General features: G+C 51.9%; 5 protein-coding genes across 6 annotated transcripts; 1 reads left to right on the forward strand and 4 right to left on the reverse strand.

The window, feature by feature from the left end:
- Window positions 1-24,298: 24,298 nt before the first annotated feature.
- Socs1 (suppressor of cytokine signaling 1) lies at window positions 24,299-26,017 on the reverse strand. Its single transcript, XM_052759468.1, has 2 exons — window positions 25,912-26,017; window positions 24,299-25,407 (listed from the first exon to the last, which is right to left on the reverse strand). Exon 2 carries the CDS (start codon window positions 25,355-25,357, stop codon window positions 24,719-24,721), a length of 639 nt encoding a protein of 212 aa, XP_052615428.1. The 5' UTR covers window positions 25,358-25,407; window positions 25,912-26,017; the 3' UTR covers window positions 24,299-24,718.
- Window positions 26,018-27,254: 1,237 nt separating this feature from the next.
- Window positions 27,255-72,688, forward strand: Rmi2 (RecQ mediated genome instability 2). Of its 2 annotated transcripts, none has more exons than XR_008222618.1 (2): window positions 27,255-27,364; window positions 70,433-70,545. XR_008222618.1 is itself a non-coding variant. In XM_052759470.1 (2 exons), exons 1-2 carry the CDS (start codon window positions 64,103-64,105, stop codon window positions 70,579-70,581), a joined length of 450 nt encoding a protein of 149 aa, XP_052615430.1. In that variant the 5' UTR covers window positions 63,599-64,102; the 3' UTR covers window positions 70,582-72,688. The 2 variants fall into 2 exon arrangements, 1 of the variants encoding a protein (XP_052615430.1); XM_052759470.1 differs by lacking the exon at window positions 27,255-27,364 and adding an exon at window positions 63,599-64,403 and having other exon boundaries at window positions 70,433-72,688.
- Window positions 28,985-29,363, reverse strand: Tnp2 (transition protein 2). The gene has a single exon (XM_052759472.1). The coding sequence runs from the start codon at window positions 29,347-29,349 to the stop codon at window positions 28,996-28,998; it is 354 nt and encodes a 117-aa protein (XP_052615432.1). The 5' UTR covers window positions 29,350-29,363; the 3' UTR covers window positions 28,985-28,995.
- Window positions 31,050-31,392, reverse strand: Prm3 (protamine 3). Its single transcript, XM_052759473.1, has one exon. It carries the CDS (start codon window positions 31,375-31,377, stop codon window positions 31,051-31,053), a length of 327 nt encoding a protein of 108 aa, XP_052615433.1. The 5' UTR covers window positions 31,378-31,392; the 3' UTR covers window position 31,050.
- Prm2 (protamine 2) lies at window positions 31,906-36,966 on the reverse strand. Its single transcript, XM_052759471.1, has one exon. It carries the CDS (start codon window positions 32,343-32,345, stop codon window positions 31,917-31,919), a length of 429 nt encoding a protein of 142 aa, XP_052615431.1. The 5' UTR covers window positions 32,346-36,966; the 3' UTR covers window positions 31,906-31,916.
- Window positions 72,689-141,448: the final 68,760 nt, after the last annotated feature.

Here is a 141,448-nt window from a genome sequence, read left to right on the forward strand (position 1 = left end):
CAGGAAGCCCTCCCAGCTTGCTAGTCCAGTCATATACTCTAGGCTCCCTCAGTCATGACTTGTACCATGCTGGCTGTCCACACCCTTTGGTGCCTATCTTTCCCATGAACTAGGGCTCTTTGGAGAACTGGAGCAATAAAGGAGGTGGGATTGTCACTGGACACTGGCTGTCTTGGAACTAGCTGGTCTCAGACTCACAAAGATCTGCCTGCCTCTGCCTCCCAAGTGCTGGGATTAAAGGCGTGCGCCACCACCTCCCAGCATCAATAACTTTTTGTTGTTGTTGTTGTTGTGTGGATCTTTTTTTAATTTTTTTTTTTTTATTTTGCAATACAATTCAGTTCTACATATCAGCCACGGATTCCCTTCTTCTCCCCCCTCCCGCCCCCCTCACCTTCCCCCCAGCCCACCTCCCATTCCCACCTCCTCCAGGGCAAAGCCTCCCCCGAGGACTGAGATCAACCTGGTAGACTCAGTCCAGGCAGGTCCAGTCCCCTCCTCCCAGGCTGAGCCAAGCGATCCTGCATAGGCCCCAGGTTTCAAACAGCCAACTCATGCAATGAGCACTTTTTTAGAAAGAGAAGAGTAGGGGGCTGGGCTAGAGTGGAGGGAGGAAGGGAAGGAAAAGGGTTCCTTGAGATGCTGGGGTGGGAAGGTGCACGGAGTTTGCAGGGGGCTGGGAAACAAAAAATGAAATACAAGGACACAGCTGACCTGCCAGCCCAGAAGTCCCCCAGGAGGGCCCCAGGGTGACAAGCTGGTTGAGTGAAGGGGAAACCCTGGCCAGGAATCAGAAGTTGATAGAGGCCAAGCCCAAGGTTCATCCCCTCCTTCATCCCAGATAGCACTAGGGTCCCTAAACCCATCTCTCAGATGGGAAGGAGCATCTGGGGTGTCCTAGAGGCCACTTCAGAGGCCAGAGCTTGGAACACAGATGTCCATAAGGGATTGATTTTCTTTATGCAAATCACACTGTGGAAGCCAACTGCAGCCCCGGACTCCAGGGGTGAAGCGTCAACTCCCGATCTCCTAGTACTGTTTCCTTAATTTCCTTCTCTGGGAAGGTTGTTCAGGACATCCTGGGGATGTCCCCTTCATAATCCAGCTGCTGCTGGGGACAGCCCTGCTGGGAACTGAGCTCCAGAGGGAGGCAGACAGATCTGCACAGAAGTGATCTCATTTTGACCTTGACTGTGAAGCCAAGCCCTGCTACACGAGGACCCAGAAAATCCTGGGCAGCAAGGGGAGAAGGGATGATTCCACTGGGGGAGTGGGCTTTGTGGGACTGTAAGGGAGGGGCCACATCCCCTGTCCCCAGCTACAGTGCCATTCCTGTGGCACTACCTTTCACATGTGTGAGCATCGCAGTGCCTGGACAGGCCGTGGAGTTAGCAGCTCAGACCCTTCTTGGCTGAGATGCTTTCTGAGCCTTTGGCTGCTCCTCCACACCCCTGAGGCAGGGCCTATCTGATTTCTCAGACTGGGTCTTCCTGCATCCTCCAGAACTCACAAAGCACACAAGGAGCCATCAGTGTGCAGGTGCCCAGGATGGCTATCAGTCAGTGGCACTCTGGGATGGAGGGTCCCCACACAAAACTGAGGCCTGATTATCCCTCTGAAGTCTGATCATGCCTGTGTCCCATCCCATGCTCAGTCCTTGCGGCCTCAGCCTGTGTCCACACTGCCTCGTCTCTCACCTGGACCATCCTAAGAGCAGCCTCCGACCTGGCCTCCTAGTTCCTGCTCTCCTTCCCCACATCTCCTTGATTATGTGCTTCTAGCCCTGACCCCAGGACTTCCACATGCTATCCCTTCACCCTGGAGGAACCATCGGTTCCCTACCAACTTGGGAGTATGGCCCTAGCTCCCCCAGATTCTCCGCTGCACTCTGATCCATTGTCTTGTTTACATCATCACCTTAAACAAGATCTGCGTTTCAAACTGTGGTGCACTGCTTCCTGCGATCCTGGCACCTGCCTTGGCGCTTAGGTGCTGGAGGAGCCACTGAGGCGGACATCAGATCCAGTGCTCTCAGGAGCTGTGCTGTGGACAGTGGTTGTGTGGCCATGGGGGAAGTGGGGAAGAGATGCCCACTGTTCTGGTGAGAGATGCTAGCAGCTGTGGGAGGGGTGGGGAGAGAGAGTGCTTCCAGCTGTGGTCAGTGCTCAGTGGTGTCCCAGCTTCCTTAGTGACCACCCTCCCCACCCCCACCCCCGCCCTTATCAGTCCTCTCAGGGAACTTTCTGGGGCAGTAGTAGGTACCTGCAAGGCTTTGTCAGTGCTCACCTGTGGGCATCTGGAACCAGCTTTGCCTGTAACCGCCTCTGGCCCCCGGGGAGAATGATGGTCCTGGCAATTGTGCCTACAGAATGGACATAAAAACTCCAGCCAGCTTGACCCTGAGCAGAACCCCTGGGTGATCCACCATCATGTCCCAGTACTGAGGCCCTCATCTAAAGTCAGCTTCTGAAGAAGCCATGATGGGAGCAGATGGTGACTGATGGGCTTGGAGACAGGGGAGATGGAAGAGTACCTCCTGAGCCAGAGTTTTGTGCAAGAGCAACTGGTCCCTAATTGAGGCAGCCTGCACAGGACCATGAACAGGCAGGTACTGGTGCAGTTTCCATAGTAACAAGTTCCTATGCTGACTTCACATAGCCAGCGATATACTGGGTGGAGGCGGGGCTGGACTCAGGTGTAGTTTTCCATCTTCAGCAAGACCCATTTCAGCATCCCCCCACCATCCTCCCGACATCCCTTCTCCAGCATCCCCCATCCCTCCAGCATCCCCCCAATACCTCCCACCATCCCCCCACCATCCTCCCAACATTCCTCCTCCAGCATCCCCCCAATACCTCCCACCATCCCTCTCAGCATCTAATTCCAGCATCCCTCCCAGCCTGGGCCAGGCCTGGCCTGCACTTTCCTGGGTGGGGCTCAGCACAGCTGAGGTCTGGACATCTGCACAGGACAAAGGGGCCAGATGGGACCTTCTTGTCAACTGCCTCCCCACAGGACAGGTTGTCCTAGAGAGTATGAGTCAGAAGCAAAGACCCCTCTCTGGCAACACAGGGTTACCTCCCTAGGGGTCCTCACAGTGACCCTTCTTCCAGTCTCTGCTGGGATCCCTGGCAACATGAAATCGTCTTGGCTGAGAGGACATGCCTTACTGGACAAATTGGAGGCAATGGCGAGGAGGGACCTCACCATGACACAGAGCCAGCCTGGCTTCCTGACACCCTTTCTGTCCTACCAAGTCAATTCCTGGGCTTCCCACAGAGGAAGTCCCCAATACTCCCCTACTCTCCCAGCATTCCACAGTCAGTCACTCAAATGCCCTTCCTGGGACAGGAGGGTGAGAGAGCTGAGTGAGTGCCAGAGCACTAGGACCCTCCCTCACCCCCTGATGATTCCTCGGGGATGAGGGTGGCACTGGATCAGGTGGGGCAGCCTGGGGACTCTAGGGCCTGGAAAAGGCTGTGCCCCCTTCCTCTAGGGACACATAGCATCCCTGTACTAACTATGCCCTTTGTTCAGATAAAGGAACATTACCTCAGCGAGGTTAAGGGACCTACTTGATCACACAGCTAGACAGAAATGGGGCTCTGGGACTCCTCTGTGCCTATCCATCCTTTCTTTTCTGTTCTTTGTGAACTCTGGCTACACATGCCCCCTGCCTGAGAGGACCTTCTGGCCGCTTGGGAATGACTGGGCAGTGAGCAGTCCCAGCTGCTGTTTGTGGAACCCTGCCGAATTGTGTCAAGAACTTGGTTTGTTTTTCTTTATTCACTTGACATTTAGTTCATCTTTTTAAAAGATGGTTCCCAGCCAGGCATAATGGAGCACGCCTATAATCCCAGCACTTGGGAGCACTTGAGAGGCCAGAGCAGCAGGGCTTCAAGGGTGTACAGCTACAGTCTGGGGAGACCCTATCGAGAAAAAGAAGAAGTGGAGGGGAGAAGGCAGAGGAGGAGGCGGAGGCTCAGTGGATAAAACACTTGCCATGTAAGCATAAGGACCAGAGTTCAGATCCCCAGAACCCATATTATTTGGCCTAGCCTCGGAAGACCCGTCTTCACTATGTGCTTTATTTATTTTTTAATAGGATCTCACTATGTAGCCCAGGTTAGCCTTCAACTCATACTCATCTTCCCTCAGTCTTCTGGCTGCTGCAAATACTGGCATTAGCCATATTCTTTTAACTCCACAGACATGTGGGAGAGAGTTAGGAGGTGGCCATGGTTGGTCAGCCGGTGATGGTGCGCCTCCCCACACCTGGCTGCCTGTCTCTGCTCACTGCTCTTCAGAATGGCTCGGTGTCCAGGTTCATAGGCTGACCTTGTCCTGACTGCCTGGCCTGTGGAGCACTGTGGTCTACCCATCACCCCATCAGGTGGTCCCTGGCCAAGTCCTGTTCCCTCCCAGCTGGTAAGCGTCATTTCCAGTAGTCTCTAGCAGAGTGAGTGGCTGTCCTGGACACTGCCTGGAAGGCACAGCCAAGCAGTGGCCCACATCCCCTCCGCCTTGCATTTGAATGGCCTTCACTAGCTGCTTTCACTGCTGTGATGGAATATCTGACAAGAGCAATTTAGGGAAGGAACGTTCATTTGGGCTTACAGTTTGGGGCCCAGCCCACCATGGCGCTGCATCTGCAGTCAGGAAGCAGAGAGGAGTGCATGCTGGTGCTCAGCACACTTCCTGCTTTTGCAGTTCAGGACCCCAGCTCATGCAATGGTGCTGCCCAGGCCCAGGGTGGTCTTTCTATCCTTACAGACACCAGATCTATGCTTCCAGAATGTTCCTAAGTCCAGCCAGTTAGAAGAATATCACAGCAGTGACCCCGTGTGACATCTGAGGCTGGTCCTGAAAAGGCCACACAGATCTGCCTTGTTTGTGTGTGTGTGTGTGTGTGTGTGTGTGTGTGTGTGTGTGTGTGTGTGAAAGGACAATTCAAAGGAGTCAGTTCTCTCTTTCTGTCACATGGGCCCCAGGAATCGAACTCAGGCATCAGGTTTGACAGCAACCTCCTTCCTTCTGGGCCGTCTCACCGGGTCCCTGCCTTGTACTCCACACTTGTTCTTTGGAGTCCCACATGTGCTGTCAGCTGTGAAGTGACTCTCTCAGGGCTGCCATACTCAGAGGAGGTTTCAGAATAGCAGAGAAGTTCCCTGGTAATACAAGCCAATCGCATGAATGAAGAGCCCTCCAGACACTTCAGAGCCACCCCCAACTGGGACTTTAGGTCTCATGGACCAGAATCCAATTATAAGAGGCTGGAGCAAAGGACATGACCATTTCTCACTGGCATCAAGCACTGACTCTTCACCTTAGCTCATTTCATCCTTCAAAGATCCCTCAGCGCAGATAATGTCAGCCCTGTGCTCCATTCTGTTTTTATTTTGGAGACAGGGTCTTGCTCTGTAGTCCAAGTTGTTCTCAAACTCACAGCCCTCTTGCCTCAGCCTCTTGAGTGTTGGGATTATAGATGTGCACACTGTACAGGGTTCCATTGATGTTTACAACGGAGGTTAAAGCTCAGAGAGGTTCAGCAACTTGCACAGAGCTTCCCAGCTGATTTGGGTCTTCAAGCTTCTGAGAAGTACCTTGCTATGTCAGTCTCAACTGTAGGAATTTCTGAGAGCCTGGGTTCTCTGAGGGTAATTTTTGACCAAAAGGAAAAAAAAAGCAAATAAAAAACACCAGCGGTTTTGGCAAGAATGAGTATGGAGAGTCTCCAACTCTCCATTCTTGCTGGCAGTTGTGTTCACTGAAGATCCTGACTGGCCACGTTTTCTCCGCAGCCCCTCTGGTGAAAAACCAGGGCTCTACCCTTCAGCAAGAGAACCAGTTTCTAAGCATAGATTCCTGACACTGGCTTCCTGCTGGTCTCCCCTGCTGGTGAGAGGTGGTATTGCAACTCAGCTCTAGTAGACAAGAGACCAAGATCCAGCACAGTGGAACTGGGCAAGGTTCACCATGCTTAACCTGCAGCCTCAGGAGACATGTGAGCCGAGTCTGAGTTCCTGCCCTGCCACAAGTCAGTCACGGTCCACGGTGTGTTGAAGACAGTAGAGACCACTGCAGACATTTCAGTAGAGGACAAGCCTACAGCCTGAGGAGGTTGCCAAACAGGAGCATGAGCAGAGAGCCACCCCGCTCTGAGCCAGTGTTGCCAGAGCACAGGGGCCTTGGTTACCTAACAGGCATGGAAAGAGCAATGGGACTTTCTCACTGCATCTGGTGTCACAGAAAGGTCCCCACTGTTGCTCAGTGGCTACCTGGAACAGAAAAGGAGAGAAACCCCACTTTTCCCACCCCAAGCGTTTTACCACGCCCCCATCACCTCAGACTTGTGGCAATCCTCCTGTCTCCCCTGGGGCTACATGGATGAGTTTGTCACTATAATGCAAAGACGCCACAGCAGCTTCCGACATAGGGACTAGAATGAGAAGAGCCAGCAGCAGCCGGTGTGGTCCGGGACACCCTCCCTGTCTGAGCTCAGTAAACACTCTGTGATCACTTTAGAAACTGGCTAAAGGTGGTGACTCACCTGTAATCCCACTCTGAGGGAGGCTGAGTGGGAGATAGCTCAAGACCAGTCTGAGCTGCAGAAAAGTCTTGGAGATGGGATGTAGCTCAGTGGTACAGTACTTGCCCAGCATGCACAAAGCTCTGAGTTCAATTCCCAGCACCACACAAGCCAGGTGTGGTGGTGCACACCTGTAAACTCGGCACTTAGGAGTGAGGCAGGAGGATAGGAGCTCCAGGTCATCCTCAGTTGCATAGGAAGTTTGGGGCCAGCCTGAGCTACATGAGATAGTGGGTGTGTGTGGCGGGGGCGGGGGGGGAGAGAGAGAGAGAGAGAGAGAGAGATCTGCCTCTCCCCACTTTCACCCCCCAAATAGAAAGTAAAAGGGGGACCTTGGTAGTACCCAGCATGTGGGGAAATGAGGCTAGGTAAGCGTCAACATTAATGAGCTCTGAAATTAGGCTGACCATGCTAAATGCCATTGAACTGTGTTGGCTTTTGTTTTATATATATATATATATATTGCCCTGCAATCTTCTCAGGTAATTGAAAGTGTGGCTCAGTAGCAGGGGCTTGCCTGGCATGTGCAAGGCCCTGAGTTCTATCCCCAGCACCAGAAATGAAAGAGGGGAAGAAGGAGAGGTGAAAAAGGGGAGGAGTGGGAAGGGGAGGAAGAAATTGATGGCAAAATCAAAACTCAGAGTGCCCACAATGTACCCAAGTGGGAGGGGCCCATTTTCCAGATAACACAGGTGAGGAAGCCAAGGTACAGAGTGGCAGTGACCTGTCCAAAATGGCACAGCCTGTGGCTGGGCTGCAAGCCACCAGCCGGCAGTGGCAGGCAGAGTTCCTGGAAAGCAAGCGGGTGGAGTTCCTCCTAGAGATCAGAGCAGCTTGGGCAAGATCCCCTGGTCAAGGTCCCCACCCTGGTGGAGGGAACACCCCCGGCGGGGGCGGGACGTGTCGGCCCTGAACACTGGGTTCTCTTGTAGGTTTGGTACAACCTGTCCTTTGAGTTTCCTGTCGCCTCCCCTTGTTCCCCTCGCCCAGCCCTGGATGAGCTGGTCTTGCATCCCCAAAGGCAGGCATGGGGGCATCCTGAGGGCGCCTGAGTGGAAAGACTGGCAATGTTTACAAAATCAATCCCCTCCTTGTATACTTTTTTTTTAATTAAACAAGGTGGTACACAGAGCAATAAAAGTTAAGACACAAGGGAGCAGCTGCAGGGATACCTATCTCTGGAAGGGGCTCCCCTGCCACCTCCCTCCCTCCTCCTCCTCCTCCTCCTCCCCCTCCTCCTCCTCCTCCTCCTCCCCCCCTTCTCTGCTTTGCTCTCTTCCTCCCTCCTTTTTCTTTTTCTTCCCCTCTCCCTCCCTTCTTCCTCCCCCTTTTTTTCCTTTTCTATCCCCGTTTCTGCAAACATTTACTGCACACCTGCTGTGTGCCAGGCACTTTTCTGAGCCCCCAAACACAGCATGCACTGAAAAGGCCCTGCTTATATTCTAAAGGGGCACCCACATCTGCTCCTGTGAGGGGTGGGCTCCCACGTCTGCTCCTGTGAGGGGTGGGCTCCCACGTCTGCTCCTGTGAGGGGTGGGCACCCACGTCTGCTCCTGTGAGGGGTGGGCACCCACGTCTGCTCCTGTGAGGGGTGGGCACCCACGTCTGCTCCTGTGAGGGGTGGGCTCCCACGTCTGCTCCTGTGAGGGGTGGGCACCCACGTCTGCTCCTGTGAGGGGTGGGCTCCCACGTCTGCTCCTGTGAGGGGTGGGCACCCACGTCTGCTCCTGTGAGGGGTGGGCTCCCACATCTGCTCCTGTGAGGGGTGGGCACCCACGTCTGCTCCTGTGAGGGGTGGGCTCCCACGTCTGCTCCTGTGAGGGGTGGGCACCCACGTCTGCTCCTGTGAGGGGTAGGCGGCTTCTTTGTGGTCCAGGCTGTTTCACAGGCTGCTGAGAATGGACAGCCCATCTATCCATCTTGTCACTAGAGAGATGCCTCTCTCTCAGGCAGCCCCCAGCCTGACTCCTTCCCAGCAGTATAGCCGCCACCCAGGCCACCAGGCAGTGGAATCCACCCTGGGTCCCTTTCCCTGGGGAGCAGGCATCCACCTCCAGGTCCCGTCCCCTGAGTTCTCTTTCTGCAGCCTCTCTGCTGTCACCTCCCTCCCACTGTCACCCACAGCTATTCTGGGCCTCAGGTCCCTTTCACTTTCTGCTCTGCTCTTCCTGCTCGGTGGTTCCCCGCCCTCCTCTGCTCCTCCAGCCCCCTCCCTGCTGGCCCCAGGTTCTGCGTGTACCCCTGTCCCCGCTGGCCCCAGTGCCTGTTAGAAACCGCTCAGGGAGACAGCTGCAGAGTACAGTGAGATCTGGGTTTGAATCCCCCCATGCGTGCCTGGCCATGGGACCCTGACCCACCTTGAAACCCCAAATCTGTCTGTACCACCTGGTGGGGCTATGGAGGCCGGAGGCTCCTCTGCAGACTCCCTGGGACCCTCCAGGATTTATGCATTAGCTCAAGTCTCAGCACATAGTAGGAACACAGCACACGCATGCACGCGCACGTGCTCACACACACACGCTCCATGGGTTGGGGCACTAAGGAAAAAGAACAACATCCCTGGGGAAGTCACTGAGCCACCCCTGGGTAGGATGACCTTGGCCAAGTCCCTTCCCTCCCTGTGCCTTAGTTTCCCTATGAAACACCTGTACTAAAGAAGAGTGTCCCTGCCAGGCAGTGGTGGCACACACCTTTGATCCCAGCACTTGGGAGGCAGAGGCAGAGCTCCAAGTTCAAGGCCAGCCTGGTGTACATAGTGAATTCTAGGACAGCCAGGACTTCACAGAGAAACCCTGAGTAGTCTAGAGTGGCCTCAGCTGAGAAGCTTCATCCAGCTGCATATGGCTTTGTGTTTCACAGAGGCTGTCTCTGGCTGGTTCTTGTGGTACTTGTGGCTCCAAGAGGGCAGGTAGGAGCCACAAACCCCTTAAAGACTAGGCAGGATTCACTAGTCCTCAACCAGTTGGACAGAGTAGCAACATTCAGGGATAGGACACAGATTCAACAACTGTGTCCCCGCCTCCTGTCTTCTTTGGGGACAGAATCACACTATGAAACTATGGCCTAAAACTTATGTTCCTTCTGCTCCAGTTTCCTGGAAGCTGGGACTAGAGTTGTGTGCCGCCACACCTGTGGACTACAGCTGTGTGCCGCCACACCTGTGGACTACAGCTGTGTGCCGCCACACCTGTGGTCTACAGCTGTGTGCCGCCACACCTGTGGACTACAGCTGTGTGCCGCCACACCTGTGGTCTACAGCTGTGTGCCGCCACACCTGTGGACTACAGCTGTGTGCCGCCACACCTGTGGTCTACAGCTGTGTGTCGCCACACCTGTGGACTACAGCTGTGTGCCGCCACACCTGTGGTCTACAGCTGTGTGCCGCCACACCTGTGAACTACAGCTGTGTGCCGCCACACCTGTGGACTACAGCTGTGTGCCACCACGTGGGCCTGTGGACTACAGCTGTGTGCCGCCACACCTGTGGACTACAGCTGTGTGCCACCACGTGGGCCTGTGGACTACACTTGTGTGCCGCCACACCTGTGGACTACAGCTGTGTGCCGCCACACCTGTGGTCTACAGCTGTGTGCCGCCACACCTGTGGTCTACAGCTGTGTGCCACCACGTGGGCCTGTGGACTACACTTGTGTACTGCCACACCTGACATTTTCCTGCCTTTTCTCTCATTTCCCTCTTTTCCTTCTCTGGGATCTTTCCAGTTGTGTCTTCCCAGGCTTCTGCTGTAATGATTGCTTCAGCAATCCTCTTCCTTGTCCTTTTTCTCTCTCTGAGGCTTCCTTTTTCCAAACATCTGGTCTTGTTTTGTGGATACAATGTCTCCTGTTTCTTTAAAGACTTTGCTTCCTTAAAGATTTCTTACTCCCTACATGGACACAGGTTTTTTGGTTTTTTTCACAGAATTTACTTACTTAATGCACAGGGTGCACACTGGTGTCACAGCACATGTGTGCAGGTCAGAGACATAGCTTTCCTCCCACCATGCAAATCCTGGGGGTCTATCTCAGAACTGGTCCACCCTCTGCCCAGCCGGCCATCCCCCTGTCCCAAGCCTCAGGTAGTTTATGTATTTGGTATACTTGGGGACTAAAGATGTAGCTCAGTTGGTAGTGCTTGCCTATTATGCACAAGACTCTGGATTCCATCCCAGTACTACATAAACCGGGCATGGTGGCACATGCCCGAAATCCCAGTACCGATAAGTGGAGGCAGGAGGGTCAGGAGTTCAAGGCCATCCTAAGCTAGTATATTTGAAGCCAGCTTGGGCTACATGAGACCTTGTCTCAAAAAAAAAAAAAAGTGTATTTGTTAAGGGTCCTGGTGGAGACTGGGAGTGCTGATAGCCTCCTGAGTTATCCCTGGGTATCCTTGTGATGACAGGAGGTGTAGCACACAGTGCTACAGGCAGGCCTGCTTTGCCATCAAAGCACCTATGATGTACCAGGCACAGAAATTAAACCAGAATTCTGCCCCCAGGAAACACAAGGCCACAGCAGGAGCTATTTGTCACCCATGCCACATTGGGGCATGAGAGCAGATCTAGTACCAAGTCCACAGGGGATGCTGCCCAGGCCTCTACAAGGCACAGGACACTCCCCTGCCCAGGAAAAGCCCTGGTTTAAGAGGCCATACTCTGGAATGACCTCCTGGGAAGGAGTAGAGAGTCCCCAGTTCTTGGCACCCTCAGTGTGTCAGGGGCAGCAGGAAGACCTTGTCCCGGCGGCCCCGTAGCCATGGTACTGCTGTTTAGGGAGTTGAAGCTGAGGCGGCCATGCAGGGTGTTATGGGAGTTGAAGGCACGCCTCCCTCTTCAGCCTCTTGGGGAAGGCAGGGGTGGCAGCAGTTGCCTAGGCTCCAGCCTGCCTGACGTGGGTCCCTACCAAGCCGTGTGACGAGACCAGGCCACAAGAAAGAGGTTTCAACAAGCGTTATCGCTTCCTGGAACTCAGCCTCTGAGACTTCCCCGAAGAAGACCGGCTGTGCCTGGCGGGTGGGCAGGCTGAGCGCCCCAGGGACCACGCTGTCCCCTTCCTCCTCTGCTGCCCCCAATCTCATCTCAGTACCTGGAAATGCAGCACCCTCCTACTCTGTGCCCCAAGGGATGCCAGCAATGGCTCCAAAGGCCAGGGTAGGTACCAGTCCAGGACCTTTTCCCTCTACCCATGGAATGCTTAGGCCTGGCTGAGCCAAGGCAACACCCCTATGTGTCTAGATGCCCACCTTTACCTCTGGAACTCTGAACAAGTGCTCAGGGTATTCAACAACTAGATGTGCATAGATTGGTCTCAGTGTTACTGACAGAGAAATGGGCCTATCTCCCAAACATTCCATCTGGCCCACCAGAATGTTGGCACCCCTACAAGCGGCATCCCCAGACAGGCCGTGCTTTCAAGTTCTGTCTGGCAGAGGTAGGACAGCTCAAAACTGCAGGTCCAGGGTTTCATTATCTCTGGGTGGCTATGATGGCTCTAGAATAAGTCACTTCCTGACTCCCCAGTTAGCAGATACCTGGGTTAGTCTGACTCTCCTCCAAGGCAAAAAGCTGCCGGCCCTGTAGTGGGCTTCCTTAACCAGCTCTAGGAAGAAAAGACTCATCATGTGGCCCAGAAGGCTTCTGAAGAATCAAATAAGGCTCTGTGAAGTGCTTGGCACAGTACCTCATATGAGAAGGTCCATAAAGATCAGGCCCGTGCTCAGGTGTGGTAGTTCAGACCTGCAACCCCAGCTCGGAGCAGCTGAGGGAGGACTGTGCATTCCAGCTGACTGAGCCCTTCCAGACCCTCTGAGTCCACAGCTTCCACTGACTGAACCCTTCCAGCCTCCCCTGCCTGAGGCTTAGTCAGCGTTCGTATGAAGTGCCCTAAAACTAACCTATTTTTTTTAAAGGGGGAGGGGTAATTATAATAATAATGTGGAAATTTTTTCCAATGAGAACAAACTACATTATGTAAACAACCATGACCCAGGAACGGTGAGGCAGGAGGATCAGGAATTCCAAGCCCAACTGAGCTCCATAGTTATTCAAATTCAAAACAAAAGCCAATCTGCAAACAACAGTGGAAACAAGATAAAGCAAACCCAGCGGAGCCTGGTGATGTGAGTGTGCCAGTCCAGCTGCTCCAGAGCCTGAAGCAATTCAAAGCTTGGGCTACACAGAGAGAGTTCAAGGCCAGCCTGGGCAATTTAGTGAAAACCTTATTTCAAAATTAAAAAAAAAAAAAAAAAAAAAAAAAAAAGCGGTCTGGGGCTGTCACTAAGCGGCAGCCTTTGTGTAGTGTGTACCAGGCTCGGTCCCACCCAGCACCTAAAACAATGAGGGTTCCATGAAGACCCATGTCAGGTGGGCAAAACCAGAACCTGTGTTCCAGATCCTCTCTGCCGCAGACAGCTGGGCGGGCAGGCGGCAGAGACTTAAGCTCCTGCCATAGGGACCTGGGCTTTTCTAGACAGAGGCCGCTTGCCTGGCTTCCTCGAATGAAACCGGACTCCATTTCCTGCCTTGGCCCTCATTCCCGCCAGGCCTGACTGCCATCCCTACTGCTCTGTGAATGGATTCCACAGGCTTGGAAGAGACAGAAACATCACTGAGACTAACATAACAGAGGAAATGACGAACGAACGAGACAGGGATATCATGGGGCTGACAGGCTCTGCTGGATCCGAGAACCCACACAACGCATGCTCCCCAATAGAGGGAAGATTGCTGTTAGAATTCTCAGCAGGACTGAGGATCGTGGCTCAGTACTGTGCCCTCTCAGCATGCATGACACCTGAGTTTCATCCCTAGCAGTACCTAAACACAGCATGGTAGAATGAGTAGTCCCAGCACTCTGGGAGTAGAGACACAGAGGATCAAGGTCATCCTTGGCCACAAAGAGAGTTCAATGCCAGCCTGGACTATGTAAAACCCAGTCTCAACAAAACAAAGTGAAACAAACACGTGAAGAAAGTGCCAGGGAGATCTCTCATTAGTCCGCCTGGGTGAGATGTCTACTCTGAACTGGGGCATGAGGAACTTTGATTGACCACGTCTGGCCATGTCCACCTGAGGCGCAGCGCTTAACAGCTGTGGCTCCATTCGGGACCATGATAGCACACATGGCAGGCTATCCTGAGTGCTGGGTGATGGCACAGCACTGGAGCCTCGGTTCCTGCTGTCCTTGCCACTTCCTAGAGACACAGGGCAGAGACGGTAAGACCAGGTTGGTACTCTTGGGAAGGAGGGGGTACTTTCAAATTCAGCAACCCCAGCTCTGCCTGTGGGCTTGTCTGGGCCTTATTTCCCCTCCCAAGAGTGTGTTCCCTGGGGATGTTGACAAAGATGTAAATGTCCCAGGTGGGAGAGTCATAACCAAGACCCAGGGTTCAGCTTGGGCCCCCCATAGGAAAAGCTGGACATATATGCTCCTCTGAGCCCCTGGCCCTGCACTCACAGAAAGAGAAAGAGGCCAGCTTCTAAGAGCCACCTGAAATGGGGAGAGAGCACATGGTTCTGTTTCCAGCTCTCACATCCCTCCATCTTTTCTGATGCTGTCCCCTCTGCCCAAGATGCTCTCTCTAAAGAGGTGAGCTTGCCAGCAGACTCTGCTGCCCCATGTCTCCCAAGCTTCCCACACTTCCTAGTGCCTTACGGGGGCCGGACCTGGCGATTCCCAATCCATTTCCTTCCTGCCAAGCCTGCGAATGGCTCAGACCCCAGTGACTGGCACACGGGGCTCAGAGTAGACGTTTGCAGGATGGATGTTTGACCTCCAAGCTTGCTGAGGACTACCCTACTCCAACAGCAGCCCCTGGCTCTCTTTGCTGGCACCAAGATAGCTGCCAGGGAAGGGACTGAGCTGGGGAGGAAGTCCAGACTACCACTGCAAGCACGGGCAGCTGATTTCTAAGAAACCAGCCGAGGGACAGGAAGGTCTAGGCAAGGCTCTCAGGGTGGTTTTGCTTTCAGTTTTCAGAGGTCAGAACCGAATAGGTGCCCAGACTTCTTGATGAGAAGAAGCACAGCGGGCCCTGCTTTATGGGTCCAAGGCTGCAACCAACAGATGCTTCTGGACCTGGAGCCTACAAGTCTCTGATGGCTGCCACACAGCCCAGAGTCAGGCACTGGAGAAAGTATCTTAGGGACTGTGGACTGACTGTCACCATTAGGTCCCTTATCTGGTTGCCCTTTATTTTATCTATGCCCAGGATCATTAGCTCACTCCTTCATTTATTCATGCCCGTGGCCCTCCTGACAGCCCATACTCCTCCCCCCAACGTCCTGTGCCCTCCTGATAGCCTGTAACCCCCCACACACACACGTCCTGTGCCCTCCTGACAGCCTGGACCCCCCCACACGTCCTGTGCCCTCCTGACAGCCTGGACCCTGCCCCACACACACACGTCCTGTGCCCTCCTGACAGCCTGGACCCCCCCCCACATGTCCTGTGCCCTCCTGACAGCCTGGACCCTGCCCCCCACACACATGTCCTGTGCCCTCCTGACAGCCTGGACCCCCCACACACGTCCTGTGCCCTCCTGACAGCCTGGACCCCCCCACACGTCCTGTGCCCTCCTGACAGCCTGGACCCCCCCCACACGTCCTGTGCCCTCCTGACAGCCTGGCCCCCCCACACGTCCTGTGCCCTCCTGACAGCCTGGACCCCCCACACACACAACCTGTGGCCCTCCTGACAGCCTGGACCCCCCCACACGTCCTGTGCCCTCCTGACAGCCTGGACCCCCCCACACGTCCTGTGCCCTCCTGACAGCCTGGACCCCCCCACACGTCCTGTGCCCTCCTGACAGCCTGGACCCTGCCCCACACACACACGTCCTGTGCCCTCCTGACAGCCTGGACCCCCCCACACACACAACCTGTGGCCCTCCTGACAGCCTGGACCCCCCCACACGTCCTGTGCCTTCCTGACAGCCTGGACCCCCACTCCATGCACATCAATTTTTTCTTCTTCCACTCTCTACTTCCCTTTCCTCCTTGTTTTTCCTTCTCCTCTTCCCTGTTTCTCCAACATTTCCTGCTTCCTCTCCTGTATTCTCCATCCTTCCTCCCTCTCTGGTCCCCTTGCCTCTCCTTCTTTTGTTTCCCACCCACACACTTCTCCAACTTCCCCACCTCTTCTTGGTTCTGAACTTCACAAACTTCATTGCTCGGAAGAGACAATTTTTGTATGTTTATTTTTTGAGATAGGGTCTCATGTAGCCCAGGCTGGCATCAAATTTATGCAGTAGCAGAGGATGATCTTAGTGGTGCACACCTTTTGTCCCGCACTCAGAAGGCAGAAGCAGGCGGATCTCTGTGAGTTCGAGGCCAGCCTGGTCTACAGAGTGAGTTCCAGGACAGCCAGGGCTACACAGTGAAGTCCTCTTTTAAAACAAACAACTTCGGATCTTCCTGCCTTTCCCTCCCAAATGCTGGCTTACAGGTGTATACCACCATGCTCCATTTATGTGATGCTGCTAGGAAAACCCCCAGGCAATAAGAGAGAGTGCATCTCAGGTTCAAGGTGATGTTTCCCTGCACTACACATTGAAATAAGCATTTAATCAGTAAGGGAACATCTGTGCATCTTATACCTCACATAGCACCTGATCTTGGGGGTGTCAGTGTCTTCTTTATCTATACACCCCAGTTCATCCCCGCCCCTCTCTCCATTTCCATTTCTATCCTCAGTTTAACCCTTCTCCTAAATCCCATGCGGAGTTCTCACTCTATTTCCAGAGGACTTTCTTTGTACCGGGTATACTTCTAAGCCCTTTACAGATATCAATGCTGGTGTCTCCCCAACCATCCCACACTTAGCTAGGGAAACTGAGGTACAGAGCTTAAGTAAGCATGTTTATCAAGTAAAGTGGAAAGAGACATCCTCTGAGAGCTCACAACTGTCTACAGAGAGCCAGGCAAGCCTGGTGGTGACTGGAGCAAGGAGACCAGGATGAGAATGACGGGGGCAGGGGTGGAGGAGGGGACTAGACCGGACATGGGGGCCGGATTGGAAAGATCCTGCTTGGGCACCTGGCAGTCACTGCTGGAGTGCTGTGGGGTCAGGTCTCTGGGTTGCAATGTTCTGTCTACTTTAGACTTGCTGTAGAACATGGAGAGCGCCTGGCCTCTCCCAGCTTCATTGTCCTCATCTGTAAAATGGACAATAACCATACCTACCAGGTAGGGCTGGGTCAGGAAAACAGCTGGCAGCATTTATGCACAACGCGTGTGTGGCAGGAGGTGATGCATCTCACCAGGTCTTTGTGCTCAGTCCTCTGTTTCCCACGTCACTGGGCCTCCGTCCTCAGTCCTCTGGCCCCATCCCCCATCCCATGGCTTGCCCGCAGTGGAGGGGTCTGCCTTAACGTTCCCTGTCACCCTCTGTCCCATACACCACCCATCTGGCTGGGATTCCTCTCAGCCTCCAGACCTAAAGACTTCCATTTTGAACCACCTTCTGAAAACTGTGGTCGTTCCTGTCACCAGGCTGGTGGGGAAGGGACTCGGCCAAGGTGAGACAGTCAGATGGTTCCCAGGCTGCGTTTCATTTTCAGTGGTCCATGCGAGAGGTGAGGAAGAAAGGTCCTGAGCTATTGAGCATGTATTCTGCACCACGATGTTCCTAGGTGCTTCTGTAGCCCCTTTGCTTTGTAAGCTTGACATGATCTCATCTTGTCTCAAGGTAAATAGCTACTGTTTACTTGGCTTTATCCTACTTCAAGAATCCTCAGACTTCTTATTCTCTCTCTCTCTCTCTCTCTCTCTCTCTCTCTCTCTCTCTCTCTCTCTCTCTCTCTCTCCTGTGTGTGTGTGTACATGCACATGTGTGAGTGCGTATGCATGCATACACCAGTGCAGAGGCCAGTGTGACATCAGATGTCACATCAGTCACTCTCATCTGAGTTTTGGAGACAGGGTCTCTCATTGAGCCTGAATGCCACTGACGGACTGAACAGTGGACCAGTGAGCCCCTGGGGTCCTCCTGCCTCTGTCTCCCCCCACTGGGATGACAGACACCTCCACCATTGTGTGTGGGTGCTGGAGATCCAAACTCCAGACGTCAGGCTTACCCAGCAAGCACTTTACCCCGAGCCAGCTCTGCAGCCACGTTTCCTGTTGTCACTGGAGGTTTTCTGCTCAACTCAGGCAGTGAGTCCATTGTGTCTGAAACACCCCTCTAGGTGGATGTGGAGGGTGGAGGGTACGCTTGTAATCCCAGCACTTGGATAGGGAGGCAGGAAGACCAGGACTTCAGACCAGCCTGAGCTGTAGAGTCATTTCAAGGACAGTCTGTGTTACTTGAGACCATGTCTCAAAAAACAAAACAAACAGAACAACCCTACATCTCTGACACTTGTTAGTATGCACCTTGCTTCTTCGCTTCTTCACTGTGAAGCATGTAAAGTCCTCAGCCTCTCACAGCCTCAGCATCTAGTGGAATGCCAGGCAGAGCTGGGTCAAGACAATGGCTGGCAGCATTCACTCCATGTCTTACACAGACAGCAGAGCCAACTGTCTCAGCAGAACTTACAACACTGCCCATTAGTGACTCTGGCCTTCCACACACGCCATGATCTAGTTCCCTTGATATAACATTTCCTTAAGGCAACGACAGGAACCTCATCAGGCTAGGGCTGGCTCAGTGGGTGAGGTACTTGCCACGCAAACGTCAAGCCCCGAGTTTGAATCCCTAGTACTGACAAAAGCACCCATCTGTAACTCCAGCCCCGGACGTAAGAGACAGGTGGATCTCCGGACCCCGACGCCCAGACAGTCTAGTGGAAACAGTGAGTTCCAAATTCAGTGAGAGATTGAGGGAGAGTGATTGAAGAAGTGATTGCATGCAGGCAAATGTGCGCGCACGCACAACACACACACACATACATGCGCATAACTGAGTAATAGAATGACTAGGACTTGGATAGATATTGCCACATACACAAGGAGAACCGGAGGATGCATGATTAGCTTAGAACTTCACATGAAGGAATGGGAGAGAAGCAGGGCTGCAGAGTTGGACCTAACCCGGGTGTGACGCTGGGGTCCGAGCTCTGATGATTAGATCTGTTCCACACTGCTCTTCTGAGGGTGGTGTGGAACACCATGCTCAGATGACTTAGGACAATGCCATGTGACAGCAAGCCAGGAGGCCAGGACGGGACCTGGTTAGGGCAGCTGGCACGAGGCACAGTGATGATTAGAGCTCCTGGATTTGGGGCTTCGAGGAGTTTGCTTTTAAATTGCTCAATGCCCGTGACCTCTGTAAGCCAGGGCAGAGGACATATGCTAATTGAGCCTGATCCTGGTTTTATGAATGAGACCACTACAGCCCGTCAGTCAACAAAGCCAGATCTCAAAGCCTGGGTCCTGGCTCTCTCTGCCCCTCTATGCTGTCTCCTGAAGTGGAGCGTCACTGGGTAGGGGCCTTTTGCGGCTGAGTCGCCCAGGCCCCACCCACTCTTCTCCTTCACCCTAGTCCAGCTGCACTCAACTGTAGGAGAGAGTGTACGGCTCGCCCACAGGTCCATGCAGGTTCCCGGGTAGGGCCAACTTTTCGTGTCAGCTTCCAGGCTCCACCCTCACAGACTGCCTCATGCTTCCTGGGTTCTGGCTCACCATCATCTGCACCTATGGGTCCTCTCCAGCCCACCAGGGTCCATTCTGGCAGCTCTCCCAGGCTTGACTCTGACAGTCTTGCAGGTAAGCCTGTGTTGGCTTCCTGGGCCTGCACTGTGGGAAGAGTCAGGCTAGGGGGATAGGGTCTCTGGGCTTTGGCTGGCCTGCGGACATATAAACCCTCAGCCCTATTACCTGTAGTGAGTAGGATCATGATCTTAGCATCGGAAGCCTCTAGGCCCAAAGGCCAGCCCTGCTGTCCACCCACCAAAACGGGGCCATTCCTCAGCCTTTTTGAACCTGTTTCTTCACAACAGAAGCTGGTCAAGCCTAGTACCTGGTAGGTAACAATAAACAGTGCTAACCTAAAATAGGAAAGGCCAGGTATGGTGGCACACACTGGTAATCTCAGAACCCAAGGGGCTGAGGCAGGAGAATTATGAGTTCAAGGTCATCATCCTCTGCTATAGAGCAAACACTTTCAGGTGTCTTTTTATTTAACATTGTCTGGGAGGCTAGTAGCTTACCTCATTTGCGGGTGAGAAGGGTTTGTGACCTGTTACATGGCTGGGGGAGGTGTTGTGGAATATTACTTTAACTATGTAAAGATGTAGAGCAAGTTCCAGGACAGCCAAGGCTACAGAAAAACCCTGTCTCAAAAACCTAAATACATACATACATACATACATACATACATACATACATACATGAGGGTTAGCGACTGGAGAGAGGGCTCAGTGGTTAAAAGGTTAAAAGCCAGTATTGCTCTTACAAAGGACCCACGTGCTGGTCAGTTTTTGTCAACTTGACACAGAGTCACTTGGGAAGGAATCTTACTTGAAGAATGGCCTCCATCAGATTAGCCTGCGGGTGTATCTGTGGGGGCATTTTCTTGATTAATGATTGATATGGAAGGGCCCCCACCCACTGTGCCAACTCCTGGGCAGGTGGTCCTGAGTTATATACATATAGGAAAACTGAGCAAGGCCGTAAGCAGTACCCCTCCATTTTCTCCCTCCAAATTCTTGATTGAGTTCTTGGCCTGATTTCACTCAGTGATGCACTCAGGATTAAATAAATCCTTTCCTCCTCCAAGTTGCTTTTGGTCAATGTTTTATCACAGCAACAGAGAAAAGCCCAGGACAACCTGAGTTCGATTCCCAGTACCCACATCAAGTGCTCACAGCCATTTGCAATCTAACTCCAGGGGATCGGAGACCCTCCTTTGACCTCCAGGACACTGTTACTCATATGCACATACACATAATTAAAAATAAAAATAAATATTCTAAAGGGAGTGTGGACAGGAGATGGCTGGTTATCATCACTCTGACCTGGTGTGGCCTCCAGACGTACCCACTCTAGGCCTTGGAAGGAGTCAAGCAGGCTGCATACACAGGCCCCCATTCACTCCACAAGGGACCACTGGTGCAGGGAGCCAAGCAGAGCTGAGCACAGCCCAGTAAGTGCGGTGACATCATCAGCCGGCAGCCACTGGCTGAAACAGGATTTGCCTGGACCAATGCTTTCCTTAGCCACCTACCACAGCTGGCACCTACCAGCTACACCTTAACAACTACAACAAAAAAACCCACAATGGCCCGGAAGCAGGAGCTGGTGAGTATTGGGCCAAAGCTAGGCAATGACCCCCTAAAGGCCTCGGGTCTTCAAGCCTGTGGACTTCAGCCCATAGGGGCTCGCATAACAGGTATGGAGCTGCTGGCCCATGCTGTGGTGCAAAGGCAGGACAGGATGGGAGATGTACCAGCATCCCACAGTCACTTGTGTGCCTGAGACCTGTGGTTCCCGTAAGAGTTGTGGCTTAGGTCCCAGTTCCAAGTTCAAGGTGCCACGTTGGGCACTGCTGTTCCTGTGTGATTTGCTTTGGTGAAAATAGTACTCCTTTGAGGAACCTTGAAGCTCCCCCAGAATCAGGCTGAGCCCCCCTTCCTTGTTATTCTAGACACTTTCAGGGTGATGTCTTCTGGAGGCCTGGCCAGCTGCTGCCCAGGGGTGTGGAGCAGTCATGCAAGTGTCCCAGGTCACAACTACCTGTCAGTCCCACCCACCCTCCTTCCTGGTCCCCAACGGGCTTTCCTAAGTTGGGTCCCACCGTGCTCAGGTGAGCATTGCTTCAAGGATCCCCTTACTGTGTCCTGGGATTCTGTTCAGACCCAGGTGCCAAACAGACTCACTCTTGGGGTTTTGAGAGAGGCCTGCCAAAACTGGCCTGTGTTGGGCTTGGCCTTCTGCTTCCCCTTGCTGTTAGCTTTTTGGAGCAGATGTCTGACCAGGAGTGACCCTAACAGGCAGGAAGCCCAAACCTGTGCTATCAGTACTAGCTACCTCAGGCCCTCTCTACCCAAAGGCCAGAGGACCTGGTCCCAACAGAGGGTGTGTCCAGGCTCCCAATGCAGTCCTTACTGAGACCTGGGCCCTGCACAGCACAATACGGCCTTCCCTCTGGGGGAATTATGTGGTGAGCAGAACCAGGTTCTGCTGCGGGGCGTTTGCACTTGCCCATTATGCCTTTTCCCCATCTCTCCTGGTCAGTTCAGATCTGTCACTCCAAGGACTCTTGGATGACCTCCCTGACATCTTCCAGTGCCACTCACCGCCAGCCACTGTTAGTTTTCCTCCGAGCACTGCCTCTTCTGGCAGTATCATTCCTTTCTATTTTTCTGGCACTCTCCATGAGAACAGAGCCCAGAAGCCCTCTCCCATTCATTTCTTAGAAGAGCATCTGAATCGGGTAGTGTTTACTGTTTCTCAGTATATAGCCCAGGCTGGTCCTGCCCTCTCAATCCTCCCAGACTCCACTTAGTGTTTATTATCTGGACCTCCCAACATCCTCCATTGAGCACCTACACACCATGGTTCTGTGCTAAGTGCTTTATGTTGGACACTCCACAGAAGAGGCTTGCCTGTCCATTTCATGACCAACTCCTAGGGTCGAAGAGAGCTCACAGGATGAGGGGAGGCCCAGGAATGCATTTTCACGGGTTTCCTCCCTCTTCTTTCCCTCCCCATCTCTTAAGAAACTCAGCTGAGTGGTGGTGCAGGCAGGAGGTACAGAGGCAGCACTTGGGAGGCAGAGGCAGGTGGATTTCTGAGTTTGAGGCCAGCCTCATCTACAGCGTGAGTTCCAGGCAGCTAGGGCTACACAGAGAAACCCTGTCTCCAAGAAAAACAAAAAGAGAGAGGAGGGGGCAGGGGGAAGAAACCCATCTTTCTGAAAACAGGACAGGCCTGCCACTCCAAGGCCTGGCCGCCACTCTACACCTTCCTACACTTCTCTGAACCCTTTCTTCCGTCTCAGTAAAACAAGGACCACAGCTGCCAGCTGTGTTGGCTTTTAGGGTGGCCTCACACCTGTGTGTGTGCGTGTGTGCACGCCTATGCAATCAGCCCCACACTCCACTGGCCCCCTACTTGGTCCCCTCTCACTTTTCATTCTTGTGCACTGACGTGAGCACCTGCTGAATCATGAGGCTGAGGTTTGAGGGCCAGATAGAGAATCTGCACCCCAGGGAAGCCACAGGGCGACAGACACACAGACACTGGAGTGCAGCTCCCAGGGGCTTTTACGTCACCTTTTGTATGTCAGGATGGATTTTTTTTTTTAAATGACTCATAAAGGGAAGAAGGGGCCAGCTCCAGGGAGTGTGCGGGACGGGAGCTTTATTCCTAGCTGTTCTGCCTCAGGCTTTTACAAAGCAGTGGGTCAGTGATTTAGACTTCTGTGGTGAACACAGAACTTGTCACCTTTTTTCAGACCAGGAAATCCCCCTGGCATGCTATAAAACTACCTGCCAATTCAACCTATGCTTGAAGGAGGGCCTGCCAACAGTACCATGGTACCAATCAAAAGGCCCAGGTGATCCGTGCCAGTGTGGGAGCTCTTCCTGCCTTCTGGCCTATTTCCCAGGGGTAGGGGTTTGACTCCCAGGCAGGTCCGAGTATTAAGCAGGGTCTTCCCAGCTAGTCCTCCCGCCCCCACCCCCACCCCCAGCTCTAACTAAAGGGTCTGCAAGGTGTCTCTAGTATTGTCACTTAGTCTCGCCCTCATTAATTTATACAGCAGGGGCAGGGCTAAAAAAAAAAAGAAGAAACAGAGGGCAAAACAAACCCCACCTCCCTGAAGGACTGGCCACCCTGGGCCTGGAGGACTCTGGACCTTCTAAAAGCATGTCCCCCTACAGGAATCATGACAACTCCTGAAGATGAAGTGGGACATGTTTAGCACCAAACTCTGCCGTGACTCAGTCCACCAGTTCCTAGCCAGCCCATCTGCCTCAAAGCCAGTGTCCCGGGTCCTTTCTGGTGCCCCACAAGTGTCCTGAAACAGCCCTTCCACCTGGACTCCCGCCACCACCACGGCCTTACAGAGTTGGGTCTTTCAGAGGCCCAGAGAGGCAAAGGGAATTGCCCCAGCCACCAGCAGCACCAGGGCCCCTGCCACCACAGACCACAAAGCAGCGCTCTGGCTCCAAAAAAGTACACAAGGCAGAGAAGGGTGGGAAGCGACAGCCAGGCCAGCATGGCTCATCATCCCCTCTGAAATACTTGATGGCTTGCAGAACCTGCCACTCCTTCCAAAAACTCGGTGAGCCCTGGCCGCTCTGCCCCACCCTCTTCCTGGAAGTAGTTGTGGTCAGAGAAGCACAGAAGTTTCCTCTCTGTCATCCATTTCAAACTGATGCTGGTGGACAGTCAAAAGGGCCCACCTCGCCACCAGGAGTGGCCTGGCACCAATTACCTGTCCCTCGGTGTTCTCCTCTGTACACTGGAGACAAGGCAGTACTAAGTGTCAGGGGCTGTCCCTGTAGGATTCGCTCAAGCAGGGGTAGGAGAACCAGGCTCAGATACCCAGGAGAGCTCGGACTGGAGCCGCCATCTTTCCAGACACACACCAAAACTAGCCTGACAGTTTGGTCCCCAGCGCTGGGAGGAGCTGTGCTGCCCAACCCCCCAGCATCCCCAACCACTTCAAGAAAAATCTGCATTACCACCACCACCATCCCCTCCCGCGCGCCCCCCGTCCCCCGTCCCCAACCCAGGACGTTTAGCCAAAGCATACGCTCTAGAAATCTTTTTTCTTTAAAAAAAAAACTTTCATAATAAAGTTTATTACCTAAACTGGCTGTAAAAATATAAAATAGGGTATTCTGCACAGCAGAAAAATGAAGCCAGAGACCCTCCCCCACCCCTGGTTTGTGCAAAGATACTGGGAATATGTAAACATGGAGAGGTAGGAGTGGAGTTCAGGTCCTGGCCCCAGACACAAGCTGCTACAACCAGAAGACCCGGAGGGAGCACCAGTAGGGGAGGCCCCCCCGAGAGGCGGGATGGGGTCTCCGGCCAGAAGCCGGAGGCACCTCGCCCTTCACACCCACTCCCTCCGACCCAGGCGGGGAGGGCTCCCACGTGGTTCCAGGAAAATAATAATAATAATTAATAAGAAATAATAAGGCGCCCCCACTTAATGCTGCGGGCACGGCGGCGGCCGGTCAGATCTGGAAGGGGAAGGAACTCAGGTAGTCACGGAGTACCGGGTTAAGAGGGATGCGCGCCAGGTTCTCGCGACCCACGGCGGCCACGATGCGCTGGCGACACAGCTCCTGCAGCGGCCGCACGCGGCGCTGGCGCAGCGGGGCCCCCAACATGCGGCGCGGCGCCGCCACGTAGTGCTCCAGCAGCTCGAAGAGGCAGTCGAAGGTCTCGCGGCTGCCGTCCAGGTGGAAGCGGCCGGCCTGGAAGTGCACGCGGATGCTCGTGGGGCCCGAAGCCATCTTCACGCTGAGTGCGAAGAAGCAGTTCCGTTGGCGACTGTCGCGCACCAGGAAGGTGCCCACGGGCTCGGCACGCAGCCGCTCGTGCGCCCCGTGCACGCTCAGGGGTCCCCAGTAGAAGCCGCAGGCGTCCAAGAGCGCGCTGGTCCGCGTGATTCGTCGGTAATCGGAGTGGGAGCGGAACGTGCGGAAGTGAGTGTCGCCAGGGGCCGGAGCCGGGACCGCAGGGCAGGGCCGCGGACGCGCGGGGGCCGCCGGCGAGGACGAAGACGAGGATGAGGAGGACTCTGGCCGCCGTCGGGGCTCTGCTGCCGGGGAGATCGCATTGTCAGCTGCCACCTGGTTGCGTGCTACCATCCTATACGAGGGGCCAGCCGTAGGGGTGGGCCATAGCGTCCGGGGCTGCGCTGATGGGGGAGACAGAGGCAGTGAGCCGGGCGTCCGGGTGGCGCTGGCCGGCAAGCGAACCCCAAGGAGCCAGGGCGGAACGCGGAATCCGCCCGGAGCCTCTGAGCCTCGGTGGGCTCATCTGCGAAGTAGGCCGTTCCCGTACGTGGAACCCTTCCAGGCTGGCTGTGGAGCCCAGCCTCCCCGCGCGCGTGGAGAAGGGGGCGTGGAGAGGGGCCCGACTCCCCGCCGTCCCCGCTGGTGGCTCGCCGCCCAGCGGCTGCCGCCTGCTGGCCACGCCGGGGATTGGAACCCAGGCGGGATATCGGGGCTCAGGGCCGGAGAAGAGGCGCAGCCGACACCCCGCACGCGCCGGGGCCCGCCTGGGCGAGCCGGTGGGGCGGGAGGGCGCCAGAGGCGTGGCATCCACGACCCCACCACGCAGTCGGCGAGGCCAGTCCTTTTGGGCTCTGCTCCCCTTACTCCCATGCCCTCCCGCCTCCTCCTCCGCCGCCCCGGCTCACCTGGCGGCGGGACGCGGGGCGCCGCGGCTGGGGTCTCCGGGGCGGCTGTCGCGCATGCTCCGGAGCCGGGAGCCGTGCAGCTGCCACGGCTGCAGCTCACTCTAATGCTGCCCGCCCCTGCATCAGGCTCTTAAAACTGGCAGAGGCCCCGCCCACCGGTCCCGCCCACCGCCGCTTTCCGTTTCTCTTTCGGGCCAGTCTTTCGGGTCCGCTCTCTGGCCTCTTGCGGCTCTCTCTGGAGAGAAGATGCTGATCCTGTCCCTAGGCTCGGTCTTGTCTCGCACCTGCTTGATTGGGACCTCGGCGTCCTGGGGTTCTGGCTCCTCCCGGAATCTTCTGGTCGGTGTCTGGGATGGCCACCTTACGACCGCTCTTTTGCTCTTGCCACCTTCGCCCCACATCCCTGCAGCCGGCCGGGTGGGATGCTCACGCGGCGCTGACACGCCTCCTCCCCTCCTGGTGTCTGCGTCCTCCTGGTCAGGGCTCCGCCTCGCCTGGAGCCTGCGCCCCCCTAAGAAGCTCCTTCCTGCCAGGGTCCTTCCCGCCCAGGACCCGGAGGCCTTGGCAGTCTTGGCCCATCTTGGAGTCTGGCTAGGCAGTCCTGGAGCCCGGCGGGGCCGCCGCCCTCCCCTGGAGCCTCGGAGCCGGGCGCGCGGGCCCCTCCCGTCGGCCACCCGGCCTGGCCTTGGCTTGGGCTTCCCAGGAAGCGGTGGCCTGACCGCAGAGGCTTCAAAGGAAGCCTAAGGCAGTGCGGGAGGGGCGCCCCCGCTCCCGGCCGAGTTCCTCGGAAACCGGGTGGGGTTGGGCTGGGTCCCCAGTGGCCTGGACTCACTCTTCTTGCACTCCTACTACGTGGGCAGCTGGAGAAACTGAGGCCCGGGGCGGGGCTATGATTCACAATGGCTGGGCACCTCCAAACGAACCCAGTACGAAAAAAAAATGAGGCTTTCTCAGCTGTAACCCCAAAACTCTGCCTCCCCACCCTCACAGACGGCCTCAAAGCTCCAGCAAGCATCTGCCTGCACAAGGGCTCCCGTGCTCCGTGTACACCTTGGGCTTGGGATCGAGGCGGTCAGACCTATCATTAGGACACTGTGCGGTTTCGTGATTCAGATTGTCCTGGAAGGCCAGAAGTAGGTGCCTGGCTGGTGGCGATGTTTATGAATGAAGGCGGGTGAGGAGGTTCGCGTGCAAACTTCTGTGTTTCGCGGTGACGCACACTGCCCTCTACAGGCTTCTCTCAGATTGCTGCCAGTCGGCTCGTCTGAAGCTCTGCACTGGCCAGATCTTCCTGGTCTCCCTTTCTCAGTATCCCCAGACTGTGCCCAGAGCTCCACTTTTCCTCCTAAGTTGTGTCCTTGTCTTGAGCTCCTTGGTAGTGGTCACTGACGTCTATGGAGGGATGGGAAAGAAGATGCTGAGCGGTGCTGACCAGGGTCGGTCCACATCCTTGGTGAGTGATGGGGGTAATATAGTGGGTAAAGGCTGGGCTTAGGCCCAGGTTCTCCTCCAGCTAAGCCTCTTCTAGCCCATGTCCTTGGGCATGTGATTGCATTGCCTCTCTCAGCTCTACGTATGTGTCCATTGCCCCGGTTACAAACTACTCCATCTGAGAGTGCCTTCAGGAGATGTGTTGGCCACAGGCACATGACCTTGTCCTTTGCGTTTCTTTTATTATTGAGATAGTGTCTCATATAGCCAGGATGGCCTTGAACTGGTCCTGCCTTTATTTCCCAAAACCTGGGATTACAGGCAGGCATTACCATGCTTGGTTTATGCAGTGCTGGGAACTAAACACAGGGCCTTGTGCATGCTGGGCAAGCACTCTAAAATTAATTCCATCCCTGTGTTCCTTTTAGACACCCCAGCCAGGGAGTAGAGCATGCAAAGGGAAAACGGTGCGCACAGGAGGGCTGGCACCGCGGTGGTGGGGAGGTGGCGAGGCTCCTGCAGGTCTCCCTGCCAGGCTCCTGCAGGCCTCTGCACAACCCCCACGTGTCCCTCACCCCTGCACTGCTTGCTTGCTATCCATCCTTGGAGAACATGCTTTCCTGGTCTGCAGGGGGTACCAGTGGTGCAGACTGCCACACTTCGGATGGCCATTGTCTCGCTGCATCCTTAAGCTTGGGGAGGCTCCAGGGTCCAGCAAACGAGCCCTCCATCTTTCCTGCTGTGTCTCCCAGCCCTCTGAGTCTCAGTTTCCCTTGTACCCTGACACGGTGCAAAGTGCAAAGTCTCTGGATGCAGACAACTCAGTTTCAGTTTCTAAAAAGTTGTGAATTCAAATCAAAATGAAACCAAATCCAGAAGGAAAGAGAAATGTGCTGAGTAACATAGGATCATAGGTGTGCAGAACTCGGGGCTTTGGAGCTTCTGTTTGCCAATATGGGTCACCTCTGTCACAATGATAGAGGCCACCTTTCTCTAGCTGTGGGGGTGGGGAGGAGAAACCATTTCTTGGTTTCTCTTTCCAGCTTTGACAATGTTGTGCTGGGAAACGCTGCCCCTAGTCAGTGTATGTGATATTGAAAGCTGTTTGCCCAACACTCCTTGGCGGGGAAGGGAGGGAGGGCAGGGAAGAGTAGCCAGTGCAAAGCCCTGTTGTAGGCAAGTTCACTGGGGCCACTAGTGACCAGGAAATGGGCTGTTGAAGCAACACACACAGGAAGTCAGGATAACTTTCAGGATCAGTGCTTCCTTGGGAACAAGCCCTGAGCTCTCAGTGCAGCTTGTGCCACGGGCACAAGCAATAACCATTGTTGGATAGAGATACTTTAGAACAGACTCAAGGAACAGACTCAAGGATAATCTTCCAGGGTACACGCTTTAATCAATGTTGCATAGAAATTGCTGCAGTGACATGTTCCTGTAAGATCAGAGTCCTCCCAACATTCACCTAGTGATGGCTATCTCCGTTTGGGATCAGATGGACACAGGAACAACCTGGAGTGTCTCACTTGTGTCTTCTCCCTAAGACAGGAATGGGAAAGAGGCCTTTAATACTAGCATCCTATCAACTCTCTCCATCCAGAGCCAATGCTTGTCGTTCAGCCAGCCAGCTGCCCTTCTGGGCAGCCTTGCCCTTCAAGGAGACCCCACTGGGCAGGTACCTGAGCTACACCTCTTAGCTCGGTGTGTCCGCTTCCGCCTCCTCACCACCTTTCTCTTGTTCACCTTCCCTTCCAAGGTCTTCCTGTTCTTGGAACAGCTGCCGCGGTGGCTGGACCTTGGAGTTGAGTGTCGGGAGTGCATGGCTTGTTTGGAGTGCCTCGGTGGTGGCCTGGGGTTCGGGCTGGAACTGGAGCTCGGGTGGCTTGCCTGGCTGCAGCTCCGGCAGTGATGGCTGCAGTTGCACTGGTTACAGGTGTGATCTTGGGACCGAGAGGAGCTGTGGGGGTGGGAATGGGTGGTGGAAAGGCTCTGCGTCTTGGTGTCCATGGGAGGCCACACTTGGAGGGGCAGAGACCTCCTCCTCCTCCTCCTCTTTTTCCAGCAGGCCCAGCTTTGGGGAGTCCCCACAGCCCCTGGTTATATAGCTGGGCCAATTATGATGGCACAGGCCACAGAGGGTGACAGGTATGGCAAAGCTCTGCCCCTCACCCTCTTCCCAGGGTGGGGCAACTTTCAGGGCCCTGTGGGTCAGATTGTGCTGAGGCCACATCTGCTCCCTGTGTTCACGTCTGCATGGTCCAGCTTCGCAATGGGGACGATAGTCGTTGCACCCACCCCACAGTGACATTGGGAATTTTAATTTAGATCATGAGGTTAGGTGAGGAACAGTCTGCAGTCAGTGCTTCAAGGCCTCTGGCAGCTGCAGGATTCTCTTCCTTTTTGCCTGGCCTACCATAACAGCTGTAGCCAGTGGGTGGACAGTGGTGTGCCCTGGATTAGGTAGCAGAGTGACTAGGGGTTGGAATGGGCCCACCTCCCCAGCAGCCTTCCCAGGTGAGAGGTTGAGGGTCAGGTTCAAAGTCTAGTTTGCACTGAAGTCTAATCTTGGATATGCCATGGGGCTCCCTCAGTCTGAAACCAGCCCTTCCTTCCATTCCTTTGAGCTGGGATGCCAGCCCTTGGATCCTGGGAGCCTCCCAGTAGGACTCAGTGTTCAGTCTCTGCTCCAGCCCCTAGCCTGATGATGCTGGTGTGCTCTTCCCAGTCTTCAGTCACTTTTCTAGAGCCACCTGTGATCCCTGCAGCTCTGGCTCTGAGGCACTATCTACCCTCTTGCCCACATGGCCCTGCCCAAGCTTCTGTGCACTACACTACCTCTCATGGCCAGCACTTACTGGCAAGGGCCTGTGTGTGTGTGTGTGTGTGTGTGTGTGTGTGTGTGTGTGTGTGTGTGTACAGGCCACACTACACATGGAGTTCAGAGGACAACTCTCAGGTTAAGTTCCTTTAACCACTAAGCCGTTTAACTCATCTTTTAGACAGTCTTAGTGAGCTGGCCCTGAAGATGACTCCACCTCCCAAGTGCTGGGATTTAAGGCATATGCGCCTTGAGTTGATTTCTTAATAAACATGCCAGACGGCCCATTGTGAAAACTGCCTGGTTTACTGAGCCCTGCCTACTCTGCTCATCCTTTTCAACCAGCTTTGCCTGGGAGCATCCCAGTGACCGCAGTTAGCAGGCTGGATGGTAGCTTGCCCCTCCCAGATCTGCGTCCACATGGAGCCTACCAATAGGTATTGGAAAGTGTATGGAAGCTAAGAATCACGGACTGTGCCGGACCAGAATTTCTGGAGCAGTGGCTAGTGCAGAGAGCCTGGTTCTGTATGATACATCCGGACCCAGGCTCTGTGCTCATCCTCAGCATCCTCAGTTCATCTGAGTCTGTAATCTCAGCGTTCAGAGGATGAAGCAGAAGGATAGCCCCCTCATCTAGCCCACTTAGTGCTACATAGAGCCTGCCTCGCTTTGACCCCGACAGCAAAATGAGGGCTCTACAGAGGCATCCAGCCAGGCTTCCACAATGGAGCTCCTCACCCTGGGTGGCTGTTCTCCGGGCATGCTCATGCAACACATACATATGAAGGGAAAGAGGGAAACCAGGAGAGTTCCTTGGAGACTCTTTATTTTCTGAATGTCCTCTTTGGAGTGGCGATGGGCATCCATCACTGGGCAGGCCTCAGGGTGGGTCAGGGGTGTGTCTGCTTGGGCTCAGGGCTCGGCTGGGCCACGGCGTCGTCCTCAGTGCTCTCCTGCTTCTCGGGCTCCATCAGCAGCAGTTTGCCTTTTACTGGGATCTGCTCCTCCTCCTCCTCTTCATCCTCCTCTTCCTCGTCATCCTCCTCCTCCTCTTCCTCTTCCTCCTCCTCTTCCTCCTCACCCTCTGACGACAGGGAGAAGTTGTCTTGACTCACACAGGCCACGAGCTTCTTCATGGAGGACTCGTGGCCACGGCTATGACCCGTGTTCTGGGCCGTGCCATGGCTGGTGCTGAGCTTGGCACAGCGGGAACCCATCACCCAGTCCTGTCTCTCTGGACTAGGAGGGAGGCAGCTTGGGCAGTAAGAGACTGTGAGGCTGGTGGGCGTGGCACTGACCTCACAAACAGGTTCCAAGGTACCGCCCTCCCCCACCCTGGAATCTGGAGCTTAGCTGACATTTTCCAGGAACAATGCATTGGCTCAGATGGCTCTCTGGAGAGGGCAGGGATGGGAGCTGATGGTTATCCCTTCCCCCATGACTAAACTTCTCTCCCTGTTCAGAGTGCTGTTCTGTTGGTGTAACCTGAACCATGAAAGGACTAGGAATGGTCCCTATGTGGCATTCACGAAAAGCAGACAGCAGCCAATGAGTCTCGTGTCAAGCTTTATTTGGCAGGTGGCTTTGCTCATTACTCAGATCTCATGGCTCCTTGGCAGCTCAGGGCTCAGACATCAACGTGGAATGGTGGCGTGGCCTCGCGTGACGTTGTTTGGGCAGGTGACTATTCGTTGGGCAGGTGACTTCCTTGGCTCCAGGCAGGATGGATGGGCCTGGGGAGGCTTAATGGCGCCTCCTACACCTCCTGCACCTGCATCTCCTCCTCCTTCGGGATCTTCTGCAGCCTTTGGGAAAGAAAGTTCTGGTTTGCTGGGCTACCTGGGAGGCAGCAGGGTTTGAATGGGGGCACTCCTACCTTGTTGGGCAGCTGCACAGGTGGCCAAGGTTCTGGGGTTCTGTGGTGCTTACCTCTGCGATGCCGCCTTCTGTGGCGGCAGGAGCGTCTCCTTCGCCTCCTGCATGACCGGCGCCTCCTGTGGATCCGGTATAGCCTCCTACGCGAGCAGCGCCGGTGTCTGTGGTGGTGGTGACCCCTGTGTGTCCTCCCATAGTCGTCCACGCGCTCGGGGCTTAGCTCTTGCCCCTGCTCCTCTTCTCCTCCATGTTCTTGCCCAGGCCCCTGGTGTGGACGCTCACTGGGGCTCCTCATTCGGTAGCGAACCATAGTGCTAGGAGATCAGGAGTCTCTGAGCCGAGGCTGCAGCTGACCTGGATGGGAGGAGGAGGACGAAAGCCTCACCACCTGCTCTTGGTGGTGATGATGGTCTGGTGTGAGGGGCTTTCTGGGGCTCATATATAAAGGGGAGCCCCACTGTGACCTGGCGGCCCACCCCTGATTGTTCCCACCCTGCCCAGTCCCCTCTGTGAGGGCACCACAGGCCGGGTTTGTAGCACTGGCTCGTAGTCAGTCACAAGAAGATTAATATGAGAGGGTCTCAGGGTGACCTTGAACTTTGCTCCCGGTCCCTTTGCCCTGCTGCATGGTGTGTGTCACGGTTGCAGAGCAGTGCCAGGCAAGCCACTGAATCCCCTCCCAGCCCCAGTCCGTGCCCTCATCCTGCCGAGCCGTGGGAAAAGCTTCCCACCTCCATGTGAGCTAAGGACAGTGTGACTGAAACGGCTTCTCCCGTAGGGGATAGAGTCTGGGTTGCTCAAGGACATGCTTCTCTCCAAAGCCGGTTTGAGTTTTTTGCTTGTTTTCTGTGTAACTCTGTCCTGGGACTTGCTCTATAGAGCAGGCTAGCCAGATCTTGCCTGCCTCTGCCCCATGTGCTGGCCTTAAAGGAGTCCTTTCTTTCCTAGGGCATACTTGAAACATTGTAACCCAACAGGAAAAAAATAAAACTTGTGCTTTTTACAACATGGTACCTTGATCTGCGTCCCCATCATGGAGTATATTGACGCAGTCCCTCAGGGAATCAAGTCCTGAGTTGTATTGTGTGCCTGGCATACACAAGGTCTTGGGGTCCTACCACAAAAACCAAAGGGTGATGACAACACTCAGGGTCCACTGCTGGCCTAGAAGGCCGAGCCTGTGGAGGCCCTGGAAGGTGAAGACTGGCATCTGCGCTGCTTTGCAGCAATCACCAATGGTTATCTGACCTCTTCATTCACACAAGGTGGCCCAGAGGATGGGGTCAGCAGAGGGCCAACCTTAAATTGACCCCATGGGCTTACCCGAGAAGGGATTGGTGATGGGACATTCACACAGATCCACTGGACTTTCTTGTTCAGCTATAGCCAGTTCCTGCCTGGCTTTCCGACAGTCTGTGTATGACTGGGGCCCATGATGAGGCCCTCAGACACATGTCTTCCCTAAGCCTTTCTGGGGAGGGATCTCGATGAGAATCTGTTATTGACAGGTCTGGAGCCCCTCACATGTCACTCACATCCCCCTTACCCACACTCACCCACCCTTCCCAGAACCCAAGAATCTAGAGGCGTGAGTGGGATGAGTTTAACATTTATTGACAGGTGGCATTGTTCCTTAGCAGGCTCCTGTTTTTCACTGGACGGTGGCATTTTTCAAGATGTGGCGAGAGGCTCTTGAAGTCTGGTAAATTTTTCAGGCAGGAGTTTTGATGGACTTGCTATTTTGTGCATCTAGTATCTTTTACACCTCAGGGTGTATCTGCGGCGGCGGCAGCACCCTAGGAAGGCAAGAAAGATGGTGAAGGGGGTGGATATATCAGGCTATGCCCAATCCCTGGACACCCCCCCCCCGACCCAGTCCAGCACAGCCCCCCTGCTCACTTTGCCTCCTCCGCCGGCAGCATCGCCTCCTCCGTCTGCGACATCTCCGCCTGCGGCGGCGGCATCTGCTCCTGCTTTTGCTGCGGCAGCATCGGTATCTGGCCATGGTGCTGGCTTGGCCGGGAGCTGGCTCAGAGCAGGGGGCACCACCTGGGTCGAGCCAGCCAACCTGTGAGCAGGTGGAATTTTGCGGGCTGTGGATGGAGAGCCCGCACCTTCTTCCTCTTATAGACACAAGGGGCCCCTGGGGATTATGAAGTCAAAGAGTGCCAGGACCTCACAGACCATGACCAGGGAGGACCTGTACCATGTCCAAATATGGGCATGAGAGGGGTGGGCAGCATTTTGGCATCAGCAGTTGCCTGTGTCATAGTCAAGAAGGATGGCATCCTCTTGAGCGTTCAGTCATTCATTCAACTTAGGTGCCAGTGAGCACCTGCCACACACGCCTGCTTCTGGGCTAGGCCCTGAGAGATAATCCGAGGCCAGGCAGGTGGGTGAAACAGCCATGCAAAATTGAAACTGTCAGAAAACACACATCTTCAGACTGCCCAGAGGATATTTGCTGAGGGAACTTGACCTTGTGAAAGTTAGCGGAATACCCAGTGGGGCACTGACAAGTGAATCCAGAGGGTCTCAGAGCTGCAGGAGGATCAGCTCCAGTGAGAACACTGGGGCGCTGTCAGGTGCATCAGCTAGGCACGTGGGTGCAGGCCAGCTTTTGGACATTACTAGACAGGAGATGAGTGTGGGTGATGCTGCTGGACCCTGCTTCCCAAAGGTCACTTCCTGTTCTGATTGCACCTTGGTTGCTGCACAGCCCAAGGGGGAAGCTGAAAGGCAGTTGGACAAGAAGCGGAGGGAGGGAGGCCCAGTAGGTGAGGGAGGCAGCAATGTGGAATCGACTGAGATGGAATGTGACCTGCTTCATGCCCCTGTGAACTTTAGGCTTGGCATCTGGTCACAGAAAAAGGGGCATGGAATGAGAGAGAGGCTCTGTTGTATTTTCTGTAGGAAGCCGGAGGCCATCAGTGTCCTGGCTCTAGGGGCACACTGCGGGGGGTGGGGGGGCAGAGGAGTGATGGGCATGCTCTCGCCAGCTGTTTCTAGGCGTCTCTGTCTAAAGATGCAGAGAAGCCTGAAAGGGAGCAGTGAGCAGGTGGATGAGGATGTGAACAAGTAGCCCGATATGGGGAAAGCCTCAGAGCCACCCCCACCCTCCTCTGTCATCAAGTTCTTCTCTTTGTTCTCAGAGTTGCCTCACCATCCAAGAACAGGGTTTCCCACATGACTTCAGAGCTCAAGCCTAAGAGAGAATGAGGCTCTAAGGAAGGGGTAGGTGCTCTCCAGAGAGAGGAGAGAGCTCGGGTTCCCCACCTCCAACCCACAGGTGTCACTAAAGGCTGCAGTGGGTGGAATAGAGTAGGCTAGGGTCAGTGTTCACTGATTCCTTCTCCATTAGCTTGGGTTTCTATGCAGGGCCCATACTTAGAGGGTAGACATTGTGTTTCCCTACCTCAGGATATCATGCCTTCACCAGCTGTTGAAACCCTCCACACTGGAGATCCCCCTCCCCCTCCCTGGCCTTGCCGTCAACCTACTCATTTTTTTTTGAAGATTTATTTATTATGTATACAGTGTTCTGCCTACATGCCAGAAGAAGGCACCAGATCGAATTATAGATGGTTGTGAGCCACCATGTGGTTGCTGGGAATTGAACTCAGGACTTGTGGACGAGCAGCCAGTACTCTTAACCTCTGAGCCATCTCTCCAGCCCGACTTACTCATTTTTTGTCAGAGTGGATTCGTGAGTACTTTAGACTTTGCTGCTTTTCTTGTTGCTGCATCAGCATGCCTAACAGAAGCAACTTCAGGGACGAAAGGTGCTTATTGTCATAGTCTAAGGATGAAGGGTGCTTATTGTCATAGTCTAGGGATGAAGGGTGCTTAATGTCATAACCCCGGGTTTTCAACCCACGACGGCAGGGGAGGCTTGGCACCTGGGGTGGTTCTGTCTGCAGGAGTGCTCGTAGTGTGGTGTGATGGTTGGTACTGTCAATTTGACAGGACCTAGAATCACTTAGGAGACAGATCTTTGAGCCTTTCTGTGTGGGTATTCCTAGATTCAGTTAACTGACCTAGGAAGACCCATTCTGAATGTGGGCAGCCCTGTCCCTTGGACTAGAGTCCTGGGCTGAGCACCAGCAGTCATCTTTCTCTGCTTCCTGGCTGCAGTTGTCATGTGAACAGCCGCCTCGCCCACCATGATGGACTGCACTCTCCTTACTAGGAGCCAAACAGCCTCTCCCTTGAGAAATTTTGTCACAGTGTTGACATAGACAACTGAACATGTGGCTTTTTCATCTCCTCATGGATTGGGAAGCAGAGACCTTTAGACCAGAATTGGAGGTGGGCTAACCTCCAAAGGTCGTCCTGTGTCTACCAGCTAGGGTGTGTATCGAAAGGTTCCATAACCTCTCAAGTCAGGGGACCAACTGCTCACACACATAACTTCTGTCACCTCATATTCAGATTTTAGCGATCACAACCTGCTTTTGGACCCTCCTAGCTCTTCCAGACTCATCTTGTATTTCCTGGTCTGGACCAAGAACCACCACATCTCCAAGCAGCTCCCTCAGGGTGGCATTAGAAACCAAGACATGGGCACAGGGTGCTCAACTGTGGGCCGCTGCTGCTTACACACCCTCTTAACGGTGAATCTCTGTGTGTGCCCCATGGCTATAAATTTTTCTAGATACATGAAAGTGTGTGTAATTATTTCCATATGTAACTTGGATGGTTCATTGTGACTGGAACCCTGACTGCATTGAGATACAAAAAATGTGTGTATGAGGGAGTTCTCAGAGCAGATTAGAACCAGAGGGGGCCCCCCCCCCCCGACATGATGAATAGTTCAGCTGTCAATATCAACCCATCAAAATCGGGACTGTGGAAGATGGAGCTTGGTTAGAGGAAGTGGTTCACAGGGGTGGGTCCTTTCAACTACATGCTGCCCTGGTCCCTTTCCTGTATTCCCAACCCCTCAGCTTCCTATTTCGGGGGGGTGGGGTGGGGTGGGGGGACATGTTGTATAGGATTTCACATAACTCTGCTACCATGATGTTCTGCCCAAGCCCATGAGACTGGTGACTATAGTAATGACTCTGTGGACCCCCAAATGCTGAAGTGACAGGCGTGGGCCACCAAGTCACTCATCCATTGTGACTTAAATAAAGCTTTTTTGCAGGAGAGCACCATCCCTGTTTCTTTCCTTGGAGCTGAGACACTGCAGGAAGACTTTTCCTTCAGCATGGGGCTAGAACACAGGTCTCTGCTGGCAAAGGGCTCTGCCACAGAGATACAGGCCGGCCTTTTTTTCTCCTTTACTTTATTCCTTCCTTCCTCCTCTTTTTACCATGAATATTAATTCCTGCTGTTTCCAAGTTCACCTCCCGGTGGTTACATATGTATCTTCAGCAGCACTAGCACCCCCAATGATGAAATGTTGCGGGGTGCTGGAGTTTGAAGCCTGGCATTATGCCCTATGTATCACACACACACTAGCTGTATTTACTGGGAGGGGCCAGGGGAGAGGAGAGAGAGGGAAGAGAAAATGTGACTTATGTGAACCTATGTGAAGGAGAAGGAGGAGATGACAGTCTCTATGGCAGTCTCAGTGCTTGGGGCTTCTTCCATGGTTGCTGTGCATTCCTTACATGGATAATTGTAACTACAGAGGCCAGGTCAGGAGCCATCTTCCCGGGGCCTGCAACCTGTGCACAGCACCTACCCTCCCAACCCTTGAACTCTTGGCCCTCCTCCCTCCATGTGGTGATTTGAATGTAAATGGCCTCCGTAATCCCAAAGGGAGTGGCACTATTAGGAGGTGTGGCCTTATGGATTTAGGTGTGGTCTTCTTGGAGGAAATGTGTCACTGTGGAGGCTGGCTTTGAGGTCTCATATATGCTCAAGATACTGCCCAGTGTTACACACCACTTCTTGTTGCCTGCAAGATGTAGGACTCTCAGCTGCTTCTCCAGCACCATGTCTGCTGCCATGTCCCACCATGATGGTAATGGACTGAACCTCTGAAACTGTAAACCACCCCAACTAAATGTTGTCCTTTATAAGAGTTGCCATGGTCATGGTGTCTCTTCACAGCAATAAAAATTCTAAGACACTCCACTTCCCCAGTGCTGGGGTTACAGGCATGTACAACCACAACAGATGTTTAAATTTGCCTTTTAACTGATACAAACATAAAGCCAGTGCATATCAATAGGGAACCATATAATGGTCCCGTGTGTGCTTACTGTAACATTTAAACCACAGTAAAGCTATCATTTCCCTCAAACACCCATCATATCTTTTTGTGTATGTGTATGTGTGCCATGTTTGCATGTGGTCAGGTTCCTGTGTGTGAGAGCATGTGTATGTACTTGTGTGAGTACATGTGTGTGTACCTGCAAAGCCAGAGGTCAACGTTGAATACTGTTCCTTAGGAACCATCTACCTTGGGGTTTTTTTTTTGTTTTTTTTTGGTTTTTTTTTTTTTTTTTTTTTTTTTTTTTTTGCCATCTCCCCAACTCTTGTCATTTCTTTATGGTGGAAACATTTGCTCTTCTTCCTTGTGGGCGTTTGAGGGCATGGAGTTTAAGAATAAGGAAAGAACCAACCAGAAGTGTGGGTGACACACACATTCAGTCCAGCACTCAAGAGACAGGAAGATCTCTGTGACTTCCATGCCAGCCAGAGCTACATAATCAGGCTACATAGACCCTGTCTCAAAAAGGAAAAGAGAAAACAAACCAAGCATAGTGGCTAGTGCTTATAATGCCAACACTGAAGGCTGAGGCAGCAGGATTGCCATGAATTCAAGGGCAGCCTAGCCTACACAGTGAGACCCCTGTCAATCAAAGCAGGGGCTCGGGGGTGGCTCGGTGGGTAAAGTTTTTGCTTTGCAAGTATGAGGATCAGAACTTGGACCTTCAGGACAGGAAAACTTAACATTTTAAGAAGCAGGTGCAGTTGGCTAAGCAATGTGGTAGAGAGGGGTCAAGGGGCCATGAAGGAACCCACTGCCCTGGATCTTGATGTGAGTGATAAAATAGCCAGAAAGCTGGCAGGTAGTTCCTGTGTGTTCCTCAAGGACGAGCGAGCCAGGCTCTGCGGCCCCACACACCCACAGGTCCCATAAGGCACTCTTCTGACAGGAAAGAGAAACTCAGTGGCCAGCTGGGGTTCATTTGCACTTTCCCTGCCCGCCCTCCCGCCCAGTGTCTGCTTTGTGGTTGGCTGTTGCAGCTAGCTGCTCTAAGGGAAAGAGGCCAGCAGCAGTTTCCAGTCAGCCCTCTGCACAAGTGTACAGTGTTCTGCACCCCAGGATGGCTGCAGAGTCTGGGGAAACCCAGGACAGCCGCAGAGCTGAGGGAACACCACACAGTACCCACAGCCCCAGCAGCAAATCGCTTCATACCCAGGCAAAGAAGATGTTCCTTCCAGCAACAGCCTGCTGCAGGAACTCAATGTGAGCCAGGGCCTCAGTTTCTCCGTCTGCAAAAGGGTGCTAAAGCCCTTTTCTTGCACTACAGTAATACAAACATCTGTGCTGGGATATCAGAACAAGAATGCAGAAATACGAATGGCTTAAGAGAAACTATTGTTCTGGATTAAAATAGAAGAAAGCAAGCCAAACCCTGCCCAATATGCTCATCTGAGAAGAGAGGGAAGCTGGGCTGAATGCACACTGCATCTCCTGTTGCCATCCAGATTGGGATACAGGAAGGAGGGTGAACACAAGACACACGGTCTTTGTCCTGCAGGTCACAACATGTGTGAGTAGTCTCTTTGCAGTTAAAGCAAAACAAAAAAAAGCAGTGAGAGCTAAAATCTCTGAAACCATCTAGAGTGGCACTTCCCAAGCACCCATGAGGAGGTCTTTCTGCAACACCCGTGAGGACAGGTCCCCGGGCCCAGGCACAGGGTTGTATGTTTAGGAGCTGTGAAAAGAGGGAGGCGAAGCTTGTCTCCCACACCTCTACTGTTCAGGAAAAAGTTTAGGATTGGTGTCATCATCCCCAGTCCAAGGAGAGTGCTCTAAGCTCAGCCCTTTCTGACTCGGTGGGTCAGAGTGACACTCATCCCCAAGACCTGGAAATGCTCATGTTAGATGGACCAACTGAGGCTGGCAGAGATAAACAGCTATGGACTTAGGGAGAACGGCTACAATTCCCTGTACCTAGAGATGTGACAAGCCCTGAGGGAGAAGTTTTGACAGATGAACACAAGTTTCTCCAAGACAAGGGCCAACTATGCCCTCAGCTGCAAACTCCAGAGTCAGAGAGCATAGAGGCAGAGAGGAAGAGGTAGAGCCAGACAGGCAAGCTTGTCCGAGGTTCCGTTGCCTCATCCAGCAGGGTGAGCAGTGCTAACTTTGCAAGCTTCATGGAAGGGTAGAAAGCAACAGAGCGGGCTGGCAGGTATACAGAAGGCAGGGGACAGTGGCCATGCAGGGTGCCACCTTTCTGTCTCAGCTTTGCTGGGTACAGGACTTGGTCTCTCTTTGATGCATCTAATTGACACTCTGGGGCTGTGGAAATTACTCAGGCAGCAAAGTATTCACTTCCTCAGTATGAGGACCTGAGTCTAATCCCAGAACCCACATAAAAAGCCAGGTGTAGTGGCACACCTATAATCCCAGCACTAGGGACAGGAGGATGCCTAGGACTTGCTGGCCTACTCCATGGCCCCAGGTTCAGATCCTGTGTCAAAAACTGATGTGGAAAATGATTAAGGAAGAAACCAGATGTCTGACCCCACACTCACGTGTACACATACCGTAAATAAAAATTCACATTCCACAGATACTTATTGAGTGCTTCTGATGTGTCAGGCACCAGGCAGGGGCTCCCTGCCTCAGTTTCCTCATCTGTCAAGAGACCATAGTGATGGTCCTTGCTTTATAGGAGTTGATGTTGACATGCTGATCAGGGAGACAAGGAACACAGGCATAGCCTGGCCTGCCAGGTAGGTTTTGAAACTCTTTTCTCAGATGGGCCATACTCTCCCAGTCCTGAGCTTTGTTGTGGAATTTTAAGATGTGTTACATTCATTTATGATGTAGAATATTTGCTTAATGATGCAAAGATGTGTTGCATTCTTTTATGTTGCATTTGTTTAACTCTGTGAAGCTGTGTTACTGTGCCTGCCTAAAACACTTGATGGTCTAATAAAGAGCTGAACGGCCAATAGCTAGGTGGAGAAAGGATAAATGGGGCTGCCAGGCAAAGAGGATAAATAGGAGGAGAAATCTAGGGAAAGAAGGAGGGAGAAGGGGGAAGAGGACACCAGGAGCCAGCCACACAGCCACACAGCCACACAGCCAATCATGGAGTAAGAAGTAAAGAAAGATAAAAAGCCCAGAGGCAAAATGTAGTTAAAGAGAAATGGGACAATTTAAGTTAGAAAAGCTGGCTAGAGAAGTCAAGCTAAAGCCAGGCATTTATAAGTAAGAATAAGTCTCTATGTATTTATTAGGGAGCTGGATAAAGAGTAAAAAAAAGCCAACTACACAGCGTCTGGTCCTCTGTGGTGCTGTGCCCACCCAGTCCACAGTGTGTCTATCAAGCCCGCTGGTGAAGTTAGCTGTGACAGGGTTTTACTAGGTCATAAGTCTCCTCTTCTTGGAAGGGAAGTTCTAGAAACTAATCGCCAGCAAACAGTGGCCCTCTAAGGACGAACCTTCCCATCCTCGATCACCTTGATCACATTGCCTCTGAAGCATGCTTCTTCTACTTTTTTCCAAGATGAGGACTAGAGCCCACAGATTCTGCAGATACTGTCCAGTAGTCTGTAGGCAGGGCAAAGTGGCCACGCCAAGTTAGACACACTTGTGGAATTCCCAAACCATGAATCACCCATACTTGCAGCCCAGAGAAGCCAAAAGATTTTTTCAAGGACATGTAGCAATTGATTTAAAATCATGGGGTGTTTAATATTCCCACAAATCAATAAAAAATGCCAGCAAGGTCTCCAGTGGATACAAAGCCATGACTGTATCCTATTCAAGTCCTGGGACTGTGGTAACAAATGTTTGGTGAAGACACCAAACTGTGTGTCTTCTCTTATGGTTCAAAACCAAGGTTTCTGTCACTCTCGGGGTTTGGGCCTTTCTGAAGCCCCTGGGCAGAGTCCCTTGCCGGGCTGTCCAATTCTGGGTGCTGCTGCAGGCTTGGGGCTCTCAGCTTGCATCTGCCTCGCTCTCGTGTCCACCTCAGCTTCCAGCAGCCCTCTCTGGCCACTTGGGGTGGAGTTGGAGCTTAATCCAGAATAGTGCCTTAATGGGGGTGTGGTGGTGCACACCTTTGGTTCCAGCACTCCGGAGGCAGAGGCAGGCAGCCCTCAAAGAGCTCGAAGCCAGTCTGCTCTACATAATGATTTCTAGGACAGCCAGAGCTGTCTAGAGAGAGCCTGTCTAGGAAAAAAAATCCACAGCCTATCACATCTGTACATACCCTGCCTCCCCCCATATAAGGTCACCGTCAGAATGTTGGGGGCCAGAACACTGACCGATCTTTGGGGTCCCACTACATGTGGGATGCAGATAAATAATAAAGGAACCAGAGGAAGCTGTCAGAGGGGCAGCCAGGTGTTAGCCATGGCGCAGCTGTAGCGTGTGGCCGCTCATGGTGCACATCCACAGGTATGCCATCTATAAAACCCTCAGGTTTGGGGAGACACTGGAGCGCCCCAGTTTTGCGGGTATCTCAATAAACACTGGCAGGCTAAGGACTCTGCTGTGGCTCTTGGAGTCTCCTGTGTTCGACAAGCAACCAAAGCTGCGATCCGGTGGCTTCAGCCTTCCTCCTTCCTTCTTTGGCCTGGTGTGCCTCCACCCCCACCCTTGCACCTCTAGACAGTACTTTGTAAATGTGCTATGTGCACCCCCCCACCCCCACCCACCCCCCATTCCCCACCTGGGCTCTTTCAGTCCCTGGAGTCTAAATCCTGTACTGCCTCAGGGCCTCTGCATAGGCTGTTCCCTCTTTCTCACCTTAATGAAGGTCTCTTTTTATCCACTGAGACCTTGGTGGAAGGCGATGAGCCTGTCCTACAAGCTCAGGCATTGCCACTGTGACACCCACTCACAGTCCTTCCCTCAGCATCTGTTTGCTGCCACCTCCGCGTGCCACCCCAGAGGGGCCCTGAGGAGCCTTCCAGTGTGCGCTCCTCATTGTTCTCCCACAGGCTCAGGGCCCAGCGGCAGCTTTCATGGAATCCCCAGAGCTGGAAGGAAACCATGGTCCCCTCAAAACCATCTTCCTGGGAACAGGGTCCCATGCTGTCCATGTAGATTCTCAGGGAGGCTCACATGGCTGTAGGAGCAGGAGGCCTCGCTGTGTTTGAAGCCGCACTGAAGAGCCCGGCATGACGGCACACACAGAGGCTGAGGCTAGCCTGGGCTGTAGAGACCTTGTCTCCAAAAACCAACCAACCGGGGGTGGCGATGAAAATGGCGCAAGCCCTGCTTCTTCCCCACTTTGCCCTCATTTTAACCTTCATGTCATGGAGTATCTGGGGACCCTAAGCAACAAAAGACAAGAGCTTAGGACTGCTCCCACGGTGCCAGGCATCCAGCAGGGCTCCACGAATGCTTCTGGAAAGTCAGATCCCACCTCAGCTGTCTGTGGGTCCCTGGACTTCAGGGGTTCAGTATCAGCCAGGAGTGATAGCACACACCTTTAATCCCAGCACTCCGGAGGCAGAGGCGGCAGGTGGATCTCTGTGAGTTCGAGACCAGCTTGGTCTACAAAGCAAGTCCCAGGACAGCCAGGTCTACACAGAGAAGCCCTGTCTCGGAAAACCAACAAATCAAAACAAAAAAGAAAGAGGTGTAGTGTCTACCGCCCTCGACCGGAGGAGTGACAGCATGGGAGAGTGTCACCTGGAAGTCAGTGCAGAGCTGGCTCCCTTTCCTGGCTCCCCAGACACGTGATGGAATGTCATCCAACAATAAAAAGGAACGAAGTCCCAGGTCTGTGCGAATGCCATGCTGGTGAATCTGAAGAACATTCCAGCAAAGCCAGCAGAGTGAATGTTCCTGTTTAAAGGAAAGGGACAATCTTGAGGGATGACAGATGGGAAGGCGGTGATTCTGTATAGGCACGGGGTGTCTTTTAGGGGTCATGGAATGTTCTAGAGTTGACTGTGATGCTGGTCACACAGTTCTATACATAGGCTAGGAACTTTTGGTGTGTTGTAGGTGGGGTCACTGGGCACATGTGCACCTACACACATGTGTAAAAATCAAAGATTGATCTCCTGTGTCTTCTATCACCCCACCTTATTTTTGAGACAAGGGCCTGTGACTGAATCTGGAGTTCACCGATTGGCTGGGTGGACTGATGGATTATATGGACCTACATTTGGCTTTTTACATGAGGGCTAGGGATCCAAATTCAGATCCTCAAGTGCTTTTCCAACTGAGCCATCTCATCTCCCCAGACTCTATTTTTTTGTATTTTGTTTTTGAGACAGGGTCTCATGTAGCCTAGGCCAGCCTTGAACTTGCTATGTAACGGATTATGACCTTGAACTTGGGACCTCCTGCTTCCATATCCTGAATGCAAGGATTTCAAACTTGTGCCACCATCCTCAGTTTGTGCAGTACTGGGGATCAAACCCAGGGCTTTGTGCATGCTAGGCAAGCACTCTGCCAGCTGAGCTCCATCCCCAGCCCCTAGAAACCCTTTGGGACAAAGTATGCGTCACATAGATTATAGCTCAATGACTGTGTGAAGAAAAAACAAATCCCCAGCTTTCCTAGCTCCAAGGAGCTGCAAGGAACAAAGAGGACCTGCCCAGACCAATATGCTTCCTGGTGGCCACTGGCCCCTTCCCCTCCCTTGGTAAAACACGGCCCCCTGGGACCACCTCAGCCACGAAGCCTGAGATGGTGGCAGGAGGGGCTGCAGAGTGCTGAAGTGCAAGGTCTCCTGCAAGAGCAGTGTGCTCTGATGATACCGTGGGGCATCTCCACTGCTCCTTGTGAACTGTGAAGCTTTGCGAACCCTCTGTCCAGACCTCGTGCTGGGGTCTTGGTGTCACTAACCCCGGGGACATGGGTTACACCAAGTGAGCGGCTGTCGGAAACCAGCTCTACATACGTGTTAGGGAGAAGCAAGGCAGAGAGAAACGACCTGTGTGAAGGGGTAAGAGGCCCTGCCCAACTGGACTCTGGAACCCATGCCGTACGCCTGTGGGAACAGAGGAAGCCTTCACATCTTGGTGTCTTCTGGGGACTTGGGAGAGGCTGGGGGTTCAGCCATACTCCCAGAGAATGGCTGCTTGGAGACTCAGCTTTCTGAGTCTGGGGTATTGTGTGCTTGGGGCTACTCCCGAGGGAGTCTGTGATGGTGACAATAGTGACAGTTGACACTGACTCAGGTTCTCTGTGCCAGGCCCCGCTGCATGCCCAGTGTCCACACATCCTCTCACCAGCCCTTAGGAGGGCCCTGAGCTCCTGCACATATCCAGAGGCTGTGAATCAGGATGGGGGCAGCACTCACGGAAGGACACAGCTATTCTTTAATCCTGTCTGGCCCGATGTTCTGCAGGCCCCATTCCTTGTCACATTTGTGGGTGACATAATGGACTAAAATGATGGTGTTTGTCACTGTGCTGTGGAGAACAGCTAAAAGGTGAGGGAGCTGTCACTAGTACATACATAAAGTGCTACACGAATGCACAGTGGCCCCAATGTGACTAGTGCCACTAAAAACGAGGCTCCAAAAGTCAGAGGTGGTGGTGCACACCTGTGATTCCAGCACCTGGGAGGTAGAGGCAGGAGGATTGGGAGTTCAAGGCCAGCCTGAACTATCTGAGACCCCTGTCTAAAACAAAAACATAAAGACAACTTGGAGGCTCTGAACTTTGTTCATCCCTTGTCCCACATGAGAACGCAGCTGAAAGACGCCATCTGTAACTCAGAAAGTAGAAACCTCAATATACACTGGATCTGCCAGCACCTTGATCTTGGCCTTCTCAGTTTCCATAACTATGAGAAATAAACCTCTGTTGTCTATAAACTACCCTGCCTGTGGCACTTGGTTATAGTGCCTGAACAAAGAATATAATTCAGCTCTGGGGGAAGAAAGGGATTGTGGCACAGGTGAGCCTTGAAGACTTTGTGTTAAATGAAATAAGCCAGGCAAAAAAAACATGACTTACTATATAACTCAACTTATATGTCTATGTACTTAGTAAAAACAGGAGTACAGAATGAGAAAGTGGAGTGGGGGTTGCCTGAGGCTGGGGGCAGGAACAGGTGAGTTACTTTTGATGGACTTAGTGTTTCATTTTCACAAGATGAAGCATTCTGGAAACTGTTCACAGCAACATGAATGCCTTAATCTGCTGAGAATGGCTAATGAGAAATCTTATGTATTTCACTGTCATTAAGATTCTCTTAGTGACGGGTGGGATGGGATGGTGGTGCACACCTTTAATCCCAGCACTCGGGAGAGAGAGGCAGGTGGTTTTCTGAGTTTGAGGTTAGCCTGGTCTACAGAGTGAGTTCCAGGAGAGCCAGGCCTATACAGAGAGAAACACTGTCTCAAAAAAACAAAAACAAAACCAAAAGAGTCAATGAATAGGATGTGGCACAATGCCCCAAGTCCATTCCTTGAATGGACTGACGCATGCGCACACTCTCATGACTCCTAGATCAGACTCTCCCGCCAGAGAGAGTGCTTGCCTGCTATCACACGTGGTAGAACTAGAACCATGGAGTGAGTGACTCCTCGTGTGGTTCCTTCCTCTGACAAGCCAGCTGCGTGCTTCCTCCTGTTGATGGCAGTGGTTGGGATCCAGCTTCTCACCACCATGCAGCTTCTCTGTGTGCAGGATCACTGTTGGCTTGTCTTTCCTGCTGGGGTCTGTTCCCACATTGGAGCTTTTGGGAACAGCACTTACAAGATTAACTTGTGCATTTCTATTCCACACTGTGCTACCAGGAGAAAAATGGAGGCGCAGTATGAAGTGTAGGTCTGGGTGGCTTGCAGTCCCTGCTACTGAGGAGGCTGAGGCAAGTGGGTTGCTTGAAACAACACATCAGAGACCAGACTGAGTGTCACAGCGAGACCCTAGCTCAAAACAGGAAGAATGAACAAACAGGCTGGGGCTGACCTCAGTGGGAGTAGTCAAAGTAGGAACCGAAGCAGAACAATGAAGGAACAGTTTACTGACTGATGATCGGCCACCTGCCTAGAGATGGCATTGCCCACAGTGGGCTGGCCCCTACATCAATTAGCAATCAAGAAAACGCCCCCACAGACATGCCCACAGGCCAATCTGATGGAGGCAATTCCTCAATTGAGGTTCTCTCTTCCAAGTGTGCCACACTGGCAACCAAATTAGCCATCTAATTGGAAAACACGTGGCTCTCTTTGTCTTTAGATACCTTAGAAAGGGGGACTCAAGGCTGAAGACTACACATCTGTTCGCTATGAGTACCTTTTAGTCTCTAAAATGCCCCATCCAAACAGGGAATGCTGCTTGCTACCTCCATTGCCATGTAGATGCTTATTTGTTTGTTTGTTGAGACAGGGTGCCTTGTGACCCAGGCCACCCTGGAACTCACTATGTAGCTGAAGATGACCTTAAACGTATGACCCTTCTGCCTCCACCTTCTGGTGGAATAAAAGTCTTTCCCAGTCAGCTTGTTTAGAATGTGCTAGATGACAGGCGTGGAGCTTGAAAGAGATTTGGAAACTCAGATTCCACTTCATACCTCCTGGGGGGTGGGCAAGATGTGCTCTCAGGACAATGTATTTTCACTGGATTCCCCAAGGGATGTGAAACCTAAGGCTTGTTAGAGCCATTGCCCAGAGCAAGGTAGTAACCATAGGATGGCCACAAACTGGCCACTCTCTAGATGTGCCCCTCACACTCAGTATTCCACTGCCTGTTGCCTGCAGGTCTTGGCCTGAAGTAAAGCTCAAGTCTAGCTGGACAGCATTTTAATCCTGGGACTGGACTTGCAGGGAAATCAGCCGGCCTCTTCCCAGGGCTTCAAAGCTGCCAGCCAGTCCTTCTTGAATTTCACTTTCTGTTTCCTGGAAAGGCCTGGCCTTCCCTGTATCAGGCTCCACCCGGGTCCCACCACCCAGGCACCTACAGCACATGGTGCCCTGTCCCAGGCTATCAGATAAGAAATGCCCCTTTTAGGTGTCAAGGTCAAAATTATACACACACAGCCCTACCACTGGAAGGCAGCCAAGTTCCAAGTGACTCAGCACAGCCATGTTGTGGTGGTGAACAGCTGGAAACAACTGTACGCCCAGTGTGGTGGGGTGAAATTGAACATCAGTGCACCCATACCACAACCCACAAGGCTGATGATGGCACCCTGCAGAGGAGAGCAAGGTCTGGTCTGATGTAGCCGATATTCTTATTCCTCCCCTCAGTGGGACGTGCCATCCTGTGCCAGCAGGTACACTGCACTCCTTCAGAATGGCCCCTGAAACTGAACACTGAACTGTCTTCAGGAGCCCTGCAACCTGGAGCAGGTAGGAAGGCTTCTAGCCTGTGGTTTCTGCTGAAGCCTGCACAGATGTGAGGGTTGAGTGTTTGTTTATTTTTTGTTTGATGCTCTGAGAGTCATGATATAGTCAAGGAGTTTCTGGTCCTCCTGCCTCCACCTCCCAGAGGGTAGGCCTACAAGCATGCGTTATCACACCAGGTTTACATGGAGTTGGGCTTGGACCCAAGGCTTTGTGCTAGCAACCACTTTACCATGCAAGCCACAACCTCAGTCCCCATCACTGGTTCCAGAAAAGTCAGCAAAACAGTGGCTTTAATCTTGGGTTAGCTTCCTGGGGCGTGGCCTGTGGTACCCATGGTCAGAGAATTGAGTTGGGTAACAGCAAGTTTGAGGCCAGTCTGGACTATAACACTCTGCCTTGCTGGGTGGTGTTGCATGCCTTTAATCCCAGCACTAGGGAGGCAGAGTCAGGCCAGCCTGGTCTACAGAGTCAGTTCCAGGACAGCCAGGGCTACAACAGAGAAACCCTATCTGCACAAACATAGGGATGTTGAGTCTGGATTCCTATGTCCCATGTAAAATGCCCAGCTCAATGACATATATCCATAATTCCATCACCGGGGAGGCAGAAAGAGGTGGATCCCTGGGACTCACGAGCCAACCAGCCCAACCTACTTGGTGAATTTGAGGTTCCACGAGAGACCTTGTCTTAAAAAAACACAGTGGAGGGGCTGGAGAGATGGGTCAGCGGTTAAGAGCACTGGCTGCTCTTCCAGAGGACCTGGGTTTGATTCTCAGCACCCACATGACAGCTCACAGCTGTCTGTAACTCCAGTTCCAGGGGTTCTGACACTCACACAGACAGACATGTATACATCATGCAGGTAAAACATCAATGCACACAAAATGAAAATAAATAAATCATTCAAAAACAAAGCAAAAACAAACAAACAAACAAACAAACAAACACCAAAAGGAAAGCACAGTGGAGGAAGAGCCGCCAGCGCCTGTGGGCCAGGACCTGTCAGTAAAACGGAATAACTCCAACGGTCAGGTCTAACACACTGCCCGGTACTGTTCCAGGAATTTATAAACTTGATACACGGTAAGCCCTGTCTCAACACCCAAAGAAAACAAGCCCTCTAGCTGAATCCATAAATTAATGTTCTTCTGTGTGTAGGTTATACCTCCATAAAAGAGTCTCCACACAGGCAGACAGATTGTTTTTTCCTTTGGGGGCTGATATTGGATCAGGCAACTGAAGAATATAAAGTAAGGGAAATGGAAAGCCCAGTTCGAGAGCGTCTGGAGATGAACCTGATGGTTTGTGGGGCATCCAGGCACAGTGCCCCCTGTCTCGCTGGTGCATCCCGCTGAGGGACCAGCTGGAAGGCCCTGCATCTGAGCACCCCGCCCCTCGCAGAGAATGTGGTCCCCATGGTGGCCTGGAAACAAAGCCACCCACTTCGTTGCTTAGGGCTGTGGGGGAGGATGAAATTGCTCTTCCCAGAAGAGGGATTAGGCTTCAAAGGGAACAGGCAGGGGCAGGTCCCTGCAGTTGCTGTATCACAACAATGGGACACCCTCCTCTGGTTCAGCACAACCATCTCTCCTTCCTGTGCAGTGAGTGACCCTGCTCTTCACTACCTTGCTAGCCACTGACGGCTTTTTTTCCCACTTATGCTCTCACCCTGGTCCTAAAGGGCCATGCAACTGAGTGACACTGACCATGTATAGCCTAGCATGGCCTGGTGCTCTTTATGTAGCCTAGGTAGGCTGGCCTCAAACTAGCTATCCTCCTGCTTCAGCTTCTCAACACTATGTGCCTGTAGAACCCATATGTGAAGTCTGATTGGCTCCTACTTGATTTTGTAAAAAGCCAGCAGAGAGCTGGATGCAGCTCAGTTAGTAGAATGCTTGCCTAGCATCCTAAGGTCCTAAATTCCATTCCCAGAATCTCATAAACCCGGCACACACTGGTAATCCCAGCAATTGGGAGGTGGAGGCAACAGGATCAAAAATTCAAGGTCATCATCAGCTACACGATGAGTTTCTTTTTCTTTCTTTCTTTCTTTCTTCCTCTCTTTCTTTCTTTCTCTCTTTCTTTCTTTCTTTCTTTCTTTCTCTCTTTCTTTCTTCCTTCCTTCTTTCTTCCTTCTTTCCTTTCTTTCTTTGTTTTTTTCTTTTTTGGTTTTTTGAGACAAGGTTTCTCTATGTAGCCTTGGAGCCTGTCTGGAACTTCCTCTGAAGGAAGACCAAGCTGGCCTCGAACTCACAGAGATCCACCTGCCTCTGCCTCCCGAGTGCTGGGATTAAAGGCATGCGCCACCACTGCCCGGCTAACACAATGAGTTTCAAGCCAGCCAGGGTTACACAGAGATACCCTGTCTTGAACAAAACAAAACAAACAAACAGAAAACAAAACAATGGAATTCCAACAGTTGGGCTTTATACACTGCCTGGTGCTGTTCCAGGGACTTATAAACTTGCTGAAATAGGTATCCAAGGCCACTCGACTTCCACTGCAGATGCAGGATTTAAGCTAGGGATGGCTCCCTCGCCTACATTTTGTGTCTGAGGCCAGTGGTTCCCAAGCTCCATCAATGTCACCCAGAGAGACTGTCTAGGGCTCTGAGTGCGTTCCTGGCAGGTTCCAGGAAAGCCTTCAAGAGCCCTGCCCTTGGCTCTCGTATGCCCTTGTCTTTAGCTGTGTAAAAACCTCACTTGCTTTTCCCTCTAAAGGTGTGGTTAGGAATCAGTCTGGGAGCCCCACATGGGACACTGATGAGGAGCCGGAATTGGAGCTGTGTCCCATCTCAGGGCCAGGAATCCTTCTGACCTCCTCTATCTCTGGGACACCAAGGAGGCCCCTGGAGCGATTCCTGGGACAGTACCTACTTCCTCTATGATAGCATTTACTGAGTGTGAGACAGGGTCTTATTCTGCAGCCCAGGCTGCCCTTTAACCCTCTATACAGCTCAGGCCTTGAACTTCAGCAACCCTCCTGCCTTAGCTGTAGCCTGGAATTGCAGGCGTGAGCCACCGTGTCTGAACCATGCCTGACATGTGTTTGTGAAACAGTTATTGGTCACCGTCTAGGTTCTAGGCAGCTCCTGCCTGATGTCTCGTGTGAACTCCTTTTCTTCTCTGGGTGTCATGTGTGGTTGTGTGAAGCTGCAGTTGCAGGTGGCTGTAAGCTGGGGACTGAGCTTAGGTCTGCTGCAAGTGCTCCGGACCCAAGCCATCCCTCCAGTCCTCTGTTTTATTTCAGTGTGAGGACTGTTACACCCTCCTCCTTCAACGAGGGAGAAGATGGGGAATAGACTCGTGGGGATCAAGGTTTGCCAGCTCGGGTCTTGTCAAGGACATCCATTTCAGAAACAGGTGGGACAGAATGCTCCTCCGGGCACTGCCCCAACTCCAGGAGCATTGGCTAAAAATTGCAGGCATCCTCCGTCCTCCCTGCAAATCCTCCTGAGAACCTGTGGCTGAACCTTATTTGGAAGCAGGGAGGCTAAACAGAAGAGTCAAGAACCCCCAAATAAGAACATTCTGGATTTAGCACTGATTCTACATCCAGAGGAGCATGGGCATTGTAAAAAGCCAGACACAGCCCTGCATTTCCCAGGCCGGCCCATTCCTATGGCCGAGGCTGCAGGCTTGTTCTTGGTTTGGTGAAGGAAACAGAGTCAGTGGGCCATCCTGAGCAAGTCTCCTCCACAGCCTCACCTCAGCCCCCACCACACAGCTACTGAACCTGTTTATTAGCCCTGATTGCCAGTTGGGACCCCTACAGGCCCCACAGGGAATGTAAGGAGCCCACACCTGCCTGGAACAATAGCAGGCAGATCCTGTCTGGCCCGGAACCCCTCTATAGTCATATCTGCCCAAGATGAGTGACCTCAGACAGACCCCTCCCCTGGGGCTAGGTTTCCTCTCCCGGGGTTTGGTGGCGTTCACAAGGTCCTGCCTGTAGACACAGCAGCTCAGGCTGTTAGACATGGTTTTCATTTCCTTTAACCATGTTTTTACTAAGCATCTATTATGTGCCTGACTGGCTGCCCGGCCCCTGTTAAGGGAAGAGGGGTATTGTGAGTAACATGGTGGTGAATTTAGTGTCAGGAAGCTGAGGTCCACAGAGGTTAAGACCTGTGCGGCTGGCACCAAGTTAACCCACAATCCCCGTGGCCCAACCCTCTTTAGAGCGCGTTGCTGCAGACTTCTGGTGGGTAGGGTGGGTGAACACGCTGTCTGAGGGCAGGTGGTTTAGGGTGGGATGGGACACAGGCAGAGGTGCTGAAGAACCGGAATGGTTGCCCTAGGTGGCAGCTAGGGGCAGAGCAAGCGACTCTCCTGTAGCCAAATGAGTGTGTGTGTGTGTGTCCATGAGGTCAGGGAGCCCAGCAATGGGGGCCACTAGTCTGGTCCTCACTTGTTTGCTAGTGTGTGTTCACACTGACTTCCTGTAGATACAACTTGAGTATCAGGAGCTGGGAGTGTGTGGACCTGAGACCAGGGACAGCAAGCCATGTGCAAGAAGAAGAGCCTTTGGGGCTGAGTATGTGCCTATGTGTTTGATGTGTGCCTGTATATGTGCATGCATGCATGTATGCATTTTGATATGTACAAGGTACACATTCGGGTCTGCTTGTGTATGTATCCATGTGTTGGTGCATGTTCACGCACATGTGTGCCTGTAGTATGTACCTGTGTGTCCATATGTACATGTTAGTATGTGCAGTGTATGTGTGCACATATTTAGGTCTATCTGTGTATGTGTCTATGTGCTAGTGCATGCTCATGCATATATGTGCCTTTGTGTATGTTCACATTTGCCTATATGTGCAATACATGCATGTATGCATGCAGAACTGCTGAGTAGCTGCTTGTATGTATTTGTGTGCATACATGCGTGTGTGCAAGTTCACTTGAAGGTATCCCTTTCATTTGATTTGGTGCAGAGGTCTCAGTTCCTGTAAGTCACCCTGCTCTTGTTCCCAGCAGAGCCTGCATCACAGCGGTGAGGGTGCCTCACCACAGTCGGGCCGTTCTGCCCGTGGCTTCCCCTTCTCCAGAGACCAGCCACACATGCAGAGGATGCACGTGATGATGGGACACCTGGCCTCAGCACCTGTGGCATGAAGCCAGCCACAGGCACCCAAGGGAGGTCATGCACTATCAGAGCTGGCAAAGGCAGGGGTGCTTGGGAAATGTGGGGCTCCTTTCTCCCAGAACCCTGGGAGGAGAAGGTCTTGCTTCCTCTTATTTCCAGTGGAACCTGCAGCTTTGTGGCTGCTGGGCAAGCACTCTGCCACAGAAGTGAGTTCCCAGCCCTTTTGATTTTAAGATAAGGTCTTGCTGTGTAGCCTATGCTGGCCTGGAACTTAATATCTTCCTGCTTCGGCCTCTTAAGTTGCTTCCAGGCTTCAAGTATCTGCCACCACACCTGATTTCTGTTGTGTTTTGAACAAGACCCCAGCCTCTCCCTGAACCCTCCAAGGTTGCCATGGCCCAGATGGCCAGCAGGGTTCACATAGGAACCTGCTTCAAGGCTATGTGTGGGCCTGGGCCTCAGGTCTCTCTCAGCGACAGCAATGTCTCTGAAGTGAACAGGAACAGTTGCGTGCATGTAGCCATTCCTATATAGAACCATTCCGCAGAGGGAGAGACTGAGTCCCATGTGGACACTCAGAGTCCTAGCTGGGAACTGGCTAGGCTAGATTCAACACATCTGCCCTGGCTTTAGGGCAGCCCCTTATCCAAATGCAGCCCTTTTGACCCCTCACTGCTTGAGGGAAGAGCAAAGGTCCTGAGGTAGGAGGAACCGCATACCCAAAGGTACCAAGGTCTCCACATGTTGGGAGCATGGGAAAGGTGCTGGGGTCTTTGGAACAGCATGAGGCCAGGGTGGAAAGGAAAACTGAGATAGGAATAAAACACTCTCTGAGCTTCTTGAGGGGAACAGGGAGAGGAAGGAGAATCCTGGCGGATACTCTCACTGTTCTCAGCTCCGTCAAGAGCACCTGTGTAGACCGGTTGCCAGGCCCCCAACTTTGGCCCTGTCTCTCCAGCACCCCTCACTGGGTGGGGTGCCTGTGGTCTGGTTCACGCCCTGTGCCAGGCTGCTCTAAGCCTGCTCCATCTCCCATCCATCTGCCTCTCTCTCACCTACATCTTTTCTCCACACTACAGCCAGGCCGTGTGCCAAGAAGGAAAATCCCATCATGCCCCAGCCCACCTCCAGACAACATCTGTTTAGGTTGTGTTGGGAACAACATCCAATTTTCTTCCAGTGGCCTCAAGTTCACCCAACCTGGACCAGCTAGCCTCTACAGCTGGCCCCTTCTTCAACTCTGCACCTGGCACCCCTCCTCAGGGTCTTGCATTTGCTGTTCCCTCTGGAGCTCCAGTCAACAGACCGCCAGTTCCTTCTCCAGATCTCAGCTGAGGGATGCGCCGTCTGCCCCTCCTGGCTCATTTCTTCTCCTGCATGCACTGGTCAGGTTTAGCTCTGTCTTTGCCCCTCAGCAGACTCTGTCCTAAGCCAGGTTCCTTGTTAGCTTAATTTACCACTGCATCCCAGTGCCCAGAGAAAGCAGCCCCCCCCCCCCCCCACACACACACACACACTGTGAAATGCAGGGTGGCATGGCTCAGTGCTAACTCCTGCACATGTCAGGTTCTTTCCTCACTGGTCCAAGGGCTCAAGACCGGACCCTACTGGACCCCAGCCCTCTCCAGCTCCCTGTCTTGGTAGCTGATGGTTGCTGGGGCTGATACTATGCTTGGCCCTTTGCAGCTGGGCCTTTGCTCACAGGTCCCTAGGGAAGGCTAGCCTGCCAGCCCAGCCTCAGGTTCATGTAAATTCTTAGTCCCACAGCTGCAGCATCTGGGTTCAGCCTTTTAAAAAGAAAGTCTCCAACATCACACTTGCTGGGTCCACTCAAGATCACAAGTCCTTGGTCCTACCAGCTCCTGGCTGGGGTAGCACGCCCCCTCTAATCCTGCGGTGGGGTCCTTTCCTTCTTCCACCAAAGCCGCTATCCAGGAGACTTTGGAAACTTCCTACTGCTTTGGAACTTCAGCCTCCAATGGTCATTTTGTTTACCTCTGACTCCTGGCTGGACTCTATCCCAAAGCCACTTACAAAAATTCCCCTGCTGCCCTGGGGAGGCCCTTTCCAAGCCTCGTCTTTGCATTTGCTGTTTCTTTTCTCCCTTTTTGTTGTTGTTGTTTGTTTTTCTGTGTTATGTGTATGTTTTGGGGGGTGTGGTGTGCACATGTATGTGGAGACCAGAGATCAAAGTTGGTTGTATTCCCCAATTTAAGATTTATTTATTATGTACATAAGTACTCTATTTGCATGTATGCTTACAGGGCAGAAGAGGACAACAGTTCCCGTTACAGATGGTAGTGAGCCACCATGTGGTTGCTGGGAATTGAACTCAGGTCCTCTGGAAGAGTGGCCAGTGCTCTTAACCTCTGAGCCATCTCTCCAGCCCAACACCACTTTATTTTTTGAGGCAGGGTTTCTCACTGGCTTGGGGATTATTTGCCTAGACTAGACATCCAGTGAGCACCAGGATCCTCGGGTTTCTGCCTTCCTAGCACTGGGAAGACAGACATGAGAAGAAGAGATTCAAACTCAGTCCTCATCCAACTGAGCTGTCTCTCAACCCCCCCCCCCTTCTTCCTCGGGACAGGAGGCTGTCTTCTTCTCACTTTCTCGGAAGTGTCTTTTTGTTTCATTTTGTTTTTCAAGACAGGGTTTCTCTGTGTAGCCCTGGCTATCCTGGAACTCACTCTGTATACCAGGCTGACCTAGAACTCAGAGATCAGCTTGTCTCTGCCTCTCTAGTGCTGGGACTAAAGGCATGCACCCCCACACCCAGCTGCAGAGGTGTCTTCTTGTCTGCGCATGGGCAGACAATGTCAGTCTCAATTTTCTGGGACAGTTTCACTTTCCCAGAATCAGGGTCATTACCAGAAAGGGGGTGCTGTTACAGTTTTAATAGACTGGCCTCAGTTTCTTGTTTATTCCTGGAGGAAAATTTCACAGAAAGGTCATATCAGTGTCCCAGGGCACAAGGAGTCCCACACCAGACTCCACTTTTAGCATGGACAGTTTGTGTTCTTGAACATGTGCTGTCCTGATGACCGCTGTGGCAGAAGAAAACCTGCTTACCAAACCCTCTAAGCCCTGACCAACTGTGGGTTATGGTTAGTGCCTTCCTCAAACACGCTGGGAGGCAGAACCCCAGTGTTGGAGGTGGGTGAGCCCTACTAACCCTGTGGTCTTGGGCAGGTTCCTTAACCTCTCGGTCCTGGGCTCTCTCTGTAAGGCACTCTTAGTGCTCAGTGATCCAAGAATGCTACTTTTAATTTCAACTTGAAACGTTACTATTATTGTTATTATTTATGTATGGATGTTCATGGACCTGTTTTCACATGTGTGCACATGTGTGTGCAGGTGTGTGTACACATATGTGAGTGCATGTGGAAGCCAGAGTCCAATGTCTGGTTCTTTCTCTATCCCTCTCTACCTTATTTTCTTTACTTTCAAAAAAAGGTTTATTCTTATTAGGTTTAATTATGTGTAAGGTGTGTGTGCCTTTGGGTATGTACAGGGAGTGCAGGTGCCCGAGGAGTCCAGAAGCACTGGATTCCCTTGAGCTGGAGTATCAGATGGTTGTGAGCTGCCTGATATGGGTACTGGGACCTGAACGTCTGTGTGTGTGTGTGTGTGTGTGTGTGTGTGTGTGTGTGTGTGCGCGCGCGCGCGCAGGCCTGTTTATTTTTGTTTTGAGACGGGGTCTCACTCATGCGGCCCAGGCTGGCCTCCAGCTCACCGTGTAACCCAGACCAGCCTTGAACCCCTCCCTCACTTTCATTTCCCAAGTGCTGGGATTACAGGGATGCGACACCACCTGTGGCTCAGTTCCGTGAATTTTTAAACTTTTTTACTGATTCATTTATTTGTTTTTGTCTGTGCGGGGGTGGGGATGCTTACGTCACAGCATGTGTGTAGAGGTCAGAGGGTAACTGTGGAGTTGGTTTCTCCTTCCTCTTCCCACAGGTTCTGGGGAGGAAACTCAGGCTGCTAGGCTTCCCTAGCAGGGCCCCTTTACCTGCGGAGCTCCTGACAGACCAGTACTATGCATTTCCATACAGTTTGCTAAGTCTTCCGTACCCCTGCTTCCCTCCCCTGCCTTTTGTAGTCACGCGTTCCCCTCCCCTCACTAGGCAACTCGTCTTTCCTGTTTGTACTTCTGGTTCTTTCAGGATATCAGATAAATGGAATCCCGTAGCATGTGACATTGAGCCTGGTGATTGGCACCTGAGTTTATCCAGGTCTCCGTGTGTCTCGCTCCCTCCTGGTTGGTGCTGTGAATGAACCAGAGTTGTTTCTCTAATGACTCCTCTGGAAAGAGGTGTCAGGGTGTCTTCAGCTGAGCCATGGACCACTGTCAACATCTGTACAGGGTTTTGATGCTGCTGTTCTGGTCTTCCTTTCTCCCTCATTCCTTGACACAGGGTCTTACTCTGCAGTTCAGGCTAGCCTGGAATTCTTTACGTAGCCCAGGTTGATCTCAAACTTGAAGCAATCCTCCTGTTTTAGCCTCCTAAGGATCATAGGAGTGAGCCACCAGACCCAGCTTCCATGGAATTTTTGTTGTTATTGTTGTTTGAGGCAAGTCTCATATAGCCCAGGTTGGCTTTGATCTTTGATCTACATACCCTATAGCTGCAGACTCTCCCCATCTCCCCCAGCTGCCAGTCCTTCCTCACCCCGCTTACCAGTCTACAAGAGTCTGTGCTGCACTTCTGCAAAGTGGCGAACATCTGTCTGTGCAGCCGCCACACATACCTGAGGCATTCCATCAACTAACAGCCAAGATGTGTTATTCATAAAAACCATGTAAAACAAAAACAGTTCCGTGGAATTCTTTCCTGTTGACAGTTGGGGGCATTGGGTCAGAGTCAGAGCTGGCCGCAGTTGGTTGGCCTTAGGTTAGGCATCCTACCCCTGACCTGTAGGACTGATGGCTGAAAGTCACCTAAGAGCCCTGTTCCGGGTGAGCATAGGCCAGTGGAGGCTCTGGCCAGCTGTGAGTCTCAGGCAGGCTACGTCACCTGTCTCAGCCTCAGTTTCTTCATTTCTGAAATGGACTCCAGGAAAACACCTACTTCTGGTTGTCTTGAGGAGGAACTGAGCACACAGTACCTGGGGTGGCATTGGGACACATGAGACGGCGGCTACAGCTGTCATGAACAGCTGTGCAGCTGCCCTTCTAGAATATATCTCTCTTCTTAGGACAGTTCCTTCAGGCAGGAACAATCACACACACACACACACACACACACACACACACACACACACACACACACACACCTGACCGATGTGCCTGGGAGTTGGTAAGTAGGGTGAGTGTGAGGCCAAGGCCACCACTGCTCCCTGTTCACCTTTGTCCTCCGTGGAACAGGTGGCAGGAAAGCCCCCTTCCAAAGGGCTTTGTTTGTGCTGGGAAGTGTGGGAAGGGGAGCTTGGGGTGTAGGAGTGCAGGTCAACAGCACCCCATGGAGAAGAGGCTCACCCAGCGTGTGTCTACAAGCCAATGCCAGCTGGGACTCGGTAAAGCAATGCTCACAGGTCCTGGGACCGGCCATGCTTAGCATACAACCCTTGCAACCAGAAGAGCTCAGAGGCCGCACACCAGTCACTCACTGCCTTGCTCAAGTGAGCAGCAGCACACCTTCAGCAACCTGGGTTTACAGTCAAACTTAGTTTACAGTTTTCAACGCCAACAGGTTTTTGTTTTTTGCTTTTTAAAGATTTATTTTTATGGCCAGGTGGTGATGGCCCATGCCTTTAATCCCAGCACTCAGGAGGCAGAGGCAGGCAAATCTCTGAACTTGAGACCATCCTGGTATACAGAGTGAGTTCCTGGACAGCCAGGGATATAAACAGGGAAACCCTGACTTGAAAAACTGGAAAAAAGAGAAAAGAAGAAAGAAGGAAAAGAAAAAGAAAATTTTATTTTTATTATTTTTAATTATTAATATGTGTGTGTGCATTGGCAGGTGTCTGCCTAGGCCAGAAGCATCAAGTCCCCCTCGAGCTGGGTTTACATGAGTTCTAGGAACTGAATTCAGGTCTACAGCAAGAGCAATAAATACTCTTACCTGATAGTCATCTCTCTATCAGGAGGCTAAACATGATCTGAGGAGAAGGCTCAGTCCACAGAGTGCTTCGTGTGCAAGCACGAGGACCTCAGTTCAACCCCAGAAGCCATGGGAAAGAGTTTGGAATGGTGGGGGGAGGTGGAGACAGACCGCCAGGGAGGTGGAGACAGGACGGGGGTGGGAGTGGGGGTGGGGGTGGGTTGGGGGGGTGGAGAGAGGCTGGGGAGGTGGAGACAGGCCGGGGAGGTGGAGACAGGCCGGGGGTGGGGGGGGGGGGTGGGGGTGGGGTGGGGGGTGGGTGAGTGGGGGTGGGTGGGGGGGTGGGGGGTGGGGGGATGGGGGTGGGTTGGGGGAGTGGGGGTGGGTTGGGGGGGTGGAGAGAGGCTGGGGGTGGGGGTGGAGTGGGGGGGTGGGGGGGTGGAGGGGGTGGGGGAGTGGGGGGGTGGAGACAGGCCGGGGGTGGGGGTGGGGGTGGGGGTGGGGTGGGGGGGTGGAGAGAGGCTGGGGAGGTGGAGACAGGCCGGGGGTGGGGGTGGGGGGGGGTGGGGAGGGGGGTGGGGGGGGGGGTGGAGAGAGGCTGGGGAGGTGGAGACAGGCCAGGGAGGTGGAGACAGGCGGTCCCAGAGCTTGCTAGCACAGCCTACTTGGAGAGTTCCCGGCCAGTGAGGGACCTTGTCTGAAAAACAAGCAAACAAATAACAACAACAACAACAGCCAAGGTGAGCAGCTCTTGAGAACTGACACAGGAGGTTCACCTCTGGCCTTCACACACACACACACACACACACACACACACACACACACACACACACACACACACGGGCACACACAGTAGAGAGGGTGATCAGGACAGGACACCAAACACCTGTGACCTCCCCATGTAGGAACATCCTCATCATGTTCACATACTCTCATGTGCACACGCACACACCCATACATACAAACATGTACATGAACCACACACACATACAAGTCTGTGTGAAAAGAGAGATGGGATCCCATAGGCCCGGCCTCCAGTGTCCCAACTCCTCCATTTCTCGTGCATCCCAGCCATTTTGAAACCCTGGCAGCTTCCTAAACACTTGCTTACCTGGCTCCTTCCGAGCCAGGCACACAGCTCCTCCTGTGTGGAATGCTCATTCTCTGGGAGTGTAAATCACTCTCAGAACATGTTCAGACTTGGGCTTGGGGAAATTCCTCTGTCAGCAGTCTTGTGGTAGAGTGTTGGGGAGGCACCAGGAGGCCATAGAATGGTGGGGGATTCCCAGGAGCCTCTGCTTCACCCAGCTGCTTTCCCACCACTTTCTCACCCAGGAAAGGCCAGCAGGGACTCTGGGCATGGAAGGATAGGGCTCTCTTGGTTTTCCTGGCTCCTGGCTAAGTCCAGCAACCAGTTCCTCTCCAGCATGATGGAAACATAGAGGTGGTAGAGATGGACACCCCTGAGCAAGGCACAGAGCCTCGGAGGACCTCAGCTTCCTTGCCAGTGGAGAACGGCCTTTCCAGGGCCCAAGGGCCTGTGTGGTACTCCCTTCAGAGTCCCAAGGGCTGGGCCTGACTCACTGCTTCAAATTATTTTAAATTATATCTTATTTATTCTCTCTCTCCCTCTCTCTCTCTCTCTCTCATACACACACACACACACACACACACACACACACACACACACACACACACATTCTGAGTTCAAGGCCAGCCTGGTCTACAGAGCAAGTTCCAGGACAGCCAGGACTACACAGAGAAACCCTGTCTCAAAACAAACAAATAAACAAACAAACAAAAAGCAAAAAACTCTGTAAGTTAACACACTCAGAAATCAACAATAGAATGTTGAATGTGTCTTTCAGTGATTTCTTACTCTAGAGTTCCTTTTCTAGTTCTCCACAGTGTGTATTCCTTTCATGAGTGATACGGTAACATAGAGTTAATTTGGGGGCAGGTAGTATAACAGCCATGGCTGTCCTGGAACTCACTCTATAGACCAGGCTGGCCTCGAACTCACAAAGATCTGCCTGCCTCTGCCTCGTGAGGCCTGGGATTAAAGGCGTGTGCCACCACTGCCCATCTCTTCTTTCAACTTTTAAATTACTTTATTGAATGAAAATAAGGACATGGCCATTCCTAAATATAGTTGAGGTTTTATTGTAGATATGAGGGAAAGAACAGCCAGAGGCATCTGGAGCAGCCCAGACTAAACATGGCCAGCAGAATAGACTGGGTCATGGGGGGAGAAAGGTGAGAGAGGGAGAGAGAAGGGGAGCCATAGACTAAGAGACCATGAGGTCTTGTTGTAAGGATTCAGTCCTTAATTACATCATCAGCCTGCGATGGCGTCCCAGCCTAAAAAGCGGGTGGGCCCTCTGTGCATCCCTCTCTTTCCTTTCCCTTCCTTCCTTCCTTCCTTCCTTCCTTCCTTCCTTCCTTCCTTCCTTCCTTCCTTCCTTCCTTCCTCCCTTCCTCCCGTCTGTCCTCTCTCCCTCTCTCCCCTCTCTCCTTCCATCAGCCCCTCTCTCCCCTCTCCCCCCCCCCCCCCAGTAAAGCTCTAAAAAAGGTAACCATGGCTTGTGACTCTCCTCCAGCACTCTCCTCCATTGGCATGGCCACTGTGGGCAGCGCTGTTTAACCAACACTTGTAGCCAAAATGACTGAGTTATACAGGGATCTGAAGCTCGGGGAAGGAGGCCCAGCCCTGGGCTGGAGAGGAAGAAGGTGAGGGGCAAGGTGAGAAGTGCTGGGAGCCACAGGTACTGAGTGATGCAGGGACAGCTGGGCAGCATCCACTGATACGTTAATAGGAACTTCAGTTAGCCATTTGTCCTAGGTTTCCTTGAGACCTAACATTTATATGTTATTAAAATGCAACAAAAACAGTATCGGAAGGGAAAGTCTGGCCAGACGACCCTGGGATCACAGGGTAGGGGTGAGAACAGACTCCCAAAAGCTGTTCCGACCACCACACATGTGGTGGCATGTAAACCCCCCAAGAATAAGGAAATGTAACTTTCCAAAAATCAAATAAAAAAGAAAGGGCAGTTTGGTTGTCCTCATTGTCTTTCTGAGAGTTACTTCCAGTTTTTTTTTTAATTTCCTGTTATGCGATTAGTTGTGTCTATTTATAGGAAACAGTGTGATATTTTGATAACTGTATATGTTGTATAATGATCACATGGGGTAATTGGTATACCTGCCACCTACTATGTATATCATTTCCTGATCAGTTGTGACCACTCACAAGCTTGGGCTTTCGTTTCAGTGTTCAGTATTGCTGACCTCAGAATACTAAACTGCAAGAAGACATAGGGATAAATTAGTCACTTTACAGGTGACATACACATGCCGAATTTTGTTTATGTCTTTAAAGATATTTTACATTTTACTGAGTGTACTGGGGTGCATGTGTGCCCCTGTGCACTTACAAAAGTCAGGGAACCATTTGGAGGAGTTAATTCTCTCTTTCTATCATGTGGGTCTTGGGAATAGAACTCTGGTCATCAGATTTGGTGGCAAGTGACTTTACCTGCTGAGCCGTCTGACCAGGTTGAAAGAGGAAGTTCTTGGGCATTGAATATAGGGCCTCTTGGGTGCTAGGTAAAAACTCTCCTATAGAGCTATATCCCCAACTGAAAGAGGAAATTATTTAATTTATTTATTTATTATGGTTTGGAGACAGGGCTCTTGTATCACAGGTTGGCCTCCAACTCACTATGTAGCTAAGGATGACCTTGACTCATCCTCCAGCCCACCTCCTGAGTGCTAGGGTTACAGATGTGAACCACCACAGCTTGTTTTGAAAAAGGATTTTTTAAATCGTTGGACTCAAGTATGTATATTTATTTTCTTTTGAAAGGTTTGTCCTGATAAAACTCTTATGATAATTTCAGGAGTGTACTCTATATAGTCTGAGTACAGGATGCTTGACAAGAAATGTCCTGCCAAAGTTACCAGCACATAGTCAGCGTTATCTGTGAGGCATGGAAAAGTACAAACAAACCTGCACATGAATCATGCTTTAAAGTATCCCTCTGGAACTTTCTCTCCTGTGAGTAGATGTGATCCCCATCCGAACGGTCCAGGATCTGTTTGCATTTCTGCTTTTCGTGTGGCAATGCATTGCTAAGGGCGCACATTTTGTTTCTGTTGTTATTTCAGGTATTATTGAGCACGTCTTATTTTTTAGTAAACTGCACCGGAGATATATGGTTTAAATGGTTGCTCTTCCCCTTATTTCCCTGCTTTCGTTTGTTTTTCCTCTTTAATTCAATTTAACCCATTCATTTTTAGCGTCGGGCAGGTACTCACAGTACACATGCGCACTCCTGGCGCGGCGAGCCCGCCCCCAACCCTGGCCATTGGCTGTTCAGGCCGGAGCGCACTTGATTGGTCGCCGCGTGCCAAGCCCCCGCTGCCCGTCAGAGTTGGCGGGAAAGTGGCGGAGGCGCAGCATGGCGGCGGCGGCGGCAGAGTCGCCGTCCTCGGGTGGCCCCGGGGCCGTGCGGTTGCCGCGGTCGCCACCACTCAAGGTGCTGGCAGCGCAGCTGCGGCGCCACGCGGAGGGAGGCCCGGGCGCGTGGCGGCTGTCGCGGGCGGCGGTGGGCCGCGCGCCGCTGGAGCTGGCGGCCGTGTGGATGCAGGGCACCGTGCTGGCGGCGGAAGGCGGCCAGGCGCGGCTCCGTGACCCGAGCGGGCCCTTCTCCGTGCGCGGCCTGGAGCGCGTACCGCGGGGCCGGCCTTGCCTGCTCCCAGGTAACCAGGGCCAGACCGGTTCTGCAGGGGGCTGTCCTTCCCGGGGGCGGGGCGGTCCCACCTCCAGGCGTTCGTCCTCCTTCCTGTCCCAACCCCTGTCAGGTGACTCCCATACCTATCGGATGACTTCAACACCTGCCACCACGTTCAAAGATGTAGGTTCCAATCTGGCCCGGTGGCCCACAACCGTCATCCCAGTAGTAGGAGACTGAGGCAGGAGGATGGCAAAGTTCAAAGCCTTTCTGAGCTACAAAGTGAGTTTAAGGCCAACCTAGGCAACACAGTGAGAGCTTGTCCCAGAACAAAGAGTAAAGAGGGCCTGGGATGGGACTCCGTGGTAGAGCACTTCCTAGCATTGATGAGGCCTTGGGTTCAACCCAGGCTGCAAAAATAGTAAACAAATAAATCAATGAAAATACCTCTGGGTTCTCGAGCTTTGGGCTTCTCTGTCACGAGTTCTCTCCCCATAGATGTTTTTCAGTTTCCCCATGTGCTTTGAGAAATAATGTCTTGGGAAATGTGTGCGTGTCCTTTTCTGTTTTGAGGCAGGGTCACATGTCGTCTAGACTGGCCTCAAATTCCTTGTGTAGTTGAGGGTGATCTTGAACTCCTGAACTTCCCACTTCCATCTCCAGAGTGCTAGGATTACAGGCATATGCCACCACACCTGGTTCATGTGGTGCTGGGGGTCACACCCAGGCCTTTGTGCGTGTTAGCGGAGCAACCTCCCAACTGAGCCATATATCAGCCCCACGTCTGCATATTTTTAATGTTCCAAGAAAAATGGGACATTTATCTGGAAAGCCACTGTTACCAGAAGGGCTGGGGACGCTCTTCTCTACCTTTCCTACTGAGAACACCATAGCTGTAGTTCCTAATTCGTAACCAGCTGTTGCTCACACGCGAGGAAGCATCATCACATTTATCTAGGGGTTTGTTGAAGCCCATCCCCTCAGGTTTTCCGAGTCTTAAGACTTGTTTCTCATTTGCTCCAAGGAGCTGCTAATATTGCTGGGTTTGAGGCCACCCTCTGAACCACTACAGTACTTGGTCTGTGGTCCTGCAGCTTGACCCTAGCATCTGGTCTCATGTCTGACATCTAGGTGTCCTGAGAACCAGATGGCCTAAGAGATAGGCATTGGGATACCTGGAGTCTCATCTCACTGACAAGGATGTCACGTGAACATATCATACATGGGGCTGCAGCTGTGACCCAGATAGACGAGGCCTGCCTCTACTTGACTTTGGAGGTTTCTGAAGGAAGCATTTGGATTCACCAAGCCTACCTTTCCATGGCTTCCTTCTCTGTGAAGTCAAGCCAGACTCTCTAAGAACGCTTCCTGTTCAGATCAGAGAGTGTGGGGCTCTGTCTAGAGACAGACTAGGTCAGGGGTCTGACCTGGGCTGTTTTGAACTCAGATTTAGGTTACCTTTTCTTCTCTCTCTCTCTCTCTCTCTCTCTCTCTCTCTCTCTCTCTCTCTCTCTCTCTCTCTCTCCTCTCTCCTCTCTCCAGTCTTACTCTAATTTAGGACTAGCAAACTCAAATGGACTGTAAACTAAAAGCAGTTTTACACACACACACAGACACACACACACACACACACACACACACACAGACGCAAAGCTAGGAATCAGGCTCAGTGCCTTACCACTGAGCTCTGTCTCCAGACCCAGCTTTTACTTTTTAAAACTTTTTGTTTGTTTTGTTTTGTTTGTGGCACATTTCTCTGTGTAGCCCTGGTTGTCTCACTCTGTAGACCAGGCTAGCTTCAAACTCAGAGATCCGCCTACCTCTACCTCCTGAGTGCTGGGATTAAAGGCATGTACCACCATGTGTTAATCCCACTGATGGAGAAAAAGACCACTACCACAATTCAAAGCCAAATTTGAAAGAAGCTTTAATTAAATACTGGCCAGGTGGATGGACTCCGGCCAGGACCATCTTCAGGCTTCCAGAAGATGGCCCTGAGTCATGGTTAACTTAAGTATTTCCCATCAGGTCCAATCAGGGGCCAGCATATATCCTGACACATTTCCTGCCTGTCAACCTCTTGCCCATGTGTGATCAAGCACATCCAGTACAGATGGGTCACACAGACTTGGGGAGTGAAAACCTGGGGCTTGTTGTCTCCATACACAACAGGAACTCTTTGTCCTTGGGCAAGGGACTTGTAGATCAGAGGCGTTTTTGTTTCATGGATATATTAATTAAAACTTAAAGTGTAACTTTGGCTGTCACATATGCGTGGCTCTTTAAAACTATTTTGATTACATCTTACTTATTCTGAGTAAGGTTATATGTGTGCATGTGGGTGTGCCATAATACTCAGGTGGAGACCAGAAGACAGTTTGAAGTCGGTTCTCTCCTTCCACCATGTGGGTCCCAGGGACTGAACTCAGAGTGCCAGCCTTGGCAGCAGACACTGGCCCAGGTTTCACTATCGTTTGTTTTGTTTTGAAACAGGGTCTCGCTATGTAGCCTTGGGTGGCCTGGAGCTCACTATGTAGATCAGGATAGTCTTGAACTCAGAGATCCTCTCGCCTGTGCCTCCTGAGCCCTGGGATTAAAGGCATGTGCCTGATACCTGGCTTGTGTTTTACCTTTTGATCACAATGTGAGAAAAGGATATGCAGTTCAGAATCAACATCTGCAAGTGAAGTTGTATTAAAGTGAAATGTATTTGTAATTTACAAAAGATTAGGGTCACTGTTTCACTGTAATGACATAGTCCAGGAGTTGTGACAGAGATGACCCACAAAAGCCTGATTTATATAGTCTGGTCCTTTACAGAAAAAGTTGACTGCCCTATGCCATAGCTTTGGCTTTGCTCGAATTCCATGGTGTTTGGTGTCCCTAGCCTAGGCAATGTCCCTTGAGGTCAGCCAGTGTCTCAAGCCTGGCACCCAGCAGATGTCCCTGTGTTGGACTGAGCCTGCTTGCCTCACCTTCTAGCCTGTATGCCCAGGGGAAGGGCTCATCCTCTTTCCTCTTCCTCATTAATTATCTCACCAGGGACCAGGGAAGTAAACAGGCCACTAAAACACAGGGTACCAGTGTAGATGCACACCTAGGGCGTGTGTCCAGGGGTGGCAACTCCTCTTTCTTCCATTTGAGTGGTGCTCACGGTATCTGCCTCGGTGTTTGTGAAGTAGAAAAGTCCCTACAAAAGCATGCCATGTGTTAACCTCTGCTAACCTCAGGAGACCTCCAGCTGCAGAGCATAGACAGACTTCTGTCCATCTGGCTCGTTGGTTCATCTGGTATTTATTTGGGGCCAGTTGATACAGAACTAGGCACAGAAGAAGGATACATGTTCAAGGCTCAAGGGGGGTCAGGAAAGCCCTGAGAACTGCATTGTAGTTATCTGTAGGGACTAGCCCTCTTGGGTTTCTGGGACTTAAGATGTTCAGTGTCAGGATTGGGACAGTCTGTGTCTGTAAAGTAGTGGATTGTCAACTCCTTTGAACAGCTGTGCAAAGGCCAGAAGGCATGGAACAGGGCCCCATAGGACAGCAAAGGCCAGGAGGCAGGGAACAGGGCCCCATAGGACAGCAAAGGCCAGGAGGCATGGAACAGGGCCCCAGGGGCAGCAAAGGCCAGGAGGCAGGGAACAGGGCCCCATAGGACAGCAAAGGCCAGGAGGCATGGAACAGGGCCCCAGGGGCAGCAAAGGCCAGGAGGCAGGGAGCAGGGCCCCATAGGACAGCAAAGGCCAGGAGGCAGGGAACAGGGCCCCATAGGACAGCAAAGGCCAGGAGGCATGGAACAGGGCCCCAGGGGCAGCAAAGGCCAGGAGGCAGGGAGCAGGGCCCCAGGGGGCAAAAAGGCCAGGAGGAGGGAACAGGGCCCCATAGGACAGCAAAGGCCAGGAGGCAGGGAACAGGGCCCCATAGAACAGCAAAGGCCAGGAGGCAGGGAACAGGGCCCCATAGGACAGCAAAGGCCAGGAGGCATGGAACAGGGCCCCAGGGGCAGCAAAGGCCAGGAGGCAGGGAACAGGGCCCCATAGGACAGCAAAGGCCAGGAGGCAGGGAACAGGGCCCCATAGGACAGCAAAGGCCAGGAGGCATGGAACAGGACCCCAGGGGGCAGCAAAGGCCAGGAGGCATGGAACAGGGCCCCAGGGAGCAGCAAAGGCCAGGAGGAGGGAACAGGGCCCCAGGGGGCAGCAAAGGCCAGGAGGCAGGGAACAGGGCCCAAGGGGGCAGCTCTGAAAGGCTGCAGTTTGGGAAGGACCTGTCCACACTAAATGACCTTGATGCCTGCTGGTTTTCGGTTGCCTGGCCCCTGCCCTGCCTGTAGGGCATCCGGCAGTTTCTCTCCAGGCTCTGAAGATACAGTGAAGTTAGGAACTCTGCCCCCTAGTCCTCATTCTGCAGATGGTGTGTTGCTTACCTTGCTGTGATGGGGAGGCTCTTGGGCAGGGGCGCTGTCAGTGGTTGGGAGGACACAGGCCAGAGCTGCTGCAGTAGCCCATACAGGAGAAGGCTAAGGCTTGATCTTGGGCAGGGTCCAGTGGGGAAGAAATGGAGGATATCACAGACCTGGAGAGGGGTACGGGTGCATGGGCTCAGCACTGGCCCCTGGGTGTTGTGGAATGTCTTCTGTCTCCAGGTTCCACAGAGCAGGTCTGTTGGCCTCACCTGGTTTTCCGCCTTGTAATTCTAAGGGTTTTGTCTTCATCACCAGTTGGGGCCATGTACAAAGGACAGCCAGTATGGGACCTTGAGTTAGAGCCAGAGATCCTTCTGTGGACCCTGTCAGGGAAAACATGGGAGGGATGGGCAGCCTCAGGGTTTGGCTTGTGTGCAAACTCATCCTTGCTGGTGGAAACCGGGCATGCAGGGGGCTGGCTGCATGCCTTTCCGGCTGTGACAAGGGACTTTTTACACAATTGCATTTTGTGTGGTTTATGACTAGCCAAGTTGCGCTTTCAAGGAGAGGCACTTCCCTCAGGGAATGGGAAGTTGTGGTTAATAATATGTCAGATCATCCAGTGGCAGCCTGTTCTGTTGGTTTCCCTGTGTGTGCCCAGTGTGGCTTGGGATAAAGCTGGGGATGGCAGGGATTGGAACAACAGCGCAGTGTGCTGTGGGTGGTTGAGAGGAGGGCTGTGCTGATGCCTGGCCTAACTCTTTTGGGCAATGTGGAGGGACAATTGGATTTACATTTTGGCCGTCAGGAAGTGGCTTTGCAGGAGTACCCGTCTTGCTAACAGAGACTAGTCACTCACTCTGGCATTGAGCAATGAACAAGACTGAGAGCAAAGCTTGAGTTTTCACCCCTGCCTGGGGCGGTGTGTCTAATTATAACTCAGTGGGATCCAGAGTTGCTGGCGTTCCAGGGACATGACTGCTGAGTGAGCCTGCCTATTGTGTCCAGCATATGAAAAGCAGATGCCGATAAGATGCAGATGTCATCCTCCAGGTTAAGCACTGATCTCATTGTTCATACATGTATCTGTTTTGGTCCCTGACTGCCTTTGTTTTGGTATCTACTGTCAGGATTGTGTGCATGTTCTTGTGTGGGGGTGTGCTCACACATGCCTGTGTGTGTAGAGGCAGATGTACATCAAGAGTCTCCCTTGATTGCCCTCACCTTATTTTTTGAGACAGGGTCTCTTACAGAACCAGGAGCTCTCTGACTGGGTTAGGGTGGTTGGGCATAGAGCCCCAAGGATCCTCCTGTCTCCATTTTCTTAACACTGATCACATATGCGTACACCCTGTCGTGCAAAACATGGATGCTGGAGGTCTGAACTCAGGTCCTCTAGCTTGCATGGCAAACCCTTTACCAGCCAGGCCCTCCCCCAGCTCCTCTTCCTCTTATTTTGCAGGGCTAAAGATCAAACCTAGGACCTAGTGCATGCTAGGCTGAGCTTGGCCTCTGAACTGCGGCCCCCAAGCCCTAGCTAATCTTTTTGTCTCCATTGTCCTTCTCTGATCAAGGCCCTGAAGTCGGGTCTTTGTGGGCTGTCCCCACCTGCCTTGTTAGTATGAACATCACGTCCTTTTCTTCTCTTCCCAGGAAAGTATGTGATGGTGATGGGTGTGGTTCAGGCCCTTAGTCCTGAGCCCTGCCTACAGGCTGTGAAGATGATGGATCTTTCTGACAATCCTGTCCACGAGAGCATGTGGGAACTGGAGGTGGAAGATTTACACAGAAACATCCCTTAGAGCTGGGCCTCTGAGAGCAGCTTTCCCTGGAAGTACTTTACCACCGTGTGGGTCTGGGACATCGAAAGTTTCATGACGAGATTTGCCTTGGTGGAGCCAGACGTCTGGACCCTGGGAGCTGGAGCTTCCGTTAACTCCGCCTCCTCTCTGCCCAGGCCTTTGGCTGCTTGTGGATGAGAAGCAGATGCTCTGGGCTTTTCCCCCGTTAGTCATTTATGTTCGTTTTTCTCTCTCTAAAGCACATGGAAATCTCATGTTGCCGTTTCCTGATTTGGCGAGTGATAACACTTTCTGCTTTAAGATGCAAAATCTAAGTTTCAGTTATTGCCAGTGGGATAAAGTGCAGTTAGGAGGACAGAACGACATTGTGGCCTGTCTCCCCTTCCCTAGCTGCTGGGTGCCAGCAAGCAGCCCCTGCAGACAGGGCTCTCTCTGCTCCAGAATGCTCATTCCTGAAACATTGTGAGGCCAGCTGCTGAGAATGGTTGGAATAGTCTCAGAATTCTTTGTTGAAATTAAAAATCCAAGATGGAAACAGACTTTTCAAATACTTCTGCTTCAAAACTTTTGTGGAGAGATAGCCAGGGAGGGAATAATCTGCTGGCTTAGAGTCCTGACCCTTCTGCATGAAATGCCTTTCTGTTGGGATTGCATCACTGTTGGGTTTTGGCTTTCTGCTGATCACCCAGGCTCGATTCATGTTCGGATGGTAAAGACCAAGGCAGTCCATATTATGTTCCCACACCGCTGCAGCACTTTGCCCAGAAGACTGATAGTCTACCACTAGTAACATTTTTGTATGGCTAGTTTTTAAAAATAAGCACAATTATTTGTTTGTTTGTTTTAAAGACAGGGTCTTACGTAGCTCAGGGTAGCCTGACTCCTGACCTCCCACCTCCAGTTCCTGAGTATACCACTCTGCTTGCTTTTGCAGTGCTGGAGATTGAACCAGGGCTTTGTGCATGCTGGGCAAACTCTCTACTAACTGAGCCCCATCTCCAACCTGACCTATGATTTCTTAAAACAGGTTTAAGTTTTCAGAAAAATTGAATAGAAAGTCCCATAAACACCATTGAACCTAAGGCCTTCTGTGTGTTTGGCAAACACCGTCACTGATATAGACATCCAGCTCATTGATTTTAAGACAGAGTGTCTTAAAACAAGGATAGCCAGATGTGGCAGTCCTAATGCCTCAGCCTCCTGAGTGCTGCGATCCCAGGCCCACACCTCTCACCCAGGCACCCCCACACCCTGACTAACCTATATTGCCGTGAGCATCAGATGGTGCTTACCAGCAGATAAACTCAGGAGCCGCTTGGCAGGAAAGGAACAGAGTGGGGAGGAGAAGGGACCCAGGGGTGATCTAGAGCATTCCTGCCCCCTGCCCATAGGAAAAGTGTCAAGACTTTGAGCTAATTTGCAGCTCAGGCCGGTCTTAGGTTTATCATCTTCTGCCTCAGAGTAGCTTGGATTGCAGACTGGCTCCTCCTGCCCTGCTTGCATTGATGCCTTTTTAAAGAGATTTTATTTTTAGTTATGTATGTGTGTGTGTGGGGGGGCTTTGGGGTTTTATTTTTAGTTATGTATGTGTGTGGGGTGCCTTTGGAGGCCAGAAGAGAGTGCTGTCATTTGTCAGCCCCATCCAGGCAGCTCACAACTTCTGTAACTCCCTGTAGTTCCCAGGAATCTGATGCCTCTTTCGGACCTCTATGGACATTCCCACAACATGGCTCATAGACTCCCATGCTTACACATATATACATAAATAAAAATAAATGCAAAACAATGAGAAGACTTAAGAACAGTAATAATGAATGGCGCTGGGGACGGATCTTGGTCCCTGGTGCTGGGAGCCATCCCTGGTGGTGGACAGGTTCCTGCAGAGGATTTATGGAGTCGGCAGGGGAAGGAGAGCTAGGAATGGTGGTCAGGAGAATCCTGTAGCCTGACTGACTAGCAGCCAGAGTGCTTTTGATACAAAATTTAGTGAGCAGGGATAGATTCATGTTGCTCCAAAACATGGATCATATCATTTTTGTTTTGGGACATGTGTTTCACCTTTACTTGCTCATCCTTAGTCATCATTAATAAACTATGACAGAACAGAGTTATCATTTTCAATCATTTTCCCTCAAGTTTTGACATCATTGATGAACAGAGTTATCATTATTACTCATTAACTCCAAAACCCAATTTTTAAGAATCTAGAGGCATATGACAACCTGTTCTCAGGCTGGTTGCTTTGGTTGCTTCAAGGACACTATAGACCAAAATAAAATCTTCAACCACCCTGGGCCTTTTGCCATGTCTCAAGCAGTGTATTATTAACTCTTAATGGCCAGAGGGGCCCCAAAAAAGTCTCAGGCCAAAGCTGCTGCAGTTATTATTCAAATTCTGGCATAATACAGTGTTTATATTTTATATTTTAGTAGAATTTGTTTATATGTCTAGTCCTGGCATTCTGTTGTTCTTTGGTCACAAGACATCACAGTGACTTGGCATGTGCTGACTTTTCTAAGAATGGGAGGTCCTGACATCTCATTCTTTTGTCATCTTTCTATTCTATGCTTTGTTCATCAATGTAAGTCTCTGTGTAGGGCAGAGGTAACTTCAGCTAATCTAACTTTGTTGCTGTACATGTCACATAAACGCCTGAGTGTACAGTGAGGAGAGGCTTGTGATCCGAACTGTGGCCAACTCCTCTAGCCCACCGAATCTTGTTGACATTTTTAAGTTTACTTTGTTTTGAATGTCTTGTTCCTGAGTAAGTATAGGGACAGATGTTTCAAAAATGTCTCATAGCCTCATAAAGAGACCTCTGGCTTCTTTATGTGTGTCACAACCTCCAAAGCATAAGGAAGACCTTCAAGTAGATAAGAATATCTCCCTAAAAGCGGGAGAGGTAGTATGATCAGGATTGTCCTGGGGAAGCTTAGAAGCATTACTCCTGGAGAAAGGCGTAAGTGATTCATAAGAAGTTTTCCATCAATCCAGTATTCCCAAATTGTACAAATACTAAAAGTCTCCCGAGTATGCAACAGGTGGAGATGAAAGGTGGCCGTCATGTGACTCAGTCCTGCTGGATCCTTGTCAAGCAGCTGTGCTGGCCTTAAGACTTTTGTGGTATCAGAGAGAAGACTGCCACTGCCCTGAAAGTCCTGATGGCCACCTGTCTTCCCACTGTCTCACTGGGCCTGCCATGGAGTGCTTCGCTGAACGTTCACTCGGGCTCTGCCATGCCTTTTTGCTGCGGTAAAACCCGTTTCTCTTGCAGTGCTCCACTATCTATCAGCGTGTGTCCGCATGCCCCGCCTGCCCACTGAGTGACGTCCCGATTGTTGTCAGTACAGCTCTCAGTATGGGTTTAGTGTGGAGAGTTTACAGCCCAGCTAGGAGTGCAGGAAACACGCGGACTCCACGGGTAGTCCTGTAAGATCTGCCAGACTCATGGCGTGCCTGGCTAAGTTGTTCGTTTTATTTTATTTTGTTTTTCTGAGACAGGGTTTCTTTGTGTAGACCTGGCTGTCCTGGAACTCACTCTGTAGACCAATCTGAACTTGAACTCACAGATATACCCCTGCCTCTGCCTCCCAAGTGCTGGAATTAAAGGCGCTCACATTTTCTTTTAAAGGTAGACCAAGTTGGAAAGTGATCTGGGTTTGACTGCTGAACAATTTTTTGTAAAGATATATTTGTATTGTTTATTTATTTATTTGTTTGGTTTTTCGAGACTGGGTTTCTTGATGGTAGCCCTGGCTGTCCTGGCTGGAACTCACTCAGTAGACCAGGCTGGCCTTAAACTTACAGAGATCCTCCTGCCTCTGCCTCCCCAGTGCTGGGATTAAAGGCGTGTGTCACCACTGCCCCACTTATTTTTATTTTATAATATTATTATTGTGTGCATGTGTGTCTATGTGCATATGTGATTCTGAAAGAGGGCATTGTAATCTCTGGAGCTGGAGTTACAGGCAGGTCTGAGCAGCTGAATATGGTGCTGGGAACCCAACTCGGTTCCTCTGGAAGAACAGCAAGTGCTCTTAACTGCTGAGCCGTCTCTCCAGCTCTAATGTACATCTTTTGAGCTACAGAAAAATTGCAAAAATAGTACAGTCCTTATTCTTTTTATTTATTTGTTTCTTGCCTACTTACTTAACATGTGAGGGAGGATGTCTATAGCCCAGTCTGTCTTGGAACTCCTGATCCTCCAGCCTTGACTTCCTGAGTATTGAGATTATAGGTGTGCACCACTAAGCTTGGTTTATGTGGTATTGGGGATCAAATGGACTTCTTGAATTGTAGATATACCAGGTTCCTATCATAAATATGTTAGCGTGGTGTGGATGTCAAAACTAATTAACTAATTAATTAATGAGCTAATACTTAGAAGTTAGTAGCCAAATCTATAGTTTATTCTGGTTTCTCATATTTTTGGTTTTGAGCCTGGCCTTTAATGACTGAGCCATCTCTCCAGGCCTATCCTGGTTTCTTTATTTCTTTTTTCCCCAGGATTCCACATTCTATTTAGTCATTGTGTCTCCTTAGGATCTCCCTTGTCTGGGACATTTGATCTGTTGCTTTTTTTTAAAAAAAAAATAATTTATTTAACTTTATTTTATGTGCATTGGTGTGAAAGTGTCAGATTCCCTGGAACTGGAGTTACAGACAGTTGTGAACTGCCATGTGGGTGCTGGGAATTGAACCTGGGTCCTCTGGAAGAGCAGCCAGTGCTCTCAACCGCTGAGCCATCTCTCCAGCCCCAGTCAGTTACTTTTGATTGTATTGGAACTTAGTCAACAGACATACATACACAGATGAAGACAACACACACACACACACAGAGACACATACACACAGACAACACACACACACACACACACACACACACACACACACTACACAATGCTAATGGTAACCTTGCACATCTGATCCTCTGCCTCCTTAGTGCTGGGATTATAGGCAAGTACTACAATGACTAGCTTTTTGCAGTGCTGGGAATCAAACCCAGGGCTTCATTCATGCCAAGCAAGCACTCCACCACCTATCTACGGCTCTAGGCTACCCTCCTCCTCCTCTTTAGCCAGGGTCTTGCTATGTCAGCACAGGGCCTCTGGCATGCTGAGCAGACTCTATTGCTGAGCTTTAGCTCCAGCCCAAAATTAATTAATTACTTTTGAAACAGAGTCTCATATTCCAGGCTGGCCTCAAACTCTGCAGCTGAGCGTGATCTCGAAGCCCTGATCCCCCTGCGGGCACTTTGCAGTGCTGGAGTTCAGGTATGCACTACTCCAGGCTTGGTTCCTGCATGCCAGACAAACACTCTACCCCTTGAACCCCAGGCTGAAATTTAATTTTGATGCAGGCCACAGGATCTCTGCTTTAGGATTCTTAGTAAAATGGTGTCCCCAAACTGCTTTACCCCAGAGCAGCTGTTGAGCTGTGTGTGGCACAAGCCTAGTCTGCGTCCCCACTGGAGACCTGGAAGCTGCTGACAGCTTCCCAGCCGTGTCCTCACCTAACTCCTGGTGAATAACACGCGATGGAAAAGTGTGGGCTGGCTGGAGGTCGCCGCCAGTGGGGGAGGAGTGCTCCAAACTGCAGCGGCCAGTGGCTGGAAGCTGCCTCCCCAGCACAGAGCCCAGCCTGCGGTTTCTCTGCACATTCAGGACTCTCACTGTCGGGCTGCCGTTTCCTCCCTGACAGGGCCAAATGAAAATGCATCCGGAGGCTTCAGCTCTCAGGCTGCCAAATCAAAGTCAGTTTATCAGTGAGCACCCGCCAGACCGCGGCTCTGGCGGCAGCCTGTGTGCCCGCCCAGCGCAGCTTCCCTTTTGAAATGCTCTTTTCTAAGAACCGAGAATAAGCAACCTAGGCTGTGACTTCACTTTTCTCGGAACTGCTTTACATTATATATATTTTAAAAATGCGAAACCATCACTTAGCTGGTTTTGGATTGCCTGAGTTCCCTAATTCTTTCTGTTGCATGTTCTTGTAAAGCTCAAGTTTTACCGCAAAATTCTGCAGGAGGGGGAAAGAGTGGCCATGCCAAATAGGGGTGTGTCTTGTGTTTTAGCTGGCTTATGGATGATTTAATGATTAAGGAGAAAAAGAAACTAGAAGAGATGCCATGAAAAGTCAAGGATCAACTCTGAGTTCTGTCTGGCAGACAGAGTTAATGCTGGGCGCTTGGTCCACACTTTGTGATCGGCTAGCTGCCTCTTGCAAGGATGAGAGGGGACCTGGGTGTAGTGGTCCAGTGTCTGTGATCCTGATATTCTGAGGTGAAGGCCACTCTGGGCTATAGTGCAAGTTCCAGGCCCTGTGCTGACATAGCAAGACCCTGGCTAAAGAGGAGGAGGAGGGTAGCCTAGAGCTGTAGATGGGTGGTGGAGTGCTTGCTTGGCATGAATGAAGCCCTGGGTTTGATTCCCAGCACTGCAAAAAGCTAGTCATTGTAGTACTTGCCTACAGTCGCAGCACTAGGGAGGCAGAGGATCAGATGTGCAAGGTTACCATTAGCTACATAGCAAATTCAAGACCAGCCTGGGCCATGTGAGAGACTGTCTTAAGAACAAAACAAAACAAAACAGTATGGAGGAGAAAGAGCAGATGCATCTTTAGCCACAGTGAGCCACAGTGACCTGTATATATCAAGCCACCAATGGCTTTGAGCCTGTCTATAAGGACATCATCCTGGGGTTCCTACCTTCTTGGCATGAGGGGCTGAAACACTGTCACACTGTGGGGGCTGGTCCTGGTCCTACTGTTTCTTGCCTGACCTTGGGTTTGAAGGTCAGCCTTTGAGGTGGAGGCAATCCTTCCTTCAAAGGATGCTGCTGGTAGGTTCTTGGGAACCGCAGTTGCCATGCCTCCTTCTGAGTGGGGAGGTCTCAAATTTGTTTTAAAATCATAACTTGGTATCTCTGTCCCCTGGAGACTTACAAAACACATACAGGTATCAGTTAATGCCAGTAATGGCTGAGTTTCAGGTTGGTCTACACACAAGCAAAGGCACAGTGCTTGTGAACCTTGACATTTGAAAGTTTTTTTTAAATTATTTGTTTATTTACGAATTTTTTGTTCGCTCACAAATTTACTTTGTTTGTATGTGTATAGCTGCACAGTGCTGTGGTGTGGGTGTGCAGATCACAGGATAAATTATGGGAGTTGATTTTTGATTCCTACCAGGTGGGATATGGGTTCAAACTCAGGTCATAGGCCTTGGTGGCTAGCACCTTTACCCTCAGAGCCATCTTGCTGGCCTGAGTTTGAGTTTTTGTTATTATTGTGTTTTTGTTTGTATTTTGTAATTTTTAATATTTATTTGTGTGTGCCCACATGCATCCATGACACTGTATGGAGGGAAAGGACCTCTTTCAGGAGTCCACTCTCCCCACTGTGGGTCCTGAGGATGGAGCTCAGGAAACTCCTGCAGCAAATGCTTTACCCACTGGGCCATCTCACTGGCCCTTGTTCATTTCTGTGAGACAGGGTTTCTCACAGCTCATGTTGTCCTGAATGACCTTGGTGAGCCTCCTGCCTTCCCCTCTTGAACCCTGGGATGGAGGCTGTGCTATTATGCCTAGTTCATATGGTGCTGGAGCTTAACCCAGCGCTTATGCATGGTAGACGGACACTCTTCCAGCTGAGCTGGAGCTCAACCCAGCGCTTATGCATGGTAGACGGACACTCTGCCAGCTGAGCTGCAGCTCAACCCAGCGCTTATGCATGGTAGACGGACACTCTTCCAGCTGAGCTGGAGCTCAACCCAGTGCTTATGCATGGTAGACGGACACTCTCCCAGCTGAGCTGGAGCTCAACACTGCTTTTTGTTTTTCCCCATGTTTCTCTTTTATTTAGTTACTATATAGGCCAAGATAGCCTTGAACTTTTGGAGATTCTCCTGCCTCAGCTCCAGAAGTTCTGGGATCATAGGTATGCACTGCCCTGTTGGCTTTTTGAGCCTCTTGAAGCAAGCACCTTGCAGTTGCCTGAGGTGTTGGCTGGAAGGTGGCAGGAGAATGCTCCTCGGATAGGAAAGCTCTGAAGTGTAAAAGGGTTGCTGCAAAGAGCAACCAGCAGTGTGGAGGAGAAGTCTGGAGCAGTAGTTCCCTTGATAAAGACAACAGTTAATTGTACACTTGGTATCAAGGTTTGTGCTGAACTTCATTTACCTGGGATGTATTCCCCTTGCACCACCATGAAGATCAGAACCACGAAGATAAAGCCCTGTGTCCCAGCTCATCTGGTGAGCAGGCCACAGGGGCAAGTCATGAGCTAGTGGGTGCCTGGTATTGTTAGGGACACTCTTCTTGGGAGCCAGCACCTAAATTCTCCACTGTTGGTGCCTCAGGACTGTTCTGGAGTGGATTATAGCGCCCCCTGCTGGTTGGTCCTCAGCCTGGTCTGCGCCCTTGGGAATGGGATGAGAGCCAGAGACTAGAATGAAAAGCCACAAAATGAAGCAAGGGAACAAAACAGGGCCACAAGAAGTTTCACAGCCATCCACCCTGGGAGTTTTGCCCATTGTGGCCAGACTGGGGTGGGGGTGGAGAGGTGGTTTGGCCACCAGATGGGTTCTGGTGGACTTGACATTCAACTCTAGCCTCGTTTATTAAGTGGGTCACTTTGAATGAGTCACTTAATTTCTCTGAGCCTTATTTATCTATTTAGGCTTCTAAGGGCAGGATCACTATGTAGAAGCTGACCTGAAACTCCCAATGTAGCCCAGGTTGTCCTCCAGCTTGCAAGGATTGTCCTGCCTATGCCTCTCAACTACACCACCATGCCAACTCTTCTTATTTTCATGAGCCTGGGCCAGGCAGCCTTGCATCCTCCCGGTCACTGCCATCCCAAGGCTCAGGTTGAAGAAACAGTTTCTGGGTGAGTGAGGCAGTATCTTTCCCGATGTGGTTGCCGGAGGTGTGTGCCTCGGCCTGGCCGCCGTCCAGTGAAGTTGCGGAATGGATGCCCCGGGCCAGCTGGGAGTCCCTCAGCCCTGGAGACACTGGGGGTGGGCTGGTCCTCTGCTCTTCCTTTCTGCACTTGGCAGCAAGCGCTGCTTCCCTCTTGGGTTCTCGTTCCTGGCCGTCTGTCTGCACTGGTGGTCCTCTCCCAGCCAAGGGCCTCGCCCAGGAACCAGGATTGGGCTTGAAGGCGAAGAGCTTGACGTCTTTGGCAGCCTGTGTTGACTTGAAAAAACTCTCAAACTATAAGAAAAGAGAAGTGAGGTTGTGTTGAGAAGCAGAGAAGGAAGGCCCCACTATTTCCTGGGAGTGGGCTGGGGGTCTCTCTGGTAGCCCCTGGCCCTGACTGCAAGGTCAGTCACCTACCCATTACCACTTCCCTCTTTGTAAGCAAAGCAGGCATGGGCTGTGGTTCCCACATACAGTGGGACAGTGTGTGGGCCTCAAGAACTCAACCGTCCACAGAGGCACTCCAGAACTAAGCAAGTGTCTGCCAAGGGCTCCTTGGCAATGGGAAAGACCATGATATAGTCCCCCACCAAAGGAAGAACTGAGGGTCAGCACCTGAGGCTCTGGGAGCAGAGAATGTGTCTGAGTCTGTACAGGGGGAGAATACACCTGAGCCGGTGCAGGGGGAGAGAGAACACACCTGAGCCGGTGCAGGGGGAGAATACACCTGAGCCGGTACAGGGGGAGAAAACTTAAGTCATGCTGGAATTGAATACTGAGGGATCCAGGCTGTGAGCGTGCTGCTGACATTCGATTGGTTCTGGAACATCTGAATGACTTCTCTCTGCTTTGAGGAGGAGCCAGCCCTACCTTGAGGATGTCAAGCTGCTGAAGTGTGGTCCCCATGAGCTCGTGGGCACAGACCCCAGGAGGGCTCCACACAACCTCTGTAGTTAGCTTCCACCAATAAATATGGATTCCTTTCTTGATTGAGTGAGTGAGACAGGGTCTCGTTAGCCCAGGCTCTCCTTAAACTGTGTAGCCAAGGGTGACCTGGGCGGCTGGTCTTTCCCTGCTGAGCCCTCTCACGGGCCCTGTTTTTATTTTTAAATTACTGGTTCAAGTTCCTTAGTGGTTCTGTCTGTTTAGATTTTTGTATCATTTCTGATCCTGGTTATTTAGTCTTCTCTCATTAGTCAGTATAACAAAGTTGGTCTGGTGTGGAGTTTACTCTTTTTCCACTTCATATCCCAGCTTACTTCTGCTCAGGTCTGCGTTTCCTTCTCCCAGCTATAGACTGGGTTTTCTTTTTCTGACAACTGAAGGTATAAAATTTAGTTGTTGGCTTAAAGTCCTTTGTGTGTGCATATGTTGAATGTGGAGGTCCGAGGCCAACCTCAGGTATCCTCCTCAGGTGCCACATCCCTCTTCTCTCCTTCCTCCCTCCCTCCCTCTCTCTCTTTCTTCTTTCTTTCTTCTTTAATGAAGGGTCTATCACCGAGCTCACTGATTAGCTGAGGTTGGCTGGCCAGCCAGGGAGCCCCAAGGGCCCGCCTGTCTACTACCCCACTGCTGAGGCCACAAGCCTGTGCTACCATGCCTGCCTCTGACTTGGTTTATGTTTGTTCTGGGGATCAGTCCTCTTGCTGGTGTGGTGAGTGCTTTGCCCATGAGCCTCCTCTAGTCACGTGTCTTATGCCCTTTGTGCCTCAGGTTTTCCTGCGGATGTTTCCAGGTCAGCTGCTCAACTCTTCCATCCAATCTTTCCATCCAGTTATTATGCTTTTTAGTTTTAGACATTCTGTTTTTTCATTTTCCTGGTTGTGTGTAGATGTTTAACAGTGATGTCCAGCTATTGTGTATACAAGGACAGCATTTAAGAGTCCTTGTAAGACATTTAGAGGCTTTGTTTCTCGAAGGTGGGTTTCTGGGGCTGTTGTGTTCACACCTTTGAGCACACACCGTCCTTTCGTGACTACTGTGTATTTGCAGAGTCTTTGCACATGTCCTAAGCCTAAGGAAGGACTTTCGTGGCTCAGCTTGTTGGGCCCCGCAGACCTTCCCTCTAATTCTCCGTGTTCTCAGCTGTGGGACGCTGGTGGTGCTGTGGTCCGCTGCCCTCGCCACCTACAGTTCTGCAGCGGTCCTCACCACTGCCTCCAGCCGGATACCAAAACTAGACCAGCGTTCAGAGCAGAGTAGGATGAGACAGAAAACTGTCCCCACAGCAGTCCCAGGTGAGTGGAAACACAATGCAAACAAGCTCTCCTGGGGGAAGCTGGGCAGCTACCCTGAAGTCAGCACAAGGTGGCGGGCGGGGTGGGGACGACCACAAGCAAAAACACCATGGGTATAGTGCATGCGCGCATGCGCGCGCGCGGAGGTCAGCGGACAGCTGCCAGAGGGCTCCTCGGGCACTGCCCATCTTTTGATGGGGACAGGGTCTTGCTACAGCTGGACTGAGTCCTCTGTCCCCTTCGTTCTGCAGCTGTGTGCTGACAGTTCTTGCTATAAACCTAGTAAGAGTGTTTAGGACATCATATACTTCCTGACAAGGGCTCTATCTAGCCCCAGAGCTCGCTCTCGGTTTCTCACTCTGTTGAGTGCCCCCCAGGTCACATTTCCATCACACTGACTTTCTCTTCTGGTTCACATTTTAACCTGAGCTTCACACACCCGACTCTTACATTACTTCTAGAAATTTCTTTTGACATGGTGTTCATCTTTGAATGTCTTCTTTCATGTCTTTAAGAATCCCAGGCTTCCAGGCAGTGGTGGTACACACCTTTAATCCCAGCACTCAGGAGGCAGAGGCAGGCAGATCTCTGAGTTCAAGGCTAGCCTGGTCTACAGAGTGAGATCCAGGACAGCCATGGTTACACAGAGAAAACCTGTCTCGAGAAATAAAACAAAACAGACTCCCAGGAGTTCAGGTCTCAGGCATATCCCCTGTCATCCACTGCAGCTATGACTTCTAGGTTGGGTCAAGAAACAAATGTGCTGTCAGCTGCCACTCTGTGTCAGGGTCACAGGCAGCACAGGTTCTGAGTGTTCAAGGCTCAGAGGGTCCTCAGGGCGCCTGAGACACTTGCCTTGGTGGCAAAAGTCTCTAGGCCGCTGCATCTCTGGTTTTCCGTGTGTGTGTGGGGGGGTGGTCAGAGGTTAATCTCAGGTGTTACCCATTAGCCCTCAGACACTATTCACTTTTTTTCCCAGACAGGCTCTCTCAATGGCCCAGAGCTAGCCTAGTTAGACCTAGGCAGGCCTAGGCTGGCCAGTAAACATGGGGATTCCCCTGTCTCTGCCTCCCCAGCACTACTGTGACAAGCACATCATCACACCCAGCTTTTCTCCTCCTGGTTCTAGGGATCCAACTCACGCTTAAAGGGCGAGCACTTTACCAGCCAAGCTGTGTCTCCCAACTGTTCTGTCGGCTTCTCTTCTTTTTAAGAAACTGTATTAATATTTATTTTACATGTATGAGTTTTGCCTTTGTGTCTGTCTGTACACCGTGTGTGTACCTGGTGCCTGTGAAGGTCAGGGCATCATTTTCCTGGGACTGGACTTACAGCCAGCTGTGAGCCATTATGTGGGTGCTGGGAATTGAACCTAGGTCCTCTGCAAGAGCAGCCAGTGATCTTATCCACTGAGCCATCTCTCCAGCTCTGTCTTAAGACAGAGTCTTGCTATGTAGCCCAGGCTGCTCTCACACTGGCATGCCTCCTGTCCCTGCCAGGCCGGCCAGCTCTTTCCTCATAAGAACTGCTCTGCACACAGCTTTGTTAGGACTCTGTGCTCCCTGGAGAACTGAGCATTGTCATCCCTGTAGCAGCTCAGAGAATGCACTGGTTTTCCATTTGGGATGGGACCCAGATGAGAACTTACCACCACACTGCAGAGGAAGAGCCAAGGGCACAGAGTCCTGGGCACACAGGTAGATATAGGCAGCCGCTAGGTGGCAGGCAGCTTGCAGCTCCATGGGGTCACAGGTGTCCTGGACACACAGTCTAAGGAATGGGGCAAGGTCCACCTGAAACAAATGCCTGCCCATCCCTGGGCCTGCCCATCCCTGGGCCTGCCCATCCCTGGGCCTGCCCATCCCTGGGCCTGCCTACTGCACAGGCTAGATCAGGCTTCTTTCACCCTGTGGTTTGTCTGCTGAGTGGGCTCTGGCCAGGCGCAGCCTCACACTCACCACCTGGAAGCAGTTCCCCAGACTGGAGCGGGGTTCCTGGAAGAAGCCTGGCAGATGGTGCTCTGTCCTGAGCATGGCTGCTCATCCTCTCTACAGCATCACAGTCCTCACCCACCTGGATGGGAACACACAAGACTCCAGCCTCCATGAACACCACTTTCTCCTGGGCACACTGCCTGAGATGCCTGTATCCTTGAGTGGAGTGTGGGGGTTCCTGCTTCATCCCAGACCTGTGCAGCTGTCCTCCACTAAGCCTAGAGGTAGGCGTAGCAGGAAGGGTTTCCCGAAGCTTACCTGCCAGGCCTGGGTGAGCTCCTCCAAGCTGGCAGCTTCTGTGCCATCTGGCAGCATTAGCTCATCATCTGCCTCATTGTTATTGGTACCCAGACGGCCGGCCAGCCGATATACCTGTAGGTCAGGAGGGGCCTGCTGAGAAAGCCTCCCTCTCCCTTCCCCAGGGCACCAGAGCTCTCAGAAGTGGGGAGGGAAAAGAGGGTCTAAAGATGGTCTCTGTGCCTTGCGGCGCTTCCCCCACTGTCCCAGCCCACAGGGCCAGTTAGCAAGCTTTACGGGCACCTCTTGGGGGTCTAGCTGCATGATGGGGACCTCATGAGAGCTGACTTCATTCTATATGGACTGTCCGCAGGGAAGAGAGCCAAGCTGGGTCAGAAGCCCTGGGCCAGATGCTGGCCCTGGGAGCAGGAATGAGTCACTCAGCCTTTGCTGGGTCATCTGTAATAGAACAGGAACCACCAGGACTGAGAAGTAGACAGCTGTGTCACACTAGAAAGGAGGCCAGCAGTCACTGCCACCCCAGGGAAGTGGCCTGTCAGCAAAGGCAACCTTTGGGATTATTTCCAGCTCTTGCCCATTGGTCTATGCTCTTCTTTCCCACCAGGGACACTAACAACAATGTTACTGAGAAAGGGACATATCACCCTCAGCCCTGGACTCTGGCTGTGGAGTAGCTAGAAAAGGCCCTTGTGGGCAGCACCAAGCCCTGACCCACCGTGGTCCACAGGCCCAGTGTCAGGCTGCAGAGGCCTGCTGGCATGTCACAGGAGACAGACACACCATCCTTGCTGCTCAGCTCCACCTTGGGCCCAGTGTTCAGCGTAGCGGGAGGCGGGTCTAAATCCCAGCAGCCGTCCCAAGGCCCAGCAGGCAGCGTCATACAGCTTGTAAGCCTGTGGACCACACGGGGGAAGCCAGGAATCATCCCAGCACCAAATCTTTAGACAACGTGCAGACTAGAAGCTCCGGGGAGCCCCTCCCACTCCCGTGCACGCACCTTTAGGCTTGGATACAACACGAGGGCTGTGTGGTTCAGCTCCACGTGAAGGACCGTGTGGGGTTCAGCATCAGAGAGAACGTTTGGTGAGTGAAGTCCTTGGATAGCAGGAAGCTGCCACAGCAGGGACCCAGGCCCCACACCTGTCCATCCAAAGTCACCAGGTACCTGGCGCCGTCGCCGGCCACCACAGCGTAATCTGAGAAGAGGCCAGGCCAGCTCAACATTAAGTAAACCTGCTGCCCTGGAACTAGTGTGCTCCCAAGTCTGAGTTCAGGAGTGCTATCACACAGTAAACCGCTCCACACCAGCCTGGTGCTGTGCCCCTCTCTAGAAGGCTCAGGCTCAGATGGTGTGCTTATAGCCCACACAAGCCAGCCACGGCATTCCTTCTATTCCACCCAGGAGGAAACTGAGGCTGAAGAAGTTATACAGCCGTGTGAACGGATGCAGGTTTCCCAGGGCCTCCCAAAGGCACATTGAGGCCTCAGGCTACAGACGCTGCCTCCCTAGCAAGCCTGCACTCAATTAGTGGCCTTCCAACCATAACTGGAGCTCAGCCCTATCCCTCCATCAAAGCCCTCTGGGAGAAAGCTGGCCTCAGAAGGAGCCCTCAGCTGCTGCATATCCCTGCTATAGTTTGGACAAAATCCAGAGTCTGTAGCCCCAGATGACCTGACCACGCCCAGGAACTTGTGGGGCTAGCCTGTGATGTCAGGGCTTTGGCAGGCTTTCCTGTGGCTGCTTGTCATCAAGCCCTATAGGACTTGGCTCCACAGGCAGAGGGTTTCCCAGGGAAAACAGGAGGTGGACAGGCCAGGCAGGACTTACACTTGAAGGAGCTCCCCAGTAGACGCCGCCGGAACCCATAGAACTCAGCCAGCACGTTAGCCTCATACAGCCTGCGGAGTGGCCACAGCAGTTTCTCCTCCACCAGGGAACTGACCCCCTGGGCCGCATCCGGGGGCTGGTCCCCTGGCAGGAGTGGTAGCTTGACTGACCATCACGGAGCGGTTCCTAGAAGGGACATAGAGGAGCTGGGTCCCCTATGAAGTTGGGATGTCTCACTGAGCCTCACCTCCTTTCCCTGAAGGATGGTGATGTCACAGGAAGGAAAGGTTTCACATTAGCAGGCTGTCCCCTTAGAGAGGGCCTGCCTCTGTCTGGGGAAGTGTCTTCAAAATATGGACCAAGGTCCTGCAGTAAGGACACAGCTGTCTGATTTTGTGCCCTGCTCCAGGGGGCAGTGGGATGATGGGATGGGCGTGGACCCAAGGAAGGGGGACCTCCACTCAGGGTGCTGTGTCATAAGTATACAGGCATAGTAAGATGATGCTGAGTGGGCCAGAACAAGATCCCAGCCAAGGGGAAGCTGGGGGAGGGGAAAGTGGTCTCTGAGACTTCTACAGGTAAGGTAAAGACTCTAGAACTTTCTCAGGCTGTGAATCAGAAGCCCAGCAAACTTGGGGTTTGAAGGAGCAAGGAGGCAGCTGATGCCAGGCTACAGTAGGAAGGGGGATGGGCACTGGGTGTGGCCACCACAGAGCTACAGGAACTCCACTGTCACAAGAGACCCCAGTCTGTCCTGTGTGCTGAAGCATTCTTCCTACACAAACCCCGCCAGGGTTGCAGCTGTCTCTCCATCATTTTCCTAGGAGGTATGCCCCAAGTTCAGGTGGGGAAATTGAGGCAGAATAGGAGTCCTACCAAGTAAGCCCAAGCTTTCCATACCCAGGAGGCACCATTTTGCCACCTGCTGGGGTAGGAGGGAACTGCAGGCATCCTTGGAGGCTCCCACCTGTGAGGCCTGTGAGACCACCTGTGAGACCCCTTCTTCATGACGAACCCCTTCTCACCAGCAGTCCCTAAGGTGCCAGCACACTGCCTCAGCCCTCGGAACTAACTGTACGAGAATAATCCCTGTGGTTCAAGCCACACAGTCTGGTTCCGTAGCGTTGGTTACACATGTACAGAAGGCCCTGCATCCTTGTCACTTGTCTGTAAAGGGACCTCTGTCCTTCTAGCTGTTAAGGCCACATACTTTGGAATCACCTCTCACTCTTTTTACCACCTACATCCAGTTGAGTCTCAGTTCTCCAGGCTGACTTAAAGACACAGCTGGATTCTGGCTGCCTCTCAGCCCTTCCATATTGCCATTGTTCTAGCAATCACATACCCAGCTACATTGTTCAAAATGTCCATCTCCTACACTCTGTCCATCTCCATAATCTGTCCTCAACATGATCCATTTTCCCTTGGGCCAAAACCCTTGTGTGGTGCATGTGCCCATCTCCAAGCAGGAGCCAAGGCCCTGGGCCAGCTGGAGCCTGCTCAAGTCTTGCTGGCTTCCTTACACCTGGCTTCAGACAGGCGCCACTGTGCTACAACCCTCACCCCTGCCTCTGCACGACTAGTGTGTCCTACCCAGAACTCCTTGCTCAAAGCTCACCTTCTGGGCTGGGGCAATGGCTCAGTGGTTAAGGCACTTACCACAAAAACATAAGGACTGGAGGTCAGAACCCCACATGAATGCGGGCTGAGCATGATAGCACTTGTAATTCCATTCGCAGAAGGCAGAGACAGGCAATCCCCAGAGCAACCTGGCTAGCAAGACTAGTCCTATCAGTGAGCTCTGGGTTTGATTGAAAGAGCCTACCACCATGAGTAAGATGGAGAACAATAAAGGCTATTCTCTGTCAACTTGAAGCCTTCACATACATGTGCACACATACATAGGCCCACGGAAGTGTATACCACACACACGAGAAATGGGGATCCCTTTCTCAGTCAAACTGCACCATTGCGCATGCCCCTCCTCTTCAGTCCACTTGTCTGACCACAGTTTTCAGTAGTGCGTGCCACCTAACACATAGGTCAGGCACTGGGACCCTGCCCCGCAGACCATATCCAGGCTGCTGCCAAGAATGGCTTTCCCATAGCTAAGGCTTTTGCAAAACCAGCTAGAATGTGAACAGAGCTTGAGCCTCAGTTTCCCCTGTCAAATGAGGACCGCCTGTATGGCAGTGTCATCCTAAGAGTGAGATGGACCAGGTTCCGTCATTTGATGTGTCCCGTCATGTAGCAGGAACACAGGACCCACAAGTCCCATCCCCACTTACCTGGCTGAGTAACTGTATATGCCCCATAAGGGTTTGCAGAGCCTCCTCAAGGCCCAGGAGACCTCAGCCTCAGCCCAGGACAGTGCATGGTGGGTGGCCTGGGTAGGGGCAGGGACAGCTGTCAGAACCACCCTCAGCCCAGCTCCACCCCACCCTTTCACACACATCCTCACCAGCTCCAGGTCATCCATCATGGCTCCCAGGGCCACCTTGGTGGGCCTTAGCCTCCAACTTTCTGGCAGCCTGAGCAGCCCAGCTTGCAGCCACTGCCTGGCTTCCTCAGCCCGCTCTTGCCACACCTCATCCAGGGGCCGCAGCGTCACCTCCAAGTAGGCCTCCTTCAGCGTGGCCAGGGACTCTGCAGCAGGTAATCACCTTGAGGTCCCAGAGCTCCTGGCTGTAGATGAGAACCTCTACAGTGCAAGCCAGGAAAGCTAGCCATGCCTAACACCCCAGGCCTAGAGGACATGGGGTCTGTGCCCTGGAGTAAGGGGTGGGGTGCAGAGTGTACAAGACTGCTGACCTGGTTGCCTGGAACTGGTGGGAAGGGCCTGCTACCCCCATTGTTCTAACATGCCTCCCAGAAAGCTGTGTGGCAACTCTGGTAGAAGCCCTGTGGATCTACACGGGGCTCCCCCGGTAAATGCTTCCTACAGGCATCACAGTTCAATCCAGGGGGAGTTAGTGGCATCCAGTATGCCATGATGGAGCTCTGGATGCTGCATGTAGTGTTTCCGGACTTCAGTCCAGCACCTTTCCCCATCACCAACTCTGCTCTGCACCGTGTTGCCGTGATCAAAGCCATGAGGATACTTGTGTGCTCCTGGCCAGTCACTGGCTTGGGGACTCTGGCATAGCCATTCTGAGCTAGGGGCAGAGACACTGCTTGCTTTAGTCCTCAACAAGGGTCTCAGGCCAAAAGGACCAGGATGGTCCTTAATTGTGGGGAAGCCAGGTTCTCAGCTTGCTTGGCCCTGGCGGCCCTGGAAGCCTCACAGCAAGGCTGTGTGCATGAGAGAAGCCAGGCAGAGGATGGATGAAGCCTGGGCAGCAGACATAAGCGGGTGTTACTTTGGAGCCTTCAAGGATGGAGAAAGCATGCCAAAAGGGCGCAGAGGTTGCAGGAGCCTGAGAAATAAGGTATTGGGCTCTAAAGAAATTAGACTGCTTTTCTGATGGAGGTAGTGGTGTGAGGACAAGTCTGAAGGCCTAGGGTCCTTGGGGCTGGGCTGGGGGCAGGGTTGTGTGCTCTCCTGTACTCACATTCCAGCTCATTCTGCAACTGCTCCATCTCCGCCTGCAGCTGCTCCAGGTAGAGAGGCAGGTGACCGGTCAGCTTGAGCCTGGCCTGACCTCGGCCCCACAAGGTGGCCACCACCTGGGCACCTGCCTGAACTGCACCCAGCCCTATCTGGGTCAGTTGCACCAGGCAATCTGCTGCTCTGGCCAGGGTGCCCACCGGCTGTACCTGGGCAGGGAAACCAAGGCAAGATCAATGGGAAAACTACAGACAGCATTCGCCAGCCTGTCACGCCTGGGCTGGAGAGCTGGGGCCAGGCCAGGCCAGAGGGCCCCCTACATGCTTCCTTAAAAGGGACCCTCTCCCATAGGCATCCAGGCTTTGGATCTTCTCTTCCAGCTGGGCTGCCATCTGGAAGCCAATTGCTGTCATCGTGGACTGTGGGGCAGAGGGACAGGTGAGGACTAGAGAAGAGGTCCTCTAGGGACTGGAGAGGGTGTAACTGCCCTCAACTGTCCACTCGGATTTTCTAGGCACTGTTACACTCAGGGACTGGGCACTTGGCCAGCAGCCCTCCATCCCAGGCCTTCTTACCTCCATGTGGCTCAGCAGGGCTCCCTCACAGCCATGTGCGACTAGGGCAAGGCTCTGGTTGACTGCCTGCAGGGTCGGGCGGCCCAGTGGCTGAGCATGCTGCCCACTGTTCTGCAGCAGGGCCTCCACCTTCACGGCTCTCCTGTGGGCGCATGCCTGTAGCGTCACACTTTCTTCTCTGCTCCCTGAGCCAGGAAGGGACTGAGGTTACATCCAGGCCTTCTCTACCTGTCTCCCCAGTGCCCTACACAAAACCTCAAGGTATTAGAGTTTAAGGGTCTTGAGCTGTACCACCTAAGTGATCCTTTCTCCTGGTATACTCAAAGCCTCCACTTCACACCCACCTCTGGGTAGACCAGCCAGATCCACCCCACAACCACCCCACACCACCTCCCCACAGCCTCACTTAACTTGGCAAAGTCAGTACAGATGTGGACAGGAAGCTCACCCAAAATTTGAGGTTTTCTTATGCTTCTAAGCTTTCAACAGGACAGGAATAGGGATCCCCTGTCCTCTCTCAGACAAAGGTAGCGCCTGGCTTAGCTGCCCTGGGGACCTTCCACTTACCTTCTACATGGGTGGCAGAAGCCTGAAGACAGCTCAGGGCCCGGGATACCAACAGCCTTAGTTTCTCATCCTTATCCACGCTGCCCTCTAGCTGTGCCAAGCTGTGGGAAGCTGAGGTAGAGATGCGGCCCAGGAGGAGGAGCTGCTGAGCTCTGGGGCCTTGGAGCTATGAACCAGACAGTAGAGACCTCAGTGGGCCTGGCTGCTGGGGCTGCTCTGGTCCATGGCCTCTGCCTGTCCCAGGCTCAGGGAAGGGGTAAGAGTGAATCAGTAGAGAAGGGATAGAAAGATGCCCACGCTGTTCTTCCAGGAGCACTGGGTTCCCTGCCCTCCACCCCTGCTACACGGCTCAGAATCCCACCACATATAGTAGCGCACATATAGCAAAGCCCACCTTGTAGGTGTCTCCCCACCAACCCAGTCAAGGAGGCTCAGAACCCACGTCCTTGCACACTCTGGACAGATGTGACTGGTCTGGGGATCCCAAGCACTTCTCCTTTGGCAGTCTCAGTGTCCAAGGGGCACATGTGCATGAAGCCTGCGTCATTGTGTTTACCCAAATCCCTGTAGGCACCATCCTTGAGGGAGGAGGTGCAGGACGAACGTTTGTCAAATGAACTGGGACAGTGTCAGATGCTTCAAGGTCCCAGGGAAAGGGGCCGTTGAAAATGACAGAGACTTAGAGAACCTCGGGGAGCTGGGGCCACAGCTGCTCTAGCCTAGCTGCTAGATCCTGCAACTGAAAGCTGTGCAACCTCAAATAAGGGTATCACCGTCTCTGAGCCTCAGCTTCTAGCTGTAAACTGACATGGATCAGTGGTTCTCAAAGCTCAGCAGAAATCAGAGGCACCCTTGAGTCTTAGGGGTTGAGCCGCATTCATCAGTCTCTGAATTCTTTGCAGAGGTTGTCAAGGGAAAATGAGGCCACAGCGGGTTAAAGAAGACCATGAATGGAAAGGGCTGCATTGCTGAGGTGGCACAGCCTGGGGGATGGGGCAAGGACTGCTGGGCAGCACTGAAAGCCAAAGCCAACCAGCAGCCACTTGAAGTTAGCCGTGGCCGGGGACCGGAAGAGCCCACCTGCAGTTCGGTTTCAGCACCCCTGTTATGGCCAGAGAACAAGGACCCACCGGCCTGGCTGGGGGCCTGTCCCTGAATCCGACCTTCCTCTGTTTGTGGGCAAAGGCTGCACCTCACAGACCCCAGAGCAGGGGAGGAGAGTGAAGGGTGGGGACCACACATCTTGCGTGTCTGACAAGTGCTTGGCCTCGAGCCCTACTCTCTGCCTCTAACTCCAGGAGTGGCATCAAGCACCAGTTTGTAGCTGGGACAGAGCAGGCCTGGTTGTAAGGCAGTGGCTGGCCCAGAGACTCAGCACACTGAATAGAAATGGTCATGGCCTCTGGGCATGACCCCATCTAGAAATGTCATCTGTGATGGCTATTCTTGGTTGTCAACTTGACTACATCTGGAATTGGCTAAACCCAAGTGTCTGGGCACACCTGTGAGGAATTGTTTTGTTTTCTTTCTTTCTTCCTCCCCCCTTTTTTTTTTTGACAGGGTTTCTCTTAATTAGATTAGTTTTTCTTAATTAGATCATTTAAAGTGAGAAGATTCGCTTTTAATCCAGATCTTTTTTTTTTTTTTTTTTTTTTTTTGGTTTTTCGAGACAGGGTTTCTCTGTGTAGCTTTGCGCCTGTCCTGGAACTCACTTGGTAGTCCAGGCTGGCCTTGAACTCACAGAGATCCGCCTGGCTCTGCCTCCCGAGTGCTGGGATTAAAGGCGTGCGCCACCACCGCCCGGCATTAATCCAGATCTTTTGAGGGGCAGATCTGCCTTTAATCTGGGCCACACCTTCTGCTGACAGCCTATATAAGGACATGGAAGAAGGAAGCGCTCTCTCTTTGCCTGCTTGCCCTCACTGGCAAATCCATTCCTTCACTGGCATTAGAGCCTACTTCTTCAGGAGTATGGTGTCTACTGAAGACCAGCTGAGACTTCCAGCCTTGTGGACTGAGCAACTACTAGGTTCTTGGACTTTCCACTCTTAGACAGCCATTGTTGGGCTAACTGGACCCCAGCCTCTGAGCCACTCAATTCCCTTTATACATATGCGTTCCATCAGTTCTGTTCCTCTAGAGAACCCTGACTCACACACCATCCTTATCCATTTGAGAAGGATAGAATCTGTTTCTTGGTTATAGGAAGGGAAAGGCTGTGGGGTAGTGGAGGAGCCCCTCTGTGGGGCCTGGACAGACCTTGGGGTTCCGTAAATACTCCCTAGAAAGGAAGTCCTGGACCAGCAGGATGTTGGCCTGAAGTTCCAACGATGGCCACTAGATGGCGGGGCAGCCCAGGCAGTGGGGCTGACGGCATGGAAATCTGGGAGGGCTTAGACTTCTACCTCCAGCTGCCCAGAGAAGTCCGGTGCATTAGGTCGGCTGTGGTGCAGACCCTGGTCAGGGTCTAGAGCAAGACCCAGCTGGTACTGAGAACGCAGCAGGAGTGCACCCTGGTCCAGACTATGCTCCCTGGAGAATGAGAGGGCCTGAAGGAAGACAGCAGAGGTTCCAGAGGTCAGGAGACACACTGGACCCTGGCCCAGGCTGTGGGGGTGGCAGGCTCTACTGCCCCACCCACGACCTTCACCAGCAAAGCCCCCTAAGCACTGACGCATGCCTGCAGAGGTGTATGAGCGAAGCATGTCTGCACAGGTGCCTGTGTGTGAGTGAAGCATGCCTGCACAGGTGCTGTGTGTGAGCAAAGCATGCCCTCACAGGTGCCTGTGTGTGAGCGAAGCATGTTCGCACAGGTGCCTGTGTGTGAGCGAAGCATGCCTGCAGAGGTGTATGAGCAAAGCATGCCTGCACAGGTGCTGTGTATTATCTCTGCACACATGCCTGTGTGTGACCTCTGCAGGGCCAGCAGGTGCCCTAAGGCCACTTGTGAGCCCTGTTCCCATCCTTCCCACCATCCTCCAGGCCCTGAACATACAGCTTTGGTCTGTCCTGCTTTCCTCCACTCTGGACAGCTCTCCAGGAGAGCAGCACCTGCCTTACCTCACTCAGCAGAAACTGCTTTCGTGACACAGCGGAGAGAACAGGATGACTCATTTATGAGACTTGATGGTCAAATACTTAAACCTTACATACTCTGACTGTCCTTTGCAGAAGAGTCTGTGGCCCCTGGGAGGTAGGGGGTGAGGAGGTGGGTAGATGGGGAGTGGGTAGATAGATGGGAGGGTGGGTGAGTAGACAGACAGATGAATGGGTGGATAGACAGACAGATGAATGGGTGGGTGGACAGACAGATGAATGGATGGGTAGGTGGGTAGATAGATAGATGAGAGAGAAGGTAAGTGAGTAAATGGACAGATAGATGGAGTGGGTGAGTGGATGGACAGATCTACAGGAGAGTGGGTGAGTGGATGGACAGATCTACAGGAGAGTGGGTGAGTGAATGGACAGATCTATAGGAGAGTGGGTGAGTGGATGGACAGATCTATAGGAGAGTGGGTGAGTGGATGGATAGATAGACGGGAGGGTGGATGAGTGGATGGACAGACAGATGGGAGGGTGGATGAGTGGATGGACAGATCTACAGGAGGGTGAATGAGTGGATGGACAGATAGATCTACAGGAGGGTGGGTGAGTGGATGGATAGACAGATGGGAGGGTGGGTGAGTGGATGGACAGATAGACGGGAGGGTGGGGTGGGAAGGCAGGTAGGTATGTGTGTGGATGGGTGAGTGAAGGACAGGAAAGAGTAAGAGACAGATAGATAGAAGGACCTGAGAATGGTGAGGGGCTCGGACAACAAGCCCAGGTAGGGCCAGGCACAGGTCCCAGTGTGTGCCTCAGCAATGGTGGTGGTGACAGATCTCGTTTACACGTCCTCCTGAATATCAGTCTCCCCTGTGTACACCTTCCTTCTCTCTCACACACTAGAGACAGAGAAGACAGATGCCAGGCAGCTGGGGTGTCTAGACCCACTGGGAGAGCTCTACCGGGGTTGGTCCTACTCTGCCTGTCCCAGGTGCTCCCCCTCCTCAGGGCCCCTGGCTCCCCTGTATCCCATCCTCAGCACACTCACCCTGGGCAAGTTGCAAAGCCCCATTTGGAGGGTGTGGCGTAGCTTGTGGGTGTAGTCAGTCTCCACCATCCCCTGGAAGCTGTGCTGGGCACAGGGGGCCGGGAGGATGTGCTCCAGTGTGGCCTCTGCGTGGACCTTGTCCCACTGGGGTAGCTGGTGCTTCTGGAATGGTGGGTCATGACATGGGGTCATCACGTAAGAGAGAATACCCACGGCATCCACAGGGGTGACTAACCCACAGAGGCCAGGTGCCAGTGACCCCAGCCTCAGAACCCCATCAGAAGCCTTGGGGGGTACAGGAGGGCTGAGGGGTACACTCTCAGAGCCAACTGTCCTCGTTTCAATAGTCTGACTTTCGTCTCACACTCTGAAGCTCACTTAGCCCCACTGGAAGCCCTGGGTAGTTGGGAGGTACTTCCCCTGCCGTTCGGGGAAGGTAAGCCATCCCGCGTCTCCCACCCCATGTCCAGCAGATCCTTTAGCACTACCAGCTCCCCCACTCTGCCCAGCACTAATCAGAGTGTGTGATGTACTTCGTGGCAGGACAGGACTGTCGCACCCATTTTAGATGAAGAAAGGCTCACCCAGAGGAATCAGTGGCCTAGATCCCCTGGCATGGCCAGCACTTGAACCCAGAACCACACTGCCTTAAGCTCAGTACTTCCCATGGCTGGCAAGGCCCTCTGTAGATGACCTGCACTGAGTCTGGCTCGCTGGGCCTCACCTCATATGTCACGTTCTGCTGCAGCCGGCGTCGGCCCCGGGAGAGATCAAGCTGCTCACTGAACATGCCCGGGGTCCGAGTCAGGGCCGCGCAGGCCTGCAGCAGGCACAGGCCCCAGGTTCCCTGCAGCTGACAAGAACAACGGAAAGATGAGCCAGAGGCCTGCTGGGAGGCCCAGAACGAGGAGGATCCGAGGCAAGAGCTCACATACCTGACCTAGGAAGGCAGCTAGGCAGCTATCCCAGGCCACACTGTGCGGAGAGGACCTGTCGGCCCAGGTGACCTCCAGAGTCACAGGTGAGCCTCTGTCCCATGACTGCTGAACCTGCATGAGGGAGGAACAGAGGTGAGGCCATTACTGCCTCTGAGGGCGAGATGCTGGCTAGATTGTGGCTGCCTTCATCTTCCCTGGAGAGGACATGGGGGGTTCCAGGAACGTCTGCCCTCCTTGTAGGAGTCCATAGCCCCCTACTGGGAGACTGAGAAAGGCCCCTCCCTTGATGATAGACAGCCCCTTCTGGGTCCTGAGTGTCCTGCCTGGTCATCTAGCCTCTTCCATCGGAAGCTCTGGCCTCGGCCTTTGTGCTTACTATCCAATAGCTCACATTCCTGGGGTCCTTGGCTGGTGGCCTCTTCTCCCATGAAGGTCTCACCTTGGCCTTTCAAATCCAGCTCCCTGTATACTTGCTTCAAGATGCTTGTCACAATTTCTGAGTTTTAAAATCCCATTTGCCTGCTTGCATTCTGCTGGCCTAATGTATTTCTGTTCACTGGTGATAAGAAGAGGCCCAGAGAAGGCACTCTAGTTCAAGGATGCACATCAGGCTAGGGAGCCCAGCTGCCCTGCTCTCAGCCCTCCCTGGGGTGGCTAAGTATGCAGATTATCACACAAATGAGCTCAGAGCTTCTTGAGAACCATTTCCTTCATTAAAACCCAGAGTCTGCAGGTGCAGAGCCTGGGCCCAGGGCTCGGGCACCACATTGCTGAAAGAGCAATTGAGTCAAGGACCCTCGAGGCCCCCAGCCAGGCATCTGTGACTCTGGAGAATGCTCTCTGCTGAGCAGGGCCTCCTCCCTCCCCCATCTAGGAGCCCAGGCCTGAGACCTGCGGCCTCCCTGCCTTCTGAAGGCTGCCGACCTCTGCCCCACCTGAGAGGTGGAGAGGGTGGGCAGGGTTTGTGGGAGCCGGTTCCCCCTTCCCTAGCCACTGGGAGCAGGGGAGCAACACCAGCTGAGCCTTTCTTGCTGCCCCAGCCAAGCCCTTGCCATCCCATTTACAGGGAAGGAGCCTGAGGCTCAGGGAGAGCAGGTGCAGCAGATGCATGCTGGGAGAGTGGCTGAAGACGGTGCCAGCTGGCTCTGTGACCCCAGAGGAGTGCCACACCTGTGCTTCCGGGTCAGGTTCTGAAAACGGGGAGAGTAACCGAATCAAGCGGGTTTGGAGGTAGGCTGATTTGTGGCACAGTGCCACATCCGCTGTGCTTGTCACGAGGGACTGATACCCAGGTCACCTGCCCCCACTTTTGGGCACCTAGAACAGCTGGCTGACTGCCATAGGCTCCCTGAGCAAGGCGGGTCCCCCAGGGGCTCCTGCCAACCCCACTGCCTACCTGGTCTTTATTGTCCCAGGCCACAGCCAGGCCACCATGGTGTCTGCCTCTAGAGTACTCTGAGGACAGGTGGAGTCTGCAGTATCGTGCCAGGCACAGAGACAGCTGGTGGGAGAACTCCACTGTGGGGGAGATGGGTGGAGAGGGTGGCAGTGAGGTCATGTGAGGTCACAGCTGTGAATTAAGGTCACGGGGGGGACTGGTTCGGACGCAGCTGATAACAAAGCCATTCAGGCAGGGGATCACACTCACGTACTCTACAGAACTTGGAAGCCACACGTTCAGTCACAGTGACTCTTAAAGCATCCTAACTGTCCCCACGGGAGGCTCTGTTCTCTTTTCTTTGTGGTGGTATTGTGTTCCCCAAAATATTGTGCACCCTAATAAACTTATCTGGGGTCAGAGACAGAACAGCCACTAGATACAGAGGCTAGAAAATGGTGGCACTCACACCTTTAATCCTAGCACTCCAGAGGTAGAAATCCCTCTGGATCTCTGTGAGTTCAAGGCCACATTGGAAACGGCCCGGGCATGGTGACACACGCCTTTAATCCCAGAAAGCGAGCCCTTAATCCCAGGGAGTGGTGGTAAAAAGCAGAAAGGTATATAAGGTGTGAAGACCAGAAACTAGAGGCATTTGGCTGGTTAAGCTTTCAGGCTTCTAGCAGCACAGTTCAGCTGAGAGCCATTTGGATATGAGGACACAGAGGCTTCCAGTCTAAGGAAACAGGACCAGCTGAGAAGTTGGCCAGGTGACGTTAGCTGTGGCTTGTTCTGTCTCTCTGACCATCCAGGTAAGTTTACTAGGGTGCACAATATTTTGGGGAACACAATACCACCACATTTCCTCCTATCCCAATGACACTGAGCAGCCAACCCAGAGTCACCTCTGCGCCCCAGCCTTGGCGTCAGGACATGCCATTGTTTCTTGAGGCCGACAGGGCACCACATCCAAGCCTTGGCATTCACAGGTCTGTTGCCTCCTCCTCTCCTGACCCCTGAGCAGCCACCGTGGAGCACATCCTAGATGGCTGTTGATGGCTCCAAACCAGGCTTCAGGCGACAGCCAGAGGGTGTGGAGATCAGTGGAGATCCCAGAGATGCACAGAACTCCCTCCCCTTAGCCTGCTGCTGGCCTTGAGACACAATGAGCCTACCAGGGCCTCTCTGCTGCACCTCCCAACCACTCAAAGGACCATTTAAGGTCTTTTTTTTTTTTTTTTTTTGGTTTTTTCGAGACAGGGTTTCTCTGTGTAGCTTTGCGCCTCTCCTGGGAACTCGCTTGGTAGCCCAGGCTGGCCTCGAACTCACAGAGATCCGCCTGGCTCTGCCTCCCGAGTGCTGGGATTAAAGGCGTGCTCCACCACCGCCCCGGCCATTTAAGGTCCTTTTATTACCTTTATTTGGTATGTGCACATGAACACTACGTGTGCCACAGTGCATGCGTGTGTGAGATCAGAGGACAGCTTGAGGAGCTGGTTGTCCCCTCAGCACGTGGGTCCCAGCTCAGGACTAACGACCGTTGCTTCACCCACAGAGCTGTCTCATTGGCCCCAGTTTGCTTTCCTTCATTTTGATTTATTTGAGACAAGGTTTTATGTAGCTGAAAATGACCTTGAACTCCTGACCTTCCCGCCTCTACTTCCTGGGGGTTGAGAATGCTGGCCTGTCCCCCCTGCCACACACTGTTTTTTAAGGTGCTGGGGACCAAATGTTCTAGGCAAGCACTACCACCTAGGCTGCAGCCCCACCCCTCTTTGTGACTTGCTGACATGGGAGTTCCTAGCTCTCTGCCTCTCTCCTCTGAGGGCTGAGCCTTGGTCATCTTGTGTCCTGAGGATTCCCTGGGGCCTGGAACAGCACCAAGGACAAGCAGGCACTCACCCATGGCAAGTGAGAGCACCCCCAATCCCATGCCTCCTGCTCCTCAGCTACTCACCCTGAAGACGGATATTCCCTAAGAACTCTGAGAGGGGCCGGGAGAGGCTCCCATTGAGGGCCACCTCCCTGCCATCCCATAGCACCACCTGGTACAGGATGTGGGTGCCTTGTGCTCTCTGGAACACGGTCCTCAGGGACAGCTCTGTGGGAAGGGTGCTGAGCTGGAAGAGAATGGGATGTCAGTGCATGGCCTCTTAGAGCTGAGCCACACACTGGCCTGGGGTGGGGAAGGGCACACACCCGGAAAGGAGAAGAAGCCGCTTGTGGTCAGAACCACAATGCTAAATACGTCCTAAGTGTGAGCAGACAGCATAGAGGGAGAGGGAGGGGTGAGACATTTTTTCCAGAGCCTAGAAGGACGCTAGTTGCAGCAGAGACTCCAGCCTGTGTGGGCTGAGAGGCCTGGCTCCTGCAGACCACACTTCCTTCTGCTGTCCCATCTAGGCTGTCTGTCCCAGCCCGGGACTTCTAGCCAGTTCTCAGACTCATCCCCACCCCCAGGCCCTTAGCATAGAACGCTCTTTCCCCAGACAGGCTTTGTCATATAGGATTAGCTCAAGTGTCACCTCCTCTGGTGACACTTCCTGACCCCCTAATCAAATATATGGTTTATTTGTATGACTTTTGTCACTTGTCTCAACTAGATCAGATGTTCAATGACAGTCGGGACCCATCAGTTCTGTCCTGTGCTATATCCCAACTTCCTTCTGGAGCAAAGCCTAGGATTAGATGATCAGTGAGGAGCAGAGATGAGACGCACAGCTGGGAGTCCCTTCTGGCTAGTTTGCCCCTTCAGAGCCTGGATTGTGCTAATCCCCACAGAAGCGAAGCCTCAAGCACAACTCCTCTTTTCTAGGAAGGTCTGTTGCAGCTGGATGACATTGTCTAGGCTGTCCTTAGCAGCCAGCAGGGTGGTATTGACGTGGAAACAGCGCTCCTCCACCTCTAGGACAAAAGTGCATTTGGTCTCCTCCTCGGAGTACCAGAGCTGGTGAAGGGAAAAGCATAGGGAGACACCGTCAGATCTCAGCCAGATGATGCTTGGCTCCAGGCTCTGCTCCCAGAGCTCCAGAAAGGGACCTATGGCTTCCTGAGATGAACAAATTCTGATGAAATAAGGGTCTTGAGTCTAGGCAGGCCCCGAGGCGTGATGCTAGAAGCACTCCTCATGATCTTGGCCTGTAACAGTGATACAGATGGCTCAAGACTGGCTGGCAGGGATCTAGTTGTGGTACCGCTTGTGACCACAGAGGGCAGTGTTACACAAGGGCAATGCTCAGAATGGTAGACCAGACTCCAGGGTGGCTCTCCTAGGCGTGGGTTGAGTTAGTGACTGATCCTTGGCTTCCTGAGCCTTGGCCTTTTAATCTGATAGCTAAGGATAAGGATGCTCGCTTTTTTAATGGACTGGCAGGAAAATTGTATGAAATGATATGCCATCTTCTGAACTGGTAGAGTGACTCTGTCACCTAGTGTATCCCGTCTCTCACAGAAGAGCCATCAAGGCTTGGGAAAAGGGACAAGAATTGGTGCTCATACTTTGGGGTCAACATTTTCCTCATTCCCCTCCAAGTCTAGCTGTTATTTCCAGGTTAAGACCACTGGATACCCTTCCAGAGACCTGGACTTGAGTCCCAAGCACCCACTTGGCAGGTCACGTCTGTCAGTAACTCTAGTCCCTGAGAACCAATGACCTCTTCTGGCCTCTGAAGGCACCAAACACTCATATGATACCAAGATATACATCATACATTGCAGGCAAAACACCCACAACACACAAAATAATAAGATAAAGTAAGAACCAAATTTTCAAATGTTACTTTCAGTAAGCCCAGAGGCCATGTCAGCATATTCAAGCTAGTTCTCACCGGTACAAACAATCCAGAGATACAAACAAGACGTTCTGGAAACTGACCACCCGGGTACGTCAGACTAGCAAACATGAGGATTTTCAAAGAAGTTTAGTGATAAAAGATGAAAGAAAAAATCTAGGCAGTGGGCATAGAGGAGGTTGATGAAAATTTATCTCAGTTTTGTATCTGAAAAGTTTCATAGAAAAATATTGGGGGGCTGGAGATATGGATCAGCAGTTAAGAGTGCATAATGCTCTTCCAGAGCAGAGGACCCAAGTTTTGTTCCCAAACGTTGTCAAGTAGCTTCTAGCCTGTTACTCCAGAGGATCTGATGCCCACTTTTGGCCTCTACAGGCACCTACATCCACATGCACATGGCAATACATACAGACATATATATAAAAATTTAAAACAATTAAAAATGTCAGGTTACAGAGGGAAGAAGAAGAAGATTCTAGATCTCGAGTTGACCTTCAGATTAATTTGGCCTGCAACCTGACTTGATAAAGAAACTTTACTGGGGGGGGTGTATGTGCACATGTGTATGCATGTGTGTGGAGGCCAAAGGCTGATGTGAAATGTTTTCCTCAGTCATTCTCCACCTTAAACCTGGAACTTGTTGACTGACTCAACATGCTGGCCGTTGAGTTCCAGCGAGTCTCTGTCTCCCCCCACATACCCTTGTATTATAGGTGTGTGCTGCTATGCCTATCTGTCTGTCTGACTGTCTATCTATCCATCCATCCATCCATCCATCCATCCATCTATCTATCTATCTATCTATCTATCTATCTACCTATCTATCCATCTATCATCTATCTATCTACCTACCTATCCATCTACCTATCCATCTATCTATCTATCTATCTATCTATCTATCTATCTATCTATCTATCTATCTATCCATCCATCTATCTATTTGAGACAGAGTCTCACTATGTAGCCCTGGCCAGTCTGGAACTAATTATGTAGACTAGGCTGGCCTTGAACTCACAGAGATCCTCCTGCCCCTGTCTCCTGAGTGCTGGGGTTAAAGGACTGTACTGCTATGCCTGGCTATGCCTGGCTTTTTGTACGTGTGCTGGGAATCCAAACTCAGGTCCTCTGCCCGCCCCTCATTTGGTTGTTGTCAGTCTTGTTTGAGCATTTGCACATTGACCATGGTAGGTAGCTATTACCCTGCAGTGACAGGACTGCGTGGCTGCACCAGGGACAGGGTGGCTTGTGGCCTGCACCTCACACCCCTGTATTCACTTTCTGACTTTTTAAAGCCAAGTTTTCAGACTTCTGCTTGCAAATAACAAAATAAAAGTGGCATAGTGCAAAGCATCACATGCAGCTCTGGGTCCTGTCATTGGTTTAAACCCAGGGCTGAATATGTGAAAAGACCTTACTAAACAGCTGGGGAATTTTATTATCTAAGTGTTATTTCAGCATTCAAGTTTGTACCAGCCCTGGAGACATGAGCCTGTAATCCCAGCACTTGGGGAATCTGAGACAGGGAAAGTAGGAGAAGGTGATGGTGAGTTCAAGGCCAGTATGGGCTACACAGTGAGTGTTATCACGTGAATAAAAATGGTCCCAATAGACTCATAGGTAGTGGCACTCTGAGAATATGTGGCCTTACTGGAGTGGGCGTGGCCTTGTTGGAGGAAGTGTGTCACTGTGGGGGTGGGCTTTCAGGTTTCAGATGTCTCATTCTCTTCCTGTTGCCTGTGGATCCAGCCAGTTCCAGGACAGCCAAGCTTTGACAGTGAAGGAAACCATCAAGAACAGAAAGCTAGTGAAAATGTGTTTGAACAAGGGGGCCATGTTTCAGCCCCAGCAAGAAGCAGAACTTGGCAGCTTCGACCATGTGGTTCTGGCTTTAGAGTCAAGGATATAAGGAAGGGGTTATGGAATCTCCCTCTATGGCTAAGGAAAGCTGCTGAGGTTAGGCATGTGTCAGGGGTGTCCCTGAATAGAGGCCTAGAGAGGCTATTGTGTGAAGCTGTGAAGGTGAAGCCCAGACTGTGTTGGAGACCCCAAGGTATTGGAGATGCCAGAGTCACGGGATTCTTGCCAAGGAAAGATGCTAACAGGTAGCAAGAGGAAGAAGTGTGTTCCAGTGGACAAAGCTGAAAGGAGCTGGAGATCTGAAGAGCATGTTGACATCAGACATGGAGATGCAGAGTTTGGAGTTTGCCCAGCTGATTTTCAGTCTGCTTTGGTCGAGTATTTTCTCACTATTCTCCCTTCCATATGTTTTAGAATGGTAATGTATATCCTGTACCATTATATGTTAGAAGTATGTGATCTAATTTTCATTTTGATTTTACAGGCATTACGGTTAAGAGATTGCGTGAATCTCAGAAGAGTCTTTGAACTTTGAACTTCTAAACATTGTTGAGACTGTGATAGACTATGGGGACTTTTGAAATTAGACTGAATGTTGTTTTGCATTATAATATGGCTACCAGCCTATGGGAGCCATAGAGTGGAATGTGGTGGTTTGAATGAAAATGGCCCCATAGGCTCATTGGGACTGACACTATTAAGAGGTGTGGCCTTGTTGGAAGAAGTGTCCGGGCTTTGAGGTTTCAGATGCTCAAGCCAGTCCCAGTGTCTCTCTCTCTTCCTGCTGCCTGCAGATCTAGATGTAGAACCCTCAGCTACCTCTCCAGCATCATGTCTCCGTGCATGCTGCCATGCTTTCTGACGTGCTGATAATGGACTGAACCTCTGAAATGTAAGTCAGTCCCTAATTAAATGTTTTCTTTTATAAGAATTGCCATGGTCATGGTGTCTCTTCACAGCAATAGAAATCCTAACTAAGATAGTGAGTTCAAGACCAGCCTGGGCTATATAAGCAGACTGTCTTTAATAAAAAATGGGGCTAGGGATATAGCTCAGTTGGTAAAGTGACTGCCTAGCACTCAAGAAGTCCTGGTGTGGTGATGTGAATAAAAACGGCCCCCATAGGTCCCTAGGGAGTGGCACTATTAGGAGGTGTAACCTTGTTGGAGTATGTGTGGCCTTGTTAGAAGTGTCACTGGGGGGTGGACTTTCAGGTTTCAGATGCTCAAGCCAGGCCCAATGTCTCATTCTCTTCCTGTTGCCTGTGGATCCAGAAGTAGAACTCTCAGCTACCTCTCCAGCACCAAGTCTGCCTGCATGCTGCCATGCTTCCTGCTGTGATGATAATGGACTGAATCTGAACCTGTGAGCCAGCCCCAATTAAATGTCTTCCTGTATAAGAGTTGCCATGGTCATGGTGTCTCTTCACAGCAACAGAACAGAGAGTGACACCCGGGTTCCATCCCCAGCCCTGCATAACCTAGGTGTGGTGGTATACACCTTTATTCCATCTGAATACCTCAAATTCAAAAAAGCACTCAGCTAAAAGGGAAGGCTAGCCTGGGCTACATAAGACCAGGTCTCTAAGGAACTAAACATACCGATTTTTGTAATTATACTGTGTTATATGAAATCCTTGTTCTACAAAACACAAGGTCTTTAGGAGTAAAGACAGAGCCTTGTGAACTCAGTTACACTGAAATGTGTGGTCTGCCCTGTCTAGTGGTGATTTGTTGTTGATTGAGACAGGTCTCATGTAGCTTAGGCTGACCTTGAACTTCTGATCCTCTTTCTTCTACCTCCCTCGTGTGGAGGTTACAGGTATGCACCACCATGCTTGGCTTGTGGGGGCCTGGGGCTTGAACCCAGGCCTTTGTGCATTAGTTAGCATTCCATCCACTGAGCCACATGTGGGCGTCTAACAGTTACCTTCCTGTGGCTGAAGCTAGTCTAAGTAAAGCTTGAGAAAGAAACTAAGATGTTCTCCTCTGCCTGCAGTGCTGAGGAAACATTCACTGCAGGAGGGCTGCATACAGAATGTGCTCTGTAAACAGAGGCAGGCTGGGACGTGATCAGGGGGGCACTGGACGAAGCCTGTGGCTGGTAGGAAAATGCAGTGGCCAGGGATTGGGGTGGGAGGTGTGCAGCTCAGTGGTAGAGAGCTTGGCTAGCGTGCAGGAGGCCCTGGGCCAGGCCCAGCACAGGAAGTTACAGGCAGGACAAAGCGGAGGCAGCAGGGAGCATGAGAGGGGAGAGAGGGGAGGTACCAGGCCTAGTCACTCACTCTTTACCGAGCAGCTACTCTATATTGGTCCTTGTGCCAAGGGCTGGCATCCCTGTAGAAGCTCCTTATTTGGGTACTACAGACAGACAAGAATACGGTGACAATGCAGAAGCCCTTCAGCCATGGTCTGACAAGCCATCCTATTTACCCAGCCTCCCTGTAATGCAGTCAGGGTGTGGTGGTGGAGCTGGCTCTGTTCAAGGGGCTGGGCATCTGCTGGAGCTGCTGGGGGCACTCCAGGTTGTGAGAGGGGGGCGGGGGAACAGTGTCAGGCATCAGGCGCCAGGGCGGGCAGACCTCCCAGCTCTTGAGGGTCCCCTGGGCCCCTCTGGAATGTAAACATCAAGATGTTTGGGAAAGTCAGAGCCTGAGTTTTGGGGGTGGCCCACTGGGGCCCAGTGCAGGCCTCTGACAGACAAGGATGTGCAGACACACCCCAGCAGCCCATGCTGCACAGGACTGCCTTGGGCAGCGTCTGGAGCTACTTAGGAGCTGGGGGTGCTGGGGCAGTTACCTTGCTGTGGCGGAAGCTGAGCGGGGGACAGCAGCCCAGGAGGGAGGGGGGTGGTGCCTGCCCCACAGCAGCAGCTCTTTACCGAAGCAAGGAAAGAGAGGATGGGCTGGCATGAGCGGATCCCGTTCAGCACTACCCCGGGTGAGAGGGTCAGAAGCCCCAAATATGAGCAGTCTATTCAAGTGTGGTCAGTCACCAGGTACTGGGTCATGGGTCCCAGCCCAGCTTCCACCCAGTTCTGGCACCATTCCGATTAATCTTGGTTTCCCTATGAAGGGCTGAAATTGACTCTGGACTGTGTGTTTTCCCGGAGCCCAAATTCCCGGGTTTGCATAGGAGGAGCCCTCTGAGATGCGGGCAATAGGGCCTACTTAGGCATGCCAGCTTCCTCCCAGGGGCCTTCCATCAGCCCTTTCACCAGTTGCCCATCCGTGGGGCCACGGTCTACAGTTGGGGCTCTTCTGTGTACCCAAAGGTGTTTAGCAGCCTTCCTCTCCTGGCTTAGCAACCAGAAATTTCCCCAGGTACTGCACAGCCTCAGCCAGGTGAGAATCATAGGCTACACCTTTAACAAGTGGGGATTGAGTTCAAGAAGGGCAGCTGGTAACCCAAACCCCCCTTAACAGGAAAGACTCCCCAACCCCAAGGCAGTTCCACTAAGACCAGTGGCTGATAATAGAGAAAGTGTGTGTGTGTGTGTGTGTGTGTGTGTGTGTGTGTGTGTGTGTGTGTACTTTTGCATGCTGTCCAAGAGGCCAGGGAATTTTTTAAGAGCTTGGTGACCTTGGAAAAGGTGGAAAAGCCATTCTGCCTCTCTGAGCATCCCAGAGTAGCTTGTGATGATTTGGGGAGCCATCATGTCTCATTGGTGTCCAGCAGTATCCAGATGCCAGCTGCCCCCAGTTCCTCTCCTCCTGGGCATCCCCCAGAACCGTCAAGAGCTCCCACCTGTTGGCATGGCTCTGGCCGTGGACATGGAGGAACAGAATATCTTGGGTGTCACAAGTGATTTGCAGGAAGGAACTCATGTCTTCCAAGGTCCAGAGTTCTCGGAATAGTAACTGAGGTAGGGGAGAGAGAGAGAACAAGACACATACTGTTGGGAGTGCTGAGGACCCCAGAGATCAGTAGAGACACCTGTGTGATTCACATTCCCAGAGCAAGACCCTCCCCAGCCTGCAAGCATGCAGGCCCTGGCTCCCAGCTCCCCCTGGACACGGGGCTCATGGGCAGGGCTCAGAACCAGATGAACTGGGGAAAGGGGGAGTCTGGTGTTCTCAGTTGTGGGGTCCAGACTCTACACAAGGAGGACCACCAGGAGCTGCCTCTCCCTTCTCAGCAGAATTGTGGGACAGAAGGAGGTGGGCTGTGGGCGCTGACACAGGCGTGTGGGAACAAGGCACAGGAGCTCACAGACACGCAGACAGGGTGCAGCTCCATCCAGTGGGGACCACAGAAACACGGGGTGGAGTCCTCATTCCACTGTCTGCTCGCTACATGAGCTTGAGCAAATCACCTAAACCTCATGTGTGATCCAGGGACAACGATGGCCCTGTCACCACCACCAACATTGTCACAGCCAATGGTGTCCCAGCATCCTCAGCTAACAACCTGGATCTGCACAGCTCTATGTGACAGGAGTATTACTATCTCTGTTTCACACACCAGGAGACTGGGGCACAGAGAGGGCAGGCTGTCTGCTCAAGGTCACACAGCTGGGGATGACAGAGCTGGGCTCTGATCTCGAGGTGGTGTTCACAGGGTGTCCTGTTCTGCCTATCAGCGGGTGTCAAAAGGACGAAAAGCAGAGAGTAGCCTGAGTACTGCTCTCAGCACTGAGTACCGAGCCCAGAGTACTAAACAGTGCTCACAGCACTGGGCCATATCTCCTTGGCAAAGGTGAGCCAGACTTCAGCTCTGATCCATTACCGGACCGGCCGAAAGGACCCTGGCCAGGACCTCGAACGGTTTCAGGGCCCCAGGCCTGCGGTGTAATGAGTTTGCTTCGTAGGCATTGGCTACAACTGTCTGTTTTCCTGAGACAGGGCTTCAGGAACCCTGTGTAGCCCTGGCTATTCTAGAACTCTCTCTGTAGACCGGGCTGGCCTTGAATTTGAGATCCTTCTGCCTCTCAAGTTCGGGGAATAAAGGCGTGCCCCACCACACCCAGACTACAACTCTTTTTGTTTGTTTAAAGAGCCTCTGCAAACTGTAAAGTGTTGTGACCACTTGCCAATCCTCTGCTCTGCACATGGGAAACTGGATGGGGGATAACACATCTGGAGAATGGCCTGCTGGCCTGTGGCCCTCACCTGGCTGTTGAAGGGCAGGCCTAGTCTCTGGAAAGCCTGCACAGTGTGGCTGGTGTTCACTGTCACCTCCAGTGTGCCGTTTGGCAGCCGGGCCAGCAGGGCTGCCACATCCACACTCACTTTGCTGTCCCTGCCACAGAGGACCATGTGGGCTCATGTCTTGGTCTCTAAAGGCAGAACGAGAAGAACTATGAGAACTTGAACTCACCTTCCTCCCTGGAGAGGAATGCAGCAGACTGTAATGGAGATGTGCTGCAAAAATCCATTGACATTGGCAGAAAGGCTACCATGTAGGCCTGGAGGGATTGGCTGATCTTAGGCTAGTTGGTCACCATCTCAAGTCTCTGTGATATCATCTATCACAAGACATGCCCTAGACCCTCCCCTGAGAAGCCCCACCACACTCCTGCCTGCTGCCCTTCAGTGCTGGGCATCACCACATCACAGGGCACAGCAACCTGTGCCTCATGGGAACACCAGCCTAGGTAGGCGTTACCTGTGCTCTGTGGTGCTTGTGAGCACAGTCGTTGGCCTAGCAGACACTCAGAAGTACCTGCTGAGTGAACGTGCCAAGACTGAATGGTTTATCCTGACAGTGCATGGGCTGGATAGCAGCAGCTCTCCTTCAGTGACAGGCTCAGAGGTCACCAAGGACCTGGCCTGGGCTGTAGCATCCCATCCCTTCCGCCATGTAGACAGTGCTGGCAGTTTCTGCCCTCAAGTGGGGCCACTTCCCCATGGGTGTCACACACAGTCCCTCCAGAACAGGCAGGTCCAAGAGCTCTCACCCCACATGTCCTCTGCTGTGTCTGGAAAATGACTGACAGATCTAGGAGCCTAGGAGTAGGTGGTTCCCACTGTATGACAGAAGTTGGGGTCATGCTAGGTGATGCTCAAAGCTTAGGTCTGAGCCCAGGGGGATGGCCAGTGCCTCGAGGCCCAAGTCTTGATTTCCTCATCTGTAAAATGGTTGCAGCCCACCTGTTAGAATTCCTAGCCACTCCCCCATGACTGCATGTTTGCTGGCAAGATGCTTAGTCATCCCAGGGCCTTACGTCCTACGTAATCCGTGCACTGTGTGATCAGGTAACTTGTGCGCAGCGTGATCACATAATCTATGCACATGCATGTAGCTACATAAGCCCATATGTGCATGTGTGTCGGGGGGAAATCTATAAAAGCGGGTTCCACATATCCCTCCTTCTCTTCCTGCGTGATCTTTCCACAGGCCTAAGCACCCCCTTCTATTTCCTCCCCTTAATCAACTCTTATAGTGGGCTTTGTTGTACCTGGTGGCTTTTCTCACATGGTAAACAGCGCCACTTAATAAATAACACCAGCCACCTCAAGACAGCACCCAGGTGATGTCACACCCAGAGAAGCCAGAGGTGGGAGTGCACAGGGGTCAGAACACATTCCTTTTCTTCTTGCATTATCCCTTATTCAAACACACACATCTGCCATGTGTAGGGGAAGGGAAGGGAGGGGACATGGATCTCAGGCTTGGGGACTCCTGACTATTAGAGACACCATGAAAGCCAGCACTAAACAAGAAGTGTCATTGTTGGCTGGGACAGCTAGACATCGACAGCAATGCAGGAGGGGAGGGGACTCTCCAGGGGCTAGGAACTAGTATAGTCCCAGCAAGCCCAATGCCAGCTCATGAGTGAGCTCAGGCCCCAGCATGAGCAAAGCCTCCATTTGTCCCCAGGAGGCTGAATAACAAAGATGGAAACATTTGAGGTCAGAGGAAAATGAGCCCGATGACAGGGAAGCCACCCAGGGTCCAGAGTGGTCTAGAGCCAGAACCCTGCATCTGTCTGGAGGACACAGGGAGGCAGAATGTGAAGCCAGACTCAGGAATCAGACTGACTGAGTTCAAGGCCTGGCTTCATTATAAGCCAGCTGTGTGGCCTGAAGCAAGGGACTCCCCCTCTGTGAGCTGCAGAAGGAATGGAAGGAACAGAGAGAAGAGTATGAAGGGCAGAGGGACGGGCCTCTGAGGCTCTGATGGTTAATATTGGCTGTCAATTGACAGGTTTTTAGCATTACCAAAGAGCTCAGCCTCTGCACATGCCTCTGAGAAACTTTGTAGAACTGGTAACCGAGGTGGGAATGTGGGCAGCACCATCCCGTGGGCTGGAGTCCCACCAAATAAAAAGGAGACATTGAGCTGAACATCAACGTTCATCTCACTCTGCTTCCGCACTGTGGGTGTGATATGAGCAGCTGCCTCCACTCCAGCTCCGGCTGCCTCCAGCTCCCACTGCCTCAGCTTCCCCATCACAGTGAACTGTAAGCTGGAAGTCAGCCTTCCTCCTTTAAGTTAGTCACTCTCACAGTGGCCCTTCCAGAGCTAACGTCCAGAGAATGAGAGAGAGAGCTGTGCAGTCACAGCACTCTGGGGGCCGAAAGCTCGCCGGGCAGGTATGCGGTGAGTGCTCCGTCACTGGCGGCTCTTACCTTCTCCTCCCCTTAATGACGGTTGAACTATGTCCCCACTCTAAACTCTTACCTCTTATACCCGTGAGTGTGACCGTTGTAGAAAATGGGCTTTACAGGTGTGGCTAAATAAAAACATGGTGACAATGGAAGTGTTGGGATCCGAACCCAATGCTGGGGACCTTGTAGGAGAACAGACACAGAAGGGAGGTGGTCCCATGCGGAGAGAGGATGGGCTGGAATGATCTGTGTAGCTAGGGGACATCCTGCCAGCAGCAGAAGTCCCTTGGGACCACCAGAGGGAGACCAGGCCACCTATACTGTAATTTCAGATGCCTGGCCAGAATTCAGAGTAAAACTCTTGCTGTTTCTAGCCCCCTACCTTGGGAAATCGTGTATCTCTAAGGGGCAGCCCTTGGAGGACCAGGCTGTCAAGGTCATTCCCAGAGCCCAGAGCCCAGAGCCATCTAAGCCTGCCTGGGTCAAGGCTGGGACTAGATCTGGGCCCAGGGGATGCTGCACTCTGGACCTAAGCTCATCCTGCATCTGTAGTTCAGCTCCCAGGTCCAGCTCCTCCGGGACCCCAGCCTGCAGCAGGGCCTCACTGTTGTGTTGGCTGTGGCCCCAGAGCTCCAGACGGCTGTCGTGGGCCCAGTAGTTGACAGGCCAGTTGATAGATATAGGGCCTGTTGAGATGTGTGGAGTGCTCAAAGCTGGCGGCACCATCACGAACATCCACGGAGACCTGTGGGGACATAGTAAGGACGAACCATCCCAAGCTGGCCGCACCCCAGCACTCCAGGGATTTCAGGACCAAGGCATGGAAAGAGCAGCCCTGAAGTCATACAGCTTCCCTTGAGTGAAGTTGGGTACAGAGAGTGGCCCACGGACAACAGAGCAAGCCTGGGAAGGCAGAGATGCCCTAATGGTGGGAAACAGCTGGACAGTGCTCAGCTCGTGCACTTGTTCTTTTGTTTGCTTGGTTGGTTGGTTTTTCAAGACAGGGTTTCTCTGTGTAGCTTTGCACCTTTCCTGGAACTCGCTCTGTAGACCAGGCTGGCCTCGAACTCACAGAGATCTGCCTGCCTCTGCCTCCCGAGTGCTGGGATTAAAGGTGTGCACCACCACCATCCAGCATTGCACTTGTTCTTATTAATAAAGTTTTATTAGAATATGGCTCTGCTCCTTCATCAGCTACTGCCAATGGTTGCTATCCTCTATCATCATCATCATCATCATCATCATTATCATCATCATCATCATCATCTTCTCCTCTGCCTCCTCCTCCTCTTTCTTTATTTTTTTATTTTTTGAGGCACAGTCTCTTTATATAGCCCTGGAACTCACTCTGTAGACCAGGCTGGCCTTGAACTCACAGATATCCACCTGCCCCTGCCTCCAAGTGCTGGGATCAAAGGCAGAGCCTCCATGCCTAGCCTGCTGGCCTTTGCTGTAGCACATGGCTCCCCCTGCTCCACCTTCAGCTGTCTCAGGCCTCAGGTCAAATCTCCACCCTCATTACTGAGAAAGATGAGGACTAGAGTTAAGGTGGGCATCCCTGCCCGTAACCATCTGCAGTGTTGGTTGTGGACCTGGATTGTTGCTGTCACCCAGGCACACGGTCTCAGGCTGCCCCACACCTGCCAGACCAGATTCACATTTAAAGTACTGTTATTTCATGTATGTGGATGTTTTGTTTGCATGTATGCCTGAGCACCACACACATGCAGTACCTGGGGTTAGAAGGTGCTGAATCCCTTGGGTTACAGATGGCTCTGAACCGCCACATGAGTGCTTGGAGTTAACCCTGAGTCCTCCACAGAGCAAGTATTCTTTACCACTGGACCAATTTCCCTGCCTCAGATCCACACATCTAAAACCCAATCTCGGAAGATGTTGAGCCTGTGGGCACATGGCAAGCTTGAAGAGTGGTGCTCAATGAGAGGGCCACAGGAAGCCCTCTCCACTGGGGGCCACAGGAAGCCCCTCTCCACTAAGGGCCACAGGAAGCCCCTCTCCACTGGGGGCCACAGGAAGCCCCTCTTCACTGGGGGCCACAGGAAGCCCCTCTCCACTGGGGGCCACAGGAAGCCCCTCTCCACTAAGGGCCACAGGAAGCCCCTCTCCACTAAGGACCACAGGAAGCCCCTCTCCACTGGGGGCCATAGGAAGCCCCTCTCCACTGGGGGCCACAGGAAGCCCCTCTCCACTGGGGGCCACAGGAAGCCCCTCTCCACTGGGGGCCACAGGAAGCCCCTCTCCACTGGGGGCCACAGGAAGCCCTCTCCACTGGGGGCCACAGGAAGCCCCTCTCCACTGGGGGTCACAGGAAGCCCCTCTCCACTGGGGGCCACAGGAAGCCCCTCTCTACTAAGGGCCACAGGAAACTCTCTCCACTGGGGGCCACAGGAAGCCCCTCTCCACTGGGGGCCACAGGAAACTCTCTCCACTGGGGGCCACAGGAAGCCCCTCTCCACTGGGGGCCACAGGAAGCCCCTCTCCACTAAGGGCCACAGGAAGCCCCTCTCCACTGGGGGCCACAGGAAGCCCTCTCCACTGGGGGCCACAGGAAGCCCCTCTCCACTGGGGGCCACAGGAAGCCCCTCTCCACTGGGGGCCACAGGAAGCCCCTCTCCACTGGGGGCCACAGGAAGCCCCTCTCCACTAAGGGCCACAGGAAGCCCCTCTCCACTAAGGGCCACAGGAAGCCCCTCTCCACTGGTCCTACCATGCACCTGACCCTACACCCAGTGCTGCCCCAGCTCTGCTGGACTGCCGCATCCTGGGCTGCCTGCCAGGCTCTGCAGGTTCCTTCAGTGGACCTTGTGGTCAGGTAGAATGGCATGTGTAGGCACCTCTGTTTCCCACCCCTCAGATGTCCCTCAGAGCCACATCTACTGGGGTAAGCCGCCACAGCCACTGAAGCCTGGGTAGGCCTGGAACCAGTTTCCCTAGAGAGTCCTCACAATGTTAGCAGGTGGTCCCAATGGTGGGCCCTGTGTGCAGTTCACCCTCAGCCTGGGTCCTGGAGCTGGGACCTGAGACAAGGCACAGACACTGCCCTACATTCAGCACACTGATCTGTGGGAAATAATTCCTCATCTGCACCCAGTCAGGGATAGCTCAGAATTAGCAGAGGCCTGGAGTCTACCTGACCCATGATGCTTAGAGTACCCACTAACCTGGTTGCCATGGCAGAGGCTGGCGAGAAACCCTCAGGCCCTGGGCTGATGTCTGACTGCAGAAGGGATGGACCACCAAGAAGAACCAAGGCCTTGTGGAGCTGGAGAACAGTGCACATCACAGAGGGTAAAGGGGACTGGGGACAAGGTCTACAAAGGTTCGGCCAGGGCTTCAGTCCTAGCCTATACTGCCAGCAGTCCCCAGTGGTAAGGCAGTGTTAACCCCAGGTGGCAGGCCTCTATGACTCACTACCCTACCAGGTCAGACCCTGGTAACTGGCGAGGCCACTCCTCAGTGTTCCCCTGGCACGGACCCAACAGCTGAGCAGGTGAGGTGTCTCCACTGCAGCAGACCTGTGGAGACAGCAGGTGGGAAGTGGAAATTTCTTCCCAACCTGACCCCAAAGTGTCTGTGCATTCTGACACTAGGCACTGTTCTAGAAGGTTCCTCATCTGAGCCTCTACAGGAGGCAGTGACTGTCAGCAGCTCACCTTTCAGATGAGGAAACAGGCATAGAAATCCACATGTTCTCCATGATGGTTTGACAAGCCCCATGACAGGCACAAAGGTGACTCTGTGTGTGTGTGTGTGTGTGTGTGTGTGTGTGTGTGTGTGAATGTGTGTGAGTGGGAATGTGTGTGTGTGTATGAGTGTGTGTGAATGTGTGTGAGTGTGTGTGTGAGTGTGAATGTGTGTGTGAATGTGTGTGTGAGTGTGTGTGTGTGTTGTGAGTGTATCTGTGTCTAGGGATTGAGTCCAGGACCTCACACAAGCTAGGCAAGCATTCTATCTCTGGGGTCACAACTGTAACCCTCTTTTCAATTTTCTTCTTGAGCTGGGTGGTGGTGGTGCATGCCTTTATAATCCCAGCACTCTGGGGGCAGAGGCAGGTGGATTTCTGTGAGTTCATAGCTAGCCTGGTCTACAGAGTGAGTTCCAGGACAGCAGAGGCTACCCAGAGGAATCCTGCCTCAAAAAAAAATTTTTTTTTCTTCTTGAGACAGGGTGTCATAAAATTGCCCAAGCTGGCTTTGAATTTATAATCCTCCTGCCTCAGCCTCCCAAGTAGCTAGGATGATAAGCCTGCCTCTCCAAGCCTGGCTCCACCCTTTACAACCATATCAATGACAGTGACCATATGAGTGACAGTGGATGACTGTGGGCAGCTTCCTTGTGGTGGCTGCTAGCAATTCTCAACCTCACAGGATGTAGAACCAGGGAAGAGCTAAGCCTCTGTGCGTGTTCCTGAGGGATTTTCTAGATTAGGCTGAGGTGGGAGGACCGGCCTGAATGTGGGCAGTGGCATTCCCTAGGCTCCACTCCCAGACTGAATAACATGGAGGGAGGGAGCTGAGCGCTACCATCCATCTCTCCTGTTTCCTGACTGCAGACATGTGAGCATCTGCCTCGCACCCCTCCCTTCCTCGCCTCCCACCATGGACTGTGCCCTAAAACCGTGAGCCAAGACCAACCCTTGGCCAGGTATTGCGCCCCAGCAACAAGAAAAAAAACTGTTTCACTGTCTAGCCTACAAGGTCCCTTGATTTCTGCCACATTGGGTGAACCAAACCCAGTCCCCTCCTTACCCACCTGGATGTGCCCATGGCCACATATGGAGAAGGGGAGGGCCCAGTGCCTGTGGCTGGGCATGGTGGGGCCTGAGGAGTTAAGGTGGGCATCGAGGTGACAGTTTGCACTCCACAATTCCATCTGTGCTGAGCGGTTGGAAGAATCCTGGGCATCAGTTACTTGCAGCCTTGGAGGCTGTTCCTACAGCAGAACAGATGGCAGTGGGTGGAAGCAAAGAGACCATCAAAAGAGCCCAATCCAGAATGAGTCAGAATGGAGCTAGAATTCTACAGGACCTCAGAGCCCCAAAACAGACTCCTAGAGTCCCACTGTCCCCAGAGACTCCAGGAGTGTCACATACAACTTTCCTGTCCCCCAGCAGCGGTGAGTTCATCTGATCCACTGCAAGTCCCATTCTTATTTAGAGTCAGACCTCTATCCCTGGGGGCTCCCTGTTACCAAGAAAAACCCAAGTCTTAGAACAAGGGACCAGGGTGACAGTGTATCTACCCATTGCTGAGACATCTTGGGCCTCTTCAGGCGTCTAAAGAACAGCCCCTAGGAATTAGGGCAGGAGCTGTCCAACAAGCATAAATCACAGAAAGGCCTGGAGCCACAGCTTTGGGCTCCAGGAGTCTCTTTTTGCCCCTGCCCTTGGTTCTAGGATTTCAGAGTCCAGGAGAAACCACACAGCTGAGAACCCTCCTACCTGCGTCCCTCAACCGGCTGGAGCTGTCAGTCAGGTTGCCTGAAAGCTGACGATGCCCAGGATCCCAGGTGCAGGTCCCATCCAGGGCCGGGCTGATCAAGTCACCATGGACACTGGCCTGGTCCCTGAGGGCTCCGGAGGAGGTCTGCCACTGCCCTCTCAACTGGAGCTCTGCTGGCAAGGCCTGGCTGCAGTTCTGGATGAGGGTGTAGGTCATGCTGTGTAAACTACTGTTCCCTGTCTCCTCATGCTTATCCCGCAGGAGGAAGCTCAGCATGGCTGAGTCAGTGGCCACCTTAACAGAACCTGTTGGGGAGGAGAGGAAGGAACAGAATATTGGGTAGGAAGTTGTTAGATCTGTGGTACTGTGAGGTCAACACTTGTGGAAGGGACTGTGGTCCACAGCCCCTATCAGGATGCTCTAGGCCCACATGACTAAAGGCAGCTAGCCTGCTGACTCCTGTGCTCCATTTCCACCACAGGCCCACTGTGACAGCCCGATGTACAGTCAGCACCGAGGAAGCTCTGAGAGACCCAACCTGGAGTTACAGGCTAGGGAAGTGGCTCTGATGGGCTCCTGTGTAGGGAAGATGTGCACCTGGAGGCCCGCCAGGGCTGTTGGGACAGCTTCATCTGTGTTTCCAGATCAGCTCTATTGCAGGCTCCACACATCTCCCAAAACAACTTTCTCACAGACTCCTCCAACGCCTGATCACAAACTTACGTGCCCTGAGGGAATCCATGCTGCCATGCTGTGACAGTTCATCTTGACTATCTACCTAACAGGCTCTAGAATAGCCTAGAAGACACACCTCTGCGCATGTCTGTGAGGGGGCTTCTAGGCTGGGTAAACTGATGTGAGAAGACCCACCCTAAATGTAGGCAGCACGGCTGCATGGGCTGACTGAATAAGAAGGAGGTTTCTGACTTTGAATGCAATGAGACCAGCTGTGTAGTGGGTAGCCGTTCCAGCTTTGACCTGGAAATACTACTCACCTTGAGGCTTCGGTAACTGTCACGCCTACAAGGCGGAGCCGAGAGAGGACCCTGAAGACCCGAGATCTGGATGCGACGGCTCTCTTGGTTCCTGGACCCTGGACACTGGAGGTAGACCAAGCAGAGTTCTCCAGAGAACACCGCCGGACTGTGCTGCACCTTTCCCAGACCCTGTAACCTATCCCTTCACTTGTAAGTTACCCCACAGAATAAACCTCCCTTTTAACTACGTGGAGTTGCCTTAATATTTTAGCTAATACCCAAGCTTGCTGCCACACCTTGTCTGCCATGACGCTGTAACCTCAAACTGTGGGCCAATACACCCTTCCTTCCTTCCTTCAATTGTTTTTGCAGCAATGAGAACAGTAACTAAGACATATGTACTACAAAATGTGAGCCTTTATCTCCATCCTCAAAATGTGGATAGCAAGGGTCAGGTGCCACAAGAATCTTGAAACTAAAATGCCAGCCAATCAGGTTGCTGCCTGGGAACAACCCATGTGTGGTAACTGAGATGTTTGACAAAGGATCAAAGGTAATTCAGTAGAGACCAGAAAGACTTTTCAATAAATAGTGCTGGAGCAATTAGATATTTAAATAAAATTGTTTTTGCTGTTACTAAGTTAAATAAAGACAGGCTGGGGTGTGGCTCATTTGGTAGAGTGCCTGCCTTGCGTCCGGGAAGCCATGGCTTTCCTCCCTGGTATGGCGGTACATACCTTCCATTCCCTGCCCTTACCAAAGCACCGTACCCGCAGGGCTGATAGGAGGGCAGAGAGTTTGGGTCTTGAAACCTGGGCCCCCGTGCCCTGTAGGAGGATGCTGTGGTCACATATACTTTGATTGTAGGAAGGGCGCTGTGTTTGAATGTACTTGGGTTGTGTCTTAATGTGCAACCCTGACCTCTGGAGCCTGTTAATGCTTCACACCATCAAAACCACCAAGACTAACAAGGAAGGCTGAGACCTACAGGCAGAGTGCAGACAGCCTGGAACCAAATCTCAAATAAAGTTAGAATCTTGCAAGGATGAGGGATGGGGGCAGTAACCCCAGCTGACTGTTCAGCCTTTGTTCAAGTGTGTGCCTGCAGCCACAGGTAGAAGAGAAACAGACCCTGATTTCCGGTCACTAAGCTCAACATCCTCAGAGATGTCATGGAGAATTCTGAAACCGTGGATTCTAGGGCTGAACACAAATGCCCATCTATGGCAGATCATTGACATCTGAGAAGGAAATAGAGAGGGGAAGGAAGGGGCTGGACAGATGGATCAGTGGTTAAGAGCACTGGTCACTCTTCCAGAGGACCCCAGTTTCTGGCCTCTGTAGACACTATATGCAGGTGGTGCTGACATTCGGGAAAAACACCCATACAAAATAAAAACAAATCTTTACAACTTTTTAAAAATGTCTTCAAAAAAGAAAAGGGAAGCTTTTATTGGTTTAGTTTGTTTCTGAGACAGGGCATCACTATGTAGTCCAGGCTAGCCTCAATCAAAGATCATCCTGCCTCAGGCTCCTGAGTATTGGACCTAGACAGAAGAAGGATGCTGGTGGTGGGATTGTGCTTTGACTTGAGTATAGAGTGCAGGTGTCCCCCTTCCCAAGGCTCATGGGCCAGAAGCTTGGTCCCCAGTGTGACATGGGTGAACGTTTAAAGTGGGTGGTGGGGAGACAGCTGGGCGGGTAAAAACACTGCTCACACATTCATGTGAGAGTGAAAAAACAAAAGACAATGTCTCTCACTAGCAGAGGGGAAGTCAGATTCTTGGTGCCATTCCCAAAATTTCCCTAAGTCTACAATGATGTCAGAACAGCCAGTCAAATGGCCTAACAGTCACACATCTGACTTCAGAAGATAGAAACTGGGTCAAAATAAAAAGCACTGCTGATCAGTGGTGGCGCACGCCTTTAATCCCAGAACTCTGTGAGTTCGAGGCCAACCTGGTCTACAGAGCAAGTTCTAGGACATCAAAAGCTACCAAAGAAACCCTGTCTCAAAAAAACCAATTAATTAATTAATTAAAAAGCACCATGGATGGCTGGAGATAGGGTCCCATGGGTAGAGTGCTTACTGAGCATGCCCAGAGCCCTGAGTGCAAGCCCAGCACCATGGAAACCAGACACGGTGGTGTACTCCTGTAATCCTAGAATTTGGGAGTTTAAGTCCATCTTTGGCTACACAGAGCATTGGAGGCCAGCCTGGTTTACACAAGACCCTGTCTCAGAAAACAAACCCAAACCACCATGACACAGCCTCAGTCTGAAAATCTAAAATGTTCTAAAATCCAAAACTTCCATCCCAAGTGTTTCAGGTAAGGAGGTTCTTTCAAAATAAAATTGGGAGTAGGACACAAACCACAGTGCAGATGTGGGGATCAGAGGACAATTTGCACCATTTGGGTCCTGGGGATCAAACTCGGCTCTGCTGGGCTTGGCAGCAAACACATCTTGACCGGTTGGGCCATGTCTCTGGCCCAGGTAAGTGGTTCTCGTCTGTTCTAGACAGTACACCTGAGAGGCTCTGTGCCCAGGTACCCCTTCTGGAGGTAAACAATGTTCATTTGAATATTAGAGGCTCTGACAAGTCCTGCATAAGGAAGCCTCTGCAGTTTTGTTAGTAGAAGATTCTCTTTGCCAAGTTCTCTTGGTGTTGAAATCAGTCTACCCTGGGAGTTCACAGGAAGCAGTCGCCCAAGATGCCCAAAGCATCTGTGGTGGCTACTCTTGGTTGTCAATTGACTACATCTGGAATTAACTAAAACCCAAGTGGCTGGATATACGTGTGAGGGATTTTTCTTAATTAGATCATTTGGAGTAGGAAGACCCACCTTTAATCTGGATCTTCTGAGGTGGAACAATCCACCTTTGATCTGGATCTTTTGAGGTGGGAAGATCCACCTTTGATCTGGGCCACACCTTCTGCTGGCACCCTATATAAGGACATGGAAGAAGGAAGCGTGCTCTCTGCCTGCGCGCTTGCTCTCACTCTAGGTGGCAAGTCCACTCCTTTACTGGCATTAGAGCATGCTTCTTCAGAATAGCCTCGTGGACTGAACAACTACTGGATTCTTGGCCATTCTGTTGGTAGACAGCCATTGTTGGGCTAGCTGGACCACAGCCGGTAAGCCACTCCAATAACTCCCATATATATATTCATTCCATCAGCTCTGTCCCTCTAGAGAACCCTGATGATTCAGCGTTGCTCAGTTCTCACCTTCTCTGAATGTCATCTTCTGTGTTAGCACACCCCTGAGGCTCAGGACAGGGGGCACTTTTGTCCAGCCAGCCACTGAGTGCTGGGCAAGGCTCTGCAGGCTGAGGACCCAGCCTTCTCGTCTCCCCTCAGATATCCTTAGGAGCAGCTGTGCTGAGTCCTGGTCCAGCATCACCTTGGAAAACAGCTGTGCCCTAGGAGGAACGTGATGGGGACTGTTACTGTCTTCTGCAGGTCCCCAGCAGGAGGCGCTGTTTCGGGAGAGCTGTGGAGCCTTTGTGAGATGGAATCTTGGTAGAGACGTGGATCATTGAGGGGTGGGCCTTAATGTTTATAGCCTTACCCCAGTTCCTGTCCTCCCTGCTGCCTCATCCACCAAGATGTTAGCGAGCAGCTTCCTATTCTGCCCCGGCTCTGGGCAGCTCCCTCTGTGGTGGGCTGCACACTCAAACTGTGAGCCAAAGTAACTGCCTCCCAAGCTGCTTCTTGCAGCTGTTTTCTTCCAGAACCAGGAAAGTAACAAACACAGAGATGGTAAACAGGTGGCCTCTGGACCTCAAGTGGTGCTCCCGGAAGTCCTGGGGAGAACCATTGCAGGGTGCTCTACCAGGGCTCCGTGCAAAGGGAGGCAGGGAAGTTGGGCACCCAGACCACAGGCTTTGGAGTCAGGCAAGCCTGGCTTCAAACACCAGTGGTGCCATTCTCTAGCTGTGTGCCCTCGACACAGAGACTTCTCTGTCTGTCCAGTGGGGAGTCAGGTGGAAATACCCGGGCAGAGACGAGCCCTTGTGGGACCCTGCTTCACACGGAAGGCCGTCTCCCTGCGTTCCTTCTCAAGGGTCTTACCACTTTCCCCACTGAGAGACAAACAAAGCAGGCCTTGGGATGTGGGTTTTGATCGATAAACTGAACTGGAGGACAGGCTGCCACTTGATGGTCCCCTGCCCTCCCAGGCCCCCAGCCTGGCACACGTCTGGCTGAGTGACGGGTTAGATGGGAGCTGATTGTGTGAAGGCTACAAACAAACAATCCGGTGGTTCGGTCCTTTGCCCCACTGCTGCAGCGCCGTGACAGATCAGTCTTGACCACGGCCCCACCCACAGTCACTGCCAAGCACCTTATCAGACTCCTCACAGGAGCCTGGGAGGGCTAACCATGCCACAACCCCCACCATCCAGATGAGGAGACTGAGGCATGTGGCAGTAATTGGAGCTCAGATGCTCACATTTGTGTTTATGCTCATGTTTAAGGTCTGTTCTGTAGGTGGTTTAGATGAACTGGGGACTGTTGAGCTGGCTCCTGGCCCCGCCACAGGTTTGGCTCTCGCTGTCCTGCCAGCGGCACCTCAAGCACCGCCCATTTCTTCCTACTTTTCATTTCCCGTCCATCTTGCCAGTTGCCTCATGTGTTTTATTGGTTAACCCAGAACAAGACTGGTAACCAGTCTTCCCAGCACTGCTTTTACAGTCAAGTTTTACTGGAGCATGGTCCTGCTCTGTTTCTGAGCAGCACACACTGTCCTGTTCTCAGCGTCTCACCATATGGCCTCAAAGCTTGAGAACTCACCGTCCAGCCCTCTACTGAGATCCTTCCAGACCAGACCGAGGCTCTGTCATGGTGACAGACGACAGAAGAGTACTCATGTTTAATAATCTGCCTCAAATCAGCGTGGTGACCACACCTTTAGTCCCAGCACTTGGGAGGCAGAGGCAGGCAGATCTCTGTGAGTTTGAGGCCAGCCTGGCCTACAGAGTGAGTTCCTGGACAGCCAGGGCTACACAGTGAGACCCTGTTTCAAATTAATAATAATAATAATAATAACAATCTGCCTCAAGCCTTGATAGATGGGGATAAGGATACAATCAGACAGATGGCTGAGCAGCTAGGGTATGGAAGTCCTGGGAACCAGAGGAAGGAATAACAGTCCTGGGTCCGACCCAGCCCCCAGCCCCAGGTTCTCAACTACATGGCATCCTGGGGGCTCCACTGAATGGTCAGAGAGGAGAAAGGCAGGAACTGGGCAGTCCCTGTGACTGTCTGGTGACTTGTTTCCTTCTTTTGGGAAAGAAATCATTTGAGATAGGGTCTCTCTCTGTGGCCCTGCCTGGACTCAAACTCACAATCCTGCTTCAGTTTCAGAGTATATGAGTAAAGGAGTGTGTGAAAAACTAACGCCGCCTCCTGCCCTCAGAGCCTTCCTGCCAAGATCGTTACATCAGAGCTGACCCAGGCAGTCTCAAGGATCAGGGGCCTGCGGGGATGGCTTCTCACAAGCAAGACACTAGTCTTGGTCCCTGGAGGTCCTAAGGGTTTTTTAGGGCACCCAGGGGCTGCTACCTTGCTGGGGTGACCATGGAGGACAGCTGTAGCTGAAGGGCTCTGGGGGTGCTGAAGACAGCCTGGTGGAGAGAGACCTAAAGTCCCAGCCCCAGCGGTTCCTGCTGTGTTGCTTGCTGGTGTCCACCTCTAACAGAAGCAGCTCATGGCCGGACACACGCACAGACAGGGACACATCCGCTCTGCATTCCTTGTGACGTACTGTGGCAGCCTGCACCTATAGGAAGGCAGAGAGAGCAGGAAGCTGGAAGGGATGAAGGGTTGGCAGAGGCCTGGGTGAGCATGGCCTCCCTCCAAGAAACACTCAAGCCCAGGGCAACTCCAAGGGCTCCCTGATGACAAATAGGAGAAACCAGGCCAACGTCCCAACCCCAGCTCCTGAGTCTGGGTCCTAGCTGATCCTTAGCTCCAGAGCTCACATCAGTATTTGATGCAGCAGAGGACATCTAAGCTGGCACATGCCTGTCATCCCAACACTTAGGACACTGAGGCAGGAGGATCATGAGTTTGAGGACCCCTGGGCTACAAAGGGAGATCTTGCCCCCAAAAGAGAGACAAGTAGAGAGAAAGGAGGATGACTTAAACTCCCTATGGCCAAGAGCTTCCAGAGCATGCCACTATCCCCTGACTGCCTCCTGCTCCCCAGGGGCCCAGCAGGCTGTACAGTCCCAGACCAGTCAGTGTGGCTCTACATGGCAAAATTTGGTTCTTAAGCCAAGTATGGTGGTACACACCTATAATCCTAGCATCTGGGGCTTGAGATAGGAGTTATTATTTTGAGTCAGCCTGGGCTATATACCAAGACCCTTAGAAGAGGAGAGGATGCATAAGGTGGGTTTGGTGGTGTATGCCTATAATCTCAGCACTTTGGAGGTAGACACAGGAGGATCCAGAGTTCAAGGTCATCTTGCACTACATAGTAAGCTCTAGGCTAGCTAATTGAACTCTAAAAGATATGCTTAAGAAACAGAAAGGGGTAATAAAGACCCCCCCCAGAGATAGATTGCACAATGCTTTTTTAACTTTAAATTTTCTGAATGCTAATGAGAAAGGATGGACAGCTGCAGAGAGACATTGGATAATAGAAAAAACTACAGAATTAAATCAGCCTGTATACTTTAAAGATGTGTTGACCTCAGAATGGAAACCAAGATATGTGTACATTGGGGAAGAGGTTTTGCTTTTTTTCCATAAGAGAAGAAAAGTTAAGGATACCATCAAAATTGATAAAGATTAGGTTCAAACAAGAGAGACCTCTTGATTAGAAGAGGCGATAGTTCATCAAACAGTGTGACCATTCAATCTAAACTAATTTATAAGACTAACAAATGCTTTTCATTTGATTAGATATAACTTGCCAAAAGAGAACCTCCCCAAAGTAAGGGTTGGGGCAGGGTTTTGTTTTTTGTCTTTCCACGAGAATGAAAGAATTCAGCTAAGGAATCTGAAGACCACTGAACAAATGAGACATCTGAAGAAAAAGGACAAATCATCCAGAGAAAATGTCCCAAGAAAAAGAGTAAATTGGCCTATTGGTATATCACATTTCCAACAAAATAAAATTTCATAAATCTTCTCAAATGTTTGTCTCTACTGTCCTCTACAGACATATAGATATAATCTCAATATATATATATATGTATATATATATATATATCACTTTTGCTGTGATATTAATGGTCATATAGAGTACTAACTAAAGAAAAGGGCTTCATCTAGTTTCCTGTACATGATTTCAGGTTTGAGTCTCTATCAGGTAACTAGGAATTAAGTTTTTGTACTCTGGATGTAAATAACAAATTATGGTCCTTTAACCTCTTCGAAATCTGCTGCATATGATAATTAAAATGTTTAAGTTTTCTGCAGTGAACCATGACCATTCCTAACAGCAACCTTTGAAGTCTCCAAAAGGAGGATGGGGCCCCACAACAATGATTCCACTTGGACTGTGATGACACCACTAAGCTGACAAACACAGATCAGCTTTGGACTACAAACTGCTCAGAACAGTTTCAAGGTGGCTAGTTGAGATGGTCCAGCCTCACAGACTACTCTATCCAGGACTTGAAATAAGCCCTGCACTTTGCCATTATGCAGAGACTGGACAACAAATGACACAGCTACCTCTCCCAGAACTTGACCGTATCCCAATTTCTTTTCAGGGTCCCCTAAAGAAGCCATTGCCCCCAGACAGCAGGAAGTAATTTTAAGAACACAATGCCCAAATTCGCAAGAGGTGGGGTGGGTGGGTTTTGGTCATTCAGTGGGTTATGGATAATTGTCGTTGTCTAGGGGGTTGGTTACAAGCTGTCATTGGTAATGGTCAGGAACAAAGCTGAAGAAAGGGGATTAGATTCAGGGATCTTGTTCTGAAAAGAAAAAAGGGGGGATATAGAAATGACAGGATGAAAGAGTAGATTATTGAATCCACTTTTAAACCAAAAAAGCAACTACTACTCTTAAATATTTTACATTGGTATGGATTTTTGTATATTAATACAAATTTGAGGTTATTTTTGTCATATCATGTATATATTTCTACTCTTGTTTAAGGCATTTTTGTATATTGATACAAATTTAAGATTATTTTTGTTAGAACATACTGTACATATGTTTCTATTCTTGTGCAAAGTATTATACCTATACAACTCATTTAACAATGTAATGTAAATTTCTAGTCCTTAAAAATTATTATTACAAACTATTTAGGATAATAAAGAAATGCAGGTCAGTAGTTAGTCACCTATTACAATCAAACTTGTAGTCATGTTAGGTATGTTTTCAAGGTAAAATAGATATATTTTAGATAGACAGATGTCTTCAAACACTTCAGAGATCTACAGAGTATGGCATTTAAGATGTTTTAATAATATAAGATCTTTTTGTTTTTGGTTTTGTTTTGTTTTTTTATGACAGTGAAAAATGTCTGCTCCTGGCAGCACCAATCTACTTCAGAGAAGATGATGAGCATCGAAGAAACTCCATATGGAGTTTACCTTCTTTGTGGCAAAAGTTATCTACTGGGCAAGAAACTGCCTCAACTACTGACAGTATGCTGTCCAAGATGGACAAGCAGGGCACAAAAGAAAGTGATTGTCAAACCATTCCAAGACAAGGTGGGACAGTCCTTCAAAAATCTTGTTTCAGCCGGGTGGTGGTGGCGCACGCCTTTAATCCCAGCACTCAGGAGGCAGAGCCAGGCGGATCTCTGTGAGTTCGAGGCCAGCCTGGGCTACCAAGTGAGTTCCAGGAAAGGCGCAAAGCTACACAGAGAAACCCTGTCTCGAAAAACAAAAAAAACAAACAAACAAAAATCTTGTTTCACAGAAAAGTCTGTCAGATATTCTAGGCCTATAGGCCAAAGATGGATGCCCCAATATTGCAGAGGGACTTGGGGTGACTTTCCAGGCAGCCAGCTGTCTCTATCATTTCTTAGTTTTGGAAGTTGTTTGCTCTGCACTTTCTATTTACTCAGGTAATATTATATCCTTCTCAGGTCTCTGATGGAGTTGAAGACTAGATAGTTATAGTTTTCCTTTTTAACAAATTCAGAAAAGACACTCATAAAAGAGGTGTAAAGTATATAAGGTTGAGAGACATAAAAAATAGTTTGTGGTTGGCAATGCAAGTTAAAATAGTGAATTAGATACAACACTTTGGATTCACCAAGATAGGACAGATAATGGAGTATTTTCTCTGAATTTGTTAAATGCAAATGGACTAGACATTGTTAATGTAATTATTGCCTGTATATATTTGTATATAGTTATTGTATTTATTGTATATAGTTTTAGTATGCTAGCTAAAACCTTGGCTTTTTATTTAGACAAAAAGGGGAAAATGTTGTGTGACATTTTGATTGTGTTCTGACAAATAAAGCTTGCTTGGAGTCAGAGAGTGGAGCTAGTCACTAGAGGACTGTAGAAAGAGGAGACAGGAAGTGAGAAGGCAGCACTCTGAGAGGATCTCTGCCCTGTGGGACTGAGGAACAGAAGAGGTAGGAGGCAACTGCTGCTGCTTCTGGTTCTCTGATCCCTTCAGGTTCTTACTCCAATATTTGGCTCCCGATTTTTTATTGATAAAGATTAATTAGATTAATGCTTCATGGTAGTTTGAAAGAAAATGTCCCCCATAGGGTGTGGCACTATTAGGAGGTATGGCTTTGTTGGAGGAAGTGTGTCACTGTGGGAGTGACCTTTGGGGTCTCCTATGTTCAAGCTATGTTCAGTATGGTACAGAGTTCACTTCTTGTTGTCTGTGGATCCAGATGTAGAACTCCTGCTCCTCCAGCACCATGTCTGCCTGCATGCCACCATGTTCCACCACTGTAAGCCAGCCCCAATTAAATGGTTTCCTCTATAAGAGTTACCATGGTCATGATGTCTATTCACAGCAATAGAAACCCTAACTTAGACACTATGGCTTTGCCTAGACAACAACACAGGACAAGGTTAGGAGGAAAATTAAGTTCTCTCCATGTCTAAGGGAGAAGCCCAAGCCTTCACACCCCAGAGTTAAAGACCACTTGGCCTAGGCAATGACTGAAAGCCCCCTGCCATCTGGCCTTGATTCTGCTGGAGCTCAGAGGTCTCCATCCCCTCCTCCTACCCACTCTTCCTGTGAGCAATGCAGAGACACCTGGGAGGCAGTTTAAGGTCATCTCACGAGCAATACCCATACCTGTAAGCTGGGTGGGAAGGCAAGGCCATCTGGAGGTTGGAGCTGCAAGGAAAATGCCAAGTGGGAGCTTGATTTGTTCAGCTGGACCAAGACCTATTGGGGTATAGGAAAGGGTAAGGGGTGATATTCCATTGTCCTTAGTAAGACACTGGAGAGCTGGTATCGGGGTGCCCCTAGCTCCTTTCATGTTGCCCCTGCCTCCTGTTGGACCCTGACCATGAATCCTGCACTTTGCTCCTAGCTCCCTGACCATCACCTTGTTGAACCTCACACTGTTCTACCACCCCATTTTCCAGCTGGCAAAACTGAGGCTAGGAGGCACTAGGTGACTTACCTAAGGTCACACAGCTAGTGAGCATAGGGCTAGGAACTGAACTTGAATGAGCTGGGCACCCACTGGCTTCAGAGCTCCTTGGAGATGGAGACAAGTCTAAACCACCTGTGGTGGTTAGAGTAGGAACGGCCCCCATAGACTCTCATGTTTGAATGTTTGGCCCATAGTGAGTGGCACCATTAGGAGGTATGGCCTTGTTGGAGGAAGTGTGTCACTGTGGGGGTGGACTTTCAGGTCTCATGCTCAAGCTATGCCCAGTGTGGGACACAGTCTTCACTTCTGCTGCCTGTGGATCCAGATATAGAACTCTCAGCTACCTCTCCAGCACCATGTCTGCCAGCATACTGCCATGCTTCGCACTATGATGATAATGGACTAAACCTCTGAAGTTGTAAGCCCACCGTAATTAAATGTTTTCTTTATAATACTTTCTATGGTCATGGTGTCTCTTGTCAGCAATAAAACCCTAAGACACCACCCATCACCCAGCGGAGGCTGGCATAAGGCAGACACATGGTGTGCACATGGGAATGAATGAATGCAGAAATCCACCCACAGCAGCTACTCTAGGGGATTAATTCATGGGTTTCTTCCAAGATGCACAGCTAAACTACATTTTCCAGCCTTCCCCACAGCCAGGTGAGTTTTCCTGAGTTCTGGCCAGAAATATTAGCTGGAGTGATGGTCCTACTGAAAGGCCTGGCCCTCAGAGACACCACGAATTCTCCGCCCTCTCACTGGCACCTGCTTGGATCCTTGAGTGGGCACATGGGGTAAGGCTACTCTGAGATGTAATGTGGGTGTGTGAGGCAGGGCCACTCTGGGCTGCAGTGTGGGTGCCTGGGGCTGAGCTGCTCTGGGCCGTGGTGTGGTCAGAGAATGAGTGGTCCTGATAAGGCAAACATCTACTCAGGAAACCCATCCATGCTTCCCACCTAAACAAGGACCAGGCTGCTGACTTCCCAGGGCACCTTGTCACCCTCTGATCTCCCATCACCTCATACAGGGCCCCTTCTCTGGATGTGGTGTTTGGAATGCTTGATTCCCTGTGGGTGGCTGTTTGGGAAGCATTAGGAGGTGTGTCATGTGGTAAGGGTGGGGAAGGGTGATTAAATTTTAAAGCCTCCCTGATATGCACTCTCTGCTTCCTGCTTGAGGATCAAGATGTTCCTGTGCCATGCCTTTGCTTCACCTTCACGGACTCTAACCTCTGACCCTGTAAGCCAAATTAAATGCTTTCTTTTATAAGTTTCCTTGGTTATGGGGCTTTGTCACAGCAATAGAAACCCTAACAAAGAGACTGGCTATTTTTATTTTTTGGAGAAAGGTCTCATGTAGCTCAGCCTGACTTCAGACTCTATGTAGTTGAGGATGGACTTGAACCCCTGACCTTCCTGTGGAATTGCAGTTATGCACCATCATGCCTTGGTTATGCTGTGCTGGGCACAGATCCCAGGGCTTCGTGTACACCAGGCAAGTGTTCTACCAACTGAGCCTTAGTCCCCTTCGATGGATTATTAAGACCCTTTCCCTTCCACGAGGGCAGAGTCCCACCTCTGACCTGGGATGTGGCATTGTGGTTGGTAGCAGCTTGTACACGAACACTGAAGTCAAATGCTCCTTGTCAAAGCCACCGTTCAAGTGGAGGGTCTAGGGAGACAGCCAAGAGGAATCATGCCCTTCACTCCTGCAAGTGGTCCTGCTCAGCTCCCCCAGCATACTCCATTTTTTGTTTTGTCTTGTTTTACTTTATTTAGGTTTTTTTTGTTTGTTTTGTTTTTAAGAAAAGGTCTCAGGCTGGCAAGATGGCTCAGCAGGTAAAGGCACTCCCCTCCAAACCTGATGACCTGAGTTCTGTCCAAGGGTCCACATAGTGGACGGAGAACTGACTCCTTCAAGTAGTTCTCTGACTGCTACACATTCACAGGGCTGCACGGGCATATTCATATATATGATAATTTAAAAAGTTAAAAGTTTAAAAGAAAAGTTAAAAGTTTAAAAGAAAAGCATTCATATAGCCAGGTTAAACAGTCTCAAGCTTCAGCTAAGGATGATCTCGAACCCTGATCATCCCTATTCACCTCCTGAGTGCTGGGATTACAGGCATGCACCCCATAGCAGGTTCTTAGCCTCCCCTTGGCAGACACTAGCTAACATTTGCCCAGCCTGGGGACACTCACCTGGGAGGAATGGGTGGCATCCAAAGCCACACTGTGCCGGATCCCTCCGTGCTGAGAGCTGCCCTGGTGTAAACCCTTCAGATGCAGAATGACTTTCTGGTTGACTTTTAATGTAGCCTTGACCTCACTGTTCTTAGCCTGAGTGTGTGAGAACCAGAGGCATGGAGAGAGGTCACCATCATATCCATATGCAAAAGAAGCCACATCAGAAGCCAGAGAGCAAAGCAAGTGGCCCGGAGATTGATGTCCAAAGTGAGTCTAGTCTCTTGCATTCATGGAAGAGGAAACGGAGCCAGGTGCATGCTGGACCTTCCAGCAGGGCAACACCAGTGCTCTTAGCTAGAGGTGGTGGGTGGGCTTGAAGAAGCAATGTTAAAACCCTCCCCATAAAGTGGGGCTCAGTCAATTTTCTTCACTGCCAGCTTCCTACAGCTTAGTATCAGCACACAGTAGGTACTTAATAAATGCAGAATCACTAATTCTAGCCTGAAGTGTCAAGGTCAAAGCTGAACTGGAGTGGGAGAAGGGAACAGCAAGACCCACATCCTAACCCTGGAGCCAGAGGCAACATGGCCTCTGGACAAAGGTGATCAAGGGATCTGGAGATGGGGACAGGTTTCCATCTTCATCTAAATGAGGACCTTATGAGGGACAGCAGGAGGGTCACGGTCAGACACAGAGAGTGTGAACTCCTCTACTGTCTTTGGAAGGGCCAAGGAGTGCAGGTGGCTTCTGAAGCAGAATGGGGGAAAGGGGGCTTCTTCCAGAGCATCTCCGCAAGGAATCAGTAGTGCTGGTTCACAGTTTTAAGATTCCTTTGCAGGTCTGAGCTCAGGGACTGAAAGACATGTTTTAAGTTGCTACATTAGGAGCAATTTGTAACCCAACAAGAGGAAACACATAGTTATCGATTATTCACTCAACAACTGTTCAGCAGGTGCCGGAAGCCAATGATGCCATTGCTGGTTGGTGTCATTTCTTCCTGTCTGTACTGACAGAGAACCCCGATTGCCTGCCCAGGACTCATGTATGATTGTTCACTCTATATAAGCAAACGTGGTTTATCTTGGAACCAAGACGGCAGGAAAGGAAGCAGCCAGGGGAAAGCGTGTGTGACAAACCTTTCTGTTCTTTTTTGAGTGCAGGACTAGAACCCAGAGCCTAGGCAATCACTCTCCCATGGAGCTGCCTCCAGCCAAGGCACAGCTCTGAGCGGAGCAGACAGCAGAAGGACAGTAAATGGAGGCCTCTCCAGCCCCTGCTCCTGGCCAGATGTTGTCAGCTGGGATTTGAGTCTAAGCAGGGCCAGACCTTATTTTTCTTTTCTTATAAACAGCAGAAATCCAGGCTTTGTCTAAAATCTCCAGTTCTCAAGGCAGGCAGGCCACAAAAACACATGTGTGGCTGTTTGGCCTGGAGGTCTCTAGGCGATCTCCGGCTGAGGAACCCATAAAAGCCACTGGGAGCCACCCCGGCAGGTGTCTGACTTGGCATTCTGTACTGTTTCCGCTCGGATGTTACTGGCCAGCATCGGAGGAACCACTGGCAGCCCCGCTGACTTATGGGAACTCAAGCCTGGGATCCACTCAGCCCCCACTGCCTGCTGGCTCCTTCTTCCTTCCTGGAGGAGAGAAGCACTGTTTTATTCCTTGTGCACACAGTAGGTGTTCAGTAAATGCTCGCTGGAGATTGTGGTGACCCCCCCCCCCAAGAGGGTCAGGAAGAAGAGTCTAAGGAGACCTGGTGAACATGTCCTTTGTAAGTAATTGGGAGGTTACCAATTATATTTGAAGATGTGCCCTCTGTGTGAAAAGGGACAGGCTGCCCACTTCACAGCAAAGGGAACTGAGGCCCAGGGACACGAACTTGTAATGACATACAGGCAATGTGAGTCTAGAGTGTATGTGCTAAGACTTTGTAACTCAAAGGCCACAGGCTGTAGCCCACTGCCCAATGCAGCCTGTTTTGTTTTAAATTATTTTTTTAATTTTATTTTGACACAGGGTCTCACCATGTAGTCCTGGCTAGTCTGGAATTTGACCAGGTGGGCCTCAAACTCCCAGAGGTCCTCCTGGCTCTGCCTTCTGTTATTTGTGTTTTTAATCGTGTGTCTGTGTGTACAAGTGCAGGTGTCTGTGGAGGCAGAGGCGCAGTCACATGCCTGGGGCTGGAGTTAAGGGTGGTTGTGGGTGCTGGGAACTGAACTAGGGTCCTCTGAATGAGCAGCAAATGTTCTCAACTGCTGAGCCACCCCTCCAGCCCCACAAAGTTGCATTGGGACACAGTCACATGTACTCACTAAACAATCGCTCACTGTGCTTTCACACTGAACAAGAGCGTGAAGTCACTGTACCAGAGTCATGAACCCACAGGCCTAAAGGAGACATTGTTAGCTTTGCCAGCTAACAGACTACAAATAGCGTCAAGCTAACTGACTCACAGTGACTCCTCAAGCACCACACCCCCTGTGGTGTGGAGAAGTGGTGACAGGAGGAGCTCAAGGAAACATTACAGACCTGCAGAGCATCCATGACTGGCAGAATGGCGTGCAAACCTAAGTGGACATGTCTGTCATCTAGATGCTCAAAGCTGAACTGCGAATGGGGGTGAGAGCGGATGTCTTGCCAGCCTAAGACAAGCTGTGAGGAGCAGGGGTGTGACGAACTCTGTGAGCTTCTTGTAAAGATCTCTGTGGCTGCCAAGCAGACTGTAGTGGGGACACGGGGCGAGACAGAGAATCCAGGCAGGGAAACATCGCACTTGTCTGGGTCAGAGGTGATAAAACTGAACAGGGACGATTGGATTGGAAAGGACACTTACACTGCTCAGATTCCAAGCCTCCAGGCACCCCTTGAGGCTCCTGGGGATAGCCTTATCATCGAAGGGGTGGGTCAGGCCTGTGCAGATCTGGGAGAGACATGCATGTGCAGAGGTAAGTGGGTACCCTGCTTCCAGAGGCCGCTTTCCCTACAGCCCACTCACATAGGGGTGTCCAGCCTGGCAGCCCAGCACCGCAGTGTGTAGGACAGCCTTGGTCTCCAGGAAGTGACGCTGGTGCTGTTTGTCCACCGTGAAGGTCCCCTGCAAGAGGAGGCTCTGAGGGACCAGGAGGTGCCAGGAGTGCCTGGTGTGGAGAAAACACAGGCCCCAGACATTAAGACAGCTGGTAAGATCAGGGGACAGCTCATCCTCCAGTCAGATGGAACTTGTCCTAAACTCACAGAGAGTGACACTGGGCACACAGCAGCCCATCAAAACCTGGCACCAGCAAGAAGACCAGAGTTCAGATTCCCAAACCCACATAAATCCCAGCTGGGCCTGGGGACTCATCTCTAATCTAGCCTGGGAAGGGGCAGGTGCAGCCCCAAGAGCAATACACATGGTGAGCTCTGGCTTTGATTGAGAGACTGCCTCATAGAACAAGGTGGGAAATGGTTGAGGATGATTCCTGAGACCAACCTGGGGCTTCCGTGTGCACATGCACTCATGTGCCTCCAAACACATGTGAACACACCACACACACACACACACACACACACACACACACACACACACACGCACACAGAAAAAGACACGGAGATAAAAAGCCTAGCATGGTGGCACATGCCTGTAATCCTGGCACCTGAAAGGCAGACACAGGCGGATCATGCATCATCCAACCTGTAACCTTGTCTCAGCACACACACACATACATACAGTCTGCCCACCAATGCCATCTGCCATCTCACTACACCAATGAGATCAGCAGTTGGAGCAGTTGGAACGGAAGCCCAGGACCACATCTGGAATCCAGGTTCAGTCTTCAGCTAGATGAACAACCTTGGGTAAAGGACCAAATGTCCTGTGCCTCAGTTTCCTTGCCTTTGAAATGGGGCAATAAAGGTAGTCATTCTTGCATCTGCAGGGCTTGGTCACTTGAGACACCTCTGTGTACTAAGTCAAACATTCCCCTTCTTTTCTTTTTGGCCTCTTCCACGTTCCTTGAGCCTGGATTAGGGCTTGGCACACAGCGCATGCCAGCAAACACCGGCTGGCACGGACAGATGTGCTCTCTGCCAACGTTTGGCATCACTGCTTTTTAATGACCACAGTTCTGATGGGGAGGCAACTCTCCCAAGGTCACAGAGTGGCAGAAACCTGGGTTCTAGAAGGGGCCTGCTTCTTCTAGCACTTCCTGTTTCCTGAATAGCCTTGAACTTTGGATTCTTCTGCCTCCTGAGAGCTGGGATTATAGGCATGTGCCACAGACCTGGTTTAAAGTGTTGGGGGCTGAACAGAGAACTCCATGCATGCCAGCCAAGCACTATCAGCTGAGCCATACCCCAAGCCTGAACAGCTTTCAACCAGCCTTTCTACAGTGAAGCACCAAGATTTCCGGGAGCAGCGTCAGGCCATGGGCTGCAGACTCCCTTTCACACCTCCACCAACTGATGGAGCAGCTGGAAGGAGCTTCAGGGCTGGTGGCCTGTCACCATGTGATCTTTTTGAATTGTAGTACAATCCCCTTAGAAGCCCCCAGAGATCCTCTATACAGGAGGGATGGGATTGTGGGCGGCTCCCTAGGGGTGATGGCCTCAGGGAGGGAGCACATACCTGAGGAGCAATGTTCCCTGCTTCTGGTACAATGTCATGCCTCTCTGCAGCTGCTCCAGCTCTCCCTCCAGCTGCAGGCCTCGAGGCTGGCCCAGGACACCAGTCCCCAGGACTGTCAGCAGCACATAGGTCTTTTGGGGCGGTGACGAGAACAGGGCTAAGGGGAGCGAAGCACCCACTGCTGGGGGAAAGCCAGAATGGCTACTGAGCCTGGCTGCAGCCTCTGGCCAGCTCACAATGTCCTCAGGACCAGTCACCAAACCTCTACCTCCCAGGCATCCCTCCCGCCACCAGCATTTGGAACTTCTGGGCTGAGGAAGCTGAGTCCCCACCCTTGACCCTCTCTGTGGTCTGCACTAACATGCCTGGTGTCTTGAAGAAATCGATGCTCAAGGAGACCCAAGTCACAGGCCAAACAGAGGGCAAAGGGCCCCAGGGTCTCCCGAGTGCAAGGACCACCTAGCACTCACCTTCCTTGTGTGCTTGTAGGCTGCTGTGAGGTTCAGCTCCCGTTGGAGACTCGTCAACCAGCAGTGCAGGACCTTCCTGTGCTGACTGTTCTCTGCACGGACCTCACTCTGCACAGCTGCACTCCAGGCTGACTGGAGCTCACTCCTGCTGTGGAAGAGGCCTGGCATCAAGGTTGTCACCATGGAAACCTGCAAGGAAGCCAGGTGAATGAGCAGAGCCTTTGAGCCATTTACCTCCTCCTGCTGGTGCTCTTTATTATCTTTTCTACTTGGTAAACTCCTATTCATCCTTCAAAGCTCCTCCAGCCAAGACTGTGCAAGGTCCCTGTGGGAGGAGGTGGGTGGGCTGGCTCTCCCTTATAGGACCCTAAAGAAAAACCCGTTCTATAACTCTGAGCCGCAAATACAACTCTCTTCCACCTCCCTCCTTTGATTCAGCATGGGACTATTATTTCACTGGGCCACCATTATCAGCAGACACCATCTCTGCGTTTCAAGGGGGCACATTCTGGCACATAGCTTCTGCTTCCTGGGTCACCCTGTGGTCTCCAGAGCCTGGAAGAGCTGAGTGTCACTCTGGCTTGTAGTGGGGTTGGAGGAGGAGGCCTATGACCATGGCCCTTCCCCAGCCCCAAGTCCGAGGCTCATATAGTGTCCTCTACCCTAGAGCCATGGTTCCTGTTACACACTCTCTCAAGGCCAAATTGGGAAAGGCCATTGCTGAGCCTCCAGCCAAAGGCCATACCCTGACATGGGGCTTTTCTCCACACGTCTCCTTTACCAGCTTCCCCATCTCAGCTTCTCCAACCAGCTGCTCAGGCAGAAACCACAGAGCCTCATTCATCCCCTTCCTTAAAACCCATCTCCTGCCACCCCGAAGCAGGCCCAGCCTCCCTGGACCTGGGCTCATCTAAGCTATCTTGTCCACCAGCTGGTGGCCATAAGAGCCAGCTGCCACCTCCTCCTCACAGTCCTGCCCTGGCTGTCCCTGATACCCAGCCACCTCCTCACATCACCTGAGATCATCAGAAATAACTCACCAGTGCTGTCTACCCAACACTGCCCCAGAGGGGACTGCCCCAGAGGAGACTGCTGCCCCAGAGGTGACTGAGCTGCCCCAGAGGAGACTGAGATGCCCCAGAGGGGACTGAGCTGCCCCAGTGGAGACCACTGCCCCAGAGGAGACTGAGCTGCCCCAGAGGAGACCACTGCCCCAGAGGGGACTGTGATGCCCCAGAGGAGACTGAGATGCCCCAGAGGAGACTGAGCTGCCCCAGAGGAGACCACTGCCCCAGAGGGGACTGTGATGCCCCAGAGGAGACTGAGATGCCCCAGAGGGGACTGAGCTGCCCCAGAGGGGACTGAGCTGCCCCAGAGGAGACTGAGCTGCCCCAGAGGAGACTGAGCTGCCCCAGAGGGGACTGTGATGCCCCAGAGGGGACTGTGATGCCCCAGAGGGAACTGTGCTGCCCCAGAGGGGACTGTGATGCCCCAGAAGGGGCTGTACTGCCCACAAGGGCTGAGGTGGGCTGGACTCTCCCTGATCCTGCATTGCTCCAGAAGAGCAAGGACTTGGAGCAGGACTTTCTGGGGCACAGCCTGGGTGACAATGTCTGTCCTTACCCTGCCATGCTTCTGCTCATGGTATGGGCAGTGAAAGAAAGGCCCTTCAAGCCGGGCGGTGGTGGCGCACGCCTTTAATCCCAGCACTCGGGAGGCAGAGCCAGGTGGATCTCTGTGAGTTCGAGGCCAGCCTGGTCTCCAAAGCGAGTTCCAGGAAAGGCGCAAAGCTACACAGAGAAACCCTGTCTCGAAAAACCAAAAAAAAAAAAAAAAAAAAAAGGCCCTTCACTGAAGTCACTGAGTAATGCCAGCTACACCCTCAGACCTGTACTCACTCTGGTAACCTAATATCTGCAAGGGGCCATCTGACCACCTTCTCCCCCCAGAAGCTGCTAAGCAAAAATACAGGATCTGGATTCTCTTTAGAGAGTCTCCTGTTTAGATTCTCTTGGTGACAGTTCTGATAACTCTGGCTGAGTCCAGTCCCTGTGTCTGTGGGGTGACATCAACCACAGGCCTCCAGTTCCCTGTATGGGGGTGTCACAGGCAGGGAGCCCAGCTCTTGTGCTGAGTGACAACGAGGGGAAGCAGCAGGGCACAGGGCTTGTCTGGGTTACAAGAGGCCCTTGTTCTACCTCCAGCCCAGTATATACACACACTCAAGCACACATGCTTACTCATGCACACACACACACACACACACACACACACACACACACACACACACAGATTTGTGTGTGTGTGTGTGTGTGTGTGTGTGCGCGCAGATAGGCACATATGCATACATACACACACACACACACACACACACACACACACACACACACACATATGCACAAACACCGTCTTAGGGTTTCTCTTTCTGTGATAAAATGCCATGACCCAAAGTAACTTGGGGAGGAGCTTGTTTCATCTTATGAGTCTCGGGCCATACCCCATCACTGAGGGAAGTCAGGGCAGGAATTCAAGGCAGGAACCTGGAGACGGGAACTGGAACAGGGGCTGCGTGTTGGCTTGCTCCTTGTGGCTTGCTCAGCCTGCTTTCTTATATCACTCAGGATCACCTGCCCAAGGGTGGCATCACTCACAATGGGCTGGGACCTCCCCCATCAATCACTAATTACAAAATGCACTACAGACTCACCTACTGGTAATCTGATGGAGGCATTTTCTCAATTAAGTTTAATTTGTGTAAAGCTGATTTAAAAAAAAACAGGATAAATACACCAAGCTCTGTACACATATGCATATGCATGAGTTGACATGCATACATGCATACAGACATGTACATAAGGTGACAGGGCTGTAACCTGTCCTGCTTACCCAGAGATAGGTGGTGGCTTCAGTGTACACCTGGATCTTGACTTTCCTGTCATGGCCCTGGCTCCTGCAGGTCATGCTGACCACCAGATCCTTGAGGGTCCAGGTCTTGGCCAGCGTCAGCTCTGAGACAGTCTGGAACGCAGCCCAGTGTGGCCAGTAGAGCCTGTGAGCTGCAGACACTGTGAGCCATGGACTGTCCAAGGTCAAGGCTCCTGCAAGAGCACAGAGAGAAGCTGGTGTGTGTGTGGGGCAACAAAGGAGTGATCGGCGGGTACCAAGAGGCCATGCTTCACAGTCTCATGACAGCCATGCGAAGCTGGGGGTACCAGAACTGGGCACAAGAATTCCTTTACAGCATGAAAGGAATGCGAACATTGGCAGGAACTTGGACACTAGTGCATTCACACCTGTCAAAACTCATCCGGTGGCACCCTGGGGACTGCTGTGTTCCCTTCTAGTTAATGAAACACAGGTCACAACGCTTGGCTGAGGGACTGACGTCTGCCAGGTCTGTGAACATTTTACATTGCAGTATGACACTGTCATCCACAAAGTTCATGTCTGAGAGCTGTAACTGTGTTAAAAACAAACCAAACACTAAATATGGAGTGTTTATGAGGGTGCTATGGCCTGAAGAGGTCGGATGAGAAAGGGGTGAGAAGGAGTCATGGCAGCTATAGTTAAGATGAGGCCCATCCTGGAGGCTGGCCCTTAAATCAGTGTAACTGGGATACTTATAAAAAGCAGGGATGTGGGCCCAGAGACACACAGAGAGTGACAAGGGACGGTGACAGAGAGACCAGCCTGAAACAGCCACAAGCCCAGAGACAGGCGTTGGCAACCTCCTCCAGAAGTGGTGAAAAAGCAAGGAAGTGCTCTCGGGTCCCGGCAGAACAGGGCTCTGACGGCCCTTGAGATGCATAACCTTCAGGACTGCAGGCGGCTTTCTGGTTTTTAAGCCCCACTGTGAGTGGCCATTTGTTATAGCAGCCTTTGGAAACCAGTGCACCTGCCTGGAAGCTACTGGAAGGTGCATTCCATCCGAACAAAGGAGCATGTAAAAAGATTACAAAGGCACAAGCCACAGGGACCGTGACCCATGCAAGTGGCAGGAGATCCTAACCGGACAGCGGAGGGGGCCAAGGCAATGGTGCCAGGAAGATTCTTCAAGGAAACTCTGAAATAACTAAAGTCCACAAGCACTCAGACATGCCTGAGCATCGGAGAGCATTCTGGGAAGGTTGCTAATAGCCCTGGGAATAATTAATAGGAAGAAAATAGAAAACTTATCCAACATGAAGAGGTGATTATAACCATCGTACCTACACATCTCTGCCAGGAAGACATGTACACAGTCCCACTACTTAAACACAGAATGGTAGCAAGACATAGCTCTTTTTGGAGGATGAGTAGTGGATATTTGGAAAAGGCCCTTGTGAGAATTGGATTCTCATCTTCTTAAGTAAAGACATCTACCAAGAATGCCTACTGAAACGTAATGGCCGCGAAGCTGTGTTGTTTTTAAAGGTATATGTTAAGAAATAGCTAAGACAATTCACACTAATTTCTGTTGGGAGCAAGGCTTGGGGTCCAAAGACAGGCAAAGAGTTCCTTCTACAAGCTTTACTGTTGAAAAATGCTCAAGGGGCTGGGGATGGAGCTCAGGTGGTAGCATGCTTGACATTTAAAGTATGTGTTCCGCATTCCGTCCCCAGCATTGTATAAAACTGGGGCATGGTTATGCATACCTGTAATCCTGGCCCTTGGGAAGCAGAGGCAGGAGGATCAGAAGTTCAAGGTCATCCTCAGCTACATGGGAAGTTTGAGGCCAGATTGACTGGCCTGTGTAGGACCTCATTTCAAATAAATAAACAGATAGATAGATAGATAGATAGATAGATAGATAGATAGATAGATAGATAAAAGAGAAGCACTTTAATTACCTCTGTGGTCATAATGTGAGCCCCAGGAATACTAACCCAGACTCAGAAATGTCCAATGAATAGTCTAAATTCTGGTTAAACTTTGTATTGCTTGAATAAAAAAAAAAAAAAAAAAGGTAATCCTAAAAGGTTAGTTTAGAAACAAACTATAGCAAAAACATGTTTCAAAAGTGGGAAAGGGTACTTTGTGAGGCAGAGGGACAAGTGCAAAGGTCCTGGGGTGTGTGTAGGGAACAGAAAAGAGGTCTGGGGGCTGCGAATCAACGCTTTAGAGATGAGGGAAGTGATGTAGGGAAGATGACAAGGGAACACGTTAGGGAGCTTTGTGCCACAGGACATGAGAAAGGTTCGCCTTGAGTGAGGCCAGCACAAAATGAAAGGGGGTTCCAGGTAGACGGTGCAGCTAGGAGAAGCCTGGGAGTCAAAAACTGGGAGCCGTTAGCTCCAGAGGCTCCCGAGTTGGCACTCACCTTCCCATCTCCACAGGGCGGCCCTGGATGTGTCCCTCCAGTGCAAGCCAAGGGCAGCTGCCCATTGAGCAGCCCCGTCAGGTATCTGCTGCTCTTGACATGGGGCTGCCAGAGGCTCAAGTGGAACAGCTGTGTGAGGCAGGCCACCCGCCTCTCCGGGACCTGCAGTGCAAACTGGAGAATGCACCCCAGGCGCCCCATCAGTCACCACGCCAAGCCCAGAGCACCTCCGCTCTTCCCTCCAGCCGGGGCTCACAGACCTCAGATCTGCCCTCGCCCACTACCCCCTGCGCTTCACCTCTAAGTAGGCAGCTGAGGAAATTTAGAGCAAGCCTGGGCTAAGCACAGTGTGGTGGCACATGTCATCCTTGCCAAAGCCTCACACTGAGGACATGGATGAGGAGTGATGGGTAAGGGACATCACCAAGCCTGATGTCTGCAAACATCTCTGCAGCCAGAGCCCAAAGGGGCACTGGGGCGTGTCCTGCACCCTTCTAGGCTCGTTGACAAGGCCATTGCTCAGGCTCACCTCCAGGAAGTGATTGCGAAGTGCCGGTCCCGAATCGTTCTTGAAGGTCTGGCTGACGTGCAAGAATCTCTTGTTGCTGCTCTCAGCCCACCGCTCCCCGTAGCTGGCCGCCAGCAGCCAGCGGAGGTGGTCCAGGCCTTGTGTGTACTGTAGCTGGACCTAGGGACACACCAACAGTGAGATCCCTAAGGAGGCTTGCCACGCAGCCCAGAACCCTCCTGCCCCTCCCCAGGACTCCAGCTTGTTTTTCTGCCAAGACACAGAAAGCAGAGGGAGCATTGCACACAGGATTGTTTCTTGATGCTAGGGATATGCCCTAAGATGTGTGTGTGTGCGTGTGTGTGTGTGTGTGTGTGTGTGTGTGTGTGTGTGTGCGTGCGCGTGTGCGTGTGTGTGTGTGTGTGTGTGTGTGTGTGTGTGTGTGTGTGTGTTCAGTGTAGAGGTCAGAAGACAATCTCAGATGCCATTCCTCAGGTGCTATCTGCCTTTTTTGTTTGTTTGTTTGGTGTTTTTGTTTGTTTGTTTTTTGAGACAGGGTCTTACTATATAGCCTTGACTGTCCTGAAACTCACTATGTAGAGGAGGCTGGCCTGAAACTCAGAGATGCACCTGCTTCTGCCCACTGAGTGCTGGGATTAAAGATACAAAATTCCACACCCAGCCTCACCTTGTTTTGACACAGAGTCTCCCACCGAACCTGGATTTACCAAGTATGTTTGACTAGCTTGTTTCCCTAGGACTGAGATATAACTTTACAATTTTTTATTATCTTAAAAATTAATATTTTATGTGTATGAATGTCTTGCCATGCACCATTCATGTGCCTGATGCCCATGCAGCCCAGAAGAGGGTATAACTAGAGTTACAGATGATTGTGAGCCACCATGGGAATGATGGGAACCAAACCAGGGTCTTCTTCAAAAATGGTGAGTTGTTGGGTGTGCATACCTTTAGTCCCAGCACTCTGGAGTAATGGTAGGAGGATCTCTGTGAGTTTGAGGCCAGCCTGGTCTACATAGAGAGTTCCAGAACAGCCAGGTCTACACAGAGAGACCATGTCTGGAAAGGAAGGAAAGAAACAAGGAAGGAAAAAAGGAAGGATGGAAGGAAGGAAGGAAGGAAGGAAGGAAGGAAGGAAGGAAGGAAGAAATTACAGCCAGGCAATGGTGGTGCATGCCTTTAATTCCAGCATTCTGGAGGCAGAGGCAGGCAGATCTTGGTGAGTTCAAGGCCAGCCTGGTATAGAG

Source organism: Peromyscus californicus, unplaced genomic scaffold, assembly GCF_007827085.1.
Source record: "Peromyscus californicus insignis strain IS unplaced genomic scaffold, ASM782708v3 Scaffold_3__1_contigs__length_106647218, whole genome shotgun sequence".
NCBI classification, from domain to species: Eukaryota; Metazoa; Chordata; class Mammalia; order Rodentia; family Cricetidae; genus Peromyscus; species Peromyscus californicus.

Bases quoted from the DNA above. Each gene is read 5' to 3' on its own strand.
- Socs1 (XM_052759468.1), bottom strand. From the start codon at position 25,357: ATGGTAGCACGCAACCAGGTGGCAGCTGACAATGCGATCTCCCCGGCA.
- Tnp2 (XM_052759472.1), bottom strand. From the start codon at position 29,349: ATGGACACCAAGACGCAGAGCCTTTCCACCACCCATTCCCACCCCCAC.
- Prm3 (XM_052759473.1), bottom strand. From the start codon at position 31,377: ATGGGTTCCCGCTGTGCCAAGCTCAGCACCAGCCATGGCACGGCCCAG.
- Prm2 (XM_052759471.1), bottom strand. From the start codon at position 32,345: ATGGTTCGCTACCGAATGAGGAGCCCCAGTGAGCGTCCACACCAGGGG.
- Rmi2 (XM_052759470.1), top strand. From the start codon at position 64,103: ATGGCGGCGGCGGCGGCAGAGTCGCCGTCCTCGGGTGGCCCCGGGGCC. The intron at 64,404-70,432 runs GTAACCAGGGCC...TTCTCTTCCCAG, and splicing joins CCGGCCTTGCCTGCTCCCAG to GAAAGTATGTGATGGTGATG.